The sequence below is a fragment of the Delphinapterus leucas genome, chromosome 4 (genome assembly GCF_059928025.1).
Source record: "Delphinapterus leucas isolate spDelLeu-1000000601 "Yukka" chromosome 4, BTC_Dleu_Yukka2, whole genome shotgun sequence".
Classification (NCBI taxonomy): Eukaryota; Metazoa; Chordata; class Mammalia; order Artiodactyla; family Monodontidae; genus Delphinapterus; species Delphinapterus leucas.
In genome coordinates, this window is record NC_143132.1 from 3,573,992 (window position 1) to 3,717,254 (window position 143,263).

The 143,263-nt window shown below is 50.5% G+C and overlaps 2 protein-coding genes and 1 long non-coding RNA gene across 7 annotated transcripts; 1 reads left to right on the plus strand and 2 right to left on the minus strand.

Moving 5' to 3' along the window:
• The first annotated feature begins 7,814 nt into the window (after window positions 1-7,814).
• TFF3 (trefoil factor 3) lies at window positions 7,815-11,036 on the plus strand. Its single transcript, XM_022552888.2, has 3 exons — window positions 7,815-8,083; window positions 9,657-9,803; window positions 10,856-11,036. Exons 1-3 carry the CDS (start codon window positions 7,936-7,938, stop codon window positions 10,867-10,869), a joined length of 309 nt encoding a protein of 102 aa, XP_022408596.2. The 5' UTR covers window positions 7,815-7,935; the 3' UTR covers window positions 10,870-11,036.
• Window positions 11,037-20,368: 9,332 nt separating this feature from the next.
• On the minus strand, window positions 20,369-81,895 carry ABCG1 (ATP binding cassette subfamily G member 1). 5 transcript variants are annotated; one of them, XM_022553047.3, is made up of 15 exons: window positions 81,747-81,895; window positions 74,953-75,196; window positions 41,198-41,315; window positions 39,240-39,372; window positions 36,695-36,745; window positions 33,903-34,048; window positions 33,574-33,742; window positions 32,792-32,906; window positions 29,976-30,088; window positions 29,666-29,767; window positions 28,546-28,714; window positions 27,324-27,424; window positions 27,067-27,225; window positions 25,751-25,869; window positions 20,369-24,623 (listed from the first exon to the last, which is right to left on the minus strand). In XM_022553047.3, the coding sequence occupies exons 1-15, from the start codon at window positions 81,786-81,788 to the stop codon at window positions 24,395-24,397; spliced, it is 2,010 nt and encodes a 669-aa protein (XP_022408755.2). In that variant the 5' UTR covers window positions 81,789-81,895; the 3' UTR covers window positions 20,369-24,394. The 5 variants fall into 5 exon arrangements, with proteins under 5 accessions (XP_022408755.2, XP_022408753.2, XP_022408752.2 ...); XM_022553045.3 differs by having other exon boundaries at window positions 29,940-30,088; XM_022553044.3 differs by having other exon boundaries at window positions 29,904-30,088.
• Window positions 65,485-69,264, minus strand: LOC149749254 (uncharacterized). The gene is made up of 2 exons (XR_016392941.1): window positions 67,530-69,264; window positions 65,485-67,151 (listed from the first exon to the last, which is right to left on the minus strand). It is a non-coding gene; the product is annotated as an uncharacterized LOC149749254 (long non-coding RNA).
• Window positions 81,896-143,263: the final 61,368 nt, after the last annotated feature.

Consider the following 143,263-nt stretch of genomic DNA (forward strand, 5'->3'; position numbering starts at 1 on the left):
ATAAACAACAAGGCCCTACTGTATAGCACGGGGAACTATATTCAGTACCTTGTGTAATCTAAATCTAAATCTATTTCTATTTATGTTTACATATATATATGTAAATGAATCACTATGTTGAAACCAGCACATCTGAAACTAACACAATATAGTAAATCAACTATACTTCAATAAAAAAAATACAAAAAAATGTGGTCTTCTCATCCATGAATAGGCACCTCCTTACTTATTTAGTTCTTTCAGGAGCTTCAGTAAAGTACACAGTTTGTTTATTTATTTAGCCTTCTGTTGTGCTATGAAGTCCCTCATGAGAAGGAATTGTTCATTTATCTGATTTTGCCCTCTCTCACTAGAGTCTGTCACAGTGACCTGCCCATTAGAAGATCTCAAGAAACAAACTTAGAACTTCTGTCTTTGGGTTTTATATTCAATCAAGAATAAATACAGTTCTAATCTCTCTTCTAGGTCCCCTACCCCTAGGGTCATAGGACGTTGAGAGTGGAGGGTCAGCTGGGACATCCAGAAACAACAGATGTCATGTTTCAACGTGAGGTACAGACCATGACATCTTAAAAGTAATTTGGACTGTTAGATGAGTCTTAAATTTTGTACTTGTATTGAAGCTATAAAAGCTTCATGAGCAGAGAATTTTGGAGAAAATGACACGTGAGAACATTCAGAGAGAGCTGTTTAGGTGCTGCCAGTCCCTCCCACTCCCATCTTGCCCCAACAGGGAAGGAGGGTGGGTGTGCCTGCCCTTAATCTCAAGCCTGGTGGACAAGGCATAGGGGGACCACTGAGAGAGCTTGGTCCATGCCCGCCATAGTTGGGGGTGACAGAAGGCTCGTTTCTGACTCTTGAGAACTCTAACCTCAAGCAAGGAACAAGATGAGCTGTTAGAATCTTCCTGCATCCCAGAGTTCGTTGGGGCAAAGGATGAAAAATGTTTCTACTTATGAACCAGAGGCGGGCCATGGGGCCTAGGGGAACTCTGTGCCTCCCCTCTAGGGCTTGTACAAGAAGTGTGAGTTCTTCTTTTTTTTTAAATAATCTAACTACCAATTTTTTTTTAATTTTTTAAATTAAAAAATTTTTATTTTGGCCATGCTGCACAGCAGGTGGGATCTTAGTTCCCCGACCAGGGATCAAACCCGGGCCCTGGTATATGTCTGAATATATATAGGTACCTGAATATATATACAGATACACAGTCATAAATCTACAATACAATTATCATGTTACCACTAATTCCTTTATAGCATCAAATGAAATCAAATTCAGAATTTTGAATTTAATTATAACATGGAGCTTAAAGCTTCAGTTCCTGACAACTAAGTTTTGTGACTTTAGGGATTGTGGGGTCACCTGAGTTTTCACCCCAAAAGGAAAAGAATCGGTCCCCACTGAATGGGAAATGAAAACAAAGACACTTAATGATGCAATCCCACAGGCCCTGTGTGGTTACTCCGCTCACTGACTACTGATTAGGGCCTGCAATGGCCTGAATGTTTGTGTCCCTCCCAAACTCCTGTGTTGAAATCCTAATGCTCCATGTGATGGCCTTTGGGAGGTGATGAGGTCATGAGGGTGGAGCCCTCATGAATGGGATCAGTGGCCTTATAAATGAGGCTCCAGAGATCCCCAGCCCCTCCCGCCATGTGAAGTGCAGATGTCTCTGAGCAGGCAGGCCCATCTATGAACCAGGACAATGACCCTCCACAGAAGTCCTCAGTGCCATGATCCAGGGCTTCCAACCTCCAGAGCTGTGAGAAATACGTGTTGTTTATAAGCCGCTCCATCTGTGGTGCTGTTACAGCAGCCTGAACACACTGAGATAGGGCTGGATATTCACACTCATACCCACATGCACACTGCCTGCCAGTGCACAGGCATGCACGTCAGAGCGTGACGGACCATGACACACTCATGTTTGCACCCCTTGGCTTTGTGTCTGTTTCCAGAGCTTTAGAGAGCGCCTTGCCAGTGCCCCAACAAAGCCACACGCTGTTCAAATCAGACTCAAAAGTGACTGCCATCGGTGAGGGGCTGGTTGAGTGCCCTCTTGGCGGGTGGCCTGGGACCCCACACCTGCTGTCCTGGCATAATCGCTAATAGCACCCCATACTCTCTGAACAGGTCCCAGTTTGGACAACTCACAACATGGTCACCTCCCTTGGGCCTCCCCTGGCGTGGGCTGCTCCCTGCCCTGGCCTATGAGGCCCTGATTGGGAAGTGAGACCGCTGCACTTCCCTGCTGGTCAGTGTGGCCCAGCCTCCCCAAGACAAGGAAATTGGAATAAAGGACCCATGGGGATTATTTGGGTGACGTGTGGAAGCATGGGAAGGGATTCAACAAGCACGTGGTGATTGATTATAGCCTGTGATTCATAGGGGCCAACAATCACATGTGCACAGTGAGGACAAATGCAGGGACCCGAGACAGGGGTGGAGCCACAGTCTGCACAGCAGGAGGGCCAGGGTCCCAGGCGGGGGGCACTGGGCACTGGGAACTGGGCAGAGTGCATCCAGTTCACCAGGGGAGGGTCAGGGTGGGGAAGGCAAGGGTCTCTTTTCAAAACAACTGTCGAGATTTTTAGCTGTGTCCTCCCCTCCCTGCCCCTCACCCAAGAAAGTACAAGTTAAAATAGACCCTCAGAGCTGGGTGTCCCTTGGGGCGACCATAACAAAGTACCACAAACTGGGTGGTTTAAACCACAGAAATCCCTTCTCCCACAGTCTGGAGGCTGGAAGTGTCAGCGGGCTGGGCTCCCTCTGAGGGGTCGCCCCCATCTCCGTGCTCCTTGGGTCTGCCCGGGTTCCTTGTATCTTAGCTGTATCTCCCGGTCTCAGTCCCCGAAGTCAAGGGCATCTCCCTGCCTGTCCATGTTCACATCGTCTCCTTTCTATGTGTCTGCCTCTGCATTTTCTCCCCTCTTATAAGGACACCAGTCAGATTGGACCAGGGACCCACCCTACTCCAGCCTGACCTCGTCTTAACTGAAACACTTACATCTGCAACAGCTCTGTTCCAGATAAAGCCACGCTCTGAGCTTCCAGGAAGGACGTGAATCTGGGGAGGACACGCTTGTATACCCAGCACACCTGCAAGTCATTCAGTGACAGCGGCTTGATTCACAGGGAAGAAGTGCGCGGTGGCTTTTATCCAACTTGGCTGGGGGGAGGATGGGGTCCCCGGGGTCTCCTGCAGCTGCTGGGCTTTTGTCCTGCCCCGCTTGTACCGGGGGCTCTCAGGGACCACCTCTGTCTTCCATGGCTGTCCTCCTGGGACACAGCGCAGGGCCAGGGGCTGGCGTTCGTCAGCTCCAAGTGGAGGCACACCCAGGTGCCACCTCAGTGGCTGCCAGGCCTCAGCTTCCTGCTGGAGCCCGTCCAGCTGCAGAGAAAGGCCGTCTGGGTCCAAAAGGCAGGGCTGTCCACGAGGGGCCTGGTGACCCCCGGCCAGGCACATCCGCTCCCGGCTCTCAGCTCTGTTTACTTCTGACTTATCTCTGTTCCTTTGGGTGCCCTGGTCATCAGCTGACTTGTTCTTGGGAACATTTCCTTGGTGTCACAGCACCTGGGGCTGATGCAATAGCTCCAAACCCAAGGGAGCCCTCGACGTAGAGGCCACTGTGGCAGCATCATCGGATATGTACCTTGAGCTGGACGCTGCTTTCCCTGAAACCCCCAATGGTTGTCACATGCCCCTGTATGTGGTATGATGGGTGCTGGCCCAGTACTGGGGGCAAGAGATTCAGGGTCCATGAGGGGCGTATTCGGGCCCATAACCTCTGTCCGGACTCAGGACCCGCTGTCCTCTTCCCCTCCCCTACAGCTGGTGGGCGATACATGTGCACGACTCTAAGCCCCCCGCTTGTCCTCAGTGTAAACCAGGAGCCTCCCTGAATCGGTCCATGGTTGCGTCCCCAAAGCATACACACTCAGGTCCAGCTCCTCAGGAAGGGTCGGGCTGGAGGGAACTCGGTACGGAACACAGAGGGCAGGGCCACACCCAAGGCAGCTGCAGAGCTATGCGACAGCTGGTCAGCAGGAAGCTCCCTGGGGAGGTCTGTGGCCCCAGGGCTACCCTAGGAGTGTGGAACAATGTGACTTTGCACCTTCCATCTCTGTGTGGCTCTCTGCCGGCTTGAGTAACCCAGAGGGACGATATTAGAAAGCTGAGGGGTGACATGGAGTATTTGGCCCTGACTGTATTTTCTGTGAGGTGGTGAGTTCACAGTGACTGCCTGGAACATGCTTCTGACCTTCATCCATCTGTGAACTCCTACTCATCCCTCAAGACCCAGTGCAGATTTCACCCCGGATGAGAAGCCTGCTGGGCAGCATTCTGCCAGGTCTTGTGGCATCATACCACAGTTCACACTTCAAGGCTGGTTCGCCCTCACAGGGCTGTGGGCTCTGAGGGCAGGACTCTGCCTGATGTCCTCAGGGCCCTACATTACAGGTCAAGTACCAGGCCTGTGATCACGCTCGGTCCATGCTTGTTGTATACGTGCCAGGGGCCATGCATCCTGCGGGTGGGAGGTTGCAAACCTAGCACTTGGGGCCAGACAGCCTGCTTCTTGGCCCTCGCCTTCCCTGGGCACCAGCATACAAAGACCAGGGAGGGAGGGATGCAGGGTAGGCTCCCAGGACGGCCCAGGCAGCTCTTCACCCTGGTCTCTGGGAGCGCTGGGCAAGCCATCTGTCAAGGCTGAGCCAAGACAGGTGACCCTGGGGCCTGCCGCTCTGGCACTGGTGTTATTTCATTCCCGGAACTTGAACTCCCCCAGGGGAACGCGGGTGGCTATGGGCCTGTGCGCTCTGGAGGGCAGGATGGGCTCTCTGCCCCCATCTTCTGCCCCTGGTGGACAGCGCAGGGTCCCCAGAACAGAACAAAGAGCACACACACGGCTGAACTTCCCCCAGCAACGTGTGCTCACTTCTCGAGGCTCTGAGGTCGGCCTCACCCTCTTCCCTCTAAGAAGCCTGTGCTCCGTGCCCCCCGCCCCCCTTCCCACAGCTGCCACTTCTATCAAGACCTGGAGTCTGCGAGGCTGGACCCTCTGCTGCTGTAGCTGCTGCACCGCAGCTGGCAGGTGATCAGGTGTGACCCCAGCACCTGGTTCGGGCTCACCAGCTCAGGCAAACCTGCAGATGAGGCTGTGTGTGACAGGCAAGGAGCTGGGGCACTGGCGGGAAGTGAAGCATCCAAGGTCACACAGCCCCGGACTTGGGACCAGGTCTTGCGGCTTCATCATTGTAACGGTGACCCCCGTCTCCCTGTGAGGGAGTCTTTCAGGATGGGGCTCTGCCCCCCTGTTATTCCTTCCTCAGCCCCAAGCCCCAGGCTCCTGCAGCGGGGTCTCCATCCACATCCACCGAGTGAAACTGAAGCAGACCATCAGGCAGTGGCTCGCGCTGGCTGCCGGGAGAACTCAGTGGTCTCCCAGCCACCTGCCCAGGCAGGCAGGGCCCAGGGGTCCATGCCGGTCCGGCCCTCCAGGTGATTCCAAGGGCAGCCAGGTGGGATCCCTGCCAGGGCAGCCTTCAAATAACTGCCCCTTCTAAGCCCGTTTCTGGGGGTCTGTGTTTTCCTGAAACCTGGTCCAACCCCAGCCTGGCCTGGCCTGGGGTACTATGGGGGGTGGGAGGGCGGGGGCTGTGGCAGCAGTCTGGCCAGAAGAGGCTCCCAGGAATTTCCCCTGCGATGACATAACAATCATGCCATCTGTTAGCTGGGGCGACTCTCTCCCTCTGGGAACAGAGTGAGTGGCGTGAAAACGATGCGGAGCCTGCTCTGTCTCCAAGCCTTGGAGCGGGGAGCAAACCAGATGCGGGTGTCACGGCATGTGGATTCCCCCAGGGCTCACTGGGTAGGTAGCAGGGCCGGGCCAGGGGAGTCACGAGGCGGGACAGAGTCCCCGTTCCCAGTGCAAGCACAGTCTGGCCCTATGGGTCGCTCAGGGGAGGACAGCTCTGAGGAGGAACCCCTGGGTGGTTTGGGGACCCCCTCCAACACTGTAACCCCGCCTGGGGATTAAAGTGTGGCCAGCAAGTGGGTCCACCCTGGGATGGTGTACAAAACCTACCCCACGGTTCCTGGGTCAGAGCTGAACAGAGAGAAGAATAGCCCAGCCAGGAAGGAAGCCTGAAGAACACACGATAGCTGGACCCCAGGTGCGCCCTCTCTCCCCAGTCAGCCAGCTGCAGGGTGGGGCGGGTACCCTGAATGGAGAGTGGAGACCGCAGGGTCCCACAGAGGCAGGTTGAATCCCAGCTCCGCCGGGTCCCCTAGGTAACCTTTGACAGCCATCCTGTAACAGAGAAGAACAAACCTGACTCCATGCGGGATCTGTCCCCTCAGCTCTAACCTTTGTGCTCTGTGCTTAATCATGTTGCCTCTTCACCTGGGTACCGGAATGTCACCTATGGCCTGAAATATACATCACAGCCCATTCTCAAGGCTCTGCCTCCCAGGCTTGACCTTTAAAGGCAAAACCCTTTTCACTCGCATAGGGATAAAAAGTTGCACAATAGAGAATAACCCTTGTCTTGTTGGAAGTTTACAGGAACGCGGTGACTAGACCTACGTGGAAGGCTGCAAGAACAAAGGTCTGGCTCTGGCGGCACTAAGAAGTTTCAGGCAACCAGCCATGCCCCCTCCCCTTTTAGAATAAAAGAAGCCCGAATTCTAACTCGGGTAAGATGCTTCTTTGGGACACGAGTCCACCATCTTCTCGGACTCCCAGCTTTCCCAATAAAGCTGCTCTTCCTGCCCCAACCTGTCTCTCGATTTATTGGCCTTTTGTGTGGCCAGCAGTATGAGATTGGATTCAGTAACAACATTTTGAGCCTTGGTGTGTTCCTCCAGAAAATGGGTAAAATTATACCTGTCTCATTTAGGTATGCTGTTATAAAATAATTTCCAAGATATAGCCTTCACTTAAAAAAAAAAAAAAACCAGCCAGCTGGGCAAGGTGTAAATTCGCTTTTGTGTTAAAAATGTGCTTACATGTACAGAGAACATTCTGGAAAACACCTAAGAACGTGTTAAACATGGACAGCGCCACACAAAAGGGGGAGAGTCTTCTGTACTGTCTGATTTAAAAAACCTACTGCAGGGACTTCCCTGGCGGTCCAGTGGTTAGGACTCCGCCTGCCATTGCAGGGGGAGCGGGCTCGATCCCTGGTTGGGGAGCTAAGATCCCACATGCCTCCTGGCCAAAAAACCAAAACATGAAACAGAGACAATATGGTAACAAATTCAATAAAGACTTAAAAAACCAAACGGTCCACGGCAAGAAAATATTAAAGAAAATAAAAACCAGCTGCAGGTATTATATTTTTATGAAAATGTATTGAATAAGTTTATTTAATACATTTGTTAACGTGTAGCTGATGATAAAAACAATTTTTTTGTTGGAGAAAAGCAAAAAAGAAAGAAAAGGAACTTCTACCTTTCAAGAGTTGTGAAATCTGCGCGCACCACATACCGCACTTGCGCCGTCACCTGTCTTTTCAAGTACCCGAGACGGGTCTGCGATTAAGCGGCCTGGGAACTCTTGTCGCTGAGCAGGAACCCTGCTGGCCTGCTGCTGGGTGGGTTGCAGGATTGATGCCCAGGCCTGTTGACCCTGCCCTCCAGCCCCACGCTGAGCCTTTAACCTTTTCTTCCAGCCAGGCTAACACAGGCATCAACACGGCCCTGCTCCCTGACAGAGAGGTATTCACAGGCATCTGGAATCTGCTACCACCACTGGCTTACTACCAGAAAGGTGGGGTCGGAAGCAGCCTCTCCCCTTTGGGATGGACGATGCTCTGGGGGCTGTACCATCCTGTGCAGGGGAGAAGCAGGTGGGGCTGGACCTAGAGGGAAGGGCTCCCCAGACAAACAGAATCCAGAGTGCCTGTGTAAACACAGGGGTATAAAAAATGAGTCTTCTCGGCAGACGTGGCATGTCCTCTGAGCCGACGGGTCCCCAGAGCCCGCCCGTGACCATGGAGGCCAGAACATTCTGGCTGCTGGTGATGGTCCTGCCCTTGGTGTCCTCCAGCTCGACTGGGCAGTACGTGAGTCTGTGTGAGTACCGCTCTGACCTCCTTAAGGAGGAGGGGCCGGCTGGCGGGGTGGGAGCACATGACAAGGGGACGGGATGTGGGAGAGCCAGGCTGGGAGCTTCCTGTGGCTTGAGGAGAGTGACCAGGTCCCTTAATAATTTAATAATTGCCACTTACCAGACACACACATTTTCTATCAACAGCTCTACATATTGGGTCTTGCTGTCCCCATTTTACAGACAAGGAAACTGAGGCTCTGAAAGTTTATAACTGACCCTCTCGGGCAGTGTGGAAATTAGGATTGGAACCCAGGTCCACCTGGCTGGCAGCCAACATCGAAGCCCACTATCCCACTGCCTTCCTTGCTGGAGATTTCCGAATTACAATATAGGTCTTTGTGCATTATTCTGGCACATTCGCAAGACAAAAAGAAAAGACAAATGAAAACGATCACATTTTCAATACCTACAAACACAGTTTTCATTTAGCCATTGCACTGCAGTTCCAGTGGAATGAGTCTGCTCCATTAACCAGAGTGTGAAGAAATTAGAGTGTGGAGCTTCCCTGGTGGCGCAGTGGTTGAGAGTCCGCCTGCCTATGCAGGGGACACGGGTTTGTGCCCCGGTCCGGTAAGATCCCACATGTCACGGAGTGGCTGGGCCCGTGAGCCATGGCCGCTAAGCCTGCGCGTCCGGAGCCTGTGCTCCGCAACGGGAGAGGCCACAACAGTGAGAGGCCCGCGTACCACAAAAAAAAATAAAATAAAATAAAAGAAATTAGGGTGTGGCAGTTATTTGCTGAGAGGTCTCAAACTTGTCACCCATCAGAATCACCTGGAAGATTTTAAAACTCTTAAAGCCCAGGATACGCCAACTATATCAGAGAGTCTCTGGGTGGGAGGAGGTATCAATGGTTTTTCAAGACCCCCGGCTGATCCCAACGTGAGCGAAGTTTGGGAACCAGTGGAATGAGGAATTATGAATTGGCAGCCATAGGAGAGGATTTGAGATTTCACGTGATTTCTATTTTCCTAAGGACAAATCCAGTTTAAGAAATGAGGCAAAGTGGACTTTTGCTGAACTTCAGACAAAAAGACTTACTTGGAAAATGAATAGTAGAAGCCCAAGGATGTACAGGGAAGGCTTGACAGGGGGGTAGGGAGATACAGAAAAGAAGCAGAAAATAGTAAACACTGTGATTTTCTCTTTTGAATGCCTGCCTTCTATTATACTCCTTTTGTTTTAAGGGGGAGATTTTGTTGATAAGACAATAAAGGGGAACATTGTTTCCGGGTTCGGGGGCCCTGGATTCCCATGGGTACCTGCCAGCTGGAAGGAATCCAGGCTCTATTGACTTCCTGGCAAGGTGCTAGGAGCACCCAAGTGAGAGACACCAGGCAGCCAGCCAGATCTCCGACAGAACGTTTCTCTTTAAACATTTACGGGAAGAGTGTCCTCGACAAGCAGACAAGCACAGGTTATGGGAGGGGTGAGATCACAGCCTTTGAACTCAGGAGCTGGGGGAGGGTGCAGACCTGCAGCCGGTAGACCGACCCCAAGCCAGCAAGGGCTCTGACTGGGCTTTGTTTGGGACAGCGCCGAACCAGTGCATGGTCCCAGCCAAGGACAGGGCGGACTGCGCCTACCCCGACGTCACCCCCGAGCAGTGCACCAACCGGGGCTGCTGCTTCGACTCCAGCATCTCCGGGGTGCCCTGGTGCTTCAAGCCCCTGCAGGAAGCAGGTGAGTCAGCCCCACATGCGCGGGGGACCTTTCCGGGCTCCCAGGAAGCCACACACACCTGAGCCCTGGGTGGGACCCCCTGCGCCACAGCTGTCAGTTGGCCGAGGAGGTCTGTGCAAACTCTAATCATTTCAGAAAGGTATTCAAAGTCGAGGCCCTGTGGAGAGGGAACTAGTTTGGAGAGAAATGGACAATACGTAGGTTTGGAAAGCTGGGCGGATTTCAAGATCATTTTCAGCACACGACCCTGCAGAGTCTCTGTCCTTTGTGACTGGCGACATGCTGGGCTGGAGTCCTGGCACCTCTCCCCACCCTGCCATCCCCCACCCTGCCCCCAGCACGAGGTGCTCACCCCTCCATCGCTGGAGTAGTGGGGTGCAGGGCAGCCCCTGGGGAGCCGCGTGTCAGGAGCAGACTGCACAGGTGATTTGCCTCTATGCCCCACCCATCACATGTGCGGCGTGGAGGTGGCCGTGAGCCATCTGGCAGCCACGAGCCATCTGGCAGCCCCGGTGCCAGATCACCGTCTACGATGAACGTAGCTACCTAAGGCCCCTTCCTGGAACGAGCACCCGGGGGGCCCCTCTTGCGCTTCGTCCCCGGGTAACGACGAAGGAGGCCGCGTCTCAGCCTGATGCCGGCTCCCTAATCAGCGCGGGGCCCCTTCCCACTGTCCAGGGCCTCCTCCCCTTCCCGGCAAAGCTGGGCAGAGGTCCAGATAAGGCTCTGGGCCCAGGAGGGAGAGTCACCCCTGTGCTGGCCGTCCCTGCTCTGCCGGCTCCTCGGCCTGCGACGACACCTCTTTGAACTCTGGCAGTGGCCCTACCTGGGCCCGTCTCCGGTGCCGTCTGCCCCGACAACCTGGGTCCCCGTGGGGCATGTGGCTATTCTCCCGCGAGGGTCAGGGGGAACTCAACCCTTCCCCAGGGACTTGGTGTGGAAAGCAGCAAACGGCGCTGACCTCGGAGCCTGTCTGGACCTGGAGAATTGGAGCAGCGGGTGGGCAGGCACGGGATGGCTCAGGGTAATGCATGTCTGTGCTTTGTTTCCAGAATGCACCTTCTGAAGCCATGCTGCTGCCCGACAGCTTGGGAGGGGGACTCTGCCTGGCGCTAGCGCCTCTCCTTTTCTATCACCTGCTCCCGGCAAGCACTGCCCCTAATGTGTGAGGCCTGATGTCTTAGAGAATAAAGCTCCCGTACTCAGCATGAGGACACGTCTTCATTCCTGAGACTTTCCGCTGTTGTGTTTTATTTCTACCGAGTCACACTCTCCCTTCTCAGCATTTCACAGACGGGAGCGGTGGAGGGTGTCTTAGCATCTCCCAGCAGAGGGTCTCCCCCAGGCCTGGGGAGGAGGGAAGGGTCCCAAAGTAGCTCCCTAGCTGTGACGGTGCAGCAAACCTCACGTCTAGTGCTGACCTGACGGGGAGGGCAAGCCACCTTCTAAGTGTCACTTGAGAAACACCGTTTCAAATGTAAGTTCCAAAAAAAAAAAAAAAAAAGATTATTAATGTCTTTCCTGGCGAAGAGAAAGCTAATAAATCCATCTTACCAATTGGCACTTTTTGGTATTTCTTTATAAGTCAAGTTTACCATCTGTGACAGCTTGGGTGGCCTTCTTTTGCTTTTTTCCTCTGAAAATGGATGCAGCTTTGTGGATACATGAACAAATGTCACCACGAACACTCATGAAGTCTTAGTAACCCTGAGATGGAGAGTTGTCCCCTCCCTCACTCTTGGGGACACGCAGCTCTCCATGGACACCGGGACGGTTTCCAGCCATCCAAGCTGAGTGTCCTGCTCTCCTTCTGCTGACAGGACTCTGTTAAGGTTGCACAGACGATTCTACTGATTCTACCGCAGGGCTTGTTTACGCCGCACGCACGGGGCGGGGCAGAAAGCAGCGCAGCCTCCGGACGGGCGTTTCTGGGTCTGAGCCATCCTTCCCGCTGGAAAAGAGACACTGGCTCCTTTTCGAAACAAAAGGCTTTGTTTTTAAGCTTGCACTTTGGGCCAGGTCTCTCGAGTGAGATCCTATGAACATCCTAGAAGTGAGATGTTATTCCCTTTGTTGTAGGGTAAGTAACTCATCCCAAAGCCCCTGCTGAGGGGGCAGCACCCCAGAGCCCACCCAGGGGAGGCCTGTTACACTGCGATTTGTCACGTGAGGTCTGGTTGGAGGAGATAGAGCCCCTCTGAGGTGCACGTGATTCCCCAAGAGCGAGATGCCCCGCCCGCTCCCTGAGCATTCTCACGCCCTCCACCCTGCGAGAGGGACTCCATCCTGTCCTTCCTCCCTGACGGTCCGTAGCTCTTCGCGGCGTCTGCCCTCACGCACTCGACTTGTCCGCAGAGTCCCACCAGCGCCTTCCCCCACCCGCAGGTCCCCGCTCGCCCTCCACCCCCAGGAGGACCGGGCATTCAGCGCACAACCCCATGGGGTGAGGAGGGGGCGGAGGCTGGGGACCACCCTCCCCCCCAGAGGCCCCAGCATCCCAGGCCCCTGCACCCGCCCTTCTGGGTGGAGCTCGAGGCCCGGGGAGCTGCTATCTCCCCTCACAGACGCTGCAGCCACCACCCACCGTAGCTTCCGTGGTCAGATCTGAGCCACTGCTTCTGTGTCAAGGCCACCGACACCATCAGGGGAGACGGTGCTCACCCCTCACCCCCAGGCCCCAGACGGCGGCTTCTGTTCCCTTGCTGGCGGCTCAGGGCCCCGTCTTGAGTGTGTGCTTTCCCGGGGGACTTGGGAAGACCCCGGGCCAGACTCAGACACTGGAGCGACCTTCATCCCTGCTCAGGAGAATCATCCACAGGTGGGGGGATGGAGAGATGGGCCTTCATCTTCCCCTCCTGGGGCGCACATGTCTCTCCCCAACCTTCGCTCCGTTGTTCGTGCAGGGGGCAGAGGGGGTCATTGTGCAAGCCGGGCCCCGTGTGCCCTGGGGTCCCGGTGAACGTGAATACGGAGCGGCACACCCTCCTTTAGTGCCCACTGCCGCTTTACACATTTGACTTCCTTTAATTCCCACGGCAGCCCCGGGTGATTATCTCCATTTTTGCAAGTGAACAAGCAGAGGCACAGAGAGGTTAGGTCAGGACCCCACGGTCACACGCAGTGCAGGGAGATCTGGTTCCGGTGTCCGAAGACACTCTCCCACCCCAGCAGCTCTGAGCTCTCACAGTACAGGGGGCTCTTTCTCTGTTCCCAGCCTGGACGCCGGACGGGGCAGCCTCCGGGTGGCGGGGAGGGGAAGATGCGCGGGTGTGGCGGGCGGCTCCAGTGCCCTCAGGTCAGTGAGGACCCCGGTCTGCTGTGTGTCCTGCCAAAGAGAGCGGGAAGCAGCCCTGCTGAATCCGCAGCTTCCAGAAGGGTCTGGGAGGGTGTCCCATCGGGACCCCACCTCGGTGTGCGCCAGCCCGGGGCCGGGGGTGGGCAGCTTGCGGAGATCCACACCATCCTGCCCAGCATGGAAGCCCAGACCCCAGCAAGCCGCAGCTCGCTCAGCAGGGAACGGGATGGAATTTGCCCCAAAGTGCCTGGGTGGGGATTTTAAGTTCAGCAGTAGAGAAAACTCAAGTCACTGATGTGCACATCGCAAATGAATTTTGGGGTGAGGCTGAAACACGTGTGTACCACATTTTGTGTGTCTGCCCTAATGGTGTGGCTGCCTCTCGTTTCACCCTTTGCGCAGACACACAAAGGGTCTGCGTGAAGCCCAGAATCTCAGGGTGACATCTGGGGGGTGGAAGGAACTTGGAGAGATGCCGTTCCCGGGGTGCTCTGTGTTGGGGGCAGGGTGGTTTCTGCCTTTATCTTTCCCCCAGGTATGGACATCTCACGGTGCAGCCAGCCGGGAGTCCCTGGCGGACACCCAGAGGAATCTGTAAAGATAATCAAAGCTAATGGGATGATCAGGCACTTGGCATGCGTCAGACACCCATGAGGTGCTTGAGATTTGCTAACTCCTTGAAAGCCCACGCGGTGAGGGGTACCACCTTCCCCATTTTCGTTTTCGGAAGAGAAAACTCTCCACGGAGCCCTACAGTAACTTGGTCAGGGAGTGGCGCCCAGAGGCAGCCTGCGAGGACAGGCCAACAGCAGGAGGCGGGGAGGGTTCAGAGCCCTTCCAGAAGGTTGTGGCTGAATCATAGCCCCTCCCACTGGTCATTCCCATCTAATTCAGTTTGTAAGTCACAATAGATGGGGGATAAGGAGCTTAAATAGTTAATATGTTTCCAACCTTGTGTAAAGGTCCATAATAACTGGCTAGGTTTAAAAAGGAAACACTGAAATGCCGATAGACTGGAATAATTATTCTAATTGCTGGCTTGCCAGGGGCCAGCAGATGGTCCCACGGAGCCCTCTTCTGTCCCTGCGTTTGCTGTGACTCGATGGGGGTCTCTCAGGGCTGGGTGGTCTCTCTCGGGAATTTTAAACAACCTTCTTGGCTCCGGACACTGGATGTCAATTAAGTACCCAGAGAGTGCTAACCGATTTTAAAATTCTGGGATAAGAAGAACTACAGTGTGGACTGGAAACGTTTTCTTCTTTTATCTAGAGTTCAGTGAGCAACGTGATATTTACCGTTACTTCGCCAATGAGGACATTGGGACAAATTCGCCCCAGGACACAGCCTTGATAAGACTCAAACCCGGGATGGGCTGTGGCCACTTCTGCTGGGCTGCGTCTAATATGGTCATCATTGGTGGACTTCAGCCCCCCTGAAGGCACTTAGCTGACACTGACTGCCCACGGCCCACGTGGCCTTTACACCGCCCTTACACCTCCCCACCTCCTGGTCAGTGCGCCTCTAAAATTTGAATCCACAAGTGGCTCAGGGTGAATTCAAATGATCAGTTGAGTTTCACAGGATCCAGGGATCACTTTGATATCAAGTACCTTCCTCACTGACTAATGGTGCATATTTGTAGAACCTTCCAGAAACCATGGAATGAGAGCTTTGACTTGCCAAGGAGAAGCCAGAACCCCACTGCTGCTGGTGGAAAAGGAAGATAACACCAGGCCTCCCCCCCACCAGCCCCCAACACACAGCGTGGCCACTGAACCTACTGATAACTTCTTGTGGTGTTTATATGCTTCTCCCCTCCTCTTATGTCAGTATGGTTGGTCTGTAAGAGCGTCGCTTCAGCATTTATTTGGCAATGGTTCCCTCTGCACTGTTCCAGAGTATGTCAAAAATTCACTGGAATTCGTCATGCTATTCCAAGAATTCTTGAACATTCAGTGGCACGGAGAGGAGGGATTTAGCTTCAAGCTCAGACACCTGCACAGGGTCAGATGTTCAGCAGACTCATGGCGGGGGGACCCTGTGAGGCAGAAGACCGGGTGGTGCAGGAGGTCTCAGATCTCACTGCGGATCTGACACTACTGAATGGATCGGGGAAGGAAGGACTGGGTGGGCAGGGTCTCAGTCCACAGCCAACTTAGACAAGGTCTCCAACAGGTGGTTGGACGGTCCCTAAACCAAGGTGCCCCATAGGGGAATCCCGTTTGGGGCAGGAATGGCCTGGTTGGGAGAGGCCAGGGGGAAGCGTGCTCGTGTAGGTGACATGGGACTGGAGGCAGAATGTGGGTGCTGGATGGGGCTGCCTTGAAAGCACCGTGAGAGTGGGGGGCACCCGTGGGGGTCTGCAGTTCCACCTCCAGTGGGAAACCTTCTCTGCGTGCCTGTTTCACATTTTGGATTTCCTTCCCCTTGAGTTTCCAGAAAAGCTTCTGTGGTTTAAATGGTAGGTTGTAAGGATATAAGTATAAGGATGTTTTCCAAATTTTCAGACTTGCTGAAGCACGGTTGTTATGGTAGAAACCACCACAGCAGGGATCAGGAGGGACATGGCTTTATGGATTCTGGAACATTCTGACGAGGGCATGAGTGCTGTACCTTCCGGTCCAGGGCGCTGTTGGCAATCTGGGGCGAGGGGCGGGAAGCGCGGCAATGAGGAGTGTCTTTCTGGGTGGGATGAGGGGCTGGGTGATAACCTGCCATCTGGTTACCTGGAGGGGGTGGGCTTGGGACAGGATGGTTTGGGGGTGAGATTACTAACTTTTGTATTATTTGTTCAAAGAAGTGTGCAGGGTATTTGTAAATTGAAATTTCTAATAAAGAGCATTTGGGAAGGAGTGGGGAAGGAGTGGGGAAAGAGTGGGGAAGGAGTGGGGAAGCAGTGGGGAAGCAGTGGGGAAGGAGTGGGGAAGGAGTGGGGATTTTGGTGGGGAAGGAGTGGGGAAGGAGTGGGGAAGGAGCGGGCAAGGAGCGGGGAAGGAGGGGGGAAGGAGGGGGAAAGGAGCGGGGAAGGAGCGGGGAAGGAGCGGGGAAGGAGCGGGGAAGGAGCGGGGAAGGAGCGGGGAAGGAGCGGAGATTTTGGTGGGGAAGATGGCAGGTGGTTCAGGAGCACAAGACAGCGTCCAGGGACAGAGAAGCCTGGGCAGGGAGAAGGAACGGGGGCGCCAGGTCCTCAGTGTGGTTTCTCTCTCTGTCCTGTCCCTGCACGCACACCTTCCTCCACACCGACAAAGGTAACCTAGTGCAACCCCATTACGGCCACACCCGGGTGATTAACCCCAGAGTGACGCCTGAACTCCAGTGCTGACCCATATGGGGCCCTAACAGCACAAAGACCCCCAAAGCTGACTCCTGGGGATGTTCGCCCATCACCCTACCCTAAGCAAAGCGTCTGGGAGAAATTTCCCCTGGGTGTGGGGGACGGACTCCCCCAGGCCACTTCCTGTGACCCGATGGATTCTTTGCTGTCAGTTTCTCAGTGTCTTCTTCCAAACGAGGGAGTGCGAAGCAGGGGCCGGAGCACCGGTTCCCTGGCTACTGTCACTGTCTGCATTCTGCCTCCACCGCTTGCCTCGGGCCTCTTGTCTAACCTCTCTGAGCCTCAGTTCCCTGGCCTGTGAAATGGGCTGGCAGTGACACGCTGGCCCCAAGGATGGCAGTGAAATGAGACCACATATAAAAGGCACCTGACCCTGTGCTACCACATCACCTAACAAGTGGGGCTTGCACATCACCCCGGTCACTCTTATTTTTCTTCCCAATTTCATCCAAAGCCATTATAACACCTAGCAGAGGAACTTTTTCATTAAAAGAGAGGGCAGTGCAAGAATGAGAAAATTCCCCACAGGCTCCGTCAGACCCCAGGCCCAATTCTCCCAGCTGGTCTGCAGGCTGCTGCTGTTAAAAGCAAACCAGAGAGAGAAACAGAAATCTGAAAAGAGCGATGCTTTATTTTGATTTATGTCACATTTTCATAAATGGTATCTAATTTCAGAAAACAGTGTTCAAGTCTGCAAAAAATGCACGTACAAATTTTCTAAGGAGATCTCTGCAGAAATATACAAAGCAGGACCACGGTCTGTAGAGTCAGAAAGCTTACATGTTAGGGTCTGCTTGGGTCTGTGTTCCAACAGACCCAAGGGAAACAGCCAAGGAGACAAGTACCCAAGGGAGCCGCTGTTATTATATATATATATATATATATATATATATATATATATATATATATACACACACACACACACATATACGTGCGCGTATGTATAGACGTTCTCACCTGGGACAGTGCACACCTCTCCCAGCGTGCAAGAACAGTACTTCCTAAAGTCACGCGGCTAAATCAATGTAAGGTTATCCGCACAGCGTTATAAAAACCAGACATTACATAGTTACATATTAGATATACAGACATATGCACATCTTTACACAATGATTCAAAGTGTTATTTGCATTGACTCTTGCTTTGGAAGGAGGAACAAAGGAAAAATGTTAACTAGCTAACCGTTAAGTAAAAACAAACCCGGGTGAGGGGGTCAGCTATACACGCTAACTTTTTAAACATACTCATTCTATGGAGAAACTCATTTCTGGTCACCCCCTTCCCCAGGGAGCATTTGACTAGAGAAACAGAAAACTCCTTGTGTGGGGTGGGTGGTCCATTTTGTTAGCAGTTTGGATGGTAGGACCTCCGGCTACCAGTTTTCACTGGCCGAGGACTTGAAATGAGATATTTATGATGAAGCTTGGGCAACCTGTGTTCCAAAGGTTGTGGAGAAGAGACCCCCCAAGGTACGTGATGACAGAATTGTGAAAACATGTAAAGATATAAAAACAAAATATCTACCATGGCCACTGGCATATTCTCAAAGAAACCAACCGTGGTACCTTTCAGATCAGGTTGCACCTGGGATGTCCGGGAACCCATGAATATAGGGACCTTAACCTTGACCCAGGTACCCATGACTTTCAGCCTTTCCCTTCAAGGCCTGATCCATTCCACCCAGCACAAGAGAGCACATGCTGGGGCCCCAAGAGCGGAGGTCGGTTTGGTAACTTCTCCCCCAGAAATGGATGAGCCTGCTGTTTCCTCTGCTTCAGCAAAGCCCTGTTGGGTAAACACTGTTTTCTCAAAAGCTCCACCGTGCCGATCCAGGGCTGTGATGGAAGGAAGGGGCTGATGCTGGACAGTCACCTCACGGCAGGTGAGATGAAAGAACACTCCCCTCCCAGTGGCTGGCAACAAGGGCTCCCCGAACCCTCCTTCCAGGAGATGCCCTGCGGGACTTGAGAACGGGCCCCCAAGCAGGCGGCAGGGAGGGTCACACCTCACCACTCCGACGCTTGCCAGCCAAGCCTCAGCATCTCCGTCCCCGCTCACCTTGGCACCCGCTGCAGGTGAGGGATGACTCCCGTCCTGCAGAGGTACAAGCAGGTGGCTTACAAGTTCCCCAGAATCAGATGTCCGAACATCAGTGGACATAGGAGATACCATTTAACTGTATACAGCGTCACGGCCACGGTTAGATTCACGTGCAAAGTACAGACCCAAGGCACCCACAGGTGATCAACAGGGTTCTCTTTCACGTTTATTCAGACACACCAAGCAGGGGATGGGGCCACGCCACTGAGAGAAAACGTCTTTGCTATTTTCCGCTCGTGTGGCTTGGGCTCATGCCGTTCCCAACATCTGGGTCAAACCACGAACCCCAGGGAGGAACTCACACGTGCCTGTGGCCACGTCCCTGGCTTGGCGTGTCTCCCTGGGAACCGGTGGGCCGGGCCCTCCAGCTGTGTACGCACATCCCACCGCCCTCCTTCCCAAAGCGGGGCTCGGCTTCCACCCAGCCTGCAGCTTCCGCCCAGCCTGTGACAACACGAGGGCACTTTTGTGCTTCTGTTCCTTTCCCTTCAGCTTTACGATGGTCATTATATTGTAGAAAAGCCCTGAAGCCACGCCCCCGCCGGTGATAACCCCTTGGCCGGACAGAATGTGATGGCCAGTGTGCCTGGGGCACTTTCTCCTTTCTGACACCAAGGGACTATTTTGAGAACAGGGAGGTGGTCAGGAGCTCTGCGCCTGACCTGTGCTCACTTCAGTCATTTGTAGAAACCTGGCTTCCTTGGCTGACCTCAGGGTCCGCTCGAGCAGGCCACAGAATGTCAGTCTGAGGAATGATTCCAAGTGGGCTGTTTAGAGGTAACATACAAAATTAAGCTAATGCTAAACCCCCGTTTCCTTAAAGATGGGGAGGAGGGAAGGATACGCGATAGTTAACAGAAAACCTAGGCTAGGCCTGCAGAAGGATGGGCGTGACTGCATCACCTTCACGCCGACTTCCTGCCCAGGAGGCTGGATTTTCAGCACAGGCTGAGCGGAGCCTGCAGGTGTGAAAATTGGACTGCGCAATGGGGGTGCGGGGCTCCCCGACTTATTCCTGCTTCTGGTCCCAGGGAGGCGCGCCAACAGGGACATCAGGAACATCTGGCTTTGGCAAGGATGACTGTCTCCGGGGAATCTCCCTGAGGCAGGAGGCCGAGTGCCCGGACCTGAAGGACCATGACCTTAATGGAAGCTGCACAGAAGAAGGGCAGGGTCCGCAGGGCAGGAGGGGTGCAGAGATGAGGCCGAGGGAGCGTCGTGAGCTTGCCCCACCCCAGGGTGCTCTCTGAGGCTCCCCGCACCCTCTCTCCTTGTCACTTGGCGGGACTGCAGGGGCCGTGAACTCTGGGACTTGGCCCAGCACCGCGTTCTGCCCTGTGTCCCTGAGGAGGAATGCAAGCCGGGGATGACAGCCTGGCCCTGAGCACGCTGCTCTCGGAAGCGCGGCTCAGTGTAGCTTACCCACCAGAGCTGAGCTAAGACAACACCGTACGCCCGGCTCCTAGGTCCTCCCGCCCAGGGCCCGTGTCCCCGGGGACCATGGCAAGGGAGGCACACGTGGGGCCCGTGCATCTGGGCTCCGGGCATTTCTTAAAGCCCCGGCCGACATTAACAAGAGGGAAGAGATGGGTGACGAGGCTGGAAAACGGAGGAAAAACACAAAACTTTAAGACACTTCAACCTACAACATGCAAGTTACCGAGAGAGAAAGGTGACTATCGACAGTGGGGTGCTGGACCAGAACACTGAGGAATGAACCAGAACCCATGCTAGACGTACAACGAAGATATTCCAAATACAACCTAAAATTCCCCTTTGCCTGGCGCAGCTCAAGCCGGTTAGTTTGAATTTGAAGCATTTAACGCTGAACACAAGTAAAAGTTTACACACAATACTTTATTAGCGGTCTTATTTCTTCAGAGCGTCTAACTTTATAGCCACACACGCTGCGCCGCCCTCCGCCCTGCTGGGTTGTTTTGTTTTGGTTTTTGTCGCATTCTGATTGAGCTGGTATTTGCTGAAAGACTTAGTGGGTTCTGACTACACTTTACCAACTGCTCGGCAGGCATGAGGCGAGGGAATTTTCTCTTTCTTTCTTGCAGTGAAGGACGATTGACGATTTAGAAACACCACAGATAATACTATGAGATACATACCCAGATCGAGCTGGCACGTGCCCTCGTGTGTGTGCACACGTGTGTGCATGCACACACTCATAGGCACACACGCATGCGCGCACACACACACACCAGCCCCTCTCGGGCCCCAGCCAGCCCACCGGTACGCTGAGTTAGGAAGCTAAGGCTGAGCGAAGGCAGAGGAAGGCACCTCTCCACTGAGATGGGGGTTAAGAAGCTGGGCCCCCAGGCCAGCTCGGGACACCCCTACACCAGGCAATTGAGGAAAGGGGCGCAGGCTACCCCCCATCTCAGCTGTCCGTTTGGTGACAGCAAGTCCAGAGCTAACCTAGTATTGCATTTCAGACCCTGCAAAGTGTTTTCATGTACATTTGCGCACTATGAACAGGAGGCAATACGGCAAAACAAAAAACAGAGAATTTGGGGTCCGACTTGGGCCCTTTCCCGGCCCTGGACCCGGGGCCTCACGGACCCTCTCCAGCCTCGGCACGCTGCGTCTGCAGAACAAGATCCCCTCCGGCCTGCCAGCACCGGAGGGCGAGCCTGCTCTGAGCTCCAAGCCCCTGTGCCTGGGCCACATCAAGTACGCAGGGATGGGTCAACACACGTCTGCTGAGTGAGTAAGTGATCAGAGGCGTTGGTAAGGCATCCAGCCAGCTCCCGGGCCACCCGGCAAGGAAGGATGCTCGGGGCACTGAGGCCCAAGCTGTTCTCTCCTCAGTGAACCCACCGGAGGGCTTTCTACCCCATGGATTCAGCCTTCCCCTGACCTCCTGGCAGTGCCTTTCTTAGGTGGGAAAATGACCTTTTTGTGGGTCTCCAGGATGAGTTTTTCCCTAAAAGCTTAAGTCCTATTTCTTGGTTCTGAAGCCCCTCCCCACAAGGTGACAATCAGATTCCAGCATCTTCTATGTAAAATGTTTACCTGATTTCTTTCCTTCCCATGTCACCCACACAGGAGCTTTTGAAGCATTTAGTTCTCGAGCTGATACCCAGCAAGGGTAGAAGAAACGGAGGCACAAAATGCTATGAACGTGGACAGAGGTGCACGGCTCCCGAGACAGGGCTGGTCAGCAGACCCAGGCCCTGACGCCTCTGCGGAGCGGGCACTAGAACCCAGCGGAGGCCCTTCCTCTCCCCAGTTCCATGTAACAGTGATATTCTTTGGACTTCCACTTTCTTCTCTACTAGCAACTGCAAAGGCTGCACATCGCTCATCCGATGTTTCCTCCATCCTTCTAAACGAAGAAGCGCAATCAGACGAAAGGAAGATCTGAGTCACTACATTCAGAAATTACTTAAAAGAAGTAGATTTGGGAAGTCGGCCTGGTTTCAATTCCAGCGTATGAAAGGTAGCACGTCACCGCCCCCCGCCCCACACTTCTTAACGGCACCTACTTAGAAAAATAAAATCAACAAGTTGCTTGCATGTTTTCTTGGGCCATTGCAATAAGCAATGCAATCTTCCCTACAGCAAAAAGCAGAGGGAAAGCATCTGGAGACCCAAACTGCAGCGTCTGGGTCTATGCTGCCGACAGTTTAGGATGAGAAAGCTGGAGCGAGGGGCATCGCTGACACTTGAAGAATGATGAACGCAGCTTCCCAGGTCGACATCCTCACTGGACCCGGCCTCAGGTGCTCCGAATCAGATTATCCCGCGGTGGTGACCTCAGTGTGCTCACCGCTCCCCAGGTAGCATCCTTTAAAAAATACCCGTGTGCATGTCCTTCTTGGGCTCACAGACCCACGACTGGAAGGACTCACCTGGAGGGAAAAATCTTTCAACACTGGCCTCAGCTGATGTAATTCTGAGGCATGGTCCAGGACTTTTCCTATTCCCAACTCTCTATTTCACCAGGCTGTTCCCACGTGTGTCTTCCTACATGTGACATTCGTACAGGCAAGTCTATCTTGAAACTGAATAAAGACTTTTTATAAAGGCTAAGTTTGACCCTGGTTAAGTAACTTAATCTGGAAGGCAACGCCACATTGGTGTAAAACAGGCAAACATAAAATTACATTTGAAATACCTCAATTGTGTTTACTAAAAGGGATCGGAGGGTGAAAAAGAGGCCTCTAAGAACTTGCAAATCAAATCCATGTGAGTAAAATTTGCACCTTCCTCATTCTCTTAAATAGGAAATAGAAGTTCTGGAACACAACCTAGGAATCTCAGAACATCTCAGAGCTGAACATGACCTTGAGGACGATCTCGTGCTGCTCTTTACAGGTGGGGAAACTGAGGCTTAGGGAGATGAATGAATCTGTCCACAAAAAATACAGTCTTTCATTAGGAGACCCGGATTCCAGGTTCACGGCATTCTAGAAGGGGAAAGTGATTCCGTTTTCCTTCCGAGGACCTTCTTTGGCCAGAGTCCCCTTCCACACTGGGGTCATACTGCCGCCAACAAGCACACGGGCGCCCGCCATGAATTCAAAGGCCGTTTACCCTGCAGACGTGCCCACTGCTCCTGCGCTAGAGGGATTTTTACTTATGTGACTGTATCACTGGAAAGGAGTTTCTGGTCTGGAAAGACTATGCTAGCCTGGCGCTGAGAAGGTGAAGGTGCCGCTGAGACGCCATGGAAACCAGATGTGGGAGACGGACTCTCCCACGGCTCTCAGTGCATGATCTGATGGAGTTCCAGACGCCTCGGCCACGCTAAGTCTTGGCCAGTTTCTGGCAAAGGCCTTGGATTCTCAGGAAATCTCAGCACCTTCCCTCCTGTGCAGTTAGCACATCTCTTGCGGGCTACACCGGCACAACGTTCACACCTGGAGTTTCTCTAAGCCCAGCTTCCCCAGGTTCAGTGGAGGTAGTTGATGTGATATGTCAGGGAAGAGAAATGTTTGTAAAAAATCAACAGGATTGATTTTCTAGAATTTTTTTTTTAGGCAAAATTAAGGTGCTTGGAAAGTTAGGAAGAAAAAGAAACCCAATATATTTTGCTTAAAATAAGAAGCACGGGGAAAATAAAAGACTTTGAAAGAGATGGCCAATTTCACCTTACAACTTTCTGTGTAACTTTAAAAGATTTCCACACGGCTTAGTGCGTACGGTTCCAAGGTCACCCTTCAACCTGGAGCCGGCTTCTGTGTCTTTCCCAAGTTCTGTCAGTAAATGAGACCAGCTCAGCGATCAAATCAAACCCCTCTCATCTCTAAACAAAGTATATTTACCCTGAATAATTTTCTTCACCAAGTACTAAAAAGGTACAGTTTCTGGAAATGAATGAAATTTATCGACTTTTGGCTTGGAAAATGACCTCGTTGGAAAAAGAGACAAACCGTAGAAAGGTGAAACTACGAAAACACTAGTCACAGAATGGAATCGCTCCTGGCTTCGCCTTTCTGCCCCTGGACGTCTGACTGCACAGGGATCCCCAGGAAGCTGCCTGAATCCCCGGTCCAGGACCAGAGCTCCCTGGTCAGAAGGAAGAATTTTGCCGAGGAACCCTCTCGTCACCAGCTTTGTTGCAGTTTTAAATTCTGCCTCAGGGGTGGTATTTTAAAATCCTGCACGTGGAAAAAAAAAAACCTTTCTACATCTTCTTCTTAGTTACAGCTAGAAAGGGTAATGGAGAGAAGGCCCAACCCAGCGGGGCGGCGATGTCCATCCAGCACTGGACGCCCAACAACCAAACGTGGTCCCAGGGGTTGGGTCACAGGAGTGTCTGTGTCCTCGGGCCCGGGCTTGCCGCAGGTTCTGCAAGTGGCCCTTGGCCACTGTGTCCGATTTTCCTCTCTCTGGCTTTCCAGTGCTTTACCTCTCTGCCCGGATTTTGTATCTCAGCACAAGGTAGGCAGTGAGACGCAGGGAGATGAAGAAAATCCCCAGGACAACGAAGTCCAGGTAGAGCTTGGCGTTCTCCACGTCCAGCTCTCTGAGAATGGCCTCCGACTTCTGGAAGTGGCACGTATCATCGATGTCACAGTGCAGGTCCTCGCGGTCGAGGCCATAGATGGAGAGGATGACCCCTTCAAACCCATATCTGAGGAAGGAAGTGCCAGTGTGAGAAGGGCTCAGGAACCCTCCCCCCTGCCTCTGCCCACGTCTGTGGAGGGTAAGGTACCACCACCATCCTCCCATCCTCAGCCTGGCTCCCCTCCCTCCCCGGAGATCTTTCTCCCTGGAACACTTCCTCACGACTCCACAGCTTCCTCAGATAAATCCATTCAACGGCTTGATGATGTGTTTTCCAATTTTGTTTCCTCCAAAGTCTCAACGAAAAAAAAAAAAACAAACCCACCCAAAAAAACCAAGAGTAGGTATTGTTCAAGGGTGATACGAATGGAAAAGCACTTTGATTACTTCTGAAATCATACGTTTTTTAACAGTTAAATATAATAAAGGGTCCGATAGCTTTCCAAGGACTGGGGAGCATTTAAATAAAACATTTCTGCATCACCTTTCATTCCATTCCAGCCCTGCATCATCAGAACAAAAACGCTAATTCCGGGAAGAAAGACACGGGTTTCTGATTTCTTGGTCTTGGAAGGTGCACCTATGGCTGAAACTCTGTACAAGCGCTTTGTTTTGATTTTGTTCTCCGGAACAATAGACCTGGGTCTGAATTGACATTCTAGAAAAGACAAGCTTGTCCACAACTGGGGACCCTGGCTGTCACGTGGAATGGCTGTGTCTGGGGAGAAAAGCTCTAACGACCAGCCTCTCCTGCCGAGGGCCAACGTGCCGAAGCACCTCTGCGTCGAGAGCGTGAAATCTGATCGCCTAAGTGCTGAGGCACCAGAACTGTCTTGTTCAAGAATGTTAAGATGCTTGAAACATGACCTGTTTCCCACTGGATTTCTTATTAAGGTTTTATGGGTTCAGAACCTTGTTCATCCCAGAGAGGAATGAAGTTCCTAAGAGATGGAAATATGCAAGGCAGCTCTCCGAAGCACGCAGGACACGGAGCCACGAGTATGCGTGTGTGTGTGGCATGCACAACTAGGAAAAAAACAAAAGGCACCGATACTCTTTGGGTTCACGATCCAAGAAACATGCCGTCATCTAGCTGACAGCAAACAAGTGGCTTTTGTGAGCCTCTGCACGTCCCTAAGTCCCTTCCCTCTGTCGTCCTAAAGTCCCTGAGGCGTAAGGTGCCCCCGCATGTACCTGACATAGGAAATGTAGGACATCCACTGCAGGTACGTGGGGATTGTGTCGAAGCTGACGAAGAATCCTGAGAAGAGGAGGACGGGGACGGCCGTGACGGGGCCCACGAAGGTTGCCACCTGAGAGGGACACAAAGGGGACTTACTCCCATCTACCTCCTCCTCCCCATGTGGCCCGGAGGCCACAGCCCGTGTTTCTGGACGGTCGCCAGCAGCTGGCAAAGGGCCAGAGACTTCAGGACAGGTCACACCAGGGCCAGGACGGCGCAGAGAAGCACCCTGTTTGGGGAGTGAGCTGGCTGGTCTCTGGCACAGGGAGGGGCCGGGGCTTGTGCCCAGAGGCCCAGCAGAGGGGACAGAAGGTGAGAAAGAGTAGAAACCCCACAGAGCAGGGGTGGCACGATGCTGGACATGTGGTTGTGAGGGCGCTTGGCTGGGAGAGAGGCACAGCGTCCCAGGACCAGATGTCAGCGTGTTCCAGGGAGGAAGGGTCGGGAGCGCGATTCCCTGGGTGCTGACTGCAGCTGGCATGGGCCGAGCACTTTCTACGGCTCGGCTGTGGGGTGGATGCCATCGTTATTCCCAGCCACAGATGAGGGTACCGCCCAGAGGCTCTGAACACAGAAAGGAGTCCATCACACGCTGGGGAGGGGGGCGTCAGAAGGCCACGGTGGTGGTGACTCCCCAGGCTTCTGGCTTCGTCTTCTAAGGGTCGGACTGGCCTGAGCACCAGGAAGCCCCAGGGGTGCAGAAACTGCAAACACGGCGGGTTTGGCAGGTTGGGGGTGGGTGGTACCAGGCATCCAGAAGGGACACCTGGAGGGGCTCAGGAGGGTGGGAGCATGGGGTGCAAAGGGGGGTGTCTAGGGGACAGCTGAGTGGATCCCGCAGAGGCAACAAAACGTAGGCATTGAGAGCTTGGCCTCTGAGCCGGCTGTGTGACTCTGACAAAATCACGTTGCCCCTCTGGGCCTCAGTCTCCCCATCTGTGAAATGGGGAGCATTGCACATAACTCATGGGTGTGCTTGGACTCGATGAGCTGATGTTCAGAAAGCACTGAGACCAGCAGCTGGTGTGCCCCAAGCTCCACACAAGGGCACCTGCTGCTGTCAATCTGCCCATCCTGAGAAGCCAGTACCGCTCGACCCCTTCCCTGGGGGTCAATCGACCTACTGAAGCCAGACTAGGAACCTGGGGCAGAATCAGGAGGAGGGTCACAAGGAGTGGGTGCCGAGCCCCACCAGAGCCACGGCCCCGGTCGCACGGGCCAGGGTGGAGAAGCGAGGCCTGTCCCGTGGTGCGTCCTCGGCCGATACCTGCAGGGATGTGGAGGCGGCTCCGATCAGCAGGCCCAGAGACTGAGCCACCAGCGAGGTCATGGTGCCCAGTGCCGCGAAGAGGACGAAGCGCACGGCGTCGGACGGCTGGGCCGTCATCCAGTACACGATGCTGCAGTAGGCCACGGGGAACATGACCTGCAGACACGGGGCCTGTCAGCCTCTGCCGGCAGCCGCCACTGGGGGCGCTGGGGAGCCCCGCGCCTCCTCACATCATGGCGCTGCCACTCACGTACCTGAAAGGGCACGTCAGCCATGGTCTTGGCCAAGTAGTAGGCCTTCAGGCTGTACCAGTAATTCAGGTGTTCTCGAAGAAACACTCCCATCTCCAGCGGAACTAGGGGACGGGAAAGTGGAAAGGGTCAGGCAGACATCACAGTGGGATCACCACCTCAAACAGGTGGTCTCGGGCTTCCCTGGTGGCGCAGTGGTCGAGAGTCCGCCTGCCGATGCAGGGGACACGCGTTCGTGCCCCGGTCCGGGAAGATCCCACATGCCGCGGAGCGGCTGGGCCCGTGAGCCACGGCCGCTGAGCCTGCGCGTCCGGAGGCCACGGCCGTGAGAGGCCCGCGTCCCGCAAAAAAACCCCAAAAAACAAAAAACAGGTGGTCTCCTGCCGAGCCCTCTGTAGCCCCAACCTGTCCTACACCTCCCTGTGGACCATGCAGTACTTACAAAGTACCTGAAGGTTGAATGGAAAGGTGTGAAATGATTTACCCGTCTGGAAAAACTGCCCATCATTGTTATAACGGAAGCGTCACGAAGGGGAGAATCCAAGTGCGGAGCATCACTGTAGTGATGGGTACAAATGTCTACGGTTGCCCTTATTTTCACTGAGTAACTGTAACAATGGGATTCCCTTCCTGGACAAGACCTCGCAAGCTGCTCTTGGAAATTCAGGGCAATTTAAGGAGGAGGCATTGCCGGGAGGGGGTGTTTAGGTGTTGCCGGGAGGGGGTGTTTAGGTGTTGCCGGGAGGGGGTGCTTAGGTGTTGCCGGGAGGGGGTGTTTAGGCTGGAGAGCTGGTGAAGCAACAGCTTTATACACTGTCTCCCTGAAGGGGCCAAGGGCAGCCTACTTTGCAAATAGTCTAGAATTGTGTGGAAATCCACCTAGAATAGCTTTACCCACTCACACACTTGGCCGCACCAGGGCTGTCTTAACTGAACGAGGTAATGCTCATGCACTAGTGTTTAAGGGGATCCTGATTAGAAAACCTTTTAAGAACGTCTCTTCAGCCTTCCACCAGGCTTACAAGACTTCCTAGCGGTTCATTCCTTTGGCTTAAATATAGTATGCACTTTCTTGTCTAACAGAAAATACAATAATACCTACATCTGTCAACGAAGAAAACGGTATTTAAAAACACAAGACGCTATGTGTTCATGGCCAAGCCAGCCACGGCCTCAGTGGCAGATAAGGAGGGAGAGGTGGGCACGGGGTCCACCAGGCACTCACACGTGAGGACGGTGGGCATGAGGGCTGCAAACATGAGGAAGAGCATGGAGAAGAAAAGGAAGCCGGAGTTGCTCAGGACCTTCTTGGCTTCGTTCCCGATCCCCAAGTAGAGCAGCCCAATGAGGAGGCCGATGCCAATGTGGGAAGTGATCCGCAGGTGCGTCAGGACCTGGGGACAGACGTGGTTCACACTCAGGTGTGCAGAAGTCCGAAGGTGGACAGTGAAAGAACAAGGCGGCCAAGGCCCCCAGAGGCAGCGGCCAAGGCGGGTCACAAGCTCTGTCCTGCCCTTTCCCTGCACGAAACAAGCCCCCGACCCTAAACCAGCACACGTGCGTGCGTGCGTGCCCACACACACACACACAAACACACACAGCAGCATTTTACTGCCGTTAAAACAGAAAGAATTGCTATCCTTTGTGAAATCCCCTTCAAAGTGGCAAACCAGGGAGGGCAGTGTACCTTCGGAGGGGAGGACAAGGGACAACGATGGTGGTGAAGGGGGCAAAGAATGGATACATGACAGGCCCACCCTTGCAGAGCTCCGCCTGGTGGCTTCCAGCCCCTACATCTTTCAAACTGGTTCCCAGAGGCCCCTGGGCACTCAGCCCACTACACAGGTTGTCAGATCATCCACTTGAAAGGGTGGATATCGTCACGGTTCCCAATCCTTCACCAACTCCTTCCTGTAAGTGTCTGCACAACCCACCATGCCCTGTGTCGGACGGAGCTTTCCGGAGGGAGGAACACACTCCCCGACGTCAGCCTTGGCCAACGGAATGTGAACACCAGTGACCGTTTCCCTCCGGGAGCCAGAGCCGTAAGGGCTGCCATGTGGTTTCTCCTGCACTTTCCCTCTGCCATGTTCCAGAAAGGAGCCGGTCCTCCATTCTGGGTCCCAGGACGAGAAGACTCGTGGGGCAAGGCCATGGCCCACAACCCGTTACACGAACCAGACATAAGTATTTACTGTCCCAGCCACTGGCATCTGGGGAGTGTTTGTTACTACTGCTTCACAGGGAGCTGACGGATGCAGACGGAAGAACAGTCTGAAAGCGCAAGCAGGATGAACAACCCGAAAATGACCCGACAGCTTCCTTTGCCACGGAGACCGCCTTACCGAATCCCTCATGATGCTGAGGAAAGTCCTTTTGAAGAGGATGCAGAACTGGGTGAGGCAGCTGGCAGAGAAGCTGTGACAGCCTTCCATGGAAGTGGAGTCCTGAGGACACACCAAGGAGGGAGGAGGGGTGAGACCCCAGCCCTGGGACGCCTCCCCTCTCAGCTAAGAAAAGTTCTCATGCAGCGGGCGCACGAGGGGGTGTGCAGCGCTGCTGGGGGCTGGGGCTTCACATTACCTTTCTCCACCCCTTCAATCGTTTTGCCTGCTTTACCTCTTCAGAGGGCCGGTGCCAAAGAAAAGGGTTCACCTCGCCATCACCTCCGGGCTCTCTCCTGTAGTCAGAGTCACACATGCCCTCCCGGACGGCTCTCACCAGGCGGCCGTTCTGATCGCCATATTCACCGGACGCGACTTCCATGACTGCACCGTGAGACACAGACAGGGTCACCCTAGGCATCGCTCATGTGAACGGTGGGCCTCTTTGCTTTGCAACAAAATCATTAATCTAGCAGGAATATTTTAAACTGATTATGTAGATGCTGTGTGATGATGCCAACAATATGATAAAAATCATTTAGTGACCAATGTTCTTTTGGCTCTAAACACCCAGGCAAGGCCATTTATCACGTCAGGAGCCTGAACACGCAAATACGGATTGTGATGTCGGAGAGCCCGGGAAGTCATGAGCTCATGCATCTGTTAACTTATTCATCTGTCCAATATTTACTGAGTGCCGGCCATGGGCATTCAAGCACCAGAGCTGGAGCTGGAAGGAGGGCAGAAGGAAGCAGGATTCCTGCTGGGAAGGCAGTTCCCAGGGCGGGGGTGAGTGACGGGCGCTGTGGCAGCTCTCTGGGACCAAGGAGAAGTGCCGGGGGTACTGAGGGAGGTGCGCTCGGCGTCCTGGGGACGTAGAGATCATGGACCACCAGCCCCACCTCTCAGATCCCCAGGCACCATCTCCTCCACCTTCCTTCCTTGGCCCCGGTGTCATGCCTCTGCACCCCAAACTGTCCGAGGCCCCCCGCTGCCCCTTCTCTCCTGGGTCCACACTCCCCCCGGCGACTGCTGTTCCTTCCTGCCCTCCCACCTGCCCTCTCCTCTCCCCCATCCTGTCCCTCCTGGTGTGGGTCCCAGCCCCTCACCCGAATAAGATTCTTGCTAATGCAAAGCCCACAGGGACCCCCACCCCACCCCTGGCAAAACCAGCCGTCTGTTTCCTGAGCCGGGGTGACTAAGCCGTCCTCCATCTGGTCACACACCAGGAGAGGTTGTCCTCACCAGAACGTCACGATCAATGACACCAAACGAGCCAGCACTGACCACTCTGCTGGTCACTCACACCCACCACCCTCCAAACGGCCATCCTCATCTCTCACCCTCTCAGGTGTGATACTGAGGGTCTAGAAGCCACCAGAAGGGCACACCGTCCCCTTCTTGGGCCCTCCTTGCAGTCCCACGTGCTCTGTTCCTTCTCCTGTCATCTTTCTCTCTAGGTTCTCACGTCTTCGCAGGCCACGGACCTCACTGCCCTCTCCTGTGCAGCGGTGCCTGTCCCCGGCTGTCCTCTCTCCTGAGCGACTGGGCAGCTATCAGCCTGATCCATCCCTGCCTTTACAGATGCTCAAGCATCCTCTTCCTCTCCCTCGGCCCTCACGTCCTTCCAGCTCACAGCACTCTGGTCCTGCTTCGTCAGAGCCCCTTCTTTTAAGAGAGAAGCAGTTCCCAGCAACAGCGTCTTGTGGAACACTATCTGGGAGATGACATGTAGAGAATGCGGGGTCTGGATGCTTGAGAGTAAAACAACTGAGTGAGAAAGCCCGGTGACCAGGAGACCAAGGAGGAGAATTATGGTGGATTGAAGGGTGTTCCCCCAAAATTCATGTCCACCTGGAACCTCAGAATGTGGCCTTATTTGGAGAAGGTTCTTTGCAGATGTAATTTTCTGGTTATGGATCTTGAGATGAAATTATCCTGGATTTAGGATGGGCCCTGAATCCGAAGACTGCCCTTATAGTAAGAGGAGAGGACACACAGAGACACACAGAGAAACACAGAAAAAGAGCCGTGTGAAGACAAGGGGCAGAGACTGGAGGGATGCAGCCACAAGCCAAGGAATGCTGGAGCCTCCAGAAGCTGGAAGAGGCAAGGAAGGACCTTCCCCCGGAGCCTTAGGAGGGAGACTGGCCCCGGAGACACCTTCACTTCTGGCCTCCAGAGCCGTGATCAAATGCAATTTCTCTTGTTTTAGGCCACCCAGTTCGTGGTGCTTTGTTATAGCAGTGCCAGGACAGCAGGATGCGATGGCCAGGAAGGGACCCCAGATACAGTGGCGGAGGGAGACAACAGGAATGGGTCGGGCTGTTTGAGCACGTGGTGGTCTAGTGAATATGAGCTCAAGAGAAAGAGAAGGCGAGGGGGGTGCAAGGTCTCCCGCTTGGAGAGCAGGGTGAGGAAGGGCAGATCTGACGGAGGAAGAGGGAGGCGTGGGACTTGAAGAGGCTGTCATTTGCAGGTAAACGTGTGTGCCACACAGTGGGCAGATCTGGTGGGAAAGTGACTTCAGACGTCGTTGTCAGTGCTCTGGAGGGCCTGGGCCAAGAGGGGAGGCCAGAGCAGGAACGCCGGGGGCACCGGAGGTGGAGCCCATAAATCACAAGTTGCAAAGCACGGAAGCACCAGCCTCAGGACCTCCGAGTCAGGAGAAGTAACTCGGACCATTAGCCTGGCCTCTGGGCTCCCAGGGTCACATTTTTTCTTGGGTTTGGTCAAAATTTAAATCAGCATTTCAACATCTCCGTTAATCAAGGCAAAAGGGTTTTTCCTTAAGGTGATTTCTTTTCAGAAATAACTTCCTTTAGCCTAGAGACATCACAGAGTAAAGTATGAGGAAATATTTCTCCTAACAATAGATCCCTTGTTGTAGTTCCCAGGTATTTTATCTGGAGAAAACAAAACCTCTTTTGACATGGTCTTAAAAGTTCTACCTCAGGATGGCACTTGAGCTATCTGTGGAATGTTCAAGTAATTCTTGCTTTGGAGGCTTCAGGTAAAAGCGGAAACCCACCAAGAATAAAAAAGACCCCCTTTCTTTTCCTTCCGGCTGGTCATGGCTCTACTTACCAAAATCGGCTGGGTTGTGGTAGGTTGGGCAATTCAGACCTAAATCCCTCAAATACGGTACAAGATTTGAGACTTTTCCCCGGTACACACACTGTCCTTGACTGAGGACATAAAGCTGGAAAAAAGTACGGAAAAGGGAAACATCAACTCCGCCTTCCTCTGTAAAGCAAGAGACGCTCTCAATCCATCCATCCATCCATCCATCCATCCATCCAACCACCCATACATTCATCCAGCCATTCACCCACCCATCCATCAATCCATTAATTTCTCTCTCAGGAGAGCTTTATGTTACCTCCCAAGGACTCAAAGTTCAAAGGGAAATCCATGGTAAGTCAGGGAAAACAGAGGATATCATGTGACCAGGAATTATTATGATGTTGCTTTTTTCCCTTCATGCTAGCCACCTGCTTAGGAAGGATTTTGGAGCTATACACACTTCATTCCTTGGGACTTTTTTTTTGCTCATGATAGTATCAAAACCTAAGATTTATAAAAGAGATGATATTGTCCAGATAGCACAACCTGCTATCTAATTCTGTATGGCAAGTACTCCCCCACTGTCACCAGGGGGTGGGGAATGAAGCCTCAGTAATGTCAGTGACTCGCCCAAGACCCCGTAGCCGGACACCAGCCCCAGAGACAGGATACTGGTCAACTCTTCTACCCGCTCCGGTCCTGCCCCCTGAGCTGCTTATGGAGCCAAAATCTTAAGAAACATAACACTTAAAGCCACTCAGAAATGAAGACACCCCAATGAACTAAGGGGAAGCCGTGAGTACCGGGATTTGGTTATGCCCGGGCTGATCACAGCGAGGCGTGCGCACCTGGTCGAACAGCTCAAAGAGCTTGGCGCTGGGCTGGTGGATGGTGCAGATGACGGAGCGCCCCCCCCGAGCAAGCCCCTTCATCAGGGAGACCACCTGGAAGCAGGAGGCGCTGTCCAGGCCGCTGCAAGGCAAGGGGCACCGTGAGACGCCTGTGGTCCCCAACCAGACCCCGCGTTCAGAGTGTCCAGGCTGGGTCTGCGCACGGAGGGGAGGGGATTCAGGAGGTATCCCCTCCTGCCGGCAGGGAGGGCAGGGCTCCTGCCTCCATGGCTCCTGCTTACCTGGTGGGCTCATCAAAGAACATGACCGGAGGGTTGTTCACCAGCTCCAGCGCGATGGCCAGGCGCTTCCTCTGGCCGCCCGAGAGGCTGCCGGTCCGCGTGTTGGTGCAAGACAGCAGGCCCAGGGCCGTCAGGATCTCCTTGACCTGGGGGACAGTGGAGCCAGAGTGACATCAGGGACCACCTGCCTCCTAGCCGCCTACAGGGCCCACGTGGAACCCCCAGCTGCCTCCCCAAGCCCACTCGCACGCCTGCCCTTTGCCAAGGCGGCAGACACTCGGCAAGTGTGAGCCCAGGAGGCTGAGAGGCAGGGCTGGGGCCAGGCCGTCCCGGGTTGGGGTCCTGGTCCTGCCCCCTGCTGGTCACCTGTCAAGTCCCTTCACTTGTAAGCCTCGCTCAGGGCCCGGGTCAGGGAAGATGTTGGATAAACACTGCAGAAAGTGTGGATCAGTGAACACATAGGTGGACGAGCGACCAGGTGTCTGACCAGCACAAAGGGGGGAGGCCACCTTGATGGTCTGATGCAATGCAGTAAGTCCCCTACATATGAACCTTGAAGTTGCGAACGTGCCCGTGCGTGCCAGCTGTTCCGCTGTACTACGGTCCTTTTCAAGGTACTGTACCGTGATATCTAAACGTTTTATTTTGTGTGTGTTTGCTTCTGTGAAAAGTATTATAAACCTATGACGGTACAGTACCATATAGACGATCGTGTTAGTTGGGTCCCTAGGCTAACTTTGTCGGACTTATGAACAGATTGGACTTACGAACGTGCTCTCGGAACGGAACTCGTCCGTAAGTAGGGGACTCAGCGCAGCGGATAAGATGCTTGGCGCCCGGCAAGCATTTACTCGAAGGCAGCCATTGGTGACACTGTTACTACTGTACACAGCTCCTGTAGACACAGTCAAGCAGGCCGGGCCTCTCGGAAAGAAGGGGTGAAGCCCCTTTCACACTTGTAAACAGGCAAAGAAGTTCTCTGATTCGGCAGCAAGGCGAGGAAACTGCTTAAAGCTGTCCCCACCTCCCTCAGTGGCCCTGCCGATGCCACCCTGGAAGCAGCCTGGGCACCAAGATATAAACGGCCCGCTGTGCACTGAGCCCTCCCCGGCTGTTCCCGCCCGATCATTGATGCGGTATCGACGTGGGGGGCAGGAAAGTTCGGCGGACTTCGGTGCAGGCTGTGGTGTGGGTTTCGGCCGCAGTGTTCAGCGTTCAGGGTCCATCCCAGTGTCTTGCCGGGGGCAGCGGCCCTCCCTGCCTCCAACTCCAGGTTCACCTCTCGGGGGACAGCCTGCCACGGAGGCCCTGCCAGCATCCACTGGGCCATCGTCCCAGCTCCTGGTGGCAGAGGGGGGACCCCGGTCCGGTGGCTTCTCTGGGGAGACGTGGTCATCCAAAAGGAGGAGAAGCTCACAAGGAAGAAAACTTCCACCCCAGCTCTTGAATTACTTGCACGGTCAGGACAAAATGTGGCTTTGGTGACGGGAAGAGTTCCACGGGCCGGGAAGCAGGCGGGTCAGACGGATATGGGTTTGAATCCTGCTTGGTCTCTCCCTTGCTGAGCCCTAACCCAGCTCCGCTGCCTCTTCCCCGGAAGGCAGGTCAGCGTGGTCGCCCAGAAAAGGCCATCTTTCAGGCACACTTTCCCTCACATGGACCGTCTGCTGGCCTTCCCAGGACAACACGGCTCCAGTGGTCCCTGGGAACCCAGGCGGAAGGTGCAGAACAAAGACCACATCCCCACCTGCCCTCAGCCCCACCGGAAGGATGCTGGAGGTGGAGGTCAAGGTAAGTCCCTCCCATTTCCGCCCTGTGCCGGCCTCTGGTTCCCGGTTCTCAAGAGTGACGCCCTGAAGGCTGGTTTTGTTTTAAAATTAATCAGAAAGAACAATGTTCCGGCCTTGGGAGAACTGGCTCCTGAGGAAGGCTCCTTGCTGGGGGTTCTCGAGGGTTGAGGCTGCTTTTCTGGGAAATGAGGGAGGTGGGCAACATTCTACCATCTGCTGGAACATTCCATTCTATTGTGTTTCCTCGAGAAGTAAACAACCAGGACCTAGGTACACACAGGGGCTGGAGGGAAATGAGTCAGGGCACGCCCTCAGCAGCAGTCCTCGGCTTAGACGGTCACACAGTCCCGTTAGGGTTAGGGTTAGCTAAGTTGAGTTCCCCTTATACGATGCGTAAACATAAAGGGATGTGTAAATATAAACGAGGCCTCCCCACTAAGTGGGGCTTTCGGGCGCTCCCTGCGGGGTCTGCTTACCCAACACCCTCGTGCTCCCTGGGGTTTTAGGGAAGCAGGAAAAAGCAATGAACAGGCTTAGGAGATCTCCATCATCCCAGAGACTTGCTTGTGCTCCTCTTAAAAGGCTGATTCGTAACACGTAAGAACCCAATTTCTCCTTGCAAATGGTCGGGGTGGACTCTGGTTACTTTTAAATGAATGATTAACTGTCTTCATTGTTGGTGTTTTATAAACAAACAAACAAAAAACAATGGAGCATAACGTGTATTAAACACTGAAAGGGCAGAGCGCTGGGTCGAACCCTGAGACTGGGTCCTCAGGCCGGTGTCCTGCACATCCTCACTGTGTCTGAGAGTCCCTGGCGGCGCGGTCACTCCGGGTGTGTGCCAGCCCAGGCGCACACCGCAAGGCCACCGCCACCCACACGAGGACAGCCGGGGCCAAGCCACAGGCTCAACCTGCCCCCAAAGGCCCCTCCACGCACGTGCGCTGAGTGGATTTCAGGCAATTCTGGAGCACCTGTGGCCCGAGCAGACACACTCACCATCTCCCGTCTCCCTTCGTCCTTGTCCTGGAGTTTCAGATGCGCAGACACCTGCAGGGGATGAAGGTCACGGTGTGGAATCAGAACAGGTGGCCGGCAACAGGACAGACTCACTCAGCGACCGCAGGCCCAGTGTCCCGGGGGGCTGAGCCGCCAGACGACGGAGGAAATCCTCAGAGGTCTGGGCTTCCAAGCTTCCTTGGTTAACTAAGGTAGGTCCAGGAGAGCAGTGATGCCTGGGATGCATCCTGTTACCTCAGGGGATTCTCTGCTATGCCCCGAGGGAAGTTAGAGAGATGAGGAATCCCCAGGCATCGTGGAGGGCTTGAAGCCGACTGGTGCATATTCAGGAATTTCACAAGCCACCTGCTAAACCACTGATAGCTTATAATTATCCACAGCGGAGTATTTATGCCACAGAAGTTGGTAAGTGGTACATATAAGAACTCCAGTTTTGCTGTTGCTGTTGTGTTGTTTTGTTTTGTTCGAAATCCTGCCTGCTAGCACACCGTGGGGTCCTGACCCTGCTTGGTGAAACCCTGAGTAACCATCACCGTGCCCAGCATCAGCCTTGTTCTTCTCTGCCAACGCCTGTGACCTTGGGAAGCAAGGGTTTCGGCTTCCTTATCAGCACAGTGGTGAGGTTAGAACCTGCCCACCCGGTGAGCTAGCGAGGTTGTCCCGAGGCTCCACGAGAGACTAAGATGCAGGGGCGAGGGGCCAAAGGGCCACGGTCCCAGAGTCAGACAGGGCCAGCCGCCTGCCATGTGACACCAAGTGTCACATCTTGGCTTGCCTGGTGGTGGAGGGTCAGAGCAGCACATGGAAATGTACCACCAATGGCTGGTGGCCAACATCACCCCTCCACGTGGGACAGGACCCTGCAGAGTGAAAGGTACCCTTTCTCATCAACTCAGGGCAACTGTATTTATCAAAGGAATCGTGAAATTCTCAAAATCAAAATGTAATTGATTTTAACTCTGAAAAATAAATGGATTTCACAGCAGAGGCTGGTGACAGGTTGGGGGAGGATGGAGGTGACAGCAGGAGTCACCAATCTTGTTTGCAAAAGAAAGCAGTGATTGAGCTGGAAATCAAAGTGAAGTTCCTCAAACAAGTAACCAAGGACTTCATGCAGTAACTCTGACAAGCGAAACTCTGGTCACCCCAGGTGAAGGTGAAGTAGCGATTAAGGAATCCACAGTCGTTAGAAATCTTGTGTTTCCTAACTTTACCACCTTATTTTCAAACATCCTGTGCCCCCATCAGTATGCCCGTTTGGAGGCCAGAGAAGCTACATGGTCAGGGTGCCCTGCGCTCATGGCTGCTGGGGGAGCCTGTCTGAGGGCAGATCACGTACCCGACACCTTCCCTGCTTCTCTCTGCTCAGCTAAGGATCTCCTGGAATTGCCCTTCGGACAAGATGCGACACCACAGACAGGAAGCCTTGCGCCATCCGAGTCAAGAGTGCAGGGCATGGGCTTCCCTGGTGGCGCAGTGGTTGAGCGTCCACCTGCCGATTCAGGGGACACGGATTCGTGCCCCGGTCTGGGAGGATCCCACATGCCGCGGAGCGGCTGGGCCCGTGAGCCATGGCCGCTGAACCTGCGCGTCCGGAGCCTGTGCTCCGCAACGGGAGAGGCCCGCGTGCCGCAAAAGAAAAAAAAAAAAGAGTGCAGGGCAACACTTCACCCGTAGCAGCCCAAGAGAATGCCCATCTACTGCCCAAGTACAAGGCAGACTAGCTGGGAAGGTCCCAAACGTGCCAGGAGAGGCCCGGAGGTCGGGCACCGCCTCGTGCCGTGGACGAAGGGACGCAGGACATCAAGCAGCCCCGGGCACACACGCTTCATGACGGACAAGGGCAGCCCACTGACCTTCCAACCTCCTCTGGCCGGGAGGCTCTCTAGTGGCTCCCCTGGCCCACGGTTGGTCACTGTGGTCCCTGTCCACCTGGTACTTGGCTGGGTCATGTTCTGTCCAAAGAGCACAGCTGGGCCAGGCCATCCTGGACCACACTGCACAGGACGCCCGGGCTAACTGCTAAACTCTCGGAGGCGCCCTTCCTTGTGTGTTTTGCAGGATTACATGTCTGATGACTGTGCCGGGCTATGAAGGTGAAGGCCTGGGACCCAACCGGTGTGCAGCAAACTCTGGTTTCACCCCCACCTGGCGGGCATGTAAGTCAGAGGACGAGACCCTCAGGGCCCTGACCCAGGCACCAGACTGCCTGGAACTTGTGCCCAAAGCCGCAGAGCACTGATGAGAAGGGAAGAGCCTCAGCTGGGGCACAGGACTGTGGTCACCCTGGAAGCGGTCCCTCACACCAGCCAGGCTAATAACCTTCTCAGAAACCTGACCTCGATTTCGTCATCCAGGGTCTACAGAACCCAGGGCCTTGAGGGGTTGCCTTGGGCAAAGCTGTCCAAATAGCACACCCGGTGTCAGGACTCCGTGTGAGGGAGGGGTGCTGGGCGCTGCGCTGTCTCACGCGAGGAGAGAGGGGGGCAGCCAGGTGAGGGGCTGCAGGCCCCAGGACGCTCACCATCATGGCCTCCTGCACGGTCAGGTGAGGCAGCAGCATGTCGTCCTGCATGATGTAACAGGACACCTTCCGGAAGCAGCGTAGGTCCCGCGGGAGGCCGTTGATGAGGACCTCGCCCTTCATGCCCGTCTCCCTGCAAGGCCAGTGAGAGGACGTGTCAGCCCGATCCCTCCTGCACCCCTTCCTCTTCCAGGACCTGGGGACGGGAGAGAGGACGGCCCCTCCCAGCATCTTCTCACTGGGCCAGTAGGGACACCAAGCCAGGCAGGGATGGGAGGCCCAGACAGCACCAGAACTCAGAGGAGGGAACTGCACAAAGAAAACACTCAGTGTGGAAAGGGAGAGGCAAGCGTGGGGCCTCTCTGGGACAGCACATTCGTAATAGGCGCCTGTGGACCAAACCAATGGAGATACACACGGATGCTCCTACACGCAGCCACGAGGTCCCACGCACACCTCTGGCTTTGCAGGGTTTTATGAGATGGGCGTATGAACAATGCTATGTGCAGCCGAGGCTACACCAACCACCCCAGAGGCCCCAGAGGCCAAGAATCTTCAGTCTGGGGTGTGACCACTACATCAGAACCAGTTCCTGGGGGTTGCACGACTATGATGCTGACTGGGAGGACCACTGCAGGCTCCCTGGGCTCAGGTGGCTCAAAGAGGAGGAGGTCTGCGCCCTGACCCTCCTCGGCCAAGCGATGGGAAGCTGTTCTCTCTGACTACAGTGGAGGTGGGGCATCCTATGTGTACTGTGGAGATGGAAGGGCATGGCCCTGCCAGCCACGCTCACTCCCTCATCCACAGACCCACTGGGCATCGCTCTTCTGGGCGCATCATCTCAGTCCAGGGACACAGTGGGAGGCATGGGCATCCAACTAAGGATCCCCGTTCTCCAGCCCTGCCTCCCCGATGCCATGAAGAACAGAAACACAGAGCGTCTATGGAGACCAGTGCAGTTATATCTGGCGTCCAACTTCATCCAGCCCATTGCTGTGACCGTGGGCCCTGTGGTGGGTCCCTTCTTTCCTTCAGGGAATGGGTGGGATCAACTGGCGTTCCAGGGAACCAGGCTGGGAGCTCAGTTGTCTCCAGGTTGCCCTCTGTGGCTCCAGGATGGCCACGTGCCGCACAGGCTGGATAGCAGCTGAGGGTGTGGGATGAGCTGAAAAACGGCTGCTCTCCCCTCCCGTGTCCCCAGCATGACGCTGGGTGTTGGAAGTTTGGCTCTCACCTTTAGAAGTGAATACAACAGACAGGAATCTGCCATAAGTGAGACTTTTAAAAATCCTAATTTTCATCTTTAAAGAGTAATTCAGAAGTCCTAAGGAAGGGGGGGCGGAATTTCTCTTTCTTTGCCAGTAAATGAAGTTATTTTTTAAATGTATTTGCTGAAGTAGCAAATGGAAGCCATGAGATCTGAAGAGAACTGGCTTTAAGAGAGCATTTTGTTAACACTTCTGAAGGTTCGGTTTTCAAATCATCCTCACATGAACGTCACCGGACAGGACGTCGAGAGCTGTGTTTTCCGAATGTCGGAGCAGCTAACGTGGCCACAGGCAAGAGTCACGTGAGCTCTGGGCCCCAGCCTGACGCTGCTGCTTTTCTTCTGAAAATGGCTCATCTTACCTTTGACCTTCATTCACACTTGTCTCAGCGTTCTCCTGCCGTCCCCCTCCCCAACCTGGACCTCTCCATTACTCCCTGTCCCGTAAGGCCTGGCCCTTCTGCCCCAGGACCTCCCTCTCCTGAGCACAGCATCCACTCACCACCACCAGGTGACAACCAGCATGTGCTACCTTCTGATGCCCCCAACGCCGGAGCTCTGCTCCCTTCACAGGTTCCAAAGCCCCTTACTGTGAGACACCCCTCCGGCTTCCCGGGAGGCTGCCCAGTGACGGGCATGGACCATTCATGCTGTTGGCCCCTGGCTGACCACTGGGCGAGGGTCTGCTCACCTGTATCCGGCCAGGATGTTCATGAACGTGGACTTCCCAGCCCCGGAAGGACCCATGATGGCCACCAGCTCTCCACTGTTGAATTTCCCAGAAATTCCTTTCAGAAGGGTCTTGTATCCTGTGAAAAGCGGAGCACATTCATTTTCAAACCAGGACTCACTTGTTTTGCCCCCAGTACTGCAGAAGCAAACACACAGTACACTTGGCTGCAGAACCGAGGCCAAAGGCAAGGTTTTTTACGCCATAGTAACAGCATTCCCCAACCTTTTTGGCACCAGGGACTGGTTCCGTGGAAGACAATTTTTCCACGGATGGCGGGGGGGCGGATGGTTTCGGGATGATTCAAGTGCATTACATTTATTGTGCACTTTATTTCTATTATTATTACATTGTAATATATATATATAATGAAATAATTATACAACTCACCATAGTGCAGAATCAGTGGGAGGCCTGAGCTTGTTTTCCTGCAACTAGAGGGTCCCATCTGGGGGTGATGGGAGACAGTGACACTCGAACTGTGTTGCTTATGTCCAGTCTACTCCATAAGATGCAGCTTAATTGTCACTTGCCACTCACTGATACGGTTTTGATATGAGTGTGCAAGCAGTTGATTTATTATGGTCTCTGGGCGGTCAAACCTCTCTGCTAATGAGAATCTGTATTTGCACCCACTCCCCAGCGCTAGCATCACCACATCAGCTCCACCTCAGATCGTCAGGCATTAGATTCTCATAAGGAACGTGCCACCTAGACCCCTCGCATGTGCAGTTCACAGTAAGGTTCGCACTCCTATGAGAATCTAATGCCGCCGCTGATCTGACAGGAGGCGGAGCTCAGGTGGTAACGCGAGCCATGGGGAGCCGCTGTAAATAGAGATGAAGCCTCGCTTGCTCCCCCGCTGCTCACTTCCTGCTGTGCGGCCTGGTTGGAGGGGCGGGGCTTGGGGACCCCTGCCCTAGTATTTATGAAAATGCTGAGTTCTGGGCAAGAAAATGGACCTCAGGTTTTTTGGATGCCTCTGCCTACTTCCTCGATTGCACGTCATGGGTGTATCAGTGATAAGTACCAGTGCACGTACAGCGCTTTAGAGTTTACAAAGCCCTTTCACGGACATCATCTAGGGTACAAGGACTCCACCATTCTCATTTCGGATTGAGGAACTGGATGTCCAGCGGGCCTGGGTGACTTGTCCAGGACCCCAGAGCCAGTGTGAACAGATCCTAACCCAGGGCTGCCCCACCCACCACAATGGTCAACTCATGCCTTTATCAATTAAGTGATTAATTTATTATTTCATGTATGAATGTTCTATTTCTCATCCCTACCGGTATAAATTATTTGTATAGAATTTATTCACAAATCATTACTTTATAATTAAATGATTCATGTATTAATAATTCATTAATAATTAAAAGCTTATCATTTTGCACTTGCATCACATTGCTTTGGACTTCCTGCCAAATCTCCATCCGAGAGATTTGTAAAAGGAAAAAAAAACTACATATGCCAAATGGAGTCACGTTACTTTTTCTCAAGCAGACTGTTCAAATGAGCTACAAAGAATAAAATAGAAGCAACTGGATTCATCAAAAGACTCTTCATTCAGAAACATTTTTCAGGGACTTCCCTGGCGGTCCAGTGGTTAAGACTCTGCGCTTCCACTGCAGGGGACACAGGTTCAATGCCTGGTCGGGGAACTGAGATCCCATGTGCTGTGCGGCTCAGTCAATAAAATAAAATAAAAATTAAATTTAAAAAAGAAGAAACACTTCTCAGTCCCTGAGAAACATTCCAAGGACATGCCCTTAAATGATCAGAATCGGGCAAAAACAGTACTTTGGCTTCCCACGCAGAGCTGAAAGGGGCCTGATGAGGAAAGGGCCTGTGGAGCCCTTGACTGAGCCCTGGTCTTGGACTCTGCCCCTAGTCGCTCCCTGAACCCCCAAACCTGTGTGTCTACTCGAGCCCCAGCCTGGGTCTGGGGAGTCTTCTCCCAGCCGCCTCTCGTCTTCCACAGATGGGACACCCTAAACACCCAGCCTGTCACCAGCTGCCTCCTTGAGCTGGATGGCAAGTCCCTGAGGACCTTTGAATCAGGCAGAGAGAAGCGGAAGCGAAAGGCAGGAAGCACGCGGTCCTGCGACCTGACTCGTTACGGGGAGCGGCAGCCACCTGGGGAGACCTGAGACGGTCACCCCTGGTTGGGGGAGAAGGGCTGAGGAGCAGACGGACGGGGGCAGGGGGGCCTGGGGCAGCAGCTCGGGACCACAAGTGAGTCAGACTCCTACCCCCGGGAACGTGAGTGATGGCAGGTGGGCAAACACACAGCAGGGGAGCCCAAGGAGACCAGGGTTGGGGGTCAGGCACCCTGAAAGATCATGTCTGCCACATGGTGGACAGATGGAGGGAAGAGCTGGGGGACAGCAGGGCCCCCTCCGTGCAGGGTCAAGCCCCAGCGTGGGCTACCCATGGGATGGAGCTCTGCGGAGGGGGGCCAGGTGCTCCGGGCCCCGGGCCCAGGGGACCTGTGTGACATCACTGCGGGAGCACTAATGCCGGGCGTCTGCTCCTTGCTGTCTTCCTGGGGGCTCAGGCGGCATCGGGGTTACTCCAGAGCAAACCTTCCTTTAGGCTGTTCTGCCCCTAGTTCAGAGCCGATCCCCAGCTGGTCCCCTCGCAACCGGGAGCCGCCCGGTTAGGGAAACGGACGGCTGAGGTGACCGCTGGCCACTTAGAGGCCACGCGCAGCCTGCCCCTGGGTCATGACGCCTGAGGACAGCCTCACCTGGGGGATCTGAGGGGTCCGTTCCCTCCAGCAGGGCCCATGGGTGCTGCTTTCACTGTGACCCGTGGTATTGGGGTCCACACGGGGGCACCGGATAATAACACTGCCAAGGAGCTCCCACAGGCTGTGACACCCACGGCCAGGACACCAGGAACTGACATGGATCTGGGAGTTGGGGGAGCATCAGGCCTTTCAGGGGAAAAGGCGGGCAGACCAGGGTTATAGACCATGGTTTTGTCATTTACAGCCAGCAAACTGGAGTTGGGGGTCTGGCTGTGGACCCCAGAGCTAAAGTGACACACGTGGAGCCAGGTGAGTCACCGGGCCCCAGCTCTTGCTCTGGAGGGGCGTGGGCTCCCAGGGGGACGTGGAGCAAGGGGCAGGGCCTACGTGTGACACGATGCAAGGCTGGCCAGCTGAGAAACGTCCTCACGTGCAGCCCACCCTCTCGGGCGGTGCTTCTCTAATATCAGAAACCTGTTTTTCTTTTCTTTCTTTCTTTCTTTTATTATTATTATTTTTTTGCGGTGCGCGGGCCTCTCACTGCTGTGGCCTCTCCTGTTGCAGAGCACAGGCTCCGGACGCACAGGCTCAGCGGCCATGGCTCACGGGCCCAGCCCTTGCTAGGCACGGTGTGTTTTGTAAGGGAGGGACAAACATGCCACAGCATTTCTAACTATCCCATGGATCCACTAAACTCGGAGCTGGTGGACGGGCCAGCCCTGTGCCTTGCCCAGTGGGCATCAGGAAGGAAAACCACGATGGTAAAACCGGTAAAGGCTTTCTCCATACACCCCGCTAGTGACACGAAAATGAAGCCAACTGGAAGTGACTTGTCCATGATCTAATCCTTTTCAAGGGGAGTTGTGACATGTACAGAAAATCCACACGTCCATTCAGCACCCACCTGGTGGGGCTGTAATTGTCTCTAAAGACATGGAGATAAAGATGCTTATTAGCAGTTAGCATTAAGTGAAACTGAAGGGCTTTCTTAGTTATGTCTGCAGTTACTTTCAGTTATGTTACTTTTAGAATGTTACCAGTTGGGAAAAAGCCTGTCCAGACATCCTGAGTTTCAAGAATGAAGGAGCCATCTGAGCAGGCTACTTCTAAAGGCGACGCCCGCCTGCCAGCCTCAAACAGAGTGCCCGACAGGAGCCCAGCGCCTGATACCTGCCCCCAACGCACACCTCCTTTTGCCTCCCGGCCCTAGCATTGCCCCTAGAGGTCGTGAACATCAGCTTCCCGAAGACACGACCAGAACAGCCTTCTGAAGCACCGTGTCCTGTGCATGGAGCGGTGCTTGGCACGTAGTGGTCACCGAAAAAGCATCTATGACGTTGATAATAAGAAGGTGAACTCTTGGCACAAGTGAATTCAGAGTGACAGCCACCGCCTTGGGCATTGCCCTTTGGTTGTCACTTCTTTCCAGGCCACCCCCAACAGGACCAGACCCCTCTGGTGAATGCTGGGCCAGCAGGAAACGGCCAGGAGCTCCCGGAGGACCAGCTGTCTGGATGGTCTCTGAGGTCAACTCACAGGGCGGGCACTGCCTTATGGAGGGGCCGTGGTGTCCCTGTGCCTCACATCCTGTAAGTATAAACCCATGCCCCGTCGCCAGTAAACTTTTACGTAACAGCAATCAAAATGTGCACATCCCATCATTTCTGGGCGATCACGTTTGCTTGTTTGTTTGTTTGTTTGTTGCGGTACACGGGCCTCTCACTGTCGTGGCCTCTCCCGTTGCGGAGCACAGGCTCCGGACGCGCAGTAGTGGGATCTTCCCGGACCGGGGCACGAGCCCGCGTCCCCTGCATCAACAGGCGGACTCTCAACCACTGCGCCACCAGGGAAGCCCACTCGTGTGTGTTTTTAAGCCACCCAGTTTGCAGCAATTTGTTATAGCAGCCACACGAAACGAACACGCCCAGCCTCCCACTGCCCATGCCAGCCACGCCCACGCCAGGCCTCCTAGGTCCTCCCCGGGGGACCACTTCCCTCGGAAGATAACTTCCTGCTTCTTCCATGAACATTACGTAAAAGTTGCACTTTTCAGCCAGCAAGCCTTCCCAAGGGGCAGTGTCCTGAGAAGGAATGTTCTAGAAGCAATGAGAGCTGCCACCTTGCAGCTCTTCCAGGGGCCCTCCTCCAATCCAGAGTCATTCTCAGACTTTCCTGTGCGGCCCACATGGGCACGAAGCCTGGTTAAAGCATCCTCAGTGCAGGCTTTTCATAATGAGGTTAAAGGAGCTGATTAAGCTCTGTCCAATTAAATGTGAAAAGAAAGATGATCGACCTTGGAGTTTCCAGTGGGGACCTTGGGAGAGGGGGGAGCACGGGGGTGGGTGGCAGCCTGGGCCTCATTCCCAGCCGTGCTCATGGCTGGACAGTGGCCATGCACAGGCCGTCCATCCACCATCCTGGCCTCAGTTTCCCCTGATGAAAGAAGAGGTCTACCCTCCAAAGACCCAGAATTCACCAGGTGTGTGCGTCACGTGGGGCTTTCTTCCCCGGACAACCAAATATCAGCTGAGGTTCAGGTGTGGGCTTTTATTGAAACGGCCAAGGGTCCCAACCTAAGGGCCGGAGACACGGAATTCCATCTGCAGACTCAACGCTCACGGCAAACGTTGCTACCGAGGCTGAACCCAAGTTTACCAACATGCAGAGCCTGGCCCAGAATCCTTCCTCAATCTGAAGCAGGTCTTTCCTTTCACAGAGATGTTTTTCAGTTGGCTCTAAACAATGACAACTAAAAAGAAACGAGGGAGCCCAAGCAAATTAGAAAGAGCCAGGCACTAAACCCAGATCACTGACTATTTTCAATTGGATGTGTGTCTTTAATTTTGTTTTTTTAATGGTAAATTTTTGCACAGCAGACTCACAGGATTCTAGAGTGAGGCATTTCCTAGCTCTGCCAAAGAAGACTTGCCCAGCCCCAATGCACTGCCCTCATACCACACACATCACTGGCTCTCCCCTACCCGGAACTGTGCTCACTGACTGGGTATTTTCTCTGCTGAGAGGTAGAAACGAGGCAGACATTCCTACCCGGCTGATGAAAATTATCATCGATGTCACGGGATGCGAAAATTACGGCAATCAAAGGATTGTCTGGTGTGGTGAGCACGAATCACTCTGGATCCTTCTCAATGTTTGGAAACCAGGAAGGGAACATCGGCTGAATGATGGGAGAGGGAAGTGGGGCTGTGGGACACAGAAGAGGTTGCCTTGGCGGCTCAAGAGAGGACAAGTCGTGTTCTGGTTGTCCAGTCGCCTCTGGAAGGAAGTGTAAATGTCTCCTGTGCTCGCCAGTGTTGTCCCTTGTACCCAACTGGCATGGAGCAATTCAGCCCATATGCACATTCTCCATCCTCATGAAGCATCGTTTTCGAGAACTCCTTTGCTGGCATGGTAGCTGGGCTCACCCTAGCCATGCAGGGAAGCACCTCTGGACTGCAGGCGTTTCGGTGGCCAGTTCCATCACATTCTAACGTGTGAAATTCGTCTTGACCACGAATTTAAACATATTCCAGTTTCTGGAGTGTTGTATCCACTGTGGGGGGATGAGCACAGTGGGTGGGTGGCCCGAGGGAGGGGTCGGCCCTCTAGAGTCTGGATGTCCCAGCATCGTGCCTTCCCGTGGTCGGTGTCTATGCCCTCACACTGGCCCAGCAACAAGCTTTGGGACGAGGCTGCTTAGAAGAGGGGGGACGGACAGTGGGTCTCAGCTCATCTATCCCCAGCACCAAGCAAACTCCAGCACGTGTCCTGCCTGAAGCTGTGTCTCTTTGCACCAGCCCTGTGCCTCCTTAATAATAACTCTGTAAACAATGAGGGATAATTCAGACCAGACACTGAATGGGAAATAATTCTGCAGAGCCGCCAGCCCCGTGGTCCCCAATATCGCCTGCATGTGGAGTCTTCCTGGAGCTTTGGAAACAATTCTGATGGAGTCGGTCTGGCCCCAGGGGCCCCTCCATCGCCCTACAGCTGTGCCTCTAGTTTGCTGTGTGACTGGGGCCAGTTCCTTCTGCTTCCTAGACTCACCTTCCTCACCTGGTGAGGGGCAGGGAAGAGTACTTGACCTTAAGGGTGTTTGTGAAGATAGAACAAGATCACGTGTTTGAAGGATGTCACAAGGAGCTGCAGGTAGATGATGTAATAAGCCGTGGTCGCTAGAGATGCAACTGGGACAAAACGCATCCCGGGAACCGCAAGCCACGTGACAGCAGTGTCTCTTCGCCTGAGGAGGAACAGCTGGACCGCCATCCTCATTCAGGTGGACTGAGGATGCCACACGTGTCCTGGCGCATCTGCGGGGAAGGGGCGCCCACCAAGAGTGCCCGCCTCAGGGTTAACATTCTGGACTTGGCTGCTCAGGCTTGTGATCATTTTCAATGAGCCAGAGCCCATTTCTGGAAGGCTCCAGAAAGCCTCCAAGTGCTGCTGGGTGAAGAGACGCCGGTCAGCCTCTGTGAGGAGGGACAGGGCTGCCTGGGAACCCTGACCCCAGCCTCCCCAGGAGAGGACCTACATCTGTTTACACCATGAGGACTTCTGTCTCTCAGGGGCTCAGGGTCCCAGAGAACACTGATGGGACATTGCTGGGAAATCATTTCCTGCCACCCAGGCTACACGGGTCACCTGGAATCACAGCCCCCTCAAGCCAGAACTCCTGGGTTGGGCGCTCAGAGCAGCTCTGAAGCTGATGCCAAGACAACATGCTGTGCACCCCTACATGCACACACACGCCATGTACACACACACCCCACGTACATACACTGTGCACACACACACGCCATGTACACACACACACCACGTACACACACACCCCATGTACATACACTGTGCACACACCCCATGTACACACACACCCATGCCCCACAGGTAGCTAGTTCATCAGTGCACTGGCAGTGGAGCCCCTGCCCCAGTGCAGGTACTAAAAAATAGGTGGGAGTTATTCACATCTGCCTGTCAGGCATGAAGCAGTTTTCTATCACTGCAGTATTTTTATCCTTCTAAAAGAAGAACTGGTCTTTTTCACAAGCTTCTAAACCTGCTAGAACAATGAAGAAAAAGCATCCTTCTGATTACTTAAATTATGCCAAAAGCACCAATAAGGTTGCCAAATAATCTCCTAGTATCACGTCAACTTCAGTCTGAAATCAACACAGCAGGTCCATTTCTGCACCCAAAGTCGTGCTTTTCCTCTAGATGCCAACATTGACCAGATAAGCCCAGCTGCGCTCCCTACTCCTCCCCCTTCCCCTCCCCCATCAGTCTCCCCTTGGAGCTGAAAGGGGCTCTTGGTGAGAACAGACAGCCTTATTCTCCAGACCCCTCTTCCTCCCTCTCCAAGAGAGAGCTCAAGGCAAAAAGGACAAAGGTCCATATTCCCAGACACCAGTGACATTTCCTTCTCCCCCACCTGCTTCATCCCCCTAATGCCCAAGGGCCAGCTCATCAATGCCTCACTTTTCCTTATTAAGGGGCAAAGCCACACCCACAGCTCAGACCTCTTCTTGTTTTTCTCACCTTCTGAAATCGAAAGGGGGCTTTTTCGCCGACAATAACAAGAACCAGGTCTGGGAAGCTGGGCTTAAAAATATCAACATGGACGCGGCCATAACACGTGAAGGCTTCTGAGTCACGGGGAGGGAGAACCACTCGTGAAATGAGGACATTGTCATTTGTCCCCAAACCGCGCAGATAGCACGTCACCCCCTGCCAACCCCGCTGGATGTTACAGCAGGAAGTCCACTCTGCCTTCAGAACAGCTGCTCGATTTGTCAGGCTGTGAACATGGATCACTGGATTTTTAGCAGGCGCTCACGCTCTGGAAGTCGACAGGGCAACAGACAAGGCGGCAAGCTTTCCGGAAGGTTCCCCCGAGGCGCGACTTTAATGGACGTAAAATGGCCCCCTGGGGACTTCCCTGGCGGTCCAGCAGTTAAGACCCCGCGCCCCCAATGCAGGGGGCCTGGGTTCAATCCCTGGTCAGGGAACTAGATCCCGAATGCCGCAACTAAGACCTGGCACAGCCTAAATAAATAAATATTAAAAAAAAAAAAAAAACCCCTCCAGGGACACCCAATCACAGTGGGTCCCCACGCTTTTAAAAAAAAGATGGTCCCCTGACCACAGCTCAGGGATACTTTCCATCCTTTTGTCCTGAGAGCCTCTCCCCGCTTCACCACCTCGCTCTCCCTCATGTTTCGAGGTCCCTGTCAGTCTGCCTGCCCTCCCCCGCCCTCCACAAACCCAGTGCCCCCCTAGGTTCCACTTCTGCCCCGACCTCGAGCAGAAGCAGCCTCTCATCCTTCTGCCTGAGTGGGTCTAAGTATTCTGAATTTCGGCGGGCCATGATCACGTCAGTAGGTATCGTGTACAATGATGCTCTGTGTCCGCAAGCACCGCCAAGGAGGCGCACACAACTTCCTCTCACCTCTGATCCCACAAAACTGTTGGGAAATCCACCACCTTAAAATGCACCCCTGCAACACAGAGCTTCTTGCCTGTCCTTCAAAGCCCACTACTCTGCAGACTTGGAGGACAGTGGCATGTCAGGGGCCACTCAGCAGAGTCGCTGAAATGCAATTTCCCTTTTGTGTTCCCCAGAAAAAAGTCATAGCACCGAGGGTGGCGCCCAGCTCCTCCCAGGCTGGCTCCTGGCCTGGGGACAGTGGGGCGCTGGCTGCAACTGCCCGGCGGGTCCCACCAGATGGGGGCCTCCCTCCCTACCAGGATCCAAGGGGCTCTGTGAGAAAACGATACAGTGGGCTGCATCCCAGGCCTTGCTGAGCTGAGCCCGGCACGGTTCTGGCTCACTCCCCACCCGCCGAGGGGGCACCTGCGCATCCCTGGTCTGATCCTGTGACCTGCTCTGGGCACCTGCCCTGACAGGTGCTGTGGTCTCTGCCCCTCGCCCGTATTCCCGGCTGACATGCCCACGCCGACCCTGGTATCTCCTGCTGGAGCAGTGACCAGACCTTGATTCAGGGCAGAGCAGGTATACTCCCTGGGGACCAGCTGCCCCCAGGCTGGGATCTGGATTTAGATACCTCGTCTGCTGCTTCTTGAAGCTCTGGCTACGTATGTCCCCACGTGTCGCTGTCACATGCAGGCATGTGGGGACTCTGGAAGGCAGAGCACACAGGTGGCAGCCCCAGCACAAAAGTCCCTTCCACGGCTGTGCCCAACCAGCAGCCCCTGAACCTCGCTCACTGCCGCCACCACCTGGCCTGGGACGACACCTAGAGGTGGCCTTCCCTCCAATGACTTCCCAAACCCCGTCCCCAAAGCGGGTTAAAATCCAGGTGGTGAACCTTGAAATCCAAGGTTGCCGGGAGGAGGGAGGAAAGGTCGCCTCCAGCCTGCAGTCACCCAGCCGGGAAGATGCTGAGGTCCCCAAGCAACTCATCTGTGAATAAAGCTTTCTCTTGGGACACATTTCAAAGCTGAATGAGATCGGAGCCACCTTCTATTAAAGAAAGATCACTGTGCAGCACCAACCAGAGGCCACAGACTCTCAAGAAAGGCACAGGTAAGACTCTCGAACAGGACAGCCCAGGAGGTGAGCCAGAATGCCCCGCACCCAACAGACGCCCAAGCTCTGTGCCTCTGAGCTCGGCTTCCCAGCCCCGCTGGCCGATTCGCAGTCGGGGTCTCTATTTCACGAGAGCCGGGATCGCTGCTCTGATACAGCAAATGGCTGTACTCCTGGCCCCAAATTCATACCGTGAAAGAGAAAGAGAAAACAAAGCAGAAATCAGCCCGCACACAAACGCAGGTGCAGAGCACATTGGAAGCGGGGCTTGGCTGGCAACCACTGGGCTTTGGCGCTTCCCCAAATGTTTACGTTAATGACATTTTTCAGAGCCCGGCAGCCCACAGCTGACGCGCCTCCAAGTAGCCGGGCACAGCTGGAGATGCTCGGCTCAGCCACTGGCTGCTGTGCGGGAGCATTTTGGGGGCAGTTTTAGAAGCAGCAGCTCAGAGAGCTGCTGTATGCCTACACTGGGGATTTTCAAGAGCTCGGCGACCTGGCTGAGGCTGCTGCCATCTGCTTCGTGAACCTGCCCTGTGTCCCGCGGAGAGAGCGCTGCACACGGGGCTGGCTGTGTGCCCGTATGTGTCCTCGACGGGCTCCGGGGACACATCCTGGACCAGTGGGGCTCCTGGGTGGGATGCTGAGCCTCTCAAGGCTCCCTCGGGATGGGGTCCCCCCATCTCCCTCCAGGACCAACTCTACGTGCCCCAGCCTGGGGTTCACGGCCTTCCTTCCACAGTACACATGAGCCCTTCTAGGCCCATCTCCCTTTACCCCCCTTTACCCACTGCCTCAATTTCCCTGCACGCCGGGCTGGTCTGCTTGGGGTCTCCCCAACCCGCCCGTGCTGGTGCACTTCCTCCACTGAGAACATGCCCACCGTCCTCTCTCAACCTTGTCCTACCTGTTCTTCAAACCAGTTCCCTGGTCCCTGAGGAAGACAATGACCTTTATAGGGTGACAACAGCTCAAACCTTAAACCCACCCCTTGAGTATCGTGGGACTTGGGGCAACTTGATGTAGCTCTGTGAGCCTCTGTTTTCTCATCCGTAAATTGGGGATACACATACCTCCTACCACTGGGTGCTGCTGGAAGATGAAATGACACAAGGACTGGGAAGCATTCCATACGTGGTTGGGTCTCAAAGACTGCCCCCCACAAACCTAGAGCGATGGCTTCCTCCTCCAAGCACCTGGGCCATTTTCATCCATTTGCTCAATTTGCCAATTCATCATTTCACCACCCTGAGAGTCAAAATGGGAGGCCTGGAGGCAAGCCAGCTGATCCCCTGCCCGCCTCCCTCCTGGGCCAATGGCAGAGTCCCCTGGGCCCCAGATTCCTCACCTTCAAGGGAAGGGCGGTGTAGCTCCATCTGGGCTGTAGGTGGGTAAATAAGGCAGCGTGTGTCAGGTGGGGACAGAGCCTGGCACCGAGTGGGTGCTCATCACGCTAGTTACTATTATCGACGCTGTGTTGCGATCACATCTATTGTTGGCAGCAGCGTACTTATTAGCTCTGCCGTGGTTCCCCTTCCCAGCTGTCTGGCAGGTCTCCCCTGGAAGCCCCATCCTCCCAGGTACCTGGAGCAGGCCTTCCACACACCGCTGTCTGTTCCTTGATCTGACTCCTGAACAAATTCCCAAGCCAGCAATCAGGCATGATAGGAGGAAAGGTACAATTGCGAGAGACAAAAAAGCTTGCGTTATCCTCAGTCCGGTGAACACGAGGCATAGAACCGGCCTGGGTTCACGGTACCATGTGAGAGACCCTGATGCAGACAAGCATGCCTTCTGCTGACACCATGAGTGACCCCAGAGGACCAAGAACAGCCACGGGGGGACCCACGAGCAGGCCAGGAGGAGGCGCTTCTCCTGAACGGCCTTGACTCATTCCCACGGACGCCCCAGTGCCCATCTTTAGGCGCCACTTCCAAGGAGCGAGCTTGAGTGTGGCTTCTCAACGTCTGAGCGCCACTGCATGCAGCTGCCTGCCCCTGGGGAGCCTGGAGCCACCCTCCTGGTGCAGGACATCCACAGGAACCCCAAAGAGACCAGAGGACGATGCAGCGCCCAGCAGCACGGGGAGGGTGAACTGGGTTTCAAGCTGCCTCTTCTGTCCATTTAAATGCTTTCAAAATGTGATCAGAAGGGCCAACCCCCCCCTCCCCCAAGTCCCAGCTCAGCTCCAGCCCCTGCTTTCCCCTGGGAACACGCCTTCAACAGGGCCCCTACAGCACCGGCCAGCAGAGGGATGGGATTCGCCCCAGGAGAACGCCAACCACCCAAACAGAATCATCAGCTCTGGCCAGGCCTCACCCCTCTGTCTTCATTTTGTGTCACTGCCTCCTGTGGTTCCCGGTCACCCAGGCTGACAGTTAGGGTCCCCACCACCCCCGTGTGCACTCACCTCATTTCTGCATGGTCCCATCCCTTCCTTTTTTTAATTTCAGTGCACTTTACATTTATAAGATAATGATGATGACGTGATGACAACTACAGTAGCCGATGTGTATCCAGACCCACTATACGCCCTGCACTATTCGGAGCTCTCACGTGTATTGACTTTGATTCTCACCACAGCCCTATGTGGTACAGACTTTAATATCCCCATTTTATAGGTGAGAACATTGAGGCACAGAGAGCTAAAATAACTTTCTTAAAGTACCATGGCTAACAGGTGGAGGGACTTTAATATCCCCATTTTATAGGTGAGAACACTGAGGCACAGAGAGCTAAAATAACTTTCTTAAGGTACCATGGCTAACAGGTGGAGGGCCAGAACTTAACACCAAGCAGTCGGGCTCTAAGCCCATACTTGACACTATACTAATTCTCTAATGCAGACTGCATGTTTGTGAGGTTTAAAGAAGAAAAATAAATGAAGGCACACGCCGTGCCTCTCCTGATCTCAGTCCCCTGCCTCACTCCAGATGTCACCATTGTCTTGAATTGTAGTATTCCCTTATTTTTGTCTCTATTGTATCACATTTGTATTTATCCTTAAATAATTTTGGTAAGTTTTGCATGTTTGGGGGACTTATATAAATGGTGTCATAACGTGTGTCTTCCAAGAATTGCTTTTTTCTCCTCTCCACTTTATTTTGTCTGTAAGATTCATTCTTGTTGATGCTATGACCGTGCTCATTTTCTTTCACGCTTCCACAATGTTCCACCGTGGAGTTAACCACTGTTTGTTACCCACTCTTCCTTCGATGAGCATTTGGGTTGTTGTCTCCAGTCTTTCTGCTATTAACGAAAAACACACGACTGCACTGCACACACCTAGGAGGGAAAGTGCTGGGTCACCAAGCATATGCGTCTTTGACTTGGCTTCATAAAGCCAGATATGTTTTCCGGGGCTGCACCCCTCCACACCCCCGGAAGAGAGGAGTGGGTCTGGAAGAGCGTGCTCCCTCTACATCCCCACCAACGCTCTGCAGTGAGGTTCTTTGTCAAAATGTTGATCCCTTCTTTTCTTCTGTAGTCGTCTCCTGGAGCTGCCTCAATAAGGTACCCCAAAGTTTGCAGCTTAAAGCAACAGAAATGTATTCTCTCACAGCCTGGAGGCCAGAAGTTTGAAATCAAGCTGTGAGCAGGGCTGCGCTACCTCCAAAGGCTCGAGGGCAGGGTCCTTCCTGCCTCTTCCAGCTCCGGTGGCTCCGTGCCCCCCTGGCTGGTGGCCGCATCTTTAATTTCTACCCATCTTCACCTGCCTTCTGCCCTGTGTCTTTTAGCTCAGAGTGTCCCTTTCTCTGCTAAGACCTTGTCCTTGGATTTCAAGTCCACCCTAATCCAGGATGATCTCACTGCAGATCCTTAACTTAATAAATCTGCCAACACCCTTATTCCCAGTAAGGTCCCATTTACAGGGTCCAGGGTTAGAACAGAGACTCATCATTTTTCAAGGTCACCATTCAACCCACTACCCCCTTGTCACTGTGGATGAAGACTGTCACCTGCCACATGAGTAAACAAAGGATGCTGTGGCCATGAAGCCAACGGCCACTGCAGGCGACCCCAACCTTGCATCCTGAGGGGACGCAGGATGGGAAGGCACAGGATACTGGCCCCAGAGAGCTACGGTGCCTACGCAAGGAATGATCTCCATGAGCCCAGACGCTAGCATCTTCCCGTACATAGAAAAGCGCTAAATGCGTTAACTTGAGATGTCTGGTTTTCTTTGATTATCAGTAATCTTTTGATGGTCCAACTACCTGTTGCAAAAACTCCTCTATATCCTGGCTCCCCCCAACCTCTCTGGAGCCATCTGGGAGGCTGCCTCCTAGGCAGGCATGAGTCCTCAGAAAGTTCACCAAATAATCAACTCTCAACCTTTAGGTTGTGCATTTTTTTTCAGTCAACATCACACTTGAGTCCAAGATCTTCACCCGAATTGTGGTGAAACACCCTTTATGGGCCTCCAGCCTCTCTCCTCCCAGGCACCCTGCACCCTGATCAGGCAGCCTCCGGAAAGCCCATTTCCATCACCAGGTACCACTGGCCTCTCCCAGCACCAAATCTCAACTCCACAGCCAAGCCCTCAGCAGGGTCCTTCCTTGTGGCTCCCACCCGCCTTCTGTTCTAAAGAGGCTTCCTGCCAGCCGTGCTGGGCTGCCTCTGCTCCCCCTGGACATTCTGTCCCCAGCCCCCTCTTCCTCACCAACTGCATCTGTGTCCTGTCTTCCCAGGTCATCCAAGTCCCCCCTCCCAACGCCCAGAGACCTTCTCCGTGCCAAAGAGAAACTCATTGAGGGCCATGGTTCATCCACTTTTTCCTCCCCAACACTTAGCAAAAGCACTTTGCTTATAACAGATAATTAAAATAAAAACGTGCTGGATGACAAAGAGATGCTTAATCCCGCAGAATGAAACGGAAAAAAAATTCAAATATTTTCTACCTTGAAAATTACTCAGATTGAAAAAGAAGCAAACTCAATAAGAAGTAGGAAGAGGCTCAGCTAGAAATTGCTTCTTGAGAGTTTACAATCCCTCGCATTCTTACCTTAGACGTTCATGACTAATTTGAAGTACAAGGCTTCCCCAGTGTCATTGTAAAACCAGAGTCAAGGCTACAGCTTTGTGGCTCTGTTGTAATTGTAGGTGTTTGATTTTTTTGGATTTACCCTAATCTGGTTACATGAGGCTTTAGTATTGACAGGAGAATCATCGATATTTCACTTTCTCACTCCGAACAAAATAAATACATGTATATAAGACACAAATTTAGACGTGGCAGTAATAGGACTTGATCTCAAAAGCTGGTTTATCTTAAACCCAAAATCTCTCAACCCGCGACTTGGTTTTCTAATCTATAAAATGAGAAGGCTGAACTACAGGAATCTTTCACGGCTTTTCCTAACTTAAAAAAATACTCATATATAAATATAATCACACATGAATGTATTTATAAATACAAGCACAAATATAGGCACATGCTCTTGTATCGTGAAGTTACATTTCTTCCTTTTTGCAAGGCAAATTATGAAAAAGAAACTAAAAGGCTCATGGAGTTGTATTTCATCCCTTTACGTCAGTAAGGAAAAGCTGTGTCTGATGACTTTTCCTTTAGCCAAAGCAGTTCTGTTTACTCTTTTTGCACCGGACTGAGCTTCGTTTATGAAAATATTCATTCACAGGCAAATTATTAGAACAGCTTCATTGTTTTTGCCAGTATCTTAGGTGAAAAATGTCTCGATAGTAATAATTCCTTTTAAAAGCTATCTTATATCCATTGATGACTATGTTTCCCCTCGAGCAACAGTCTCTAAAACTCCCCATATTAATTCCTCTGAAGTGCTTAGATGGCAAATTCAGTTCCTGCCACCTCCCAAGTCTGGAAGCTGACAGCTGAGCCAGTGAGCTGCCCAGAGGTGGGAGCTACTTGGTGGGACGGTGACCTCCTGCCCCCTGGCCATTGGCTCCTGTCCCCCCTCCCAGAGCTGTTACCTCCTCCGGTGACAGGTGTCCCACTGCCCTGGGCTCTCTGGGATGTTCCTACCCAGGGTTTCTGTCCCTGATTTTATTCCGGGACATTTTGTGGAAGAGACGCAGGCAAGGTGTCTCATGCTGCCCCACCAGCACTTTACCCGCCTTGAGCCCCGTCTGCCAGTAGTCAGAACTCTGACAAGACACTCAGATGTGGAGGTGCCTTTGAGAAAGGGGGTGCTCAGAAACAGACGGGAACTGCTGGGTCACCTGGCTTCCCCCAGAGTTTGGCCAGTGAGCTTAGTTCCCACCCAACGGGCCTCCCCTCCCCTGAGCCACTCTTGTCCTTGCCCTGACGGGACATCCGCCCGCCTGGCCAGGCCACTCCCTCTCCCCGGATCTCTCCGTGCCTCCCTCCCACGAGGGGACCCGGCTTGTCTTTGCTTCTGCTTTGCCATCTGTCCCGTCCCCTGGCTGCCCATCTCATCTGTGCCGGATTGCAGGATGTGTGGCACAGCTTACAAGTGAGAGGACCCCAGTGTCCACGAGAGCACCTCGTCCGGGCAATGTCACTGTCGTGAAGCAAATCAGGACGAAGGTGTCCTGCTTCCCTCACTGGGTAATCCCTTTATCTGGCCCGAATGCCTAAAGTCAACTGGAGAAAAATGCAATTTCCGGTGTCTTTATAATTTTTATGACTACAAAAACCCCAGACCAACGTCTTCCTTATGAATCAGGCTTATACACAAACCAACGGAATGGCTCAAGCTTTTACATAAACCCCTTTTTCTTTGGTTCTTCCATCTATGGACTTTCAAAAGTCTTCTGATCCTGGGGCTTCCTTGGTGGTGCAGTGGTTAAGAATCCGCCTGCCAATTCAGGGGACACAGGTTCGAGCTCTGACATGGGAAGATCCCACATGCCGCAGAGCAACTAAGCCCGTGCGCCACAACTACTAGGCCTGTGCTCTAGAGCCCTCAAGCCGCAACTACTGAGTCCATGTACCACAACTACTGAAGCCCGCATGCCTAGAGCCTGTGCTATGCAACAAGAGAAGCCGCCGCAATGAGAAGCACGTGCACAGCAACTGAGAGTAGCTCCCGCTCGCCGCAACTAGAGAAAGCCCGCGCGCAGCAACGAAGACCTAGTGCAGCCAGAAAAAAAAAAAAAAAAAGTCTTCTGATCCTGAAGTCGGCTTCAGCCTACACCCTCCGGTACAAAGCACAGGGCGTCTGGAATTCACTGGAGGAGGCCCAGGGGCAGCCCCGGAGGACATACTCCAGAAAGTCAGCTGCTAGGATGGGGCTGAATTTCAGGAGGCACTTAAAGGGCAGAGCTGGGCCAGTGACTGGGGGATTCGGGACCTGCTAGGCATGGGGTAGTCTTCCTTGGAGGTCACCCTCCACAAGTGAGTCGGGAAATGATGGCGCCCACATTTCTGGTTTCTCCTCCCCCTCCCGGAATGACTCTCTCTGAACCTGAAGCTTCTCCAGCACGTTTGGGGTTTTCTCTGCCTAAGGTCACCACCCCCAAAAGGGAAGGTGCTTCCCCAGGGGTGCAGGTCACAGTCATCTCTCAGCAGGTGTTTTCCAAGCTTTTCGTAGAGTCAGTTATTTTTGTGTCGGGGGAACAGACTTCCTGGAAACAGGCCCTCACTTCAGCACAGAGGCAAGAAGGCTTCCAATCACCCAGCTCATGCTCCAACCACTAGGACACCTCCGTGCTCCAAGTAGAATTTTTAAAATTCATGAATTACTATCCCTGCAATTCAGAATCTGCCATCTGGGAGACGAGGAAGAGGCTCCAGTTCTTTGCCAGAAAGAGACTGGGGATCACAAAGTAAGGCAATGCCATCCATTAGACTGTGGGCACCCGGTGCGTGAGAGGACAGACTTTGGAGGCCTTTCGGATGTGCCGATTGGTTGGCACGTCAGTGACAACATCAGCTGCCCGTGTCTCCTATGTGGTCCCTGGAGCTGCTGCAGGGGGCCGTGGACATGCCGAGCTTATTCTGCAGTGACTGGTACCGCTATATACAAAATACCGGGAGAAGGGTTCCGACAGGCTCATGTCAGAACACAGCGCCGGGAGGGGACGGAGAGGCTCAGGTCCAGTGCCCCACCCTAAACACCCACCAGCCCCACAGCTGCCCCTGACGTGCTCTCCTCACCCCAGACTGACCGCAGCCTCCAGCCTCTGCAAATGATTTTGCTATTTGCTGTGTGGTTTTAGCCAGAAGAGGACCAGGGTAGCCAGGTGAGGAGTTGTGCGCACCTGGCTCCCGCCAACGACTCTCCCACCGTCCGTCTGGGCAGTGCTGCGAAGCCCTTCCCACCAGCCCTCTCCCCAGATTTCACAGACGAACTGGCCAGGGGATAAGTCGGACAGTGACAGAGATCAAAACAGCTTTACTTGGGGGCTTGACCAGCTTTTGCAAATAAGCAGAAGGAAACTTTATCTTCTTTATCCTGCACAGAAGATGCTGCAAACCAGGGAGCGTGAATACACACACACACACACACACACACACACACACACACGGATGGGTACCTAGAACACGGTTCTCTGGATCAGATGAAGATAAAAATACAATCTGTGCTCTCTTAAATAATGGTATAAATTGCTAAATCCTCGGAATTCCCTGGTGGTCCAGTGGTTAGGACTCTGCGCTTTCATTGCCGAGGTCCCGGGTTCAATCCCTGGTCAGGGAACTAAGACCCCACAAGCCGCGAGGCACGGCCAAAAATGAATAAATAAATAAATTGCTGAATCCAGGCATTCCTGCCCTGTTATCCAGCGTCTGGAAGCACAGAGACGCCTTGAGGGACAGTGAACTTCTACAGGTCGCTGTGGATGGGAGGGGCCTGCAGGCTCCCTAAGTCCACAGAGTGGGGGGCTCAGAAGCTATGCCTGGCCCTGCATCTCCCACGAAGTAAGGTCTGCATCCTTGTCCCACCACCCTCATCCCCAGGGAAGCTGACTGTGTGAGCAGGGCCGTTTCTGGCTCCGGCTTTTAAAAAGGTCAAGTGTGGTTCTCAAGTGGCCGCCAGCTTCTCTGCTCTACCCCAGCGGCTCTCAGAGCAGGGTCCCTGGGCCAGCATCAGTGTCACTCAGCACTTGCTGGACACACCAAGGCTTGCCAGCCTCAGATCCCCAAAGAGGAGCCTCGGGGCAGGGCAGGGGGCCGGTCACCCTCCGGGCCGCTTTGGTGCTCACTTGGTTTGGGACCGCTGCTCACTGTGATGGACTCCCGCCACGTCAGCTTCTGGCCAAAGGGCCACCTCCTGGGCCGTCGCACCCTCACCAGCTCTGAGAGCAGCTGTGGACGTGTGACGTGTGAAACAGCCCCCCGAGAGGTCAGCCTTCTCACAGCAGCAAACTCACCCCTTACCTCTCGGCACTTCTCTCCATCCCCAGATTGACCATCCGGCTCTGGGTACCAGGCATCGCTGCCCTTAATTGCTCCAGCACCCTCCTCCCCTCTCATAGCACAGTTTTTGAAAAGCCACTAATCCCTAATGGGAACGCAGAAAGTCCAAATACAGTAGTAAGAATAGCATGTGCTTTGATAATTTTGCACAAAATAAAAGAAAACCCCACTGCCCTACGTTCCTTAGGGAGGTATCTGGCTCCACTGTACGGTCCATGGCAGGCACGTTTGTAAAAAAAGTGACCAGGGCTTCCCTGGTGGCGCAGTGGTTGAGAGTCCGCCTGCCGATGCAGGGGACACTGGTTCGTGCCCCGGTCCGGGAAGATCCCACGTGCTGCGGAGCGGCTGGGCCCGTGAGCCCTGGCCGCTGAGCCTGTGCGTCCGGAGCCTGTGCTCCGCAACGGGAGAGGCCACAACAGTGAGAGTCCCACATACTGCCAAAAAAAAAAAAGTGACCAAAGCACCCTGGGGCCTTCTCCATACGACGGAATCATTTACCAAACAGTATAACATTACCAAACCCTATGGATTTTCAAACTCCCCCCAGAAACACAGCTCTGATGTGTCCCCCTTCAGTCTACAGCAAGCTCACGGACGTCGTGTGAACCAAGAAGGCCCAGTTTGCACAGGTTTTCATGAAACCTGGTGGCCCAGCCAGGTCGTCCGGCTCTCGCATTCCAAGTCCAGTCACTTCTGGACGTGGGCAGGGCTCTCAGAGCAAGTCCTTGAGCGTCAGAGTCACGAAACTCCCAGAGATCCACGTGCTCCTTCCTGGCCATTACAGGCCTCCGGGCCCCCGATTCCCGCTGGAAAGTCTGCCCACGTGGCCACCCCACCCCCGCGAGGCTGACCAAGTCCCAGAGCAGCGGATTCACCCCGCACTGCCCTGCGTGCGCGAGTGTGGTGTCCACTTGTCACGGCCGTCTGCTGTCCCCAAAGACGCAGAGCAGGCTTGATCTGGGCCGGATGTGAGCCCTGGTTGCAGGATCCCCACACCACAGCCTCCAAGCTCATCAGATTTCTCTCGGATGACACTACCTCGTTCTCCACGAAGACAACGCTGCAGGGCACATGCGTGAAAGAAGGAAATATTTTAACGTTTCAAGTTCATTAAAAATGCCTGTGGGCCTGGGAGGTCAAAGGATCTTTTGACAGGAAGCAGGACCGAGAGGGGGAGCCTGGGGTCCTAGTGGCCCTCGTAGGAAGGCTGAACGCGTCGCTCACGCTTCTCCAGCAGCGGTTCCCTCGTCAATGACAAGGCGGTGGGGACGCCGGCGAGGCTGGTCATACCACTGCCATCCTCCTCTGTCCACTGGGGGGCCTCGCAGCCCAAGGCAGGTACACGGGGCTGGGCCCTCCCTCTAACACAAGACTTACAGCCTCGTGAGCTCGGGAGGTCCTTCCCCTCCTCCCTCGCACCTAGGAAATGCTCAGCTAAGTCGACGTTCCCCGTAACTGTGCAGTAGCTTCACTCCTTTTATTTCTAAAGCCCCAACTAACTTTTAGAATGATAACATCCTGTTGACTCTAGGCTATTATTATTTTATTATATCCCATATAACACCATTCATAAGGACTGTAGCTACTGTTTATTAAATGCTACATGTTGGGCACAGAGCTTCACCTGTACCAAGAAATTTGGTCCAATAAGATGGGTATTATGATTATTAATAACCCCTTTCTACAGGGAGGTTACGTGACTCAGCCAGTTGCCCAGCTGGTAAGTGGTAGAGCCGGGTTTTGAACCCTGACTCTTTGAGTCTGGAGGCCACGGTTCCAGCCCCACCCCCTTCTCTGCTGAGTGCATGTTGCTAAAAGGCGCTAGACGGGGAATCATTTTATTAAAATAAACAGAGAGAGAAAGAAGGAAAATTTTAACTAAGCCCCACATACAATTCAATTCCTCTTAACCTCCTTCTTGGTACACATTAATTCAGAATGACTGTAAAGGAAGGAAAATACATTTTCTAGAAAACTGCAGCCAGTGGGCTTTCACGTTCAATACCTGCAATTCCAAGAACAGCCTTCGGCACTGGCCACGCCGCTGCCACGCTGAGACCTCGCTCACCACCGACACCCCCGCAGTTGCCAGTTGGAGCAGTGGGTACAACATACTTAATGTTCAATCGTCAAAGTCTAGCCACCAGGCTAAAATGCACGGCACCTGATAAAACCTCACATCCTCCTAAGGTAACCTACACAAACCTCACTCCTGAGGCCAAGCCCTAAAGTGTAAGGTTGAGGGTAGCTTCGTTCCAACGGTGGAAATTTCCATCCAGTAACGACAAGTGTAGATGCTTCCTTGTAAATGTCTGGACCATGCAACCCTCCTCGGGTGGTAACCTAAAGCTCTTGGAAGACCTCCCGGATAGAATAAACTCTACCTAGCTGGTCCACGAAAGCACATGCATCTTACCAAGAGGCATTTGTTCACATCTCTGAAACGCTCGGTTGATTTAGTCCTAATTGTTGCCATGAGCAGGAAACCCAGGGGCACGGTAGAGAAGGAACAGTATAGAAATTCTCTCGGAGAGCAACCCTGGGGAAGCTTGTCAGCTGTCTCCCTCTGGGAGGGCAGGAAGCTGCAGGCATTTGGATGAGAGATCCTGGATGCCGTGCAAGAGACGGCACTTCTGTGCTGCTGGACAAGTGCGCAAGGGACTTAACTGCTCTGAACCACAGGGCAAGGGTAAGCAAACCTTCCCACGGGGTTGCTGGGAAGACGGGGTAAGTTACTGCGCATGAGCTGTATTATTATTATTATTTTATTATTATTATTATGCCAAATCTTTAATGAAGCCAAGAACCCAACCCTTCAGAGACCTTCGACCCACACACTAAAAAGCATTGAGCCCCACTGTGTGCACGTGGGTCACAGTCACTCCCCACTCCGACCCCCTGAGACCGGCACTCTTATCAGCCCCATTCTGCAGATGAGAAACCGAGGCCCCCAAACCACGTGGAGCCAGGCTTCAAGAGCAGGCTGCCTGACCCAGAATCCAGGCTCTCCCCACTGCCCGGCACCCCGCCTGCCCATCCACGATGCTGTAGCTGAGGCCAGCGGTTGAGCTGCCCCAAGGAAGCAGCACCTAGAAACCACTTCCTACATGGCTAGTCAGAGATGGCTCACGGGCTTGACACAGCAAGGGGAGATCAAAACAGTCCATCTCCTCAGGCTCTTGCTTTTCCTCCCCACTTCTCCTAAGACCTCTTCTGGGGTAAAAGCATATGCTCTTCTACTGTGATTCAGATTTTTGTTATTTCATACATTCATTTGGCAGACACCTAGAGGGTGCCGACTCTGAGTGAAGCCTGGGGTAGATGGCAGAGATGAGGGGTGACTGACACAGCCCCTGCTTGGAAGCTCAGAAGAAGAAACACATAAAATCATGCACTGAGTTCTATGATCGTAGGGCAGAGGGGTAGGGAGGTGCCCAGGAAGGACCCTGGCCCCGGAGGTAAGGATGGATGAGGGCAGGCTTTCCCCCAGCTTGGGGAGGCAGGGAGGGTTCCTGGCAGAGGGTGTGGCCCAGGCAGAGGACACACAGATACTGGGTAAGCAGCACTTCTGCACAGGCGGTCCACCTGACTGGCACATGCAGAGTGGCTGCAGAGAAAAGAGACAAGGAGGAAAGGGCCCACAGAGAGACTTCCGGCCAGGCTAAGCACCTTCTAGAGACTTATCCAATCCTGAAACTAAGAACACTCTTAAGAAGAGACAAAGGGACAAGATGACGGTTGTCATCCTCCTCTCTAAGCCAGACAAAAATCAGAGATGAGAAAAGGGTGTGGGGTTTGGACCAAGGCATGCAGCACATTTGTGACAACTTACAGGGTAGACCAGAAGCCCATGATCAGACAGTACCCTCTCATACCATTTAGGACATAACCATTTTCTGGACAGGCTGACATGCAGGTCTTAGAAACAGGAAACCCACAAGCTTCCTTTCCAAGTCTCAGTGGGGACTCTCATAAAATGTGAAACTAAATGTAAGGGGTCCCCACTTTTCAACCAGCGTTTGGATATAGTCCGTGCTTGTGTTGGCAGTGAGCACTGTTATTGTTTATAGCAATGGAACGTCTCGGCTATCATAAATGCGCACTCTTCCTTCTTTTTTCCAAAGGTTTTTCACCCACCTCACCAGCCGCATCTCAGGAAAACACAAGAGGGAATTTATGTGTAAAAGTTGCCCACCACCGTCTCTGATTCCTGTATCCAACCTTCAGGTCAGTGAGTCTCAGAGATTTGAGAACCATACTTTCTAGGTAGGTTTATGTCAACTGTACAATCACAAAATCAAATAAGCAACCAAGTAAAACCCAAGACTGTTCTCATAAGAACAATCATTAGCTGCCGGTCTCCTTGTGTTTGGTCAGGAGCCATATGAATGACGGCACTGAACGTTTCATAACTCACCTAAATTCAGCCCATAGGAACCAGACCGGCCGGGTGTCTAGGGAAGACCCTGGTTCCCAGGGACAGGCAAAGCATGGCACCTCCAGTTCCATCAAGGCATCCCAGGCCTTTGAGGCGCTGGAACGGAGCCCAACTTGTAGAAATCATGTTTATATTTATGATCGCATGTATGGATTCTCACACACACACACACACACACACACACACACACACACACACGATGTGTACTGGATGCTACCGGAAGCACACCTAAAGTTCAGCTGCTATTTCTCTAAGCCTCGCTAACACACCCAGGACGGAAGTGAGTCAGCAGGGATCAGGGAAGCGGCAGCCTTGCAGCGTGACACTGGATTCCAGCCCACTTACTGGACCTGCCACTCAGATTCCTAAGGGAATTCCAGGATTCCAAAATCCACCCTGGTCATTTGTAAACGCTGACTGCTTCATCTGCTTGGCCCAAACTGGGAGGCCCTGCCTCTCATTACTTCACCCACAGGGAGAACCTAAAACAAAGCAAAACAACATTTCCTGAGGATTCAGGTTTCGGTTGTCTCACAGGAAACGCATGCACCTGACCTAATGGCCCCACTTGCCACTTTAAGTAGAAGTCTGGAAAATTCATGGAGCCTCCCCATTCTGATGAAAGCGATAAGGACTGAGACACTGCACAGGACGCCAGCCATTTTCCCAAGGACAGCCTTTCTAAATATCTATGTGCTACTTCTGTTCCAGTGAAGGTTCCCAAGTATGCTTAGAGACATCAAAATAATAATCATTGGGTAAGAAATATCCCCATTCCTCAGATACATTTTAGTGATGCCTCCAGAGCAAAATTAGGCTACTGGAAAGGTTCTCCCACTTTCTGGGCCCAGGTGTTCGAGGGATTTGGGCTGGAGCAGTGGGGAGTGCATGCCCGGGGGTCCGCTGTGCACAGGGCGCCCCAGTCGGGGGTAGGCGCTCGGAGGGGCCGCAGCATCCGGACCTAGGAGCTCGGCGTCCTCTGCTCGCGCTTAGCAACAGCGCCCGGCGCGCAGCCAATAGCGCGGCGCCGCCGAGGTTACCCGCGAGCGTTGACCGGTAGTAACCCCGGCGCGGGCGGCGGCGGCGGTGGCGGCGGCCGGCGGCCATTGCGCACGCGCAGCGGGGCGCACCTGCCCGGCCCGCAGCTAGGCCGGCAGTGCTCTTATCTTTCAACTGTTGAAATTTTAGGATTCCCGAGGAGCACGAAAACCTCCAGGGAGCCTCTGCCGAACCCTCAGCCAGATCTATATCTGAAAGCAGGCGTGTCCCTGCCGATTGGCTGGGACAGCGCAAACGTCACCCTGGGCCCCATGCCTGCAGAGTCAGCGTCCGCCCCGGCCAAGAAAAGAGATGGGTTTTTACTCCATTTTTAAAGCCGGCGGAAGAGCCCTCTCGGCGGGCGGTGGGTGGGCCTGGCCAGAATGAATTCGCTCCTTCGAGACAAGCCGGTCCGGTCGCCCTTGGAAGGAACGTAGGGGTGGACGACAGGGGGGCTGATAACCCCGTCCTGGAGAGGCAGGGCGAGCAGAGGCTCCCTGCACAGACCCCAGCCAGCTGGACGGAGTTCTGATTCACGATGGAAGCCAGAACTGCTCCCAGCCCAGCTCATGAAGGAAATCTGGGGGTCTCCTTCCGCAGCAGATGAGAAGCGCTTTTGTGGCACCCCTGCTGCCCCCAGCCCAGCTCATGAAGGAAATCTGGGGGTCCCCTTCCGCAGCAGATGAGAAGCGCTTTTGTGGCACCCCTGCTGCCGCCAGGGTCTGGGGTTGTGTTTGTCATCCGCAAAGAAAAGGTGAGAAAAACAGCGCATCTTACGTGGACCTGCGAAATGACAAAAGGGAGAAGGGTTCTCAGTGGAGCTTGTTGAGAGGCAGGTCGTTAGGACTTGCGGTCTAAGCCTGAACCTGAGATCTGCCTCCTTCTAAGCCTCCTTTTCTCCTGGGTAATGTCCACACTGATAATGCCCCGTGGCTTTCCGGGGAACACATAATGAGACAATGTGCTAAAGCAAACAGCATTTGCTTCGTAAACAGTTATTTTTAATTAAAAAAAACCCAGACACTTCTCCCGCCAAAAAAGTGGGAGGGAAGAAATAAAAACTGAGAAATCCCATAAAATTCCTGCTAAAAGTTTCGCTTTCAAGATAGGCAGTGGAGCTATCAAGGCGAGGGACTTTTTTGTCTGAGGGCATCAGCTCACCTTACGACAGTAAAAGAAACAGTCACTCAGGTTCTGTTTTTCCGTTGATCTCCACCCTTACCAGTTCACAACCAAAACCAAGAACATTCCAGCAGGGGCCCCTGCTCACTGCCCTGCCCCCAGGGATGCCACTGTGGTACCTGCTCCCAAAGCAGGACTCCAGCCTCATCTCCTCCACAAACCACAGGCTTCTTATTTCCTCCTTTCCAGGTAGCCCTGGATCTTGATGTACCTGTTTTGTACATGGTTAGGCTTTTCTCCTCCCAATTGGTGAGCTCATTTCAAGACCAAGATTGTACGTGTTCTGCAGAATTCCAAAAAGCAGAACTTGGATCAACAAACGAACATGACTCGAGTTGAGATTTCAGCTCAACAGACAGAATTCTAAGAATGAGAGTTGTGCAAACATGAACCTGGCCACGCAGAGGGATGTCAGGGTCTGGCTGCTGCCCAGACAGGCTGGCCACCCGTTGTCATGGGGCGAGAGGGACTGCTCCACGGGTGAGAGGTCAGATGAGGGAGCTCCCAGGACCCTTTGGGCTCCAGGATTCTGGCTCTAAATATAGGTCTCAGCTGGACATAATCACAGTCTTGAAATCACTCTGGCCCGTCTTAATTTTGACACCGAATGCCATTTACCCCACAAGCACAAAGGTGACTAACGACAACACAGCTGACAGAGTGAGAAGTAAAACTAAGGGCTGTGGGTCAGGCCGGGTCCCTGCAGGTGCATCAGCCTCCATCCTTCACTCTGAAAACTCCTCTTGATGCCTTTTCTCAAATTAGGGGCAAAAACACTCAGTATCAGAGATATTTCACTTGAATGTAAGCTTTCCTATAGAGGTTTTGGAACTCCATCAGCAAGGGTTTTATAGAGCATGTACCTCCATTCTACAAACCCCTGGTTTGTACGGTTCAGTCTTTCCAAATGTTTTTTAATCTGACCCACGTGGTTACCTTTGGTCCTTAAATAAGCAAATCTGTTGATTCTACAACTGAACTCAAAAAGAGCAGGTGTATGGTTACTAAACGTTTTCTTCTGCCAATTTATAGACAGAAGAAATGGTTTCGTGCTCAGCAGAACGTCACCCTGTGTTATTTCTTGGCCTTGATGGATTCGGTTCCAGTTTACAAGAGAGGACGTTAGTTCCTGCATGTGAAGTTTTCAAGGTGTCAGCATATTTGGGGGTGTTAAAGGAAGGCAGGAGGGCACCCCCCCAGCAAGTGAAAGTCACAAGAATGTCCTTGAAAAGTGGTAGTGACACCAACCCCCCACTGGGCAGAACACAGTCCCGCAAAGTCACACTGAAGAGACCAGATGGCTCCGGACCAGGCACACTCTCTGGAAAAACAGCAACGTGTTAGTGTGCCTTGCCAATTGGAAGGCAACGGGGGTGGCCTGACAGTGAAGCAAAGGAGAAGAGCTAGTGTCGGCAGGGCCACTTGTGCCCTGTCTACGGGGGCTGTTGAACCTGATCGAGCCACACTTGAATCACGCACCCCTGATTCCATGTCCCAACTGGTGACGGTTTGGCTCCCATGCAGTGTGCTCCAAGGGAGAGAAGGGGCTGGCTGGAGAAGGGGCACCTAGACCCCTTGGATGTTCAAGTTCTGCTGTAAACTAGCAAACCCTTTTGGTTTTGTACATGGTCACGCTACATCCATCTGTCCTGAGAGTCAGCCCATCCTCCACAGTTTTTCAAAGCCTCTTTCGGAGCATATAAGACGGAGGTACAGAACTATTCCAGAAGACCTCATCACAAAATGGGCCTGCGAGGAAGCCACTGAGAGCCTGAGAACTGGCCCAGGAGGGGATGGGAGGATGTCTCCAGCCATCTGCGTTCACCAAGGTGACCTGGGGTCATTGGGCTCCCAGTGTAAAGCCCCAGCCTCAAGCAGGGAGCCCTGGCAAGCAAGGTTTAGGTTTGCCACACTGCACTATAAGACCAGTCACAGCCTCAAATAAAGACAAAGGAAGAGTATCAAAAGCCATTTCTTTTGCACCCCAAAGAAAGCCCACCTTAGCACGATAGTTTCCAAGAAGTACAAAAGTAATTCATTCATGCTTGGGGAAGAGAAACCCGCCTTTGCACTTGAGCAGCTCCCCCTCTGGAGCCCCCTCTCTGCTCTGGGATTTCTAGAGTCTCCCTTTCTCTGGCCTTCCCTCCCCACCCCTGTCCCAGTCGGTTGGATCAAGTCTCCCAGCGCTGGGTTGGAATCCAGTCTTCCCTTAATGGAATCGCTGAAAGGGATTTTTTTTTTTTTTTTTTTTTTGTGGTACGCGGGCCTCTCCCTGTTGTGGCCTCTCCTGTTGCGGAGCACAGGCCCTGGATGCGCAGGCTCAGCGGGCCCAGCCGCTCCGCGGCATGTGGGATCTTCCCGGACCGGGGCACGAACCCGCGTCCCCTGTATCGGCAGGCGGACTCCCAACCACTGCGCCACCAGGGAAGCCCGCTGACAGGGATTTTAATGGCACATTCTACTCATTTTAGCCGGCCTGTCAGTGCAGGCCTTGTGAAATTGCCATGGAAATTAAGAGAAAGCAGACTTCAATTTGAGAAGGGTGTTCAGATGCATTTTTATAGCTCAGAAGCAAACCAGTACAGATAATCTGATGGGGGGCTGCCTAGAATATTTAGCTCCATCCTGGCATTTGGCAAGGATGAGGCTGGAGGGTCCGGTTTCAAAGTAGGAGGTGCTGTCCCATTCCATCGGAGTGTTACTGTGTTGAGGCCCCTGCTGGGCTGGGGAAGAGTAAAGAAAACTCTCCAAACCCTCAGATATTACTTTTGTTCTCAACCCACAAGGTAATCTTGGGAGGTGTTATTTCATTTCTAAGAATCGTGTCACCTGTTTGTGCAAAGCATGCCGTACATGCCAGCCTCACCTCCCTGGGGAGGAGACAGGACAGCCAAGCCTCTCCATGGGGTTAGGAAACCTCTTCATGGGTCCTTGTGAAAGGCAGAGGTGACTGACATCCAAGCAGGCCGATTAAAGGGGAAATGAGTCAGAGGTAACAGTCAAGGCCACCCCCAGTGGTTTTGTAAAATGGGGTGAGGCACATCCGTGCCATAATGGTCCCGTTGTGTGCTCACATCAGGGCCGGATGTTTACTAGGTGTCTTGTCAGGTCCTGTAGCCTCAAGCCCCCCAGACCTGCCTTCACGTCCCACCTCCCCTGCTCCTGTGACCTGGGATATATCTCTGAACTTCGTGTACTCCACACATTGAAAGGACAGAATTGGCCCCTGAGCCAACTGGACCAAAGGGCTGCTTGAATTGTATAAATGCAAATGGCTCCAGTCTCCTTGGGGGACAGACGACCCAGAGTACCCCCTTAACTCCACTGTGTGGACGAGCTCTGAAAGCCAGAGAGTGCTGTCTGAGTGTAGAATTTTCTCCGCTCCACCTCAGCATTTCACAATGTGGATTCTCTTCTTAACAAGGGGTCCTAAATGTTACCAGCGCCAACGCAGTGTCTACCAGCCAGGAAGCAAAAGCCGCTTTCAAAAATAAGTCACACTGGGGTGAGTGAGGACAATCAAACCGGACTGTTCCCCTACGTCCCTCGACACAATAGTTTGTGTAACGGCACCGGAGTCCACATTGTTCCAAATCATCTATCTCATCAACTGAGGCTACGTGAGTGAATTCCTTGAGGGAAGGTAATCCCTGTACCAGAAGCCAGGGAAATCATCCTTGGGGTGTACTTTTTTTTCTCCTGAGAACAGTTCCTTTCACGATTATGTTATCTACTAGGAATCTATTATACGATCCAGATTTTCCTCTCAAGCCATCATTAATCATATGGTGAAAATGGAGCTAGAATTGAAAATACAAGTTGTTTTCTTCGACGCTGAAGTCAATGCCTGGCAATTGTCAAGCTCAAGAATTAGAAAGCATCAGTGCCTGACATTTGCCTTCTTCAAAATACTGCTATGGAGTCACTTACGACCCTTCTACTAAGGATTATGAAGCTCTCTTTCTCCGTCTTCTTTCTTTAAAATAACTGTGTAGGGGCTTCCCTGGTGGCGCAGTGGTTGGGAGTCCGCCTGCCGATGCAGGGGACACGGGTTCGTGCCCCGGTCCGGGAAGGTCCCACATGCCGCGGAGCGGCTGGGCCCGTGAGCCATGGCTGCTGAGCCTGCACGTCTGGAGCCTGTGCTCCGCAACGGGAGAGGCCACAGCAGTGAGGCCCGCGTACCGCAAAAAAAAAAAAAAAAAAACTGTGTAGGAGTTTTTAATATTATCCTAATCCCAGTGCCAGGCTTTGCTACAGCATTCTCTGTTGAGTGTGGTTTGCAGCACCATGTTCTGGGAGAAAACGGCTTTCCTAGAGTTTACTGGAGTGGCCCAGTGTCTTCGCGATGGAAAGAAGCCTGAACTAGGAATCCGACGGCTGGATGGCGGACCTTGCTGGCTCCGACCTTGAGCGAATCACTCCAGCCCTCAGGCTCCTTTGTCCTTCACTGCACACTTCACTGTGGTCATTACAATGAGCTCAGCACATAAAGTTGAATTTAAAAACAAAAACCAAAAACCAAAAGACTATTGACTTGATACAGACAGAAAAACAGAATATGGTCAGAGAAGTAAGAGCATAAGCTCCTGCCCCAAAGTTTGGTCACACTTGGCATCACGCTGGGCATCACACAGAGGCGACACGAAATATAAAACTACCACCAAGAGAAAAGGGGAATGCTTGCCAGCTCGGCAGCATCTGTGGGCACCAAGCCTGGAGAAGGAGCACAGCTTCCCTATGGCCGTGGGGACCCTGGCACCCTGATGCCCTGCCCCAGGCGCTGCCCGGTACCCAAGCGTCGGAAACCACCACCCAGCCCCCGGCCTAGCTCCCAGCTCAGGCTCGGGCAAGCCCTTCACACGCGGCTTCCTTTCTACTCAGTGAGAAGGTGGACGAATATCCCACACCCTCGAGGTATGCGGCAGTGATAAACCATCTAAATTCTGAACTGCGAGGGTACCAAGAACAGAAGAAACGATGGGGCTGCACGGGAGAAGGGGCACAGAGAGGGAAGTGGACACAGGCACTGGGGTGGAGAAAGAGGCCAGGAGGAAGCTAGACAGAGAAGTCAGGCCTCGTTGGTTGAGAAACCAAACACCTGGACACACCAGACTGACGGTGCCTGACTTCCTCTCCAGCCCTAGCCATCTCTGACTCACAGGCAGGTCCCGGGGGGCCCACTTTCTACTCCTCCCCGCTTGAGCCCACACAGGTTACTGCAGGGCAGGTGTTTATCCGGCAGCCATCTGGGCGGGGCTTCCTAGGAGGCCACCGGCCATGGACGGTAGTGGCTCCTCCCTCATTAATTAAGAGGCCATCACTGTTGACAATCAGTGTGACCAGTTCTAACACGTAGAGAACAGAGGGTGGGCAAGCCGCACACCTGACCAGGAAATGATATTCTTCACCTGCCAGCCCCAGGTGAACACCTGCAGGGTTGGATTTCAAACCAAGATTCTGCCATGGTTTTCAAACATGTGCATTTCTGCATTTCAAGCCTTCACCTGCGAGGATACCCACCCAAGCGTTTTCGGCATCATGACCACGTTTCTAAGGCCACACGTAACACGTGGACAGAAACCTGCCCACGTGGCCCACAGGTCTGCCGCCGTTTGTCTATAGAGACACATCAGGTCAAAACCTCACGACACCCTCCTGGTCGCTCAGTGCATTGTTTCGGTAAAATCTTTGTTCAAGTGGAGAAGGAAAAGGCTGGAATCTTATGTTGAAATTTCAAGAGGCTCAACCAAATGGGCCCAACCCTGAGCCTCTCACAGAATTTCTTTGTTAACGAAACAGGCTGGCACACTCTGAAAATGTTGAGTCTCAGATAACAATGCTATGGTATCAGCCACTGAGGAGGTTTGGGATCTGTTCCCATTTGTGCAAACAGACAAAAAATCATCCCACAACCAGCTCGGCTCAAAGGTCCCAGGGACCAGTCAATCAAGGTTCTAAAATCATGGCTCCAAGGAATTCCAGGGTGCCCACGTCAACCGTCTCAACTGCTTCACGTCAAGAGAGCAGGAAGCAAAATGAAGGCAATAAGGGACAGAAAGATGAAAAGTAAACACGTGAGTCTTGGTGGGTCTTCTTCAAAAAGGAAGAAGGATTGAATCTAGATTGAAGTTGAGAGCTCTAAACAACCCCAATATTCCAGGATATTCCGGGGGTACCTGAGTCACTTTGTTCCAAATTCCTCATAGATTTTCAAATTGTTTTAAATGATTCATTAGAAACTGAGGACCACTGTTTCTGGGTGATGTGTAGCACGTCCTCTCCCAGTCACCCCCGCCTCAAAGATGGATACATGGAGGGTGCACGGGGCAGCGGGGGACACGGAGTGAGTTCCACGGGAAGAAGTCGGTCAGGCTCGAGAAAAAAATACCAAACCAGGGAGGCATTAACTCCACACACTTTGAAAACCTAGAGCTGGCAAAGGAGCATCCACGTTGCTGAGAAAACTCAGAATACCGTCAGTCATCAGTTCCCATTAACATGCAACAGGCTGGCGGCAAACTCCTGTGTGTGCGGCTCTCCCGAGACCTCTGAGTCCCACCCGCTCCGTCATCTCTTCTGTTTTTATGGATAGCCCACCAACGCCCCCCATGAGACAGTCCTTTCAAGATCTGTAAACATACATGTCTGGTTTCCAGAGAGGTTACTATAGGTCACTGGTTACTTTTCAACACTTCAAGCTTGGGAGGAAACACCTGGCTTCCACTTTGCTCTGAAACATTAAAAAAAAAAGAGTCCTATCTCGAAAGACTAACATTAACGGCATCCAGTAAAGAGGACCCTCCGAGTGCAGACAGGAAACTGGCACACACGGACCCTGGTCAAACTGTGTGATCATATCAGAGCTTAAGAAGCAGTGTGTGACTCAAAGACGTAGAAAACTTATGGTTACCAAAGGGGAAAGGAGGGGCAGATAAATTAGGAGTTTGGGATTAACAGATACACACTACTATATATAAAATGGATAAACAGCAAGGACCTACTGTATGGCACAGGGAACTATATTCAATATCTTGTAATAACCTATAATGGAAAAGAATCTGGAAAAGTGCATATATATATATACGTATATATATATGTGTGTATATATATATATGTATCACTGAATCACTTTGCTGTACACCTGAAACTAACACAACGTTGTAAATCAACTATACTTCAGTCAAAAAAAACAACAACAAACGCTGTGAATCTTGAGTCATCTAATCTGATCTGTTCATATCATAAGTGAGGAAAAATCTGGCATAAAGCAATTACATACATTGGCCACAGCAGAGCCAGAGTCTGGAAAGAGAATCAGCCTCCCAGCTTCCAGACCCAGATCTTCCCAAACAACCTGTTCCTTCCTCCGAGGTGCCTGCGTCTCTGGATGCCCCCACCCTACCTTTCCTCCTCCACCAGGGACCTTCTGGGACCGAGTAGGAAAGGTCCTTGAATTCGATGTTCACAGCCGCCCTCCGCGGCAGGGAAGAGAGGCGCTGGGCCTCTGTGAGACTGTTCTCCTCTTTCTTCAAGTGTCCGTTCAGCAGCTCCATCTCTATGACCTCCCTGCTGCTGGAGACCACCTCGTCCACAGAGACGCACACTGACTTGGGCTCTGTCATTGCTGCAGGGTAACTGCTACCATTCTAGAAAGATGGGGAGGAAAAGCACCAAGAGGAGGCGTAAGTTACACCACGGGAAGGACCACAGGGACTCACCATTAGGCTCAGGGCCATCGATCAGTCAGAGTCATCGATCAATGCTTCTCACCCTCCATGGTGCCCTCAGCGTCACAGGAAGGATGCTCGCCTAGACGAATTCCTCCTCCCCGGCCCTCACTTATTCTTCTACTAAAAACATGCTAAAGATAAACTATGATCTACCGTCTTATTTAGGAATCCTAACATCTAATCACAAAGCTGATAAACACATCACCTGTCTCAAAGAATGAAACACCAGCCACCCTAAAAATTATCTGCCTGCAGTCCACTCACTAAAAAATCCCATAAAAATGCATGAGGCTGCTAAGAAATGCACAACTGAAAAAGCTTTACAATGAGCTCTTTTAGTCCCTTCCTGGCGTAACCTCATAAACATTTCTCAAGAGCAGTGATACCACTTGGACCGACGGGGTTTGTAGGAGATGGCCTTTGTGTTTCCCTTGTAAATCTTCCAAATCCCTTACAGCTCTCCTCTCTCACTGTACCTTCATAATGGCACTGAAGTGTTCGAAAGGTTGATTTGTTTTTCTCTGGGATACAGACAAGGAAACTGAGGCACAGACTATTTTAAGGAACTTGCTCTGAGCTCTACGATCAAGTGAGGGGCAGAGGTGATCCCAGTATGAGTCATCCTGAAAAAAACGATTGCCTCTTCCACTGCATCACCTGGATACCTAGTACATAGCTACACTGGCTTTTCAAGCTTCCATTGGGAGTCCTTTGAACTGTTACAGATAAGCCAAGAACCAAAGGTCTTTAAGCAAAGAAAGGAATATTCTTTCTAATGGCTTGGCAACGGCTGGACAAGTCAATATGCTTTAGGCACCTCCAAAACACAGAAGAACCCTGGGGTGGATGAATAATGCGCTGTGCTTTTTCTAGCTGCCTCTTGAATCAAGACAGAACATTCCACAGTGCCCAAAGCGTGGCCTCTGGCGACACTCCTCCGTACTGTTGCAGGCAGTCAGCCTGATCTGGAGAGCCCGTGGACAGCCACCTTTGATAATTCAGGCCCTTCTGATGGCCGTAGGACTGGGGAGACGCTGCCATACTGCTGTTTGTTCTAAATAACATCCTACTGTTATTTTTCCACAGCTCGTGAGGTATTTCTTTAAAGTTGATGGCTTTTTGATCGTTATTGTTCCTAACAAAAGGCTAAAACAAAACCAGAGAGTGCATCATCCATAAACACCCTTATAAACTCCAGCAACTCTAGTGACCGAAACAAGCCCTCCCCCGCCTTAGAGTGGCCTCTTGAGGGTACGTGACCGCATCCTTGAAGAGGATTTCCATTATTATTATTCCACATTATTTCCATCGTGGAAATCTTGGACGATTTGGAGGTTCTGAATCTTTAAAACACAAATAGGGGGATGGGGAGATGTGGGCACAGGGGTTTCTGGTTCTTGTGCTGTTTGAAAATGTTGCTTTGCTGTTTAAGAAAAAGACACACAACACACACACCTCCCAGGCATCTCCTACCTCTGGAAAGCTTAACCGCATCAAAACTTAGCTCACTGACTATAACATTCTGTGGCTAAAAATTAAAGTGCGGAGTAAAACTCTGACAAAATTAATCTTGGTTTGCCGCTGGCACCGAGCATGAGAAATGCTTCAAACACAAGCAGGAGTACGTTCGTGCATCCTCCGCATAACTGGGGAGGTTTGTCTTAGCCTGACAACGGGCCTCCTCAGAGCCTGGGCTGAGAACGAGCCTCTCCGGCTCCCGGGAGGGCGCTGCAGGGCGTGGCCTCTGCATCCGGGCTTGTCAGGTGCCTTCTGCGTCGGCGCCCCTTGAAGGAACAACAGGAGGCCCTGCCCCAGCTCAGCAGGCTCTTGGCTTCGTGCACCTGCAGCTCCAGCGCCCAGAGCAGCACCAAATGCCATCCCTGGGTCCACCTGTCTTGCTCTTGGGGAACACGAGCTGCTGTCCCAGGGTTATAACCCCGTTTGACTCCACAGGGGCCCTGGAAACACCAAATCCTGGCTTTGCTGGGGGGTGGGGGGTGGGTAGTGGACAGAACAATGGGTGAGACAGTTAGCTCCAGGCCTGGTCCCCAAAGTCCATCCTCACCCCCACCTGGAAAGGTGAGACGTCTACTTCCAGACCCGCGTCCTGCCGGGGCACTGGCCCTAACGCCGGGAGAGCCAATTGCTCTGTCTTCAGTTGGGGGCGGGAGCTTCCAGAAGCCCCTCCCCAGGGCGTGGCCCCCTCCACCTCCAGCCACCTTGGAACATCCACACCCTCCCCCAGCACCCACCACTCGCGTCAACCCCTGAGGAAGCCCAGGGACAGGTCGGGTCTTCCCTTTTTAATGAAACCTACACGAATACAGGGACGAACGGCCATGACTCCACCCACCTGCCAGCCGGAGCAGATGCCAGGCCTGGATTATGATGAGGGTCTGACTTGCCCGTCTAGACCCCAAGCCTGTCTATCCTCTCACTCACTCACTCACGGCCCAGATAAAGCCCTGGGCATCAGCAGTCAGCCAGACAGACGTGGCCTGTGGCCTCAGCTCGCTCAAGTCCAAGACTGGGCCGCAAAAAATTTCAGTGCCAAGGGGCAAGAGCTAGAACAAGACGATGCAGGGACCCACGAGGGTCACGCAACGCAGTGGGGGCCCTGGGTGGGGATACCCGGTGTTTCTGAGGAAATAAACTGTGAGGTGAGATTAGCGAGGTGGGGTGGGGAAGGGGTGCTCGTTCACGACCGACATTCCCTGCGAGGGAACAGCACGTGCAAAGGCTCGGCAGCAAGACAGCGGAACAGCTGGAGATCTGAAATTCAGGGGCTGGAGTTCTGATCTGGGGCGGGGGGGAGGGGCTTTTGGAACAAGGTGGGACTAGCGAGGCACCCGGGGTCCGCACGGTGGAGGGCTTGCAAAGCTTGTTAAGGGATGTGCACTTTATCAGGAGGTCTCTGCGGACCGCGGAGGCATCTCAAGGCGGAAGTAGCAGACCAGCGAGCCGGTGAGAACGTCTCCTGCAGCCGCCTGCAGTGGGAAGGGTGCGTGGCCTTCACCAGCGGGGGGGCAGTGGGGAGGGAGACAAGTGGACGGGCCAGTGGGACAAAGCTGGGGGAGTAAACTGATTTGGGAGCGAGAGAGTGAAGCCAGAGGCCCGTACTTACTATTCACAGTTTTGCATTAATACCTCCCGCGGAGTAGGTAAGCAATTATGAACAGTAGCGACTATTCGTGCAGCAATGCACAATTACAGTGCGCTCATTAAACTCCAGACTGCACGGGTTACTCCTCCTCTGTCTCCACAGCTCTCCGGGGGCCGGGGCCGGGTGGGGTATGACCCTCTGCCGTTCCATTTCACGAGGAGACCACCTCACCTGCCTGAGACCCCACCGTTAAGGAGTAGCCAAACTGGGGTCCAGCTCTCTGCAGCTTCCCTGCCTGCACGGGTCCTCCCAAACAGTCCCCAGCAGCGCCGGGACGTTGCTTGGCTTTCTGTAGGCAAGCTGTAGTGGACCCTGGGTCATCCCAGCCCCCGTCCCTTGCAGGGAAATCCACAAGAGAATGGGGGACCACACAACCCTACCCCCAAAGCAACCGACACCAAAGCGGTGCATGCCATCACCCACTTTTCCGCTATGGGTGTCCAATTAATAAAATTCTGAAATCCTATCTGATGGGTGGCAGTGGCTGTCACTCCAAAATAGACCAGCTCTCTGGAAACACATCCTCAGATGAGAGCCGCCGGTGATGTAGGTTACAGCTAGCTTGTCCTTAGCCTCCTGAGTTCATTAAAGATGAAACAAATACATCCTCCCTCCCCATTCTTTCCCTTTCTTTGTTCGCTTCCCTATCTCGCTGAAGCATTGTCTTTGACCTCCTCTTCCACACACAATTTGTGCTGCATAATAAATGGTAAATACCAGTGAGTCCATTCACAGGTGTGGAATGCAGAGGAGACCCTATTTGGACTGTTCCTGCCCGCTGTTGTTAGGAATATTTTCTTGGGCACTGATTTCAGTTTGAACGCTAATATATTGAGATGCTTGTTTAGCTGGGGAGGGTCTCTAATGGTCAGAGAGCCCCTGAGCCACTGTGAGGCTGCTTCACTCTCTTTACCCAGGGAAGTCCAGTTGGAGATAGAAACTTGCCCCACAGCATCTTGGGGAAGGGAGGAAAGCCAAGAGGAACTCGCAGGCTCCAGGCGTGCACTCTCACTGCTGCCAGCTATGGTGCCCACCTAGACCAGCAGACCCTGCAGTTGAAGGGCAGATCCCTCCCTGGGACCCTGGGCACATTAGAGGAGAACGTACTGGTCCAGAATCCTCAAGACCACCGCCTAAGGGAAAAGAACCCAAATGTCACGCCCTTAACTAAGCAAAGGGTAGGTGTCACTGGCATGGTCACTCAGAATGCCAACCTCATTGTCTCCAAAATCTGGCTTCCAACAGCCCCAAATACCAGTCCCCATTGGGAGCCCTTGCCTGCCCCACCCAGCCCAGCTCAGGGACTCTGAAACACCATGTGGGTGCTTCTTCCATCCTCCAAGGCACCTTCTCCAGACTCACACCTGGCAGCCAGCCCCGGGCTGGACCGCAGAGCAAAGTTTAGGATCCTGGGTATCTCCCAAGGGCTCTGTTTATGACTTGGGTAGAATTTTTAAAATTAAAAACAAAAAAGCACAAGGTTTTCAGGGAGAATGGTTTTCACACAAAACAACATTCTCTGAAAAAATGAGCTCAGCCATTATCACCTCCACACGAACGAAACACCTGAGTTCTGGGGCTGTCTCCAACCATAACGTAACATCCAAAATATCTTGACATAAAAACACCTGTACCTTAAAACATTCTGATTCATTATTGTCCCACATGTATGAGCTACTTTTGCAGTCTTGAAAGGGCTTCAAGAGTTAGTTACCCAGTATCTCCACGACCTGAAACTTTCTTTACCTGCAACTAACAATACTAACCTCCTTCATTTTCCATTACCACCATCATTTAGGAATCCCAAAGAAATGAACACGGGTAAAATGAAGAATGGCCAAGTGTTACCCAAACATGCAACCAGATAAAAGCAAATGTCATGAGGAGGGGACTGCCTCTTTCATTTTTTGATCCCTCTTATATGTAAGAAGCTAAGTCATAGAGGCAGAACATGCCCAGAGATGGGACCCGGCCTGTGCGTCCCCCTGCCCCTGGCTCTTTCCTGCTCTACCAACCTCCTTAATGTGTCCGAGGCCCCATTGTATCGGTTTACACAAAATCATTATATAACGAGCTGCCGAGGCTCGGTATGTTCTACAGTAACCTGTTTGGAATCATAGGATGCAGTTGTCAGAGCAGAGCATGCGCAGAAACCCGGCTACTTCTTCTTTTTTTTTTTTTTCTTGAGCTCAAGGCAAGAGGTAACTGTCGGTCAAATCCTGCTGAGCCCTGCTGACTTCAAATACGGGATGCTAAAAATGAAATAAAGGCGAGGGGTGGAGGTGAAAACCGATGTGCACGGTGGGGTTACAGCTCAAGGGAAGTGACTAGCAGGATAGTAAATACATAGACAAAGGATAGAAGGGGGATGGATAGGGAGGGCGAGAGGGCTTGGAATACGGAATGCTTTCTACTTGTACTTTAGATGACCTGAAATCGGTCCAGAGGTACCTAACTGCACTGTCGGCGTGCTAGGCATAGAAATGAGGGGTCCCAGGATGGGTGAGACGATGGTTAGTTTGTTTTTTTTCCCTAATGTGACTTTATGGAGATATGTTAAAGGGGCAAGAGGAGACTCTTGACCACTCAGAGGAATAGCACTTACTGTAATAGTGTCTAGCAAAGAATGCGCCTGCAGCCGGTGGTACCCCTACGGAGCTGGCACCCTTGGGAAAAGTGAGATGCGTGCCTCTGTCCCCACCCTATTCTCTCTACAGGGTGCAGAAATGTGGCCAGAGGTACCCAGGCTCGGCCCTCATCTGCCTCCCCGTGACTCCGCCGCCCCCTCCTGAGCAGGTCCAGGAGAGGCTGTCCCCGAGGGCGAAGGGGCAGCACGGGCTCCGGCTCTCCACCGCCTCTCTCTTTTGTTCCCCCAGACAGTGCCGGTGCTCCGGAGAGTAGCGCGAGAGGCGCCCGCTCCCCAGGCTCTGGCCGCACGCGCCGGCAGAGGGATGGGGCCCCCTTTCCCTCTGGCCCGGGCTGCCGCCCCGCCCCAGTACACTCCGGGTCCCCAGGCCCCAGGCCCCTCACCCAGAGGCAGACGAGGTCAAGGCCATCAGTACACTTGTGGGGCTGCTGGCCTCCTTCCTCCCTGCCTCTCCTGGCCCCTCCGCCTTCCCCGCATCCTCGGCTGCAAGGGGCATCCCGAGGAGCCAGGTAGCTAGGGCGGGGGGCGATGGGAGGCGGGCGCCTCTCCCGGGGCTCGGGGGACAGGTGTCAGGGTGCGGGTGCGGGTCTTTGTGCTTTTCTTATTCTCCTAGAGAACAGAACCAAGCCCCGGGGCCAAAGGATGCGCTCACTCACCATGGCGGTGCCGACCGAGAAAGCGGCCGTCAGACAGGCCATGCCCCGGGGGCGGCGGCGGCGGGGACGAGGCTGCGGGCGGCGGGGACGGGCGGCGGGCAAGAGGCTGCGCTCGCCCTAGGCTCGGCGGCTGCGCCGGGCGCGGACTCTGGCTCCGGCTCCGGCTCCGGCCGCAGCTGGGGCCCCGGCCCCGCCCACGACCCGCCCGCGCCGGCCCCGCCCGCGACCCGCGATTGGCCGGCGCGCAGGGGCGGGGCGGAGCCGGCAGGTGCGCGTGCTCTTGTTTTGCTCCTGTGCGGCGCGGCTGCCCCAGTTCTAGGCAGTCCGTCTCCTCGCGCTGACCGCTCCCCTGCCGAGGGTCCGCCCCGGCCCCGGAGGCGCCGAGTTCGGAAACTCGCGGGGCCTGGGCCAGCGACCCCAGGCCCCCTGCGGTCAGTCAGCGGGGGTCCCCCTCCAGGACTGCCACCTCAAAGCCTGCAGTGCCGGGCCAGGGAGGGCCAGGGGAGGCGTCTGGCGGGGGAGGGTGGAGGGGCACTTTTTTCCTTGTTGGGCATCTCTCTGCCACGTAGGAGCGTGAGAACTAAAGGAGAGATGGCCGCTCCAACGACCCCTCCCCCGCCACTGCAGCTCCGTATCTGGGGTGGTACCCCCGTACTGAGGAAGTACACTCACTCATTAATGCAGCATTGCTGTGTGCCAGACGCAGAGCCAAGTGCTGGGTAACAAAGGGGTGACTAGGTGAAGATGCCCAGGCCTCTGTCCTCCCCTGGCTCCCACCCCCCGATCCCAACAAATAAAAGACCCGCTGTTCCCAGTACGTGGCCAAGCACCTGGCCCAGAGCTGTGTTCAGGTAACTTCATAAGGGGTAACACTTCAGGCACCCTGTCTTTTGGCCCCAGATGGGAGCATCAGATGGCCTGGCCTCTGCTAAAGCCCTTATTATATATAAGTGGGACCATTTCCCGGTAACCATGGTGATAAGACATTCCTTACTCCCAGTCTCAGAGGCTAATGCTTTTATTCAGTGGTTTGCATGTGGGGACCACAGGTCGGAATGCATCTCTTCTCCCATCCAGCACACCTGGATCGCCCCTTCCCACTACCCCTCAGATGAGCTAAGCCCCTGTCCTTCTCCTCACCTAGAAAGAGAGCATGGCTTTTCATGCCAGGCAGGAGGGCTTCACACCACAGCCTGATGACCACAGGCAGATTCTCCCCTCAAATCAAAGGAGGGCAAGGCAGTAAATTGTATGATTTCAAGGGGAGAGGGCCCTGCTTTTGTCTGCATAGTTCACTTGAAGAGTCCACGCATTACCTCTATTCTATTGTTAGGAAATCTGACTGCTGCATTTCCAGGTGCCACCCTCTACATGCCGGGCCCACGGGGCTGTGTGGTGCCTTAAACGTGCTGAACAGGGAGGCCAACAAACTCTGAATGTTCTGGAAAGAGGATTCAAATCCACAAACCTCCCTGGGAGAGTTTAGGCCAAAAGGCAGAGACAGAGGTGCCTCATCTCTGGGACCCAGGATTGATGGCCGGCACTGAAGCCCACCACTTGCTCCAGGGGCAGATGGGACATAAAGCAGGGGAGAAAGACACAGAACGCGGCCGGGGAGAGATTCTCTATGAGAACCTGGCTGGTCACTGCCCAGCTGTGTGGCTGGGACAAGTGACAGTGTGGTCCTGTTGCACTGGCGTCTATTCTCTGCCCAATATCCATTCTCCATGCTGCTAGGAATGTGTTCAGAATTTCCTTCTGGAACTCCCCTTGCCCCCAGTTCTACACCATGTGATCTGGTCAGTGGTTGGTCAGGAACCAGAAGTGTAAGGCGATGCTCGCCGGGCTCCTGGGAATGGCCAGGGGGACAATACGTAGAGCCTAGGATGAAGCCAGAGAGGGCAGACAGTGATAAAGTGGGTCTTTATTGCCGTGGCTTGAGCTGCTGGCTTTGCACTTACAGGCATGGAAAGAGTCCCACTTATACACATCTATACATTGGGGTAATAATCATCTCAGCCGCATGGGAAATAGTGCCTGTCAAAGTGCTGTCCACTGTGCATGGCACATAGCTAGCACTCCAGTTCTAATCCTTACTAATGTCATCCCCCTTGCCCCAAATCTGAGAATAAGCAAATGGTAAAGCAGGTCGGATCTGTGACATTGCTATTGGGACTTTTGGTTGTAAGTGACCAAAACTCTGCTCCAAATGGCTAACGGGAAGGCTCAGGGTGCACTTGTTTCAGGCCTGCCAGGACCAAGCACCCATTCTGGGTTTTCAGCCCTTGATCTCTAGCTCTCTCCATGGCTCTACCTTCTTCTATCTGCTGGCTTTTTGCTCCGTGAGGCTGTCACCACGGCCCTCCTGGTAGCTCCAAGCCTGCACCCCATCAGTGTTACCAAACCAAATTCAGGTCCACTCGCCTGCCACACAGCAAAGCCAATCTACTGACCCTGGGTTGTGGTGAAGGAAAGTACAGCATTAATTGCAGGACATCAAGTGAGGGAAGGGGAGACAAGCCTCAGAGCCACTCCCACCTGGTCTTCGGGTTGGGGGATGTGTTTAAGGGGAAGAACAAAGTAGCTGGGGTGAATCTTTGTCTTGTGACATTTCTGAATCATGGTTTCGCGAGTCAGGGTGTCCCAGGTGGTCCCCGGCTCAGGGGTCTGTGAGCTCACCTTGCCCTGGAGAAACGACCCGAGTTTGTACGTTAATGATGAATCTATAATAGCAATTTTAGTACATGAACGACGGACAGCAGCAACCTTAAGCATCCGACTCTGGTGATCAGTGTTGTTAGCACAGGCTTGAGGCCAGAGGGGACAGAAACGGGATGAAGTTTTGGATGAGAGATGAATCCTAAACTTGGTAAAGGAACTTGGTTTTAGGGGACTGGGTTTCATCAGCTGGCAACCAGCCACGATGCCCAGTGAGGGGGAACCAAACTCTGACTGGCCTGGTTTGAATCCCAGGGAACCAAACAGGCCAAAGGGAATGCCGGCCCTAATGGAAACATGCAGAAAGATTGGGACATGGGTGCTTCCTCAAGGCCATTTTGGGGAACACAGAGCCCAGTGTGGGTGCCAGGGAGGCAAACATAAAAGGAGCTCATCACAGGACTGCCCAGTCCACACCCCGAGCCCAACAGGAATTTCCACAGGACATCACAGGCAGGTGGACCAGGCTGGGCTTGAGAATGTCCAGTGGGAAAACACTTTCTGCCTCAAAGGGCAGCCCGTACCAGTTGAAGTAGTTGTCATTGCAGGGAACGGTCCCTGTGCCTAATGGGACTCCCTGTCGCCCCGAGGGCTCTGTGTTCCACCGCGTCAGTGAGCCCCGCCCCCGCACAACAGGACTTGAGCTCTTCAATCATGGCGCCATATTTCTCTCCAGGCCTTAGCTTCCCTGGACAAATCATGCCTGGTCCCTCCGACATTGTTCTGTAGAGGATGCCCCTTCTTCCTGCTCACCTTTCTCTCTGTGAGTTCCATTTTCTCAGTGTCCCCTCTGAAGCTTGGGGTCCACAACCGAACACCTACTCCAGGTAACTCCTCCACTCTCTAATGAGCATTTGCTCCCTCGAATTGTTGGTAAGGACCCGCTACCATGCTGCAGAGCCAACTGCCTGATGTCCTGGGAGCAAGCAGGTCAGTGGACTCAATCAGCAGCCAACTCAATTCACTTTCCTCGTAATTGTGCAGTTTCAGTTGCCTGGTTTGCACTTTATCCCCCAAACCCCATGTTAAGGAGTGTCCAATCTATTTATGCCAGACATACAGCCCCTGAGGCTGGGAAATGGAGGGGACACCCTGAGGACTTCGTCTCTGGTGCGAGGATTCCGCTCTTGGTGCCTGGGGAGGGGGGGCGGGTACAGGTAAATCAGATATCCAGGTGGCCTTGCGGCAGGCCTGTGGATTGACCCAGGTGTACTTCTGCAGGGAGCTGGCCACAGGGGGTGAGTGTGGCTTGGCATCTTGGATGGCCCCAGCGCTGGAGGTCCAGAACAAAAGGTCTCTGATCCCTCCAGAGGAACTTTTGGGCACATCCCATGGCTTCCCAGCCTCCCCGCTCTCAGCTGGCTAGGAAGAAATCTAATGAACACAGTCTTCTTCACATCTGGGTGATCTGCCTTTCGATAATTTGACCTTGAGTTCTGAATTAACCTTAGTGACCAACCTAGGTGGACTCTGCTCGGCCGACTTTCTTCCGTTTGACTGCAGAGCTCCACCAACCTGAGCTCTGTTTTCTTTCCAAGACCTACGATTTCAGCCATGCCCTTCAGCAGACAGAAATATGTGCTTCACTGGGATCCGGCCTCAATGCTGGGAACCCAGTGTGGACGAGAGGGGGGAAACCAGGCCTCGGGTGTGGTCAGACAGTAACGGGGAGAGATTGGAAAGCTGACATTCTTGTCTAAACTGGGTATGCTTTTAACTTGTTCCACGAGCTCAATGTATTTTGTAAATAGTTAGAGGCACTCTCACTGTGTAGTTTAAGGGAGACCCTGCCAGAGGTAAACTGGTACCACAGGGGCCTCTTGGTCTATCTCAGTCCAGCCCTTTTGGAGTCAGCCTTTCAGGTGTCCCACCCTAGAGACTTGATATCTGCAGTTGCATCCCGCCAAACTGCCTCATCCCCAATGCTATGCCCCATTGTAATCTGGGCATCACATAATTAATTTACTATTGGTTGTGCTTACTGCCCACCACACCCCTTGAGAATGTAAGCTCCACGCCGGAAGGAATGTCCATCCACTGATGGATCTCCAGCGCCAAGAACGGTGCCTGGTAAGGGATTTTGTCCCGGCTCATCAGCTATTTGGTCGATACCTCCCACCCCCATCCCTCTGGGTCCCCCAGCCCGGCTGTTCCCAGTGTGCATGAAGCCCCCAGTGTGGAAAGTGCCTGCCCTGCAGTGTTCCACCAGGGGAACATCTCTGGTACCCCACCATTTCCCAGAGGAAAATAAAAACCCACAGAAGCCTGATCCCCCTGCCCCGTCCCCAGCTCCTCTCACCACGTCGACCCCTGCACTGCGGCAATATGAGGGTTTATGGGATTTCTTTCCCCAAAGCCTCACCAAACTTGATTCTGGAGGTGTGGTGTAGGGGAGTGTTTGCTTGATTGCTTGCTTTCTACAACCCAAAGCTCTGACTCTGAAAGTAGATGTTTTCAGTCAAATGAAAGCAAAATCTGGTGCCGCCACAGCCAGTAATAAAGAGGGGCTAGCCCCTTCCCCAGGCTGGCAGTGGTGGGAGACACGGTGGGGACTCCTGGGAGGCGGGGATGGGGGTGGGGAGGAACCCTGCCCTATTATGTCCCCAGGCTCACGACAATACAACAGGTACCGGAGGCTTCGCTGGGGGACACTTGCCCTTGTCTGGGCTGGAGACCTGCCTTCGGGTCATGGCCCCTGCCTTCCCAGCTTCTCTGATACTTCCACTTGTGTTAGCAGAGAATTAGTGGCCATCAGGCCCTTTCTAGCTCTGTTCACAAAGAAGCCATTGCCTCCACTTTTAAAAAGGAAGAGAGAGAGAGAATGAGAAAGACAGAGAGAGGAGGTGGGAGGGAGGGAGGAAGGGAGGGACACAGGAAAGAAGGAAGACGGGGGAGGGAGAGAAAAAAGACCCTTAAGTGGTAAGAATAGGTGCCTTAGCCCTTGACGGGGAAATGGTAAAAAGGGGAGCAGAGGAGCAGACAGACACAGAGACAGTCCATCAGGGAGGGTGACAGCCTGAGGTAAAGTCACACACTAAATGGGGACTCTGTAAATTGGCGTATTTTAAAGCAACGTTATTTCCCTCTCTGTGGTTTGCTTGATCCCTAGTTTGCTGGCCCTCCTGACTCCTCCAGCTTCTGTCTCCACCCAGTTGCTTCCATCACGTGTGGGCGCCAGCCCAGCTCCAGAGAGGGGCCCCTCCCTCCCCAGCCTGCCCAGAGGTGGGAGCAGAGGAGGGGCCATCTGCTGAGAGAGCAGCGCAGATTGGAAGGAGAGAGAGGCAAGGCTGAGATGAAGGAGGGAGAGGACAAGGCAAGTAAGTATTTCATAGGCTAGGTTAGCAAGAGGCAAGCTCACCATTGCAAACAGATTATTTCTGCCTTCTTCTGTTAACCTGGAACACAGAGTGGTGGGAAAGGCGCAGGAGACAAATGAAGAGGGAATAGCATCTGGCAATGAGATGACCTTCAAAGCTGAAGGTTAGGAGAGAAGTCTCAGAGGCGGACACTGGAAAATTACCAGAGGCCTCCTTCCCCCTCCAAAGGTCCCAGCTGGGACATAGCTGGAACTCCCAGGCCACTGGGCACCCGCTTGTCCTCTGGGAAGCTGCCCTCCCAGACTCCATGTGCTCAATCCTACAAAGCAACCCCTACCCAGATCCATTCGATGATGCCATCTAATGGTTCGAAAAATGCTTTAACATGCATTACCCTCTGTGATGCTCAAAACACCCCTGCGGGGTCGGAGGGCAGATGCCATCACCGAAACACGTGTGAATTTGATTCCCAAGCCACAGATGCAGGACAGGCCATGCCCCCTGGGACACAAAGAGACTCTCCGCGCCTCCAAAGACCACAGCTCAAGTCCAGTGTGCTCAGCATGCTGGCCACGGGCAGAAGTCCTCTTGCCTCCACAAGACAACTGAGCTCTCCTGGCGTCTGCCCACCCACCTCTCCCCTGTCCAGGCCCGGAAAATGCTTCCTCTACCTCCTGCCTCTCCCCTCCAGAACCCCAGCTCCGTCCCATCCCCTCCGCTCCAGGAAGACCTGGTGGTTACTTTGCTGAGCCCTGGCTTTTGAAAGCAAAAGTCTGGTTAGGGAAATTATCCTCTGCATGCTTGGAAACTTCTGCACAGAGCAAGTCCCCAGGGTGAGAGAGAATCAATTTAATAATAATAATAATAAAAGTCTTGGCTGCTTTTTAAGAAAGGGTAAGGGAAAGTAACTTGAGCAGGGAAATCAGTGTCAGAGATTATTTCAGCAAATTATTTCCTGCCACAGAAAATAAGGAGATGGAGGATAAGGATTGAAACCTGCCCAAGGCCATGATGCCCAGGCAAGGACCCAGCTCTCCCGACTCCTGCTGAGCCCCTTTTCCACTTTTTTACAGCTGCCAAATGTTTGTTGAGAATAACCCAAACCTACTTCAAATGCGGAGACAGCTACAAGAAGTCCAAGTTCAATCTTTTAAAGGTCACAGGCAAGCTAGTAGGGAGATGGAGTAGACATGCTTTTCTCTCTTCTTCCCCCCAACACAACTAAAAACTCTGGACATTATGCCAAACAAACACAAGGAGACTCTGAAAGGTGGAGAGTAGAAGGCAGGGTGGTCAGGACCCTGGGACCTAAGGAAGCACACTGGTGAGATGCTGGGTTTTCTTTTTGCCGCACTGACAGTCTTCAGACATTCTGCTGAAGAAAGCAATAACCTGGAAGTGCCAATGGACACGAACAACAAAAGACCCGACAAAAGACTGTCCTCTCTCACCATGGGAATAGAAAAGGAGCAGCCTAGCACTATAGAAAATTTGTAGACAATTACTGCTCTATTCCAGCCAAATACCATGCAATAAACTCCCCGCACCACCCACAACAGCAAAGATGAAGGGGGAGTCTAGATGTCCACCCTCCTCAAGCTGTAATGAGGCACCAAAACCTGCCCCATCCCCAGTTAAAATGGTGTCAGAGCAGGCCAAACAGGGAGTCTGGACCACACCCCTACTGGCAGGAATGAGGAGCCCCTCCCCTTCTCACGGGGGTGGTGGCTGAGGAGACCCAGCAGAATCAGTACTCTCACCACCATTCAGTGGTAACAAGAACACAATACTACTCTCCAAGCCATGATGTCAGTGGATAGCATGTGGGGAGCAGTAATGAGGTTCACCTCTCCCAGCCAGGGAGGTGTGGGTGGTGACCAGGTGGAGAGCCAGGACTCCAGCCCTTCCCAGCAGTAACGAGGAGTCCCTCCCTTGGATGTCAAAAAGGCTGAACAAACAGAAGGCTAAAACAGAAGGCTTAAATAAGATCTAGCGTCTTGTAACATAGTACCCAAAATATCTAGGTTTCCATCAAAAATCATTCATCATCTAAAACCCAAGGGAATCACAATTTAGATAGCAGAGATTTATAATTGGAGCATGACTCTTTGAATTTTTGCTCATTTTAATTCTAAAATTAACTGCTATATCAATATCAAAGAAACAAACAACCCAATCCAAAAATGAGCAGAAGACCTAAATAGACATTTCTCCAAAGAAGATATACAGATTGCCAACAAACACATGAAAGAATGCTCAACATCACTAATCATTAGAGAAATGCAAATCAAAACTACAATGAGGTATCACCTCACACCAGTCAGAATGGCCATCATCAAAAAATCTACAAACAATAAATGCTGGAGAGGGTGTGGAGAAGAAGGAACCCTCTTGCACTGTTGCTGGGAATGTAAATTGATACAGCCACTATGGAGAACAGTATGGAGGTTCCTTAAAATACTAAAAATAGGACTGCCATACGACCCAGCAATCCCACTACTGGACATATACCCTTAGAAAACCATAATTCAAAAAGAGTCATGTACCACAATGTTCATTGCAGCTCTATTTACAATAGCCAGGACATGGAAGCAACCTAAGTGTCCATTGACAGATGAATGGATAAAGAAGATGTGGCACATATATACACTGGAATATTACTCAGCCATAAAAAGAAATGAAATTGAGTTATTTGTAGTGAGGTGGATGGACCTAGAGTCTGTCACACCGAGTGAAGTAAGTCAGAAAGAGAAAAATAAATACCGTATGCTGACACATATATATGGAATCTAAAGAAAAATGGTTCTGAAGAACCTAGGAGCAGGACAGGAATAAAGACAGATGTAGAAAATGGACTTGAGGACACGGGGAGGGGCAAGGGTAAGCTGGGACGAAGTGAGAGAGTGGCATGGGCATACATACACTACCAAACGTAAAATAGATAGCTAGTGGGAAGCAGCCGCATAGCACAGGGAGATCAGCTCGGTGCTTTGTGACCACCTAGAGGGGTGGGATAGGGAGGGTGGGAGGGAGATGCAAGAGGGAGGAGATATGGGGATATATGTATATGTATAGCTGATTCACTTTGTTATAAAGCAGAAACTAACGTATCATTGTAAAGCAATTATACTCCAGTAAAGATGTTAAAAAGAAATTAACTGCTATAAAGAGCCCTGTTGGAATACAAGTCTTTTCAGAAACATAAAAAAAAAAGAGAGAGAGAGAATCACAATTTAAATGAAAAAAAAAAAAAAGCCAATCAATAGACACAAACACCAAGATGAAAAAATGTCACAATTACCCAACAAAGATTTAAAAGCAGCCATCATAAAAATGCTTTAGTGAGCAATTGGGAACACACTTGAAACAAATAAAAAATTAGAAAGTCTCGGCAGAGAAATAGAAGAAGAAAAGAAGAATAAAATAGAAATTTTAGAACTGAAAAATACAATAACCAAAATGAAAAACTCAGTGGATGGGCTCAACAGCAGAATGGAGGGGAGAAAGGAAAGAGTAGATGAATTGGAAAGTAGAACAATATAAATTACCCAGTCTGAACAACATAGGGAAAATAGGCTGTACAAAACTTGAGCAGAGTCTGAGGGACCTGTGGGACGAAAACAGAAGATCTGACAGTCCAAGAAGGGGGTTGGGAGGCTGAAAATGTACTCAAAGAAATAATGGCAAAAAACTTCCTAAATTTGGCAGAAGACAGAAACCTACAGATTCAAGAAGTTGGGTGAACTCCAAACATGATAACCTAAAGCGATCTACAACAAGACACACTATAGTCAAACTTCTGAGAACTAAAGACAAAGAAGAAGTCTTGAAGGCAGTGAGAGAGACATGGTATCTTACCTGGAGAGGAAAAGCCACTCCAATGACAGCAGATTTCTCATTAAAAATAATAGAGGTCAGAAGGAATTAGCGCAACACTTTTCACTTGTTGAAAGAAAAAAACCTGCCAACTCAGATTCCTATATCCAGGAAAAATATCCAGGAATGAAGGGGAAATCAAGACATTCTCAGATGAAGGAAAACTAAGAGAATTTGTCACCAGTAGACGTACCATAAAAGCAAAGTTAAAGGAAGTTCTTTAAACATAAATAAAATGGTAAAATAAGGAAACTTTGAACATCAAGGAGGAAGAGAGAACACTATAAATGAAAATGAGTAAGTAAGATGGATTTTCCTTCTGCTATTGAATTTTCCAAATTTTGTTTGCTGGTTAAAGCAAAAATTGTAATACTCTCCGATGTGCTTCTAAATGTGGGTAAATAGTTAAGACAATTATATTATAAACAAAGGAGAGTAAATACATATAAAGGGAGGTAAGATTTCTACACAGCACTCAAACTTATAAAACTATAACACCAGTAGACTGATGTCATGTATATGTAATAAGATACCAAGAAACCAGTAAAAGAGCTATACAAAGAGGTACACTCAAAAACACTATAGATAAGTCAAAATGGAATTTTTTAAAATGTTCAAGTCCCAAGAAGGAGTTATATAGATAACAATAAACATGAGAGCAGAAAAAAGCAAGCAGGGCATTGAAAAAGAGAGAACACAGGGGAAACAAAAATTTAAATACATACCTAAGCATACCGTGCTAGTACTTACATTAAATGTAAATAGACTACACCAATCAAAAAACAGAATGATTGGCAGAGTGGGTTAAAAACATGTCCCAACTACATACTACCTATAAGAAATTTGCTTCAAATATAATGTTATAAGCAGCTTGAAAGTAAAAAGATGGAAATGGTGTATCATGCAAATGTTAATCAAAAGAAATCAGGGATGGCTATATTAATACCAGATAAAGTAGACTTCAGGCAAAGAAAATTACCAGAGATAGAAAGGGACATTATATAATAATAAAATGACCAATCCACCATGAAAATATAGCAATTCTAAATAGGCATGAACCAAACAACTATGAAATATGTGAAGCAAAAACCGATAGAACTGAAAAGAGGAATAGATAAACCGACAATTACAGTTGGACGTTTCAACACGTCTCTCTCAATAAGTGCCAGAACAACTAGACAGAAAATCAGCAAGTATATAGAAGTACTTAACAACACCACTGGACAAGAGGATCCAATAACATTTATAGAACACGCCACCCAACAACAGGAGAATACACATTCTTTTCAAATGTTCCTAGAACATATAGCAAGACAGACTCTATCCTGGGCCATAAGACAAACCTCAACAAACATAAAAGAACTGAAATTATACAGAGTGTGTTCTCTGATCCAAATGAAACTTTTTCAAATCAATAATCTAAAAGTTTCAAATCAATAATCTAAAAGTTTCAAATCAATAATCTAAACTCCCACCTCAGGAATGTAGAAAACAAAAGAGCTAAATAAGCCAAAAGAAAATAATAAAGATAAGAGCAGAAATCAATCAAATTAAAAATAGAAGAACATTAAAGAAAGTCAATGAAACATAAAGCTGGTTCTTAGAAGTGATCAATCTAATTGACAAAACTCTATCAAGACTGACAAAAAATAAAGAGAGAGAGAGAGGACACAAATTACCAATATTAAAGATGGAACAGGGGATATCGTTACATATCCCACAGGCATCCAAAGGGTAATAAGAGAAGAGTACCAATAACTCTACACACATAGTTTTGACAACTTAGATGAAATGAACCAATTCCTCAAAAAACTACAATTCACTGAACATAAAATAGGTTATTTGAATAGCCCTATAACTATTAAGGAAATTAAATTAATAATTTTAAAACACCAAATAAAGAACTCTCCAGCCCCAGATGGCTTAGGAAGGAATATTTCCCAATTCATTTAATTTGGCTTGTACTACTCTGGCACCAGACAATGATAGTAAAAAAAAGAAAACTACAGACCAATATCCCTTATAAATATAGATGCAAAAATACTTAACAAAATATTAGAAAGTAGAATTCAACAGTATATTTTAAAACTTAAGTATATGCTCAAGTGGGGTTTATTCTAGGCATACCAGGTTGCTTCAATTTTTGAAAGTCACTTAATGTAGTACATTGTATTAACTGAGTAAAGAAGAAAAATCACATGATCTTGCCATGTGATGCAGAAAAACCACTTGGCAGAATTCAACACCCATTTATTATTTTTAAAAAAAGTCTATAAGGAAAAGAGGAATAGAGGGCAACTTCCTTAACTTGATAAAGGACATCTATAAGAAACCTACAGCTAACATTCTAATGGATGGTGAAAGACTGAATGCTTCCCCCTTAAGATCAAGGATAATGCAATCACCACTCTTATTCAACATAGCACTGGAAGTTCTAGCCACTGTGGTAAGGAAAAATGACGTAAAAGGCATACAGATTGGAAAAGAGAATATAAAACTGTCTCCATCTGCAAATGACATCCTTGTCTTTGTGGGAAATTCCAAGGAATCAACAAAAACACTCCTAGAACAATAAGTGAGACCAGCAAGGTTGCAGGATATAAGATAAATGTACAAAAATAAATGTTATTTCTATATCCTAGCAATGAACATATGGACACTGATATTAACAATAGTGTGTCATTTACAATTGTTCAAACAAAAGTTAATACTTAGGAATAAACTGAATGAAAACATGTAGAGGGCTTGTGTACTAAAAACTACAAAATGGTAATGGAAGAAATCAAAGAAAATCTTTTAAAATGGAGAGACAGATCACGTTCATGGGTTGGAAGACTTAACATAGTAAAGATGTCAATTATTCCCAGATTGATATATAGGTTTGATACAATTCCTATCAAAATCCCAACATTTTTTTGTAGACATAAACAAGAGTAGTCTAAAATTTTTGGCAAAAGACTTTTCCTTAGAGTTAGAATAGTTAAAACATTTTTTATGGACGAAGAATAACGTAGGGGAAATTGTTCTACCTGATTTCAAGACTAGGTATAGCTACAGGAATCAAGACTGTTTGGTATTGGCAAAGGGAAAGACACAAAGATCAATGGAGCAGAATAGGAAATCTGGAACTGAACCCACACAAACACGCCCAGCGGATTTTGACATAGGTTCAAAGCACTTCAGTGGAGGAAGGACGGCTTTTTCAATAAATAGTGCTGAAGCAACTGGACATCCATAGGCGGAAAGGAAAAGAAACTGGGTCTAAGTCTCATGCCTTATGTAAAAATTAACTCAAAATGGATCACAGATCTAAATGTAAAACAATAAACCTTCTCAGAAAAAAAGTAGAAGAAAATCTGGGATCTAGGGCCAGGCAAGGAGGTTTTAAATATCAAAAGCATGATCCGTGGAATAAAACATTAGTAAATTGAACTACAACAATATGAAAAACCTTGATTTGGACAAAGACCCTGTTAGAAAGATGAAAAGACAAGCTACAGCCTGGGAGAAAAAAGGTCTAAACCTCATTTCCAACAAAGAACTGTATCTAGAATGTATAAAGCACTCTCAAAACTCAACAGTGAAAAAACCCAAACAATCCAATTAGAATATGGGCAAAAGACATGAATAGACTTTTCACCCAAAAAGATATACATATAGCAAATAAGCACATGAACAGAAGTTCAGCAACATTAACCATTAAAGAAATGCAAGTTAAAATCACAACTAGGGGACACTACACGCCTATAGGGATGGCTAAGATAAAAAATGGTGCAACACCACCAAATTGGAGTATGTAGATAAGCTGGATCACTAGTACCTTACGTTGGTGGGAACATAAAATATACAGCCACTCTGGAAAGCAGTCTGGTAGTTTCTTCAAAAACTGAGCATGCAACTACCATTCGACCCAGCCATTGCACTACTGGACATTTATCCCAGAGACACAAAAACTTACATTCACACAAAAATCTGTACACAGATGTCTACAGCAGTTGTATGTGTAATAACCAAAACCTGCCAACGACCCAGATGTCCTTCAGCAGGTGATAGTTAAACCAAGTGTGGTCCATCCACACCACGGAACATTACTCAGCCATAAAAAGGAATCAACTACTGATACATGCAACAGCCTGGATGGATCAGCAGAGAATTCTCATGGAAAAGCCAATCCCAAGAGGTTACATATTGTGTGGTTCCACTGAGGTAAGATTCTTGAAATGACAAAATTATACAAGTGGGGAAGAGGTTAGTGACTGTCAGAGGTTAAGGAGGGGATGGAGTGGAAGGACAGACGATGTGACTATCAGGGGGCCATAGGCGGCATCTTTGTGGGCATGGAATGTTCTGTATCTGGGCTGTATCAAGGTCAGCATCCCAGTTGTGATAAAACTGTGCTACAGTATTACAAGTGTTACCACTGGGGGAAACAAGGTAAAGCCTACATGGGATCTCTCTGTGTTCTTTCTTACAACTACAACTGCCTCAGAGTACAAACATTAATTTTTTCAAGTCACAGGGCAGTCCTGAGTGAGGCCACTGTGGCAGCGGGGGGAGTTACATGTAGCATCAGGAGCAAGAAAGTGCGCAGAGGAGCTTTGGAGATGGATAGGGAGAGGACCCAGACTGAGAGGGCTTCAGCTCACCCAGAACCAGACAACTGGGCTGCAGGGCAAGGGCCTGTTTGGGACAATTCTTTGTCAACTGTCAACTTGAGAAGGTGAAGACCAAGGATGATGCTCTTCCCCTCACTAGAACTCTGTGTGTGTGTGTGTGTGTGCATGCACGCGCACACCCACGCCCAGGCATCTGCAGGCAGACAGCAGTGGGTGGGATGGCAGCCCCATCACTGGCCGTCCGTGGTGCTGAGCTGGTCCCTAACCTCTCAAAGCCTTCATCTTCATCGGTAAAATGGGAATAAAAAGAGTACCACCGGGCTTCCCTGGTGGCGCAGTGGTTGAGAGTCCGCCTGCCGATGCAGGGGATATGGGTTCATGCCCCGGTCCAGGAAGATCCCACATGCTCCGGAGCGGCTGGGCCCGTGAGCCATGGCCGCTGAGCCTGCGCGTCCGGAGCCTCTTGCTCCGCAACGGGAGAGGCCACAACAGTGAGAGGCTTGCGTACCGCAAAAAAAAAAAAAAAAAAAAAAAAGAGTACCACTGTGGTGGCTGAATAAGATAGGGTAGTTAAGGTGCCTGGGAGCCGAGAAGAGTGGGTGTTTCAACTGCGTCTAACATTTTCCACATCTGGAGACCCTGACCCTCCATCTCCCCTGCCCCTCCCTCCTCCATTGCTTTCACTGCTCACCATCTGGCCAAGTGGTTTTATTCTTCTTTGCCTCCTATGATGAACTGCTGTGTGGGATATCCTGCAAAGAAAAAATATGTGGATAAATGTACAAAGGAACATTGTCACCAACCTCAGAATGACGCATTTCAGTATGAAATAGGAAGACATCAATAGGGTGGGCAAAGGTAAAAACTTCCAATTGTAAGATAAATAAGTCCTGGGGATCTAATGTACAGCGTGGTGACTAGAGTTAATAATACTGTATTGTATATTTGAAAGTTGATAAGAGAATAAATCTTAAAAGGTCTCATCACAAGAAAAAACACCTGTAACTGTGTGAGGTGACTGATGTTAACTAAACTTATTGTGGTGGTCATATGGCAATCTACACCTATATCAAATCATTATCTTGTTCACCTTAAACTAATATAATATTATATATCAATGATTTCTCAATACAACTGGAAAAAAATATTTTTGCTGACTCTTAACTCATCTGAATTTACACATTTGTTCTGTCGCCCACTAGTCTCTGGATCCAGAGGATGGAGTTACTCTGACTGGTTCTCACTGGTCCCCAACATCCAGCAGGTACCTGCCTCCTAGCAGGCTCTCCAATATTTGTTGACTGGCTGACTTAAGTCACAGACACTTTACATCAAAGTTTAAATTCCAAATTCCTGTTGGCTGCGTGTACTAGGAGACATGACATATTTTCCCTGATACACATCTAGTTAGTTACATTGACTCCATGAATTTATATTAAAATTTTTTTCGTAAAATGCATTTTGTCAGTGACTTACCCACAGCTTAGATATAAACACTTCCCAAGGAGCCCTTCTGCTGCAAAACAGACCCCTCTGAGGTGAAGTATATTTATTTTGCAACTAATAAAGGGAAGAAGCCCCTGCCTTATGTAGGGCAGGTTTCAGCTGTCACCACTGTAGACATGTGAAAAACCCCAAACCCCAAACCATGATTCATACTACAAGGAGAATTATTATAAAATAGGCATGATGCAATTATATGTGTAATAATATTGCCCAGTGTAACTGCTACTGTAGAAAACAGGAAGCGAGTGAGTTTACTAAAGGACAGTTTTGCTCCCTCCCAGGTTACTTGCATAAAAAAGCACCCACTACCTGTCTGTCTACAGATTGACCAAGTGTAAAATCTAGGTATTTCCCACGTTTAGTCAGATGATAGATTTTGCATTTGTGAACATGGTGGAATTTTTTTATAACACACATTGAACACAATTACAGCAAAAACTGTAATTCATCAAGGTCTACAGGATAATAATAAAAGTAAACAGAGTAAAGACACCTGGAGTAGCAATTCTCATACTAGACAAAATAGACTTTAAACTAAAGACTATCACAAGAGACAAAGAAGGACACTACATAATGATCAAGGTACGATCCAAGAAGAAGATATAACAATTGTAAATATTTATGTACCCAACATAGGAGCACCTCAATACATAAGGCAAATGCTAACAGCCATAAAAGGGGAAATTGACAGTAACACAATCATAGTAGGGGACTTTAACACCCCACTTTCACCAATGGACAGATCATCCAAAATGAAAATAAATAAGGAAACACAAGCTTTAAATGATACATTAAACAAGATGGACTTAATTGATATTTATAGGACATTCCATCCAAAACCAACAGAATACACTTTCTTCTCAAGTGCTCATGGAACATTCTCCAAGATACATCATATCTTGGGTCACAAATCAAGCCCTGGAAAATTTAAGAAAATTGAAATCATATCAAGTATCTTTTCTGACCACAACGCTATGGGACTACATATCAATTACAGGGAAAAAAATCTGTAAAAAATACAAACTGTCCATCAACAGATGAATGGATAAAGATGTGGCACATGAATACAATGGAATATTACTCAGCCATAAAAAGAAATGAAATTGAGTTATTTGTAGTGAGGTGGATGGACCTAGAGTCTGTCATACAGAGTGAAGTAAGTCAGAAAGAGAAAAGCAAATACCGTATGCTAACATATATATATGGAATCTAAAAAAAAAAAAAATTCTGATGAACCTAGGGGCAGGACAGGAATAAAGACGCAGACATAGAGAACAGACTTGAGGACACGGGGAGGGTGAAGGGTAAGCTGGAATGAAGTGAGAGAGTGGCATGGACATATATACACTACCAAAGAGATAGCTAGTGGGAAGCAGCCACATAGCACAGGGAGATCAGCTCGGTGCTCTGTGACCACCTAGAGGGATGGGATAGGGAGGGTGGGAGGGAGACACAAGAGGGAGGAGATATGGGGCTATATGTATATGTATAGCTGATTCACTTTGTTATAAAGCAGAAACTAACACACCATTGTAAAGCAATTATACTCCAGTAAAGATGTTAAAAAAAAAAAGTAAACGGAGTATTTCCTAGTAGAAGGTCTAGAATAACTTATATAGTATCATATCATGATAGTTCTAGCCAATGATTATCGCTGCAAAGTGGAGAAAAAGTGAGCTGGGGAAGTATCTGAGACCTATGAGCTTGAAAAGAGCTTAGCCGTCACCTGGTAACAAGGACTACCAGCCTTGGAGGCCGTACTAGGTGCCTAGCACCGTGTGTTGAAATTTAGAGCCATTAATTCACTTAATCCTCATCACAACTTCATGAGCCAGACACTATTATTATTCACAATGGGGAAATAAGGCACAGAGAGCTTAAGTAACTTGCCTGGAGTCACACAGCAAAAAAGTACCAATCTCAGATCCAAAATAGTCAGGCCTGGTTCCAGAAATTGCAAATTTTTTTTTCCTATAAGAAGGATTTTTTTCTTTTCCTTTTTTAAGTAAAGCACACAAATTTCAATGTAAACCTTGGTGAATTTTACATATCTATTCACTTGTATTCACATATCTATACACCTGTATACTCACCAACCACGAAATAGAACATTTCCAACCTATGAAAATGTTTCTTGTGCCCTTTCCCAATCAGCTCCTGTCTTTGGAGGTAAACAGTATTCTGGCTTCGATCACCATAGATTAGTTTTGTTTATTCTTGATCTTCGTATAATTGGAATATAGTACGTACTACTAGGTGTACTCCTTGTTTCACTCAACATTATGTTTTTGAAACTCACCTATGTTGTACGTACACATAGTTCATTCCTTTATGCCACAGTTTACTTTTCCATATTCCTATTGATGGACACTTGTGTTGTTTCCAGTTTGGGCCTATTATAAATAAAGCTGCTATCAACATTTTTGTAAATGTATCTTGGTGGACATAAATATTCATTTCTCTGGAGAATATACGTAGCAGTGAAATTGATAGGTTCGGGGACAAGAACACAGTTAACTTGGGTAGATATTACCAGTTTTCCAAATTTATACCAATTTCTATTCCCACCAGCAATGTGAGGCCCCAGCTGGTCTACATCTTTGCCATCGCTTCGCATTTTCAGTTTTTTTTTTAAATGTGGCTATTCTCATGGGTGTGTTTTTCCTTCTGTGATTCATTTTGTATATTTTCTCTTGATCTGTCTTCAAACATACTAATCTTGTGTCCAGCTGTATTCAGTCTGCTGTCAAAGCCATCTGAAATACCTTCATTTCAGACAATTATTTGCACTTCCAAAAACTCCATTTGATGATTTTTGTAGATTCTAATTCTCCAATGAAACGCTCGCTCTTTGCGTCCAACCTTGTCTATGTTTTATTCTATTTTTTAACACATATGTCAGAGTTATTTTGAAGTCCTTGACTGCTAACCCTCTTCTCTGGTCATTCTCTGGAGTTTGGCCTCTAAACATACCAGTCGTTTCCACAGACAAGAAATGAAACACGCCTCCTGATTTCTATGCTCTGGCTGTTGCGTTCGTCACCTTTCACCTACCAGTTTGGATGTCTGGGTTGGTTTGCCTTAGAGAGTCTATGACCGCAACCCCAGGAACCAGGCCAGGAGGTGCACATTGCAGTAACAACATCAACGCAATAACCCAGATCGTGTTGAGTCACCAGACATCAGGAGGCATTTTTCCCTCCCCAAAACTATTGGGAAAGCTATCTTGGGCAACACAGGGTCTAGAGATTAAAACCATTTTCACCATTTTCCTTGAACTGGCCCATCCCCATTGGGGATTGTCGATGCACCCAGTTACAACCCACTATTTGAGTAAAATGTTCTTTATTTTTCAAAAAGTCCTAAAATTGACGCTCATGGCAATTTAGTTAAAATAGCATGCTGTGCACGTTACAAACCCTGTTCTCTTAAAAACAAAGTTACCTCCTGGTTCCCATAACTGGTTCACTGGGGTTTGGTCTGCTTCTGTTGATGGAGGACTTTGAGGGATTCTGTAAAGTTCTGTGATTAGTTAGAGACAAGCACCCACGTGGGCACTGAGATTTGTGTGATAAATATCTCACATGGAAAACTTGAGGCTGTTTCGGTTTTTATGTCTCAGTTGCTGCACAGTTTAGAGTTTGACACAATGCAGATACTTTATTATTTCAGTTGTACCAAGCTTTCAACTCTTAACCACACAAGAGATTAGAAGCGCTATTTGGGCTGTCAGCCAGCAGTGCTTGGGAGGGAGTAAAGGGGGAAACCATGCCAGGCAAGGACTCAAACCTGGAACCGAGGCCATGAGCGCTGTGCTGAGGGCCCCGTGGGCCCGGGGACTGCCTGAGGTTTGCTCTGTGATATCCACTGTCCCTGGGGCCTTTCTGGCCCCATCTTACTCAGCCAACCTCATCCCCACCACGCTGGCCCCCTCCTGGCCAGGCACCAGCATCCCATCATCCTCACGCTGCCCTTCATGTCTCCAGCCTGAACATCCTTCATCTGTCCCTCACCCGATACGGGCTCCAGATGTGCTTGGGTTCCGAGGCCTCTTGTAAGAAGCTGCGCCCACATCGTGCTCCCTGCGAACATAGTGTCGTCGTGAATTCTGCCCTGGAGGTGAGCTTGCGGACTCCTTTCCCTGTTGTGTCATTGGTGCGTAAACCTCCAGCCTCCCCACTACTCATACCCAGGATGCCCAGGCCTCCTGTCCCTTGCCCTGGTGACCACTCACAATGTAGTGAGTCGTGCCCAAAACAGGCTGCCCAGAAGAATCTCCTGGAGGAGGGGCTGTTAAAAAACACTAATGCCTCAGGTCACCCCAGACTCATGAATCAGGACCTCTGGCTGGGATTCAAGTAAGGGAAATCTGATGGCCACACCTCAGAGCCCATCCTGAGCCATGGGAGCAACCCAGGCAGACGGAGGGCTGGAGGACCCCTGACACCCCATCTTTCTCACAGCCCTTCACCAGTTCCCCACTCACACCCCTGGTAGCTTTGCACCCCTGCTGGAGGTGGCTGTCCTCCTTCCCTAACCTGGTCTGTTGGCCTAAGTCTGTCCAGCTGCCTCTCCCACGTGGCCATGTGGTCTGAGGTCACTCACTCCAGGGCAGGATTGTGGTGTACGGGCTCAGGCCCATGAGGACATGAGGATGAGGGTGGTTTTTTTCCTGATGAACCACAGGATGAGAAATGAGAAGTAAAGCATGCGCCCCAGTCAACTGCCTTATTTGCAGTTCCAAAAAAAATGTCCGGAGTATGTTCTCTATGTGCCAAAGGTTAAATGGCTTAGAGCTCCTGGCACCAGAACGAGAAGACAAAGAAAGTTGGGGGCAGGGCCTTTTACTCCCAGCCTGGAAGGAGGGATCCTAAGATGCTCCCAGGGGTGAGTTGCAGGTTCTTATACCCACCTCTATCCATGGCATCACTCTGAATGTGGAAACCGGAAAACCACATAAGAATATCTCACACAGTTGGGATTGAAAAATAGATAGATGATAGATAGCTAGATACATATAAACATACATACATACACACATGCATGCACAGGTTGAGGGCTGTGAGTTGATATAAATCACAAGCATGTTGGTCAAACCTCAAATCCGCTCACCAGGACAGCCTGGGTCCTGCCCACTTGGCCGGGACAATGCCAGTGGCCATGGAGAAGGCTGTCTGTGACCCTGGAGCCAAGAGGAAAGACAAAAGCAAAGCTAGCAAGTACCTCCCCCGGGACAGAGGACTTTAAGTGCAGGAATGTTCCGGTGGCTGGGGTCTGCACAGGTGCTCTTCACCTAATGTGCTGCAAAGCCCCACGCGGTCACCATCAAATGTGGGTGGGGTTTGCCACAGTCAGGTCTCTGGGCGATGTCAATGGGGTCTGGGTATGGAAAACTGGGCCAGGTGGAGCAGGGTGTACAAGGTGACCTAGAGCATGGGACAACGTGTGGACTGGGCCACAGAAGCATCATGCAATGTCTGCAACCCATAAGAACCAGCCTTGACCACTGAACAGATGAGAAAATTCTATCAGGCAGTAAGCAGCCTTCTTCCAACAGAGCTGAAAGGGCAGCCGAGGGGTAACAGTGTGATTCAATGTCAGCCTCCCTGTGCCCCGGGCATGCTCTTTACGTCACCCTGGACCCAGAATGAAAATGTGCCCTCGTTATCAGGACATCAACTTCCAAAGGCTTTTTGCCTTTTGGAATCATAGAAATCCCCACTTAAGGGTTTTGAATCTTAGAGACTCTCTTTGCAAAGTCCTGCTGCAGCCCTGGAGAAAGGATTTCTAAGCCCAGCTCCCTCCTTCAGGTCCTCAGCGCTGAGCTCCAGTCCACGGGGGACACGCTGCATCCGGAGTGTTGGCAGCCCCAGGCAGGGCATGCCAGGGATTTCTCCGGCTTATTGTTGAGCATTGCAAATGCATTTTCCCATAGACGAAGGGGTTAGGTTCCCAGGCCCGTCCATAAAAGCCCGTTTTTGTTTCATTTGTATATAATTTGCATTACTGCAATTCTTCACGGTACTGAAATGTGGAACTCTCAGTATAGAGAGCTCTACGACACTGCGTTCGTCAGAAAATGTCCCCAATTCAGCCTCGGCCTCCAGGGGGTGTGGTTCAGTGATGCAGGTCCTGGGGCACCCACCTAGTCCAGGTGGGGGTCAGTGCGTGGGCACTGTGGCCAGCATTACCCAGAAGGTGGTCTAAGGCTATGGCGTCAACCCCAGGGCCAGGGAGGAGAACTGGGGAAGGAAAAGATGGGAAGAGCTGAGCCCCAGACTGAGGCAACCTTTCCTCCGTTAAGGATATCAGCTGGTCCAGCAGTTTCTGCAGGGGGAGGCTTACATGTCCTGCTAAATTTTCTGATACCCCACACAAGCAAGGGCAGATGAAGTGAACCCAGCCAGACCTCCCCATCAGGACAAAGGGTTTAACCTGGAGAAGGGCAGTTAGGGCTCATCCCACAGGCTGAGTTGGATCCATCAGTAAAGTTATCATTACCTTAATCCGTGTCATACCATGTCCAGGCTCAGCAAGCCTGGTGCCCTGATTGATTAGCGATGTCTGCCAAGGCAAGGGGCAGGGACAGTCTGCCGCGAGGGCTACCCCCACCCTGGGAAAGTCAGTACCTGCCATATTTCTAGAGTTCCCTCTGGAAAGATTTGCTCTTACATACAAGTAGACACTTAGATCTTTTGCAGAAGTCCATAATAAAAGCATTACTTGTCAAAGATTATACAATTGGGCACAGAAATCTAAAAATGTTCTACACCAAATGATGTCTATGCAATGTAAAGAAAGTGGTCATGTTCTGGGGGAAAGGTGTTGCTTTTGGGTACACAAAATTAAGTGTAACCTGGATAAATGATATCAGTACTGTTGAAAATTCTATGTTTCTTTCTTCAGTATCCAGAAAAACTTAGTTATGTAGTGCATTTGTGGCCACTGTGTATTGTACCTGAATTTTTACTGTGATTTTATTTTACATACTTTATGCTCCTTCAAATGTGTATATTAATATATTGGGGGAAGTAAAATACTATGTTATTGATTGCTCTGCAACATAATGTAAATGATGCTTTATCTCTAAAATGCTAAAATTCTATTACTGTGGCTTTAAAATGTTTTTCACCTGCAACCACCCCTCATACGGTCGGTTTCCTTGTAGGCTCAGTAGTTGGAAGGTAAGACACATTTTTAAGTGAGTAAACACACAGCTCAGTCCCTTTTGCCAATCCTTACTTGACTTCTGCTCTGAGGTCTGAATTCTGGGCTGAAGACAAAGCTCTTCCTGGTCACAGATTTGTTCTGCCTATTCTGCAGCCAACTGATGAAGGACTGGCTGCCCTGCTCCTTCTTGCTGCCTGGTTGTTAGGGCCTCAGCTGAGAGGGTTGATCACAGTAAATACCCTGGTTTCTCTTTTTGGCCTTGTTGCTAAGGCTCCTGCAACGCCTCTCTACCTATGGGAGGAGGATGCGGGCAGTCAGGCCCCGGAGCCCTCCAGCAGCCCGGTGGTGTCAGGCTGCAGGCGACTGGGCGGGTTGCCCTCCTGGAGTATTGTCACCGCTGCATTGATCCCCATTACAGCTGCTGCGTGTAAAATAGACTTGGAGGCGGTGCTCACCCCGAAGGCGGGGGAGGAGTGTGCCCTGGTCGCCAGCTCGACAGTAGCCTGCAGAGTAAAGTAGAATGTAAACATATAAACATGCACTTCTGGTCGGCTGGCTCGTTTATAATCCCTGATCTGTTTGCTACACTAGATTTTCATATTTCACACTTTCTCTCAAGTAGAAAATGTTTGCAGTTTCCATGATTATGAAAATAATAATTTCTTTTTACCAAGTGTCTTACACATGCCTGGCACTTCTTGGGCTGCTTCCATGTTTCCTGCACTTCACTCTTTAGGACAAGCTAGAGGTGTGGTATTATTTAGGGTGAGCAGCTGTCGGGTTTTTCCAGGACTGGGGGAGGACGGCAGAGGAGTTCCTGGGACGTGGGACTTTCAGTGCTAAAACCAGCATGAATTGATCACCCTATATTAACCCCATTTTATGGATGGGGCAACTGAGGCTCAGAGGAGTCCATGGCTTATCCAGGGCACACAGCGTGTGGGGCAGCTGGATCCTCATCCTCTTGGTCCCAAGGCCACGGCCTGTGCTCCTGGCCACCCACCACAGGCATGTTCTTATTTATACAGAACGATCAGAACATCTTTCCTAACGATTTAGACTCAGAGTGGGCTGAGAATGTCTGTTTCCAAGCCTTAAATTAATCCTGAAGACACAGGAGCAGAAAGTGGGATGGACTTGCGTGGAGCGAAGCTGCACGTGCAGCCTCCCGCCCCGAGGACACCCCCACACCTTGCTCTGGTCCCCGCGCCCCACACCATGCCTCCCATCCCGGGGAATGACCCTTGTCCTGCTCAAGCCCCAGTCCTTGCTTCTGAACCCTGGCACTGTCCCCACTCCAGGGGGCCTGCCCTGCTCAGCCCACCGGAGGACTTTCAGACAGAATTTTTCAGAAGGAGAAAGGAAGAGGAAGACCTGCTTTTAAAACTAAGACAAAGTATACATACTTATTATAACAAAATAGAGATAGATGAACAAATACTTATCCCCTCCTTACCTGCATCACACACACGAGACACCAGTGTAAAAAGGTTGGTGTATATCTGCTATGGGCTGAATTGTGTCCCATCAACATTCATATGTTGAAGCCCTAACCCCCATCTGATGGTTTTGGAGGTAAGGGCTTTGGGAGAGAATTAGGTCATGGGGGCGGGGTGCTCACAGTGACATTAGTGCCCTTGTAAGAAAATACTCCAGAGAGCTTTCTCCTTTCTCTCTGCCTCTCAGTCTCTCTGTCTCTCTCCCTCTCCCTTGGGCGGACACAGTGAGAAGATGCCATCCACAAACCAGAAGAGGGCTCTCATCAGAGCCCGACTGTGCCAGCACCCTGGTCCTGGGCTTCCAGCCTCTAGAACTGTGAGAAATAAATTTCTATTCTTTATAAGCCACTCAGTCTATGGCATTTTGTTACAGCAGCCTGAGCAGACCAAGGCAATATCCTTCCATAACTTTCTCTTTAGTCATAAAATAAGCAATTGTCTGTGTGCACCTGTGTATATGATTTATGTAAAGTATTTGTTTGCTTTTAAATAGATATGGAACTATACTAGACAGATTACTTTTTTCCTCACATGAAAGTATTCCATGGCAATATATAGATATCTCCTCAAAGCTTATGCTAGAAAAAAAGGAGAGGCTAAATTAATAATAAAATTTTCCAACATAAGAGATTAGAAAAAGAACAAGCAAATAAACCCAAGGAACACAGAAGGAAGGAACTAATAAATGCAGAACAGACATTAATAAATCAGAAGACAAATTGCACCAGATGCCTTACGCACAGCTCAGTTCAGCCTGGACTCTGTCTGATGCCAGCTGTGGCCTCAGCTTCCGGTTGACGGCCCTCATCTCATCCCTTCCCAGACCTACACCTCTTGTGTCTTCTCTGATGCCATCAGGATCCCACTCAGCACTCATCTTGGAAGTACAGGAGGCTACCGCCCCATGGAGTAATTTCCCCTGTGGGAAGCAGGAGTCCCAGTCCTTCATTTCTTGGGCAGAAAATGATGGGACTGAACACAAGTAACAGGTTCCCTTGCCCACTCCACCCCTAAGGGGAGGTGAGCTGGGTTGAGGGTAGGGGTGTGTCCAGGGGTCAGTCGGAGGGGTGGCTTAGGTGATTTGCCCACCCCTTTGGTGGTGTTGAGTGCAGGGGCCATGCCCAGTACCCTGTTTTTGCTCCCAGCTCTTCAGAAGTGGCAGTTGGGGTTTTTTGGTCTTTTTGTATCTTTTGGGGTTCTTTGGTCTTTTTGTATCTTTTATCCAGAATTTGCCCCCAACTGCAGATTACGCGGTTATTGTTAGTCCCATAATGTTTCTTTGTATTTTGTTGCTGGAGGAGACGTTTGTCCAGGTACAAACCTTGCAGCAAAGAGTCCCGGGTCCCAGCCTGTCTCACAAAGTCTGGGAGAATTCTACACCCATCTCAATAGGTCCCAGATGGGCCAAGCTCCAGTTGCGCATAGCAGTGGCCAGCAGAAAATGTTCATTCCTTCAAGTGCACCTGGAACTAGGTTAACAATAAGTGAAGTGTTGTTGTTGTTTTTTAAGTTTCAACATGTTTTTAAAATTGCCATCATGCAGAGCACATTCTTAGACCTCAATGCAATTAAATTACAAATCAACAGTACAAACACTTCAAAAATGTTTAGAAAATTTCAGTGTTCCCCTAAATGACTCGAGTTAGGAAATTATAATAGAAATTGTAAGACGCTGGCTCCACCGGAATGGATGGCTAGCAAGAACACATGACTTCATCATGTTATCCAGTCCAAGCTCATGCTGCTAACCAATAAGTCTAGAGACGAGGTGTTGGGGCAGGAATAGTGACTTTATTTGGAAAGCCAGCAGACCGAGAAAACGGTGGACTTGTGTCCCAAAGAGCCACCTTACCAGAGTGGAGTTAGAACTCAGGCCACTTTTATACTAAAATAGGAGGGAGTGTGGTTAATTGTTGCAGACTTATTGGAGACGGAATCCTCTGTTCTTGGAGCTGTTCAAGTAGGTCTGGTTGTGATGTTTCTATAAACCTCCAACGAGACAAATGTTATTCTCTGTTCTGCAACTTTTTATGTCTATGTGAATAGAAAAGTGTTATACTCTTAAAGATCACATCCTATATACTCTTTTTTTTTTTTTTTTGCTGTGTGCGGGCCTCTCACTGTTGTGGCCTCTCCCATATGCACAGTCTCAGCAGCCATGGCTCACGGGTCCAGCCACTCCGCAGACATGTGGGATCTTCCCGGACCAGGGCACGAACCCACGTCCCCTGTATCGGTAGGCGGACTTTCAACCACTGGGCCACCAGGGAAGCCCAGATCCTAAAATCGTAAAGGTCAGGTCCTTTAGAATGGTCTACCCTGTATATTTCAGGCTCTAGGCAACATTCTTAACTTGTAGCAAAAGCAATAGAATACAAAGGTTAAAGTAAAAGAAACAGATCCAGTATGGAGTCAGATTTGTTCTTGCCTATTACAATAACAGTCAGATAACCCTGGAAGCAACAACAGCAAATCAACAAACTTAAAAGTGAGTTCTTTGTAAAAACTAAGAAAACAGAGAAACCTATAGCCAGAAGGCTATAGAAGAGGCGAGGGAGGGAGGGGGGAGGAGGGAGAGAAGGGGGAGGAGAACCAATTATGGCTTATAAGAATTAAAAGTGGGATTGAATTGCAGTGCAAATTACAAACACATTTAAGAGATACTATGAAGAACTTTATCCAATGAATCTGAAAACAGCAATAAAATGGATAATCTTTAGAAAAGCAAAAATCATCAAAGTTGAATTAAGAAGAAAACAAAAGCCTGAATAAACCTATAAACCCTTTTACATAGATTGAGGCAGTAGTTAAATCTTCCCACCTTCCCAGGTGTCCCAGACAGATTTTCAGGTGAATTTTATCAAATATTCAAGAACTAGATCATCTTCACCTTATACAAATTGTTTCAAACAATAGAAAAAGAGGGAGTGCTATACAGTTCATTTTAAGATGCTGATACAAGTTTGATAAAATCAGACTAGGAAAATACATATGTGCAACTCAACCACAAAGAGTGCGTGGACTAGATAAAGAAATCCTACACACTAATAGCAAAAAAAAAAAATCCAAACAATCTTAACATTTAAAATGTGCAAAGTAGATGAACAAGAAATTCACAGAAGAAACTCAAGCATCAGATAAACATACGAAAAGATGCTCAAATTTCTCAGCGGACATGGAGCTAGAAAGTAAAACAATGAAATACCATTTCACACTCGTCAGCCTGGCAAATGTTTTAAGTCTTTAGATAACAAGTGTCCCTAAGCATGTGGAGAAACAGGATTTCTAGCACGTTTTCACGGTGGTATAAAATGGTACAACCACTTTGCAGGGCGAATTGGCAGCATTTGGTGAATTTGAAGACTCCTGTCCTCTACAACATGGCTCTTTTAAAGCTAAAGGTCCAGGTACATCGTCAGCTCAGGGCAGGTCCAGGCTCTGTCCATCAGCCCATCTGCCTCTCAAATCAGGGGGTTCATCCTATGTGGTGATCAGTGTCTAGTGGCACTTGGACATTTTAATAAGGTAAGGTTTTTGCTCACTCTAACCATGTCTCATAACTTAAAAAGAATAAAACAAACAAAAAAACCCACTTCCAAAGTGTTTAATCCAAATAGAAGATCTAACCATCAAATGCCATAGTGTGTCAATATAAAGGATGTCAAAATTGCAACTGGAGGAAAAAAAAACAGTGGGTGTGGTTTAAGCTTTAATGCTGACAGGGAGCATCCAGTGCAATCATGTGAAAATGTTTCCAAGAACATTTTAACCCCTTAAAAAATTGGCCTGTTTTCTAAAAGGAAACCAAGGCTGTTTTGCTGGAGGAGATCCATGTTTCTAAGAAGCCGAATTGGATTTTGGGTGAAGGGCATCACATAAGGGACCGCTTTTAGGAATTATCTTCCCAGATCCTGCACCCATAGACTGTGCTCTTGAGAGTCAGACTTTTTAGCTGGAAGGAACGTGGGGAGCCTCTGGCCCGGGCTCTTTATCTTACACATAAGGAACATCACTGAGGCATTTCTCCGGCTTCACTGTGAGTTCTTGGGGAGACTTTGGAGAGTCTCCCCAGCTACCTAGTCATCTTTCCCTACTTTGGGGGAGCATAGTGTCCCTGGGAGGAAAGGCACCAGTAACCCTGAGCTCTTCCAGAGACTCATGGATACCTCACTGTCCTTGGGTTTTGTACGTTCAGATGTTGGACCTTAAAGTCGGCGCCACATCGAGGTTCCAGAAAGAATCACGAAAGCAGTTCCATCGTTGTCCCTCTGTGTCTGTGCGGCTCTGGGGGCTGAGAGGGCGTGAGAGCAACCTGATGGATGGGGACTGTGGGCTCTGATCTGTCACGGTGACATGCAGAGCGGGGAAACAGGACACGGGAAGGAAGAGACACATTTGTAAATGCTGAAATAGGTCTTGAGTTCATTTAAAAGCACTTCTCAAGCACCGGCTCTGATGTAAGCTGTCTTCCAAGGCAGGCACTGTGAGGATACCGAGCTGGGGGATACTTGGCCCCCAGCCTGGAGTTTTACAAGCTCACTGACAGTTACGTTCTCCAAACACGTGACAGATAGGAAAACACATGCACAGGTGCCCACGTGCATCCAAAACGTAACAAACCTTTAACCCGCCTTTGCTCACGCATCAGTGTTTTGTAGAGAGGCCCAAGGAAGAAAGTACCTGCTGCGAGGTGGAGCAGCAGGATGGCTTCCAGAAAGAAGTGGGAGTGTGGCAGCTGTGTATCGGAGTTAAATTCACAGGAGTTAGACAGCCGTCGTGTGCAGGGAAGCAAGCTCTGGGCGGAATCACCAAACGATACAGGGTAGGGTCCCTGGCTTTGATGATCCAGAGCAGCTCATCCCTGCTTTACAGAGCCAACTTCAAAACTGCCACTGAGCTATGCGGCTGCTTCCCACTAGCTATCTATTTTACGCACAGCACAGGGAGATCAGCTCGGTGCTTTGTGACCACCTAGAGGGGTGGGATAGGGAGGGTGGGAGGGAGGGAGACACAAGAGGGAAGAGATAGGGGGACATATGTATATGTATAACTGATTCACTTTGTTATACAGCAGAAACTAACACACCATTGTAAAGCAATTATACTCCAATAAAGACGTTAAAAATAAAAACAAAACCAAAAACCTGCCACTGAGGTCATTGCTTATAAAAACACATCAGATTAAAATATCTAAATGGCAGCTAGGAGAAGGCACAAGGATCTAAGAAGCTCTGAGAAGTTGTGATGGGGAGGTCATCACGAGGTCTCTGCAGCGCGCACACGGCCCAGGATGAAGGGGTGTATGCAAGGGCTTGACAGCTTTGAGAAAAACATAGACTTTTTAAGAACATTGCCAGTGATGAAATAACATTTATATTTTAAAGCAGGACGAGAAAAAATTAAACATCAAATTCTCTCTCTGTGTTTGTTTGGGCCTCCCTCCCTCCCTCTCTAATGTGTAGGATTCCTCTGCATTACACATTGACCGACCTCCTCAAAGGTGGGAAGGTCTGCTCAACTGTAAAGGTCCACTTTTTTCCTTTCTTCTGACACCAGCAATGTAACTTCTTGAAAGAATTTAGTTCCTTCTCAACTCCATAGGGGGTCCTGGTGACCTGCTTTTTTTCTTGGTACGAGTTTAGCTGGGCTATGTATCCTTAGTAAACTTGATGTAAAATATCAATATGCCATTTTTTTTTTTTTTTTTTTTTTTTTTTTTTTTTTTGCGGTACGCAGGCCTCTCACTGTTGTGGCCTCTCCGGTTGCAGAGCACAGGCTCCGGACGTGCAGGCTCAGCGGCCATGGCTCACGGGCCCAGCCGCTCCGCGGCATGTGGGATCTTCCTAGACCGGGGCACGAACCCGTGTCCCCTGAATCGGCAGGCGGACGCTCAACCACTGCGCCACCAGGGAAGCCCCGTCTGACTTCTTGCAAGCGTGTGGTCCAGCTCTGAGCAATCAGAGCACCTACCTCTCGGCCATGGTGATTGGTTGGAACGTGCTCATGTGACTCAGCCCAGCCAATCAGAGTCCCTGCTGGGCCTCTGGCACTGGAGCCAGTGGGAAAGCTGTCTGTGTGTGCCCTGATAATGAGCCCGGACTCTGCCAGCCTTCGCCCCAGCCCGGCCTTGAGAGAGGATATCATCAGAGCCCTCCCGGGCCCTGCGTGCACCTGGACTTGCCACTTAACAGGAGCCAGGAAGCGCCCTGTTTTGCTTAGGCTAGTGTGAGGTGGCTGCAGCTCAGAGAGAGCCCTGAGTAACACAGCCTTTTATGACAATGGCTTTTAAAATGGCATTTTAAGGAAATTACAGCTAATAATTGCCCAAAATAGAATAATAACTGGCTGTTAATTCAGGCCATCGAGAGAGGAATGTTCTACATTTTAGACGTACGAATAAACCTTTGCGTTATACATTATTTCCCCAAACACTCTCTCCTTCTCTCTCTCTTTCTCTCCCTCTCTCTCTCTCTCTCACACACACGCTTAGAGAGTGTTATGAGATGAAATCAATTTTCCCAGGTGCTAGGATGTCATTAAGTACTAGAGAGTAGTAATTTACTAAATGGTACCGTCTCGCTTTGGAAGAGTTGATGGAACTTCTAGAACAACACCTGGCTCACTTTCTCGGAGCAGAGGGAGAGCCCTGAGAAAAGGCAAGAGCGGCCCAGGAGTCACCAGACCCCACATCCAGACCAGCTCTGCCACAGGGGGCTGTGCAGCCTTGGACAAGTCACTGAGCCTCTCTGGGCCACAGCTTCCCCATGGAGAAGTGAAGGAATTGGACTAGGTCAGTGCTTTTCCAACAGTCACTGCCCAAGGCTGGGGCCAGGTGGCAGGGTTGGAGGGCAGGGGGCAGAGCCGCAAGTCTCCTCCCCGCTCTGCAGCCAGGCGGCTACTCTTCCACCAGAATCGCTGGGCAGTGGGCTCCTGGGCTGAAAGCAGTTTGAAATCCCTCACAGTACATTATTCTCAAAGGCCTTTCCAGGCTGTGATACAGTGAGTGGGGAAACTGACGGCTTAACCGTCAGTGCACCGGAAGACAGAATCAATCCAGAGAGAGTCGGTGATCAGCTGGGGGGCGTTGGCCCCTGCCTGTCTTTGGCCTAAAACACAACCACCTGATTCCACAGTAACATCATCACCCCATCCATGAGTGCTTCGTACATATGTGCTAAATAAAATACGATACAGGAAGCCTGTGTTTTCTGTTTGTTTTGTTTTAGGAAGCTTGTTGAACTTAATTTCACATTTGAAAGAGAATTCTTTAGCTTTATTAAAAAATTTAGGTATGCATTAAAAATCCCTCTTGGGGATAAGTTTTTTTCCTATAATAGAAGGTTAAAACTAGCTGGAAGGGGGAAATATTATTTCAGGGGTTTTATTTATTTATGTGGAAATTTTTTTAAGCACAGTGTTAACATTTGTTTAATTCTCCCAACATTTTAAGAATTAGAAAATTACAGAAAGGTCAGCAAACAGGGTAAAATCCATAATGCTCTGATTGTTCTAAATTCAAAACGTGAGCAGAGAAATCTTTCCACACCCTCATTTTTGGAAGAACTTCCTGTAAGCCAGCTTTGTCTGTTCCTGCGTCACCCAGCCGCTTCGGCAAGTGCTCAGGATGCAACTTCAAATCTGCAGGCGTGATTCCACTTCCCAGACCACTATGCAATCCGCACTGTTAAGTAGCCTCTGCTCCAGCTCAGCTGCAGAGAACTCTCTGCATTGATGAAGCTGCTCTGGGCCTCAGTTTTCCCAATGAAGTTGGGAGCGTTCAGGGCCACAGAGCCTTGAGCAGCAGGCATGGCCTCCAGGCCACTTCCCAGGCCGACTAGAGCTCATCTCAAAGTGACCCGCTCTCGCTTCCCATACCCACCCACGGGCACCTTTGCTCACAACACAAACACATCCGAGGCCTCCAGACACAATGACGTATCCAAGGGGGTCCTGGAAGGTAGCCAAAGCCTGATTCCACCCTGAGTCCTGACCTGAGACCTGTTAAGGTCATGTCTCTTTGTTTTTTGTAGTTTTTGTTTTTTGTATTTTTTAACCCAGCCCAAATGGTTTTATCGGTGAGTTCTACAAAATATTTAAGGAAGAAAGAATGCTGACTCTCCATAATCTCTTCCAAACAATAAAAGTGGAGGGAAGACTTTCTTTGTTGTTTTATTTTTTTTTCCAGTTTACATATACACGTATCTATTCTTTTTCAAATGCTTTTCCCATTTAGGTTATTACAGAATATTGAGCATTGTTCCCTGTGCTATACAGTAGGTCCTTGCTGGTTATCTATTTAAACTATAGCAGTGTGTGCATGTCAATCACAAACTCCTAGATTGGAAGTTTGGGAGGTCATGTGTTTTTGAAGCGAGCTTCGGAAACCCATGTTTCCCTTTTCCCGCCTGTCAAATTTTGAACGGGAGGCTGATGGTAAGAGTGAGGGTAGCGGGGAGAAGGTATCTGTATAAGTAGTTAGAAGGTGGTGTGCACACCTGTCTGCCTGCTAAAGTGTGCTCCACCTCTGTTCAGTGTCTGTATGTCAGCCATCTCGTCGTTCCTTCATCCAGCAGGTCAGCTGGGAAATTAGCTAGTGGTAGAACATTTGTTGAACTCCTCCGGAGCCGCCGCAGGCACTGTGCTAAGGTTACCAGATGAATAGATACTGTTTCGGCTCTCAAGGACTTTATTGCCTAAGGTGGGAGAAGGACAAATAAATAATAGCAGTGTAAAAACCCTGCAATCACAGCACAAACTGTACATTCTGGAAGCAAGAAAAGAAGCAATGCACTTGTGTTATTTTGACATTTTGCATGAATGATATTTTTATTTGAAATGTATTTTTTTCTTTAAACTGTGATTTTAAAAGATCTGCTTTAGAAAATGATGACCACTTATTGTGGGATTCCTAATATGTATACAAGTTAAAGGTGTGAAAACAGTATTATTACAGAGGAAGGGACGTGGAAAGGAAAGCACACAGTTGTAGGTTCTCACACTCTGGGCAAAGTGGTGTAATGTTATCTGAAGGTTAGACAGTGACAGATGAGAGATACAAGAGCGTGTAACACTAAAAACAGTAGCGTGGACAAACAGGGGAGCACAACTAAAAAGCCAGTAGTGGAGAGCAAATGGAATTCTAAATAGTACTCAGTTTAAAATGTTATGTATAATTTACAACAGTTTTTAAAAAATACCCAATGCTCAGCTGATCAAATAAGGTAGGAAAAAAAAAAAGGAAAAGGAAAAAGATGATAGATTTAAACCCAACCATATCCTAAATTATCTCAGCTCTAAGTGGGCAAAACATTCCCACTTAAAAGGGCAGATATTGTCAAAGTGAATCAAAAAGCAGAACCTGAACATACGTTTCTGCAAGAAACCCCTTTTAAATATAGCGACATAGATAGATTAAATGTAAAGGAATAGAAAAAGATATACCGTGTATATGCTATACATGAGATTAGCTGAACTAGCCGTATTCATATAAACAAACTAGACTTCAGAACAAGAACTACCACCAGACACGAAGGGTAAATTTCAGAACGATAATGGAGTAAGTTCATCATGAGGATATAACAATTCTAAATGTGTACATACCTCATTACAGAGCTTCAAAAATACATAAAGGAAAAGCTGACAGACCTAAAAGGAAACACAGATAAACCAACAATTATAGCTGGACATTTAAATGTTTCTCTCTCAATAATTAATAGAACAAGTAGAGAGAAAATTAGCAACAATATCACCTTTGCTCTAGAACACGGTAACAATGCACTTCCCTAATTTGCAGTTTCAGACACTCCACCCAACAACTGCAATATGCATTCGTTTCAAGTACGCATAGAACATTCACCCAGAGAGACCATGTGCCAGGCCATAAGTCATAATAAATGGAGTGGTTCAAATTAGGTAATGTCCATTCTTTGACCATAAAGGAATTAAACTAGAAATAGATAACAGAAAACTATGTAGAAACTCTCCTAATAGAAAAAGAAACTCTCCTAGATACTTGGAAATGAATAATGCATTCCTAAACAGCCCATGGGCCAAAGAAAACCTCACAGAGAAAATTAGAAAATATTTTAAATAGAATGAAAATAAAATTATAGCATATCAAAATTTGTAGGATGCAGCCTAATTAGTGCCTAAAAGGAAATTTATAGTTTTCAAGGCTTTTATAAGAAAAGAATAAAGGCCTCAAATAATTGATCTAAGTTTGCAAGTCAAGTCACTAGAAAGACAACAGTGAATTAAACCCAAATTAAGAGGAAAGGAAATAATAGGTGGAAATCAATGAAACACAAATAGAAAAACAATAGAAAATTCAATGAGAGCAAAAGTAAGTTTTTTGAAGACATCAGTGTAATTGATAAATCTCTAGCCAGAAAAATCAGCAATAAAAAAGGAGAAAAGACATAAATCACCAATATGAGGAATTATAAAGAGAACATCAGTATAAATAGTACAAACACTAAAACAATAATACAGGAATGTTATGAACAACTTATGCCAACACAACTGATAAGTTACTTTAACAGATTTCTTGAAAAATACAAATCATCAAAGTAAATAAATAACCTGAATATTCTCATATCTATTAAAGAACTTGAATTTGTAGTGAAAAAACTTTCCTTAAAGAAAACTCTAATTCCAGATAGCTTCATTAGTGAAATCTACTAAACATTTTAGGAAGAAATAATATTAACTATGTATAAACTCTTTCAAAAATTACTAGCAGTCTTTTTTGAAGAAATTGGCAAGCTGATTATAAAATGTCATAAGGAAATGCAAAGCACCTAGAACAGCCAAAAAAATTTTTTTAAATGAATGAAAGCAGAGGACTTAGACTACTTGATTGTAAACCTCACTAAAAAGCCACTGTGACCAGGACACTGTAGTTGTGTTGATATGAGGACAGGCATAGACTCACGGAGCAGAATGCAGAGCCTATAATGTACCCTCACATATTCAGTCGATTAATTTTCAACAAAGATGCCAAGGAAATGCAATGGGGGATGGGATAGTCTTTCCAGCAAGGGATGATGGGACAACAGGATGTCCATATGAGGGAAAAAAATGAACCTCAAACCCTACCTTGAATCATGTTTATCAGGTGTACTGTTGGCTCTGTAAATTATACCTCAGTAAAGTTAAGTGTTTAAAGAGCTGTTTATTTGTAACTGATTGTGTCAGGATTAAAAATTATCCATCCTACCGAATCCTTAGTCTTATGGACTAAACAAACAAATGTTGGTACACAAATTTTTACCTGGCAAAAAAATCCATCTTATTTTTTTAGTTGATATAGGAAGATATATGAAGGTCTAAAATGCACATGAAAAAATGTCATTAGTCATTAGCATGAGTCATTGGGAAACTCCAAGTGAATCACAAGAGATCACTGCACGCCCACCAGAATGGCTAAAATTTAAAAGGATGGTGACGCCAGCTGTCAGTAAAGACGTGGGACCACTGGAGCTCTCACACATTGGGAGGTGAAACAGTATAACCGCTATGGGAAGATGCCCAACAGTGTCATAAAATTAAATGTACATCCACCCCGTGAGCCAAACTCCCACTCTTAGATATTTACCCATAAGAAGCAAAGGCATCAAAAGGATTATATAAGAAACAGTGGGTTTGTCCTAATGCTGGAATCAGCTTGGGAGCCCATGATCAGGCCCATGCACAAACAAATGGTGGTACCTTCATACCATGGAATAATGCTCTTCCGGACATAGGTCTGCATCACTAGTACATACAACAGAGTGGCTCTCAGAATATGATGTAGGAGGAAAGAACCCTTACACACAAGAGCACACACCATGCGGTTCTGTTTACATGACGGTCTAGAACTGGCAAAACTATCTATAGTGGAAAAAAATCAGAACTGGGTTGCCTCAGTTGGGGGGATGGGCCTGGGAAAGACCATGTGGAAACGTTCTCTATTTATTTTTTTAGATGTAGGGATTTTTAAAAATTTTATTTTATCCAAGTATTTTATTCAAGTTGATTTACAGTGTTGTGTTAATTTCTACTGTAGAGCAAAGTGATTCAGTTATACATCTATATACATTCTTTTTCATATTCTTTTCCATTATGGTTTATCACAGGATATCGAACAGAGTTCCCTGTGCTCTACAGTAGCACCTGGCTGCTTATCCATCCTATATGTAATAGTTTACATCTATTAACCCCAAACTCCCAATCCATCCCTTCCCCACCCCCCTCCCCATTGGCAACCACAAGACTGGAACTTTATTTTGATAGGGGTTTGGATTAGGCTTAAATTTGATACATTTGGCTGTTTATAAATTTTATCTTAAAAAAACCCATAAACTAATAATGAACTCTAATGATTGTTATACATGCTGAAGCACTTAATGTACTGATATCTACCACTTTAAAATGATCCCCAAACAGTCTGGATTAATAGATGGATAGAGGGATGGACAGATGTGTGATAAAGCAATTATAGAAAAATGTTAATTTTAGAATCTAGGGCAAGGGTTGGTAAACTTTTTCTGTAAAGGGCCAGATAGTAAATATCTTAGACTTTATGGGCCATACAGTATCTGATCCATCCACTCAACTCGTTCATTGGTGCAAGAAACCCACCATAGACTATACGTAAATGAATGCATGAGCTTGTGTTTCCATACAATTTTATTGAGATGCTGAAATTTGAATTTCACATAATTTTCATGTATCACGAGATAATTGATACTTTTCTTCTTTTGATTGATTTTCAGGCTTTTTTTTTTTTTTTTTTTTTTCCTGTGGCACGCGGGCCTCTCACTGTTGTGGCCTCTCCCGTTGCGGAGCACAGGCTCCGGACGCGCAGGCTCAGCGGCCGTGGCTCACGGGCCCAGCCGCTCCGCGGCATGTGGGATCTTCCCAGACCGGGGCACGAACCCGCGTCCCCTGCATCGGCAGGAGGACTCTCAACCACTACGCCACCAGGGAAGCCCCCAGAATTGGGTTCTTAATGGTTAAGTTTATTCCATTTATATTTAATGACCCGACATGCGTTTTCTCCTAGTTCTCTCGTATGTGTGTAGGTTATGCTTTCTACATATTAACCTACACACAGGGGCACCCACGCAGAGGTTCCTCATAGTGTGGGCTGCCAGGTAATTCCTCACACAGCCCCACTCGCTCTGCTTCTCGGAACCATAGGTGGGTTTGGGGAAGCTCCCCTGCCAGCGCGTGGACCTCCTTTCCCTGCCCCTGCGAGAGGCCTTGCCTCTGCCACGTGTGCTTCCCCAGCCTTTTCGAAGACTTGCAGCTACTGGAGCCTCTCTTGTTTCTCCTGCACCATTGCTTTCAACATCCCTTCCACCTGTCATGGCCTGAGGCCTCATGTGCGGCCTCGTCTCCTTAGAGATGGAGTTTGTACTTTTGCTCTCTTTTCTCTTGTCCTTTGTGGCTCTCCCTGGACAGCAAGGCAGGGCGTGGGGGGTTGCTGACTTGGGCCACCATTTTTTTTTTTTGGTAATTTATTTATTTATTTATTTTTGGCTGCTTTGGGTCTTCATTGCTGTGCGCGGTCTCTAGTTGCGGTGAGCGGGGCTACTCTTGGTTGCCGTGCGCAGCCTTCTCATCGTGGTGGCTTCTCTTGTAGCAGAGCACGGGCTCTAGGCGCGCAGGCTTCAGTCGTTGCAGCACGCGGGCTCGGGCTCAGTAGTAGTGGCTCACAGGCTGTAGAGCGCAGGCTCAGTAGTTGCAGTGCACGGGCTCAGTTGCTCCACGGCATGTGGGATCTTCCCGGACCAGGGATCGAACCCGTTTCCCCTGCATTGGCAGGCGGATTCTTAACCACTGCGCCACCAGGGAAGTCCTCGGGCCACCTTTTTTAAACCGGAAGTCTGGCGGTGCATTTCGAAAGTATATGAGCTCTAATCACCATTTACATTTTCACTGCATTTAAAAATTTTTTTAGCTAAGAAGAAAGACAGTGTTTCCTTATTCTGAGAAAATCTAAAACCACTTTTTCGTATTGCCGCTTGGGTTATTAAAACAGGATGGTCTGTAGGTTAAACATGATAAGGTTCATGAGTCAATCCAATTTTTGATAATGAACAAAATATGACTAAATATAATCTCTCAGCACGAATAAGTAAAACAAACATCAGAGTCTCCGAGTTAAGAGTGAGCTAAAATAAACCATCCTAGTTTAAATAGCATTGCACAAGGAAGCTTCTTGCACGTAGAGACTCCATTTTACGACAGCAAGACACAGACTAAAAGCAGATTTAGTTTTAAGCACGACCTCAGAGAGCTATAGTTCTTTCTGTTCACAATTTGTACATGTTTCCTGCTTGTCTACCCAACACCAGACAGTGTCCATCCAGGACATTCTCGAAAACACATATGTCCACCACCTCTTCTCCCAAGGTTCTCATCAGTGTTGCGAACTGTGGCCTCTGGTTTCACCTGTAATTCTGCCCACACTAAACCAAGGTCTGGGGAGTCAAACTAGTAAGTTTCTTTCCCCTTCCTCTGGTCACAGCTCCTTGACTTTGGAGGGATGCCCTTGACCACTGACCGCTGTGGGCAGGAATAAGGGGCCATCCGTCAAAGAGCTCTGGCCCCTGGCCAGGGTGGGGTTTGGACACAAGCTGGCCAGTGGAACTCGCAAGCCTGGGACCCTGACCAGGGTGATGGAGGGGTGGGCACAATTCCTCCCAGGGGCAGTGGCCTGGACCCCTGGGGCCGCCTGGAAACTGCCCCTTCTAAACTTTATTCTTTGGCTGTCCCACCAGTTCTGTGAGTCCCTGTATCCTGACCAGGCTGGCTGATCGCTAGCTCCGTCCTTGTTCCCAGAGACCCACAACAAACACCAGGGCCGGCCGTTAGGTGTCCTCCTGGGCGAGTCTGCAGATGGTGGCTGGGTTTCCTACTGGGTCAAAGATGGCTTAGACGCCAAGGACAGGAGGGTGGGGCGGGAAGGGGGCTGGCGGAGAGTACTAGACGCTAGCTTTAGGGGAAACGGGTGGGTACGTGTGAGATCTTTCTGAGTTACTTCTCATAACTGCAAGTGTATCTACAGTTATCTCAAACGAAAATTCTTTTAAATGACAGAAGGTCATCGCCCTCCGCCACTAACTGCCCACCAGGCTGCCCAGCCCCGCTCTGAGCTGTGGCCTCACCTCTACTGCGCTGTGCAGTGGGCCGGGGGCTCGGGCTGCAAGCCCAGCTTCCAGCCACACTCCCCTGAAGCCTCTTCCTCCCTCCCCCCCTCGCCCCCTTCTCAGTTCAGAAGCTGGCAGTGACCCCTTGTTCTTGCCACTGCCCAGGAGTTGCCTCCACTACCCCCTCAGCGCCCCTCCCCTCTCCCCCCTTCCCGCCAGGCAAGCCTGCTCCTTCCAGGCTGAAACAAAACCTTCCTTTAAATTAAGAATGTCTCTAGCAGCTGGTTTTTCCTTTGTCTTTCAAGGCCAGACTCCCTAAGAAGCAATCCCCCTGCCTCGACCCTCGATCTAACCCAGCCACCTGAACCCACCCCCTCAGCTCAAGGCCCCTTTGCAGAGTCCCAGCTGCCCCTCTGTTCCACCTGCAGGGCAGCCTCCCCCCTCTCTCCCTCCCCTCCCCCCTCCCCTCCCCTCCTCCCCTCCCCCTCTCCTCTCTGAACCCTTCCCTGCCCCTCCCTCCATCTCTCCTTCCTGCCCTGTCCCCTCCTCACAGGGCTGTCCTGAGTCTTTATTTTTTCATATGAAAAACAAGTGGGAATAATAGAGGCTTCCTGCAGAGATCGTTGGAGTGAGGCGATTATAACCGCAAGTATTTTGAAAACTCAGAGGGGTTATGTTTGGTAGTGTTTATGCAAATGGGAGCAGCCTTGTGAGCAGGGTGGCAGTTCAACTGTCATGGCCGCTGGGGGAGGTGTACGTGCCTGTGTGTGTCTGTGTGTGTGAGAGGTACCCTGCTGAATAAACAAACAACCCGGGTAACCTCTGCCCATGAGTTGGTGCTACCTCGTGGAAAAATCTGGCACTGTTCCCAGCCAGAGCTGCTCCAAGAATGCTTCTTGCCCCTACTTACTACCCTGAATTTCTTTGGATTGTAAGAGAATGTAGCTCTTGTGGCCATAGGAATCTGGTCACAGCCTGGAGACGCGTGAGGGCGTCTGGGAGAATCCTGCAGCCACGCAGAGCGCTGGTGCCGAGGCTGCTGTGCCTACGACTGGCAGGCCTGTCCCCCCGCTGTCTTCTCCCCACCTCTCCTTCCTGACTACCCCGGGTCAGCAAGGTTTCCTGGCCTAAGGAGAACTGCTTTCCGGCCACTTCCCAAGTCCAGGAAGAAGCCGAGAGACCTGCTCCTTGTCAGTTACCTAAATTACCACCTGCCTCGCTGCTGGGCTGGCATTTCATGGGTCCGTCCTGATGGGAGGATGGACAGATGGCAGGGAGGCCCACAGCTGGGAAGTGGGTCCTCAGGGACCCAGTGGTCCTGCTGGCCGCTCCGCCCTTTCCAGGTGGGTGCCTCCGCCTGTGTGTCGGGCAGGGACAGTAGAGGAGCCCCAGTGAATGACAAGGACAGAGGAGGTTACAGGGCATCCCTTGGGAGCTCTGCAGCCTCAAGCCAGGCCAGTAACTTGCAAACGGCACCATGGTCAGGAAGTATTTGGCGGTGATCTCAGGGGCTGGGTCTACCAGATTGGCCTGGCGCTGACGTTCACCAGAGACAAGTCTGAGGCTCCTATCTGTAAAATGATAGGGTCGCCCACGCAGGCTTGCGTACAAGGAAAGGGCCCGGCCCAGCGCCTGGCATGGCAGGGTGCCAGCCAGTGCAGCCGAGTCACCGCCACCCGACTTGGCATCTCTCCTGGGATCCCATCTGGTCCCTCCTTCACCTCCACCCATCACCCCGCCCACCAGGAACTACACAACCTCGTGAAGCAGGTGAGGCCCTGCTGCTTTCATCAACGCTTCCCATCAGCTGCCCGGGGAGGGGAGGGGAGGGGAGGGAGGGGAGGGGAGGGGAGGAGGGGAGGGGAGGGGGGGAGGGAGGGGAGGAGGGGAGGGGAGGAGGGGAGGGGAGGGAGGGGAGGGGGAGGGGAGGGGGAGGGGAGGGGGAGGGGAGGGGAGAGGGGAGGGGAGGGGGGAGGGGAGGGGAGAGGGGAGGGGAGGGGGGAGGGGAGGGGAGGGGGGAGGGGAGGGGAGGGGGAGGGGAGGAGAGGGGAGGGGGAGGGGAGGGGGGAGGGGAGGGGAGGGGGGAGGGGGGAGGGGAGAGGAAGGGGCCCACCTGGACGGATGGCCTCCACGTTTGTGCTGGGGTCTCCCAGGAGCTGTCTCCCCATTAACTGCCTCCCTTTGGTCCTGAACACACCTGGCTCAGGATCTCAGCTCCCAGGATCCCCTGGGGAGGCCACTAATCTGCCCCAAGACCCGGGATCCCCAACCCCTGTGGATTCGCATAAAGAAGCCCTTTGTGGGGGGGGGGAGCGCAGTGGGGATTGGCAGGCATGGAAGCAGAAGGCGGGGCTCCCTCCAGACACAAGGGGACAGATGAGGTGGGGCTCTATTCTCTCATTTCCCCCAGTGCGCCCAGGAGACCCCATCCCCTAGGGACCGGCTCCCTCCACAGCTGTGTCTACATCAGGGCTTCCTCCTGTGTCCCGGGAGAAACTCAAAGGCCTTACCATGTCAAGAGCAACCCCAGCTCCTTACGTGGATGTCTGTGGAGCACCTACTACATAGGGATGGTGCTGGGCTCTGCACAGCCAGGGACAGTGGCAGAGACAGAGAAGCGAGCCCAGTTCTGGGTGGGGGGATGGGGTGGTGATAGGAGCCCGCAGGACGGGCACTCCACCCAGCCCAGGGCCAGAACAGCCTCCTGGGCAAGGTGGCTCCTGCATGGTGCTGCCGGGCAATGGAGCAGGTGAAGCGGGCAGGGGTCATGCCGCACTGTGCAAACAGCATGTGTACAGCAGGGAGAATTCTGGGAAATGTAAGAGGTTCACAGGGCAAGGGCACAGAGCACAGGGGCTGGCAGGTGGGGCTCGGGGAGGGAGGGGTAGGTGCTGATGTGCTGATACGTGATGAATAACCAGGTGCCTGCCAAGAGAAGCATGAGCACACACATGTATATCAGTTTATTCTCCATTTTATTGAGATAAAGGAAGTATAGTATGCAGTTTACCGATAATAATAAAACAGACGGTGCTTTTTATTGTGAAGTCCCCATGGCCAATTGATTCACACGGAATGCTTCGGTTGATTTTTGCCAAACTCTTGCTTTTGTAGCCAACCTATAGTTGCATTTCAACCCTGATGGGACAATTTTTTGTGCTATTCATGATGTAACAGTTACAAACACCGCAGCCTTTTAGGTCAGTCTGCATTACTTATATTTTCTCCACCGCTTTCTAAAGACTAAACCATCAACAAAAATATCTCAAGCTCTGATTTGTAGCATTTGCTGAATCCCGTGGTGTAAACGGCTGATTTCAAGCCGCTGCCGCGCAAAGCTGGGAAGAATTGTGTAGTGGAGGTGTTGGCGAGGATTTCCGCCCCTCAGATGCAATAGAGGCAAATAACTGAAAAAGCAGAAATGATAGTAACATACAGTAATAGAATTAGGAAGTGATGAGTTTTGAGCATTTGTTACTTCTGTTTTAATATATTTCATTGCATGTTTATCTACATCATTAATACCAACTGTTTAACACTCAGTTCTCAAAAGTCAGTATAATAAGCCAGGCCAGCACCCCCTGCAGGTAGAGACGGGACCTTGGAGGGACGGCCAGTCCGAGCAACGGAGTGGAAGGTGGCCGCAGAGGGCGCAGATCTGAATGTGCCGCCCTCCCGCTGACGCCTCTCTGGGTCCTGATCCTGGAACCCGTAAATGTATCATCTTACATGGCAAAGGGGATTAAAGGTAGCAGATGGAAATGAAGTCGGTAATCAGCTGGCCTTACAATAAGGAGATTATTCTGATTATCAGGGTGGGCCCAGAGTAATCACCAGCATCCTTAAACGTGGCAGACGAAGGTAGCAGAGGGGCTCAGAGCGATGTGATGTGAGGAAGACGTGAGCTGCCCTTCTGCCCTCGCAGACACAGTAAGAGCCACCCCGAGCCACGAACCGACGGCGCCCCTCCAGCTGGAATAGGCAGGAGACGGGGTCCCCCCCTGGACCCTGCAGGAGGGACCAGCCCTGCCGACACCCTGATTTGAGCCCAGTGAGACTCGTATCAGACTTTTAATGCCCAGACATGTAAGACGATCGATTTGTGTAGTTTTAAACCGCTGAGTTTGTTCTGATGTGTTATAGCGACAGGAAACTAGCGCACAGCCTTCCGTATTTCTAGCTCCTGTTCTGTGACCTCTGCGAACGGCCTGGGGGGGCAACAGGTGGGGGTCTGAGCTGACCCACCAGGGCCTTGGGTGGGACTTAGCTTCCGAAAGAGGACCAAGGAGAGCAGTCTTGATCTGGTTGGGCTGTTATGAGGATTAGGGAAGTTCATGGCGGGTGAAGCTCCGGGGGCCTGTGGTCCATTATCGTCAGGGCTGCAGAAACCGGAGGCAGGAAGGGGCCGGTCTTTATTAATCCAGCCCCTCTGGGCAAACTGTTCCTCTTTGCCCAGAAACAGCAGCCGTTGAAAGCCAGTCCTCGGCTGTTCATTGTTTCCCAACAGACGTGACGGCCAGATCTGCCTAATTCTGACGGCGGCTTGGCCCCAGCCCAGCAAGGCCAGTGAAATGTTTGTTTGCCTTTAGTCCTTTAATGACTTGGGAGAAAGCCATCTCTGGGCAACACGTCCTTCAAACAGATCAACAGAGCAGAAAATGCTCCTTTTCTCAGCCACAGCTGGGTGACGCAGGGGTGGGGTGGCGGGTACCAGGCCTTCCCCCCAGCCTCCGAGCCCACATCCTGGGTGCCCAGTGCTCATGTGGAGGTGCCCACCTCCAGCCCTGTGTGGCCTCACCTGAGAGCAGGTGGGGGAGGCAGGGCAGGTGTAAGGCTGGGACGTGAATGAGTGCGTCACATGGTCACCAGAGCACCTACACCAGGCCTCAACAGACTCTAGTCCTGGCCAAGTCAGAGGCCCTCCAGGTTCAAAGATACAGGCCAAGGGGTGTGGCGGGGAGAGGGAGGGATGGATTGGGAGTTTGGGGTTGGTAGATGCAAACTATTAGATACAGGATGGATAAACAACGAGGTCCTGCTGTAGAGCACAGGGAACTCTATCCAGTCTCCTGGGATAAACCCTAATGGAAAAGAACATTGACAAAAGAATGGATATATGTGTATAACGGAGCCACTTGGCTTTATGGCAGAGACTGGCACACCATCGTAAGTCGACTGCACTTCAATTTAAAAAAAAAGATACAGGCCCCCGAGTCTGGAAAAATCCACAGAATGGACCTGCTGCTGCAGGGTCAACTTAGGGCAAAGTAGGGAGGTGGGGGACAGAGTTCTGGGGTGCAAGAACCCCCTCCCACCTGCTTGGGGGTCTCCATCTGCTGCCCCTCCCTCTCCAGGCTGAGGAGCTTCGCGATGGATGGGGGAAGGGAGGCAAGACCCTCGCCCCTGAGCGTGGGAGGCTGGGGCCTGGGCTGCCTCTGCCCCCTCAGCCCCCACAACTGCTTTCCTCGGGGGACGCATGCGCCTCGGGAGAAGACGTGGCTCCGCTTGGCAAGGCATCGGGACGGTGCCTGTGCTGAGGTCAGATCCTGGCTGCGCCGCCAGGGCTTCGGGACCGTCTGACACTTGGACAGGGTCTGAGGTGTGCTCAGGGACCCCAGGCCCAGTGTCCGCGTCACCCACAACCACAGGGACCCCCTCGGCCTCCCATTTCTTCAGCCCTGCCGAGGGCGACGTGCTGGCTGCCAGGAAGAGGGGAGACCCCCAGACCCACCCCCAGGAAAGGCTCCCTCCACCGAGGGCCGCCCGCCCTCACCTCCAGTGCAGCCAGGCTCCCTGCCCTGCGCTCTGGTTCAAGTTCACGCCCTCCCCCGTGCCTGTGAGAGGTCTTCGCGGCGGGAGGGGCTGCCAGTGCCCCCTTGGGCCCCAGGGACCACCAAGGGTCTCTGATGCTGAGGACCCATCAGCTGGCCCTCCCGCGGCTTGGCCTCCGTGGCTGTGCTCTCCTGACGCCCAGCCTTTGGCTCATTTGAGGCCACAGAACTTTCTAGACTGCATTGGAAGGAGAGGGCAAAGCCATAGGAAGGAGACTGTGGGCCTTGCTGTCTGCATTTTCTAAGTATCCTGAGATAGTTAGCACAAAACATTTCTTCTAAGGTTGCCAGCTCCAGGTAAGCTGACGCCAACCGTGCGTGCGTGCCTGGCCCTGAACCCTCGGACCAGCCGCCGGCTGTGCCCTGGCCCCTCTGTCCTCCCTCCCCGGCCTCTGTCGTGTTCCCTGTCCCCTGGCTTCTCTGCCCCACCGCTGTTTAAGGCTCTCCTGCATCTGTCTCTCATGACAGGGTGCAGAGGACACACCACTGCATCTTAATACAGACACGGTGTCCAAACTCAGAGTCACCCCGCAGGGGTATCCTCTCTCTTACCTCAGCTGGCGTAAATATGATGAGCTGAGAGCTAGTTAGAACCTTTACAGACGGTTGTAATTAGAGCTGCACAATTTGTGGAGATGCATGTTGTCGAGGATTTGGGGGTCATTTACCATTGAAAATTCTGCATATGCTAATTATATTTTTCTCTCCCTCTTGGTTCCTTGGGGTTTTGTTGTCGTTGTTCTTTTTCTCATTCTCTCTTTTTTCTGTAATCACAAAATCCACAGAGAGAATACTGGAGTGAGCTGGTCAACTTTGCAATACTTGGGCTTCCCGGCAACAACTTTGTGAAAAAGAAACGCAAACAGATCATCGGTTTGGGCCACAGGGAAGGAAGCCTGGCTGTGCTGCGTGCAGGACTCTGGGCCCAGGTAGGCAAAGCTGGTGCCCAGGGAGCCGGGTGTGGCCTCGCGGGACCAGCGTGGGGCTTCAAAGTTGTGAAACGGGACAGACACCCTGCAGGAAGATGAGAAATATTGTGAAAGTTTCAATCCGATCGATTCCACCCGGAATCAAACCCCAGGATGAACATATTAAATCCTCGGTCCGCCTGAGGGGATTTCTACCCCTGAGCTGAAACACCCAAGTCCCTGTGGTTACTGACATGTTTATTTTGCTGAGCTGATGGCAATCTCTGCTATGCTCAAAAGCGTATTTGTAAACACTCTGTGAGATGTGTAAAATACGATGCAGCCCCAAACGACGGAGAGAACGTCTTCCCCTGCACGCTCTTGTTGCCTTCACTGGTCGGTGCTGGTTGTTACACATGGCTGGGGTCGGGGGTCTCTGAGCTGAGGCCCCTGACCCCCTTAGCCCAGAGCTGCCTGGGTCCTGCGGTGACTTCCCTGCTCTGTAAGGAAATCAGAGCTGGAAGCAGGGAGGGGCCGGCCTCCCAGTAGCCTGGGCACCTCTTTAGGAGGACTCAGCCCTCAGAGGGGACCACGGGTGCCCTCAGACATCTACGCCCTTTGGCACCCCTGGTCCCTGTGCAGTAGAGGGTTAGCTCAGCGGAGGTGGGTGTTAAACCCTGCACCTTGCCAAAAAGGGCCCGTTTCTGCTGGGTCCTGGGAATGTCCAGCTTGCTAAGAGGGTGTCTGTGCACCTGGGGCCTGGGACCCTACCTGGTATTTGTGCTAACGGTGCAATTGATTGGGGGGGTGGGGGTGCTGAGCACATCAGTTTTTTCTTTTTTTTCATAAGTTTATTTATTTATTTATTTTTGGCTGCGTTGGGTCTTTGTTGCTGCACGTGGGCTTTCTCTAGTTGCGGCGAGCGGGGGCTACTCTTCATTGTGGTGCGTGGGCCTCTCACTGCAGTGGCTTCTCTTGTTGCGGAGCATGGGCTCTAGGCTTGCGGGATTCAGTAGTTGTGGCACGTGGGCTCAGTAGTTGTGGCTCGCGGGCTCTAGAGCGCAGGCTCAGTAGTTGTGGCACACGGGCTTAGTTGCTCCGCGGCATGTGGGATCTTCCCGGACCAGGGCTCAAACCCGTGTCCCCTGCATTGGCAGGCGGATTCTCAACCACTGCGCCACCAGGGAAGCCCCTGAGCACATAGGTTTGACCTGGCGGCGGGAGGAGGCTGCGGTCTGAGTAGTTCAGGTCGCCCACGTGGGTGCCTCACACCTATGCAACTGACCCCCAGTAAAACCCTGGACGCCAAGGTGCATGAGCCTCCCTGGTTGGCAATGCCCCACACGGGTTGTCACAAGCCGTTGCCAGAGAATTAGCAGCGTCCGCAAGACTCCACTGGGAGAGACAGGGCGAGCTCAGCCTGCTGCCTCCTGGCCTCCTCTCCGCGCTCCTCTCGCTTGTAGATTCTCATCTGCATCCTTTCACTATAATAAACTGTAACCTCTGTGTCCTGTGAGTCTTTCTAGAGGGTCATCAAACTTACAGGTGGTCTTGGGGACCCCGGCACATCCTTCTCCCCAGAAACGTCCCCCACTGGAGCCTCCATTAGAGCAGGATTAAGATGATTCCTGCCCTTTATGGGAGAAAGGGACCTTCTAAAATTCTCATAACAGGATGGATGGATAGCTGTGAAGGGGAGGAAAATGACGTCACCTCCTTTTGCTGCCACTAAGACTTGAGGTCCAGCAGATCCAGCCCAGCCCTCGTCCCCAGCGTGAATCCCAAGGGAGGGTGTTGGGCCTCTCGTCGCGGGTTCTAGGACAGTCAGAGCAGCGTGGTGCCCGTCCTGTTAACAGCCTCGGTGTTGCTCTCAAGCTGGGTTCCTACACTGAAGCCGCCCATGGTGGTCAGCCGCTCGGAAGCCTGACGTCCCCACCGCCCATGGGCCTCGTGCGAGGTCCTTCCTCTCTCTGGGCTCAGTTTCTCCACCTGAAGAATGAGCAGCAGGGTTCCTGCCTCAAAGGGTAGATGAAACCGTACGACCTTTGCGAAGCACATGGTTCAGTGCCCAACATGTCCGTGTTAGCACTGGAAATGGTGTCAGGGGTACAGTCTCAGCCCTGAGCCCCAATCAGCAGGGCTGGAAGCTGTCACACCCTCCCAGGTTACTCAGCTTCCACCGGCTTCTGTGCCACCTGCGAGACGGGGACGGTAACAGCTCCTGCACAGCACTGCTGTTGGGGGCCATGAACCCCGACACACACCTGAGACGAAGTGCATCTCCAATAAAAGCCGGCTGTCGTTATCCAAGTTCTAGGGGGCACAAGTCAAGTGTCTTAGCATCAAGTTCCTCACCTAGGAAACCAGGAACACGCCCACTACTCACCTGGTCTTTGTGGGGCTGGGTGAAGCTTAGCCCACGCCTGCCCGGCTCCAGGACCCTCGTCCCCAGGGTGGGCCTGGGGGAGGGGTTGCCACCTGGGAGGATGCTCCAGGGGTGGGGACTATGGGGCAGAGCCCTCGATGGCAATCCCAGGTCTCTCTCTGAGCGGGTCACTGGAAGCACCTGAAGGCCACCCTGCCCTGGACTTTTCACTTGCAAGAGGTCGTAAATTATCATTATCATTAAAGCCCGTTCGAGGCGATGCTTCTATTACTTGTAGCCTCAAACTCCCTGATTAATGCTAGTACCATCCTTATTTCACAGGTGAGAAAACTGAGGCTCAGAGAGATCAGGTGACAGGCCCTGCAAGGCAGAGCAGGTGCCTTCAGCCTCAACAGCACCCTGACTCCTACAGTCCCTGCTACCTTGTGAGGTGCAAACTCTATTGCCTGGGCTGAGGAACCCCAAGCCAAGCCCTTACTGTCCATTTCTTTCCACCAGAATCCCTTTGGTGTCCGGGATCTCGACAAGCAAGAACCCACAGTCCCTGATGACGGAATGACCTTTCCCTGCCCACAAGGGCGCAATGTCCAGGCCAGTAGCACTTCCACTTGTGACACAAACGCTATCCTCCTCACGCCGGCTGGATCCCCAGCTTTGCTGGCGGCCCGAGAACCTGCTTTCCCCACCACACCCCGGTCCTGGTCCAGGGAAGCTCACTCACCCACCCCCGGTTCCACGGCACAGAGACACCGTTTCCTGCTGTGGCTGCCCTTTTCCTCCCAGAGACAAAGACGGATGAGAGAGAAGGCGTCCCCTCCCTCGGGAAGTCCAGGCAGGAAAGCAGAGTCGATGCGGGCTCGGCCCCTACAATTGCCCAGACCGGCACCTCTAGTGCCCCTCCTCTGGAGGCACCGGGTCTGTCCACCCTGAAAGATCAGTGATGAAATAAAAAATTCCCCTTTTGAGGCAAGACAAGTAAACTTTAAATATAAACCTTTTTCTCTGCTGTTTGGCCTGTTCCCTCCCTTCCCTCCAACGTGCATGGTGTGTTAACCAGACCTCCGCAGAGCAGAAATACCTGCTCAACCATAAAGACCAATTTTCCTTCTCCTGAACCAGCCACGTAACTCCTTAGAAGACAGCGTTCCTTTCTTAATCCTGTAAGGGGTCACGATGACCTGCCACTCACCTTGTACACGCAGACATCTTCGGTGACCTTTATGTAAAATGCCAATGTATCATTTCCCTTAAGGACAGCGATCAGACGACCTGGGGAGATACTGGGCCGCACTTCATGGAAGTTCTTAGCTTAAATACTTACGACCTTATTAATGTTACTAGCTGTATTACTTGTGTTCTGTCTGTTTTATAAGAGTATCGTTTCTTCCATCACCAAATGTGTGACTGAGCCTCAGGTAAAACTAATGATGACCAGGTGACCTAAAATGATTGACCAAATATATAGTCCTATAAGATCAATTATTGTAATAGTGTAGCTCTAGATGTGGGAAAAAGCAACAAGAGGGACCATTTCCTGGACCATAACAGACCAGTAAGACAGGTGGTCCAGAGGCTTTCAGCCCCTGTTAACAGGGCCTAGTTCAGGGAGAGCACGTTGAGGGGCCGATCAACAAAGTCCTTGCCTGACCTGAGAACGAGCGTTCCTAGCGCCGTGGGATAAATTGGTCCGGAAATGCCTCCCACATTTCGGTTGAAATTAAGACCGAAAGGGAGGGAATTATAAAATAAAGGACGTTGCCCACCCTCCAGTTCTACAAGAATCAAGCCCTCAGCCACTGCAGTCGCTGACCTACAAGGAATTCGGGGTGGAGATCAGGAATGAGGCCCACTGGGCTCTGGGAAAACTGGCAGAACTGGCCTTCGGATAGATATTTCAGGAGAAATTTTGTCTGATCCTGGATTCTTGCCTCTTCCCGTACTTAGAAAAGCACCCAAACCATTAACTGAGATGTCTGTTCCTGGTGACCAGCGGCAGCCTTCTACCGACATGCGTGCTTGGTTGCACGTACCCCTTCCCCCAAATCACACATATGCTGACCTCCCTGCCACCTCCCCGGAACAGTCCCCAGAGCTCCTGAAAGGCTGTCTCCTGGGTTATAATCCTCAGGTTGGCTGGAATAAACGTTTTCATTTCTTTCATTTATTTCGTAGAATGACTGTTGATTACTTTTTCTTGTTACCACCAGCGTGGTTATCTGAGCCTTACGCCAGCATACACGTGCGCTGGGAAGCTCTGTGGAATGATTTCGTTCGCAGGCAAGAGGCTCAAATTGGGCGAAAAAGAACAAACCGGAGAAGCAGGGCTCTGGTTGCTGTGGAACCAACAGGACTCCCGCCCTGGTCTGCGGCGCCATCTCGTGGTGGCCCAGGGGTAGTGCAACCTGGGCCGGAGAGTGCGAGGCAGGCGCCGGTGGGTCTCCATCGACCTTCCGTTTCCATCAGACCCTCCGCCACAGAGCAGATCGCAGCGCTTTCAAGCAGGCAGGCCTGGTTTCAATTCCACCTCCTCCACTTATAAGCTCTTTGGCTTTGGGAAAGTTGCATACCGTCCCCATTTACTCCATTTTAAAGGGAGAAGGCGAGTAATTAATATCAGCAAGGTAAGGGCACAGCGCGCACACAATCCTCGCCCCTCACCGGCGGGAGAGCCCACTAAGTCCGTGAAGGGGTCTTCTGGAGGGTCTCCACGGCTCCCAAGTCTGGACTCACAGGTTGTGCCTTGCACAGCCCTGGAGGTGACCTCTGCATTGGAGAGCAGTGAACAACCTCTACAGACGTCCAGGGCCACCCTGGATCCCTCCCTTCCTTCTTCTGTTTCAGTATGCTTTCAGTCTAACTCCGGAACCATGGCAGCAGAAAGAGCCTGAGATCAGAGGCATTAAACTACAAGCAATATGCAGGCTGAGCCTATTCCTACACAGCAGCCTTGACACAGCAGCATCCCAGAGCCCTCCTGTAGAAGTCTGTCTCCCTCCCTCCCTTCTTGGCCTCCCTGACTTTACTGCATGTAGTATTCACAGGGGCTTTTCTTTAGCTGGATTTTGAATTCCCCAGGGCAAGCACCCTACCTCATTCTTTTTGTCTTCCTAATGTCAGCCTAAGAACTGGAACTCAACAACACTCCTTGGTTGGATGGATGGATGGAAGGAAGGACAGATGGATGGATTACTGGATGGATGGATGGACAGATGAGTAGACGGATAGGTGGGCAGGTGGGTAGATGGGTAGAGACGAGAATGGTGGATGCTTAGATGAGTGGAGGGGTGGACCAGGTCAGAGTACCTCACAGCACACATGCACTTGTCCCTCTCAGCACATGACCCCCATCACCTGTTGATCTGAGTAGCTCTCTCTCCCCCACAAGACCACGTGCTCTGTGAGGGCAGAACCAAGCCTGCCTCTCTCACAGTCATCTGTAGCACTGAGCCCAGGGCCTGGCGCATGGTGTGTGCTCAGGAAATATTTGTTGAAAGAGAGACTGGGGCAGTGGAGGGAAAAGGGGGTGGGGGGAGACCAAATTTTCATAATTACAGAAAACACAAATGAATGGACACAGTAGTTACTGAGATTACATGAACACTGTAGATGGAGTTTTTAAATGCCCATCAACTACTTTACCTGAGATCCAAAGAGCCACACGGTGATGGGGCTCAGGCCTGGGTTTACTGAATACTTACTGTCTCTTCCTCAAGAAAGGTAAGTGAGAGGTATCAAGCTGATGTCAGAACAAGTGGACGCAGCTCAGGAAGAGCCAGAGACGGGCTCTTGGTCTCCCTGAAACGCACAGCACATCGTCCGCCCTCTTGGATGCTGGGTGAGCACGTGACGTGGATGGAGCCAGACAGAGCAGTAAGCACGGTCCCTTTTCAGTGTCAAAGCAATTTATTCCTCTTGCTCAAAATTGGTATCCACGGTATTACATATTGTCATTCTGTACTGACTGTGAGACTATCCAATAAATCAATAGTCACGTTTCCCAAACGTTCCATATTAATGGCAGTTAATTACATTTGACAAAATTAATCTCATCAACTAAAAACTAAGACCAGGAGGAGGCCGAGTCAAGAAGGCAGTGAGGAAAGATGGGGAGTTGGCGTCTCCCCACAACTAGGGCACCTGCCAGCTGCTGGTGGGGGACTCTGATGCCCAAGGAGATGGGAGGAACCCCCAAGTGAACCGGTAGGATGTGGGGGGACAGAGGGGGGAGGAGAAGTGGAGGCCAGACCGGATCGGCGCCCCTGAGGCCGGGGAGATCAGGGGAAGCAGGTGGGAAGAGCCCTCCCAGACGGGAGGAGCAGGAGAGGAGAGGAGGGCGTTTGCCCCGCCCACTCGGCCCGGGGAGCCTGCTGGGCTCCCAGGTGAGGTCCCTGCCCTCTGAGACCAGGGCTGGGGGGCACGCCTGGGCCCCATCTGTTCCTTGAGCCTAAGCCCTGCCCCCCACAGCCCCCAGCGCCTTTTCCACCCCTGTGGGTCCTGAGCATTGGCCCTGCCCACCACCCAAACCTTGCCCTCGCTTAGGCCCCACCCTCCACAGCCAAGGCCTTTCCCCCCCCTTTTTCTTCTTTTCCTTCCTTCCCTTTTTTTTTTTTTTTGTTCAGTATGCGGTCCTCTCACTGTTGTGGCCTCTCCCGTTGCAGAGCACAGGCTCCGGATGCACAGGCTCAGCGGCCATGGCTCACGGGCCTAGTTGCTCCGTGCCATGTGGGATCCTTCCAGACCGGGGCACGAACCTGTGTCCCCTGCATCGGCAGGTGGACTCTCAACCACTGCACCACCAGGGGAGCCCCCTCCTTCCCTTTTTTATTATTGTGGTATTGATGTACCTTCTAGTTGTTGATTCATCTATATTTTTATTTTCATATTCTTTCTAACATATCTGTTAGTTTCCTAGTCTAATTTTATGTTTTACTTTGTTATTGTTCTTTTTTTTTTTTTTTGGCCACCCACGTGGCTTGTGGTATCTTGGTTCATGAGCCTGGGGTTGGGCCAAAGCTCCTGTGGTGGGAGCTCCAAGTCCGAACCACTGGACTAACAGGGAAACTCAGATCCCAGGGAATATTCACCAGAGTGAGGTCTCACGGAGGTCCTCATCTCAGCACCAAGACCCAGCTCTACCCAACAGCCTACAAACTCCAGTGTTGAAAGCCTCAGGCCAAACAACCAGTAAGAAAGAAACACAATCCCACTCATAAAATAAAAAAATAAAATGAGATGGCAAAAAATAATGTCACAGATGAAGCAGCAACGTAAAAACCTCCAAGACCAAATAAATGAAGAGGAAATAGGCAATCTACCTGAAAAAGAATTCAGAGGAATGATAGTAAAGATGACCCAGAATCTCGGAAATAGAATGGAGGCACGGATTGAGAAAATACAAGAAATGTTTAACAAAGACCTAGAAGAACTAAAGAACAAACAAACAGAGAGGAACAACACAATAACTGAAATGAAAAATACACTGGAAGGAATCAATAACAGAATAACAGAGGCAGAAGAATGAATACATGAGCTGGAAGACAAAATGGTGGAAATAACTGCTGAGGAGCAGAATAAAGAAAAGAGAATGAAAAGAATTGAAGACAATCTCAGAGAGCTCTGGGACAACACTAAATGCAACAACATTCAAATTATAGGGGTCCCAGAAGAGGAAGGGAAAAAGAAAGGGTCTGAGAAAATATTTGAAGAGTTTATAGTGGAAAACTTCCCTAACATGGAAAAGGAAATAGTCACCCAAGTCCAGGAAGCACAGAGAGTCCCATACAGGATAAACCCTAGGAAAAACACACCAAGACACATATTAATCAAACTAACAAAAATTAAATTCAAAGAGAAAATATTAAAAGCAGCAAGGGAAAAACAAAAAATAACATACAAAGGAATCCCCATAAGGTTATCAGCTGATTTTTCCACAGAAACTCTGCAGGCCAGAAGGGAGTGGCAGGATACCCTTAAAGTGATGAAGGAGAAAAACCTACAACCAAGATTACTCTACCCAACAAGGATCTCATTCAGATTTGATGGAGAAGTCAAACGATTTTCAGACAAGCAAAAGCTAAGAGAATTCAGCACCACCAAACCAGCTTTACAACAAATGCTAAAGAAACTTCTCTTGGCAGGAAACACAAAGAAGAAAAAGACCCACAAAAACAAATCCAAAACAATTAAGAAAATGGTAATAGGAACATACCTATCAATAATAACCTTGAATATAAATGGATTAAATGCCCCAACCGAAAGACACAGACAGGCTGAATGGATACAAAAACAAGACCCATATAGGTGCTGTCTACAAGAGACCCACTTCAGACCTAGGGACACATACAGAGTGAAAGTGAGGGGATGGTAAAAGATATTCCATGAAGATGGAGATCAAAAAAAAGCTGGAGTAGCAATTCTCATATCAGGTAAAAGAGACTAAAATAAAGACTGTTACAAGAGATAAGGAGGGACACTACATAATGATCAAAGGATCAATGGAAGAAGAAGATGTAACAATTATAAATGTTTATGCACCCAACATAGGAGCACCTCAATACATAAGGTAAATGCTAACAACCATGAAAGGAGAAATCGACAGTAGCACAATAATAGTAGGGGACTTTAACACCCCACTGACACCAATGGACAGATCATCCAAACAGAAAATAAATGAGGAAACACAAGCTTTAAATGACACAGTAGACCAGAAAGATTTAATTGATATTTATAGAGCATTCCACTCAAAAGTGGCAGACTACACTTTCTTCTCAAGTGCACATGAAACATTCTCCAGGATAGATCACATCTTGGGTCACAAATCAAGCCTTGGAAAATTTAAGAAAATTGAAATCACATGAAGCAACTTTTCTGACCACAACGTTATGAGATTGGAAATCAGTTACAGGAACAAAACTGTAAAACACAAATACATGGAGGCTAAACAGTGTGCTACTAAATAACCAAGAGATCACTGAAGAAATCAAAGAAGAAATTTAAAAAATACATAGAAACAAATGACAACAAAAACATGATGACCCAAAATCTATGGGATGCAGCAAAAGCAGTTCTAAGAGGGAAGTTTATAGCAATTCAATCTCACCTCAAGAAACAAGAAAAATCTCAAATAAACAATCTAACCCTACACTTAGAACAACTAGAGAAATAAGAATAAAGAAAACCCAAAGTCAGTAGAAGGAAAGAAATCATAAAGATCAGATCAGAAATAAATGAAATAGAAATGAAGGAAACAGTAGCAAGGATCAATAAAACTAAAAGGTGGTTCTTTGAGAAGATAAACAAAATTGATAAACCCTTAGCCAGACTCATCAAGAAAAAAAGGGAGAGGATGCAAATCAATAAAATTAGAAATGAAAAAGGAGAAATCACAACTGACACTGCAGAACTACAGAGGATTATAAGAGACTACTACAAACAACTATATGCCAATAAGATGGACAACCACAAGGAAATGGACAAATTCTTGGAAAGGTACAATTTTCCAAGACTGCACCAGGAAGAATTAGAAATATAAACAGACCTATTACAAGTAATGAAACTGAAACTGTAATTAAAAACCTTCCAACAGACAAAAGTCCAGGACCAGATGGCTTCACAGGCGAATTCTATCAAACATTTAGAGAAGAGCTAACACCCATCCTTCTCAAACTCTTCCAAAAAATTGCAGAGGGAGATATACTCCCAAATTCATTCTATGAAGCCAAAATCACCCTGATACCAAAACCAGACAAAGATACTACAAAAAAAGAAAATTATAGACCAATATCACTGATGAACATAGACGCAAAAATCCTGAACAAAATACTAGCAAACAGAATCCAGCAGCACATTAAAAGGATCATCCACCATGATCAAGTGGGGTTTATCCCAGGGATTCAAGGGTTCTTCAATATACGCAAATCAATCAACGTGATACACCATATTAACAAATTAAGGAATAAAATCCATATGATCATCTCAATAGATGCAGAACAAGCTTGTGACAAAATTCAACACCCGTTTATGATAAAAACTCTCCAGAAAATGAGCATAGAGGGAACCTACCTCAACATAAAGGCCATATATGACAAACCCACAGCAAGCATCATACTCAATGGTGAAAAACTGAAAACATTTCCACTAGGATCAGGAAAAAGACAAGGATGTCCACTCTTGCCACTCTTATTCAACATAGTTTTGGAAGTCCTAGCCACAGCAGTCAGAGAAGAAAAAGAAACAAAAGGAATACAAATTGGAAAAGAAGAATTAAAACTGTCACTATTTGCAGATGACATGATACTATACATAGAGAATCCTAGAGATGCCATCAGAAAACTACTAGAACTAATCAGTGAATCTGGTAAGGTTGCAGGATACAAAATTAATGCACAGAAATCTCTGGCATTCCTATACCCCAACAATGAAAAATCAGAAAGAGAAATTAAGGAAACACTCCCATTTACCATTGCAACGAAAATAATAATATACCTAGGAATAAACCTGCCTAAGGAGGTGAAAGACTTGTACTCAGAAAACTATGAAACACTGATGAAAGAAATCAAAGATGACATAAACAGATGGAGAAATATACATGTTCTTGGATTGGAAAAATCAATATTGTGAAAATCACTCTACTACCCAAAGCAATCTACTGATTCAGTGCAATCCCTATCAAACTACCAATGGCATTTTTCACAGAACTAGAACAAAAAACTTCACAATTTGTATGGAAACACAAAAGACCCCGAATAGCCAAAGCAATCTTGAGAAAGGAAAACAGAGTTGGAGGAATCAGGCTCCCCAACTTCAAACTATACCATAAAGCTACAGTAATCAAGACAGTATGGTACTGGCACAGAAATATAGATCAATGGCACAGGATAGAAAGCCCAGAGATAAACCCACACACCTATGGGTACCTAATTTATGACAAAGGAGGCAAGAACATACAATGGAGAAAAGACACCTCTTCAATAAGTGGTGCTAGGAAAACTGGACAGCTACATGTAAAAGAATGAAATTAGAACACTACCTAACACCATACACAAAAATAAACTCCAAATAGATTAAAGACTTATATGTAAGACCAGACACTATAAAACTCTTAGAGGAAAACATAGGAAAAACACTCTTTGACATAAACCACAGCAAGATCTTTTTTGACCCACCTCCTAGAGTAACAGAAATAAAAACAAAAATAAACAAATGGGACTTAATTAAGCTTAAAAGCTTTTGCACAGCCAAGGAAACCATAAACAAGACAAAAAGACAACCCTCAGAATGGGAGAAAATATTTGCAAATGAAACTACAGACAAAGGATTAATCTCCAAAACATGCAAACAGCTTATGCAGCTCAATATCAATAAAACAACCAATCCAGTTAAAAAATGGGCAGAAGACCTAAATAGACATTTCATCAAGGAAGACATACAGATGGTGAAGAAGCCTATGAAAAGATGCTCAACATCACAAATTATTAGAGAAATGCAAATCAAAACTACAATGAGGTATCACCTGACATTGGTCAGAATGGCCATTAACAAAAAATCTAGAAACAGTAAATGCTGGAAAGAGTGTGGTGAAAAGGGAACCCTCCTGCACTGTTGGTGGGAATGTAAATTGATACAACCACTATGGAAAACAGTATGGAGGGTCCTTAAAAATCTAAAAATAGAAATACCATATGACCTAGCAATCCCACTACTGGGCATATACCCTGAGAAAACCATCATTCAAAAAAAAAATGCACCCCAATGTTCATTGCAGCTCTATTTACAATAACCAGGACATGGAACTAACCTAAATGTCCATCGATAGATGAATGGATAAAGAAGATGTGGCACATATATACAATGGAATATTACTCAGCCATAAAAAGAAACGAAACTGAGTTATTTGTAGTGAGGTGGATGGACCTAGAGTCTGTCATACAGAGTGAAGTAAGTCAGAAAGAGAAAAACAAATACCGTATGCTAACACATATATATGGAATCTAAAAAAAAAAAAAAGTTCTGTTGAACCTAGTTCCAGGGCAGGAATAAAGAGATAGACATAGAGAATGGACTTGAGGACATTGGATTGGAAGGGGAAGCTGGGGCGAAGTGAGAGTAGCATCGACATATATACACTACCAAATGTAAAATAGGTATCTAGTGGGAAGCAGCCGCATAGCACAGGGAGATCAGCTCGGTGCTTTGTGACCACCTAGAGGGGTGGGATAGGGAGGGTGGGAGGGAGACGCAAGAGGGAGGGGATATGGGGACATGTGTGTGCATATGGCTGATTCTCTTTGTTGTGCAACAGAAACTAACACGGTATTGTGAAGCAATTATACTCCAACAAAGATCTATTAAAAAATTCTTTTTAATAAAATAAAAGCTTGAGAAATGAAAAAAAATACTAAAACCCTGCTAGATATAATTCTGTCTAAGTTCATCACGGAAAAACACTACCCTCTCAGGTGTTAGGTCTCAAATACAATTCCATTTGCTTTAAATAAAGTGAAAAGCATTACCAGTTAGCATGGTGTAATGAAGAAATTTCTAGACTAAAATACTTAGATTCTAGACCTATTTCTTCATGAACTCATTTTGTAAACTTATGTAAATAACTCACCCATTCCTTCTCCGGTTTCCCATTATGCAGTGGGTAAATAGTGCCTCACGCCTGGTAAAATTATTTATTTTATTATCTGTGAAAGTGCTTGGAACAATATAAAATAAGGATATATATAATGTTATTTCTACTTGCTATAAAAATTTTCATATTAATAGAGTGCCTTTTGAGTCACTGCTGTGTAAATAAAAACAATATCCTTGTAATGCAGGACAAAAGTTAAAGAGTACAGGGCTTCCCTCGTGGCGCAGTGGTTGAGAGTCCGCCTGCCGATGCAGGGGACGTGGGTTTGTGCCCCGGTCCGGGAAGGTCCCACATGCCGCGGAGCGGCTGGGCCCGTGAGCCATGGCCGCTGAGCCTGCGCGTCCGGAGCCTGTGCTCCGCAACGGGAGAGGCCACAGCAGTGAGAGGACCACGAACCGCAAAAAAAAAAAGTTAAAGAGTATATATGTCTACTAAAAATCACATTGGCAGTATTTTTATGACTCACCTATTTTTATTTTTTTATCTAATTGTATTTTTTTATACAGCAGGTTCTTATTAGTTATCTATTTTATACATATTAGTGTATACATACATGTTCAATCCCAATCTCCCAATTCATCCCACCACCACCGGCCCACCCCCGCTTTCCCCCCTTGGTGTCCATATGTTTATTCTCTACATCTGTGTCTCTATTTCTGCCTTGCAAACCGGTTCAACTGTACCATTTTTCTAGACTCCACATATGTGCGTTAATTTGCAATATTTGTTTTTCTCTTTCTGACTTACTCTGTATGACAGTCTCTAGGTCCATCCGTGTCTCTACAAATGACCCAATTTCAATGACTCACCTATTTTTAAAAGAACTTCAACTGCATTGTCCAATAGTTTCGAAAATGAAATGTTATGTATTTGACAGAGGGTCAAATGGATGGATGGATGGGTGGGTGGTAGGTGATAGATGTCAACGGTGAGCAAAGCCAGGAAGGGCCGCCTGGACCGCTTAGGGTGGTAAGGGGCCTGGGAGCTCTGTGTGGTGGAGGCGATGGTGTGACGGCAGAGCTGCGTTCGAGCTTGGTTCGAAGACCCCTGTGTCTGAGGCTCTGGGCATCCAGCTCCTGGCCTGCTTCTCCGCCAGCTCCGCTCGCCCACCTGGTGCTGCCTTGTCTGGGACCCAGGCAGAGGACGGGCCTCCTGGGGGCAGGCAGAAGCTGTGTTTCCACCACTTCTGGAGCTCATCCAGGCTCTGGATGAGGGACAGAGCAGGCTGCCATCGACGCTTGAGTGAAGACTGGAGCTTGATTCACGGCTACCTGTGTGGGGAAGGAGACTGCCTGCGTCAGTCTGCAGCAGGAAAGGTGGGGTTGATGCTGGAAAGCCCAGAGTGGGTCGCGGAGGTTACCGCCAACCCCCAGGACATGACATCTGTGCTTGCCGAACGGTGAGAGATTGAGCCCAAATAAAAGGGCAGTGAATCCCAGGAGGCACAGGAACCCCGGTCTCCAGTGAGTGCAGCTCCCGCAGGTCCGCAGTCAGGTGAGACAGGTACACACACCTGAGCCAGACGGCCACACCCTCGGGGCTCTGTGCCTTTGCACTATCTGTGGACCACCCACCCGGACACGGGGCTCATCACCAAGTGGGGTTGTACCAACTGCCAACCTTGGGGATGTTTATTTGTTTGAGATTTTCAAAAAGCAGATTTTTTCAGGAACTTGAGAACCAGATATAGCTATTTTTTACTTTGGAAGACAGAAGTCTCAGGAGAATAAGAAAAGAAAAGGGACCAATTTTCCCTGTAGTGTTTTAATTTCGAGGAGGGGCCATCCAGCACGGCTAGGCACCAACACACAAGATTTCCTTAGAAATTCTCCAGGACAAGTGTTGGCCTCCTTGTTGGAATTCATTTTCTAAGTATTAAGTAAAAGTTGCTGAAATTCTCTTGCGATTCTATGCGGG

Excerpts from the sequence above, each read along its gene's own strand:
- TFF3 (XM_022552888.2), top strand. The coding sequence starts at position 7,936 with ATGAGTCTTCTCGGCAGACGTGGCATGTCCTCTGAGCCGACGGGTCCC. Across the intron at positions 8,084-9,656 it reads TGGGCAGTACGTGAGTCTGT|CGCCGAACCAGTGCATGGTC; the intron begins GTGAGTACCGCT and ends TGTTTGGGACAG.
- ABCG1 (XM_022553044.3), bottom strand. The coding sequence starts at position 81,788 with ATGGCCTGTCTGACGGCCGCTTTCTCGGTCGGCACCGCCATG. Across the intron at positions 36,746-39,239 it reads CCGTGCAGGAGGCCATGATG|GTGTCTGCGCATCTGAAACT; the intron begins GTGAGCGTCCTG and ends CATCCCCTGCAG. Across the intron at positions 34,049-36,694 it reads ACGAAGGGAGACGGGAGATG|GTCAAGGAGATCCTGACGGC; the intron begins GTGAGTGTGTCT and ends ACTGTCCCCCAG.